Raw genomic sequence first — 144,179 nt, 5'->3', positions numbered from 1 at the left:
CTCCCCCGAGCACAAGCAGAGTGGCTGTCCTCCATGAGGTGACCACTCCTAGGCAACTGTCTATTCTGCCTATTGGGACGTTCATCTCTGTGGATATGTGAAGGTGAGGAGTGGGGACTGGGGAGTGAGGAGTGAGGGTAAGATGAGGATTGGAATCAAGGTGTAGGGAAGGGGTGAGTACTGGGAGTCAGTGAGAGTCTTTGGAAATAGGATTGGCACTGAGGAGTGGGGAAGTAGTGAGGATTGGAGTGGGTTGTGGGATAGGGACTGGACAATAGTGGAGAGATGAGACTTGGAATTGAGGAATGGGATTTCGGGATGAAAAGTTGGGGAGGAATAGAATGGGTCAAAGGATTTAACATCTTGAGCAAGAAATAAAGCTTTACAAATTTGTTTTTAAATGTTATCAATTCATTTGTGACTGATCATTACTAGCTTTTCCATTTTTACTTTCAAACAAGTTCAAATTCAAATGTATTCTTATAACCTGCCTGCAATGAGGAGAGAGCACAGGTCCCAGCTGTTGCACCATAGAAAACCCCAAGAAGTGGCTACCTGGAGCTTGGACCAAGATTAGATCCTCCAGAGTAAAGAAGAAGATGCAATGGACTACATTTCCCAGATTCCATAACAGATATCCCCACTCCTTCTGAGCCCATGGAGGTGAAAGCAGTGGAACTACTTGTTGAGCAGGAAGACATGGAGGTAGAATGAAGCTGTGTTGATTCACATGTTAATTCGCTTATTTTGCAGCAATCTTTTACTGAAGGACAGGAACAATTCACAGGCAATGGCTGTTTGGTACATGTACAGTATTCAGTGCAAGCACTGCATAGCTTAAATTGGAAAGAGCAGTGTTAAAGAGAATCTCTTGTGTTTTTCTTTTTCTTCAAACCTTATACTGCAGGGGGGAGAGACAGTTTTACTGCAGGGACTATGAACTGTAGCTGTTATAATCCCCTGCAGAGCTTTACCTGAAAGAGCAGTGAGGTGCAAGGGAGTCCTTATTTGAAACTTGTCACCTTTTTGCTGTGGGAGACGTGGTGGGAACAGTGAGCTCTGGCTGTTTCAGGCACCTTAGAATTCCACTAACGAAAGAAGAGCCAGCGGAGTTATGCTGAGATTCAGATGTCTAATATTGTGCTAGGTAGGCCCTTGTTTTTACACTATAATTATAGGAATATCCCATGTGGATCCGCCATTAAAGGAGGGGGATCATCCCCTGCAGAGCTTCACCAGTGGCCAGCAGTTAGAAGGACCTTCATACCGCCACATCTGCAAAGCTCTAGGCACGGTGTAATCATGATCACAAATACATAAAAGAAAGTGACATGGGCCATCATGTATGTATTTCCGGTGTGCATATGTTGTTTGTTTGTGATGGCCCAGATGAGGGACAAGGAAACTGCAGGGTTTCTTTAGCATAGGGAGCATTGACCCTTTGGTCCTGTGATGGTAGGTGTATGAAAAATGTAGGAGAAGTGATTCTGTGCATCTATCATTTATGTTGCCTACTAAACATACATAAGTGACAGTCCCTGTATGAGACGGGAGAACAGATGCTGTATGTGAAGGTCTGGGGATACAAGGCGAGGAGAAGTAGGTGGAAGTTTGTGAGAGACATATGGAGGGGATCAGTAGGTAGGGCTCTGGGGGAGAAACAGAAGGGAGAAGTATGTGAGACCTGGGGAACAGTCAAGGAAGAGATCAGTAGATGAGAGTCTGGGGAGGTCCAATGATGCAGGAGAGCGGTAAGTGGGCATCTGGAGGCACAGAGGAAGGTAGCAGTAAATGGGGCTTTATGGGAAACAGCGATGGACGAGAATAATAAAGGGCTCTTGGAAGCACAGATGAGGGTAGGAGCAGTAGGTGGAGTGCACAGTAAAGACGGGGAACAGTAGGTGGGGACTTAGTGAGGGAGGGGAGTAGCAGGGCTTGGCCACTGTCAGAAGCAGGATGCTGGGCTTGATGGGCCTTTTGTCTGACCCAGCATGGCACATCTTAGGTGAGGTCTGCAATACCGGTTCAGTTTCCGCTTGTCAGATCTGACACTTTGCTGATAGCGGCAGCCTGAGCTGGGATTCCAGTGATAAGTTTTAATTGATTTTCCATTAATCCCCGGCTTGTATTTACTAGCACTCTTTTGTAAATGCAGAAAGCGTGCTATGGTGTCAGCCGCCCCCTCAGAAGCACAGATCTGGTTAGTCATTAGTGTGAGGTCTGCCTGCCCAATGTTATCCATAAAGCATAGAGCGATGTATTTTACATGTAAATTACTGCCCTTGGCTAAGGGAGGCTGCAAAGACCAGGGACTTTCTTGAAAATGTTTTTCAGTTGCCTGAAAAGGTTATAATTAACAGGACTGATTAACTGTCATTCAGAGAACTGTCGACTGTAATGAGCAGGATTAGGATGTGACACAGATACAGGCAGTGACCGCCTGCAGCAGCAAGAGGGAACAGGTGATGACTCTTACAGCAGTGACACAGGAACAGGCGGTGACCGTCTGCAGCAGGAGCAGCTGGGAGCAGACAATGACTCTTGCAACAGTGACCATGAGAACAGGCCATTACTCTTAAAACAGTGATAGATGGGAGAAGACAGCGACTGTATAGTGAATGCAGGCAAAGGCTATGACCTCTTGGATAGACTCAGCCAGTAAGGACACAGACCACATAACTAGATTGCCATCTTTGATATAGGGAGGAGGGAGGAGGTGAGTCTGGGTAGATTAAAGGAGATTTACATTGGAAGCTGGAATGTGGGGGATAAAGAGGTGAGATAGGATGGGCTAAGTAAGGTTTGACTTGGTAGGCTGGAGTTGCATCAGAGCAGTAGAATCTCACCAGTCCTGCTGGTGCAGCAGCAGAGGTTCAAGGTAGACAAAGAGATAGGGCAGCAGCAGAAGGATAGGGGTGGTGCCATTGCATTATTATTATTATTATTATTATTATTGTGTAGAGACCCCCTGGTCTCCACAGAGATGGCCCTAGATCCCTGCCCTAGTAATGTCCTGCTTAGCAGGGCAAACCATTCCCTTCAGCACCTCTCCCTGAGGTAGGCTGTGATGGTTTGACCTTTGCCTATGGAGGAGGAGGGGACTAGGAGTAAAGTAAATGTGGTCATTTGGGTTTAGCTTTTGAGGAGTGATGATGTTCTTGGTTTCCTTGTCTGAGTTAGGCCCTACGAACATGACTTGGCATTTCTTGCAAAGAGGAGACCCCTTTCGGTGTACTACATGCCTGTGAGGATCTGCCTCTCATTTTGGAAAGTCACTTTTGTTGGAAATTAGCATCTTTTGGATTTTGACTGGTGGTGAGACCTGGTTTATCTCTGGTGAGGGACATACCCTGGATTCAGAGGCCAGGGAGCAGAAGATCTGTGAACCCCTCTGCCTGTAAGTGCAGGGGTTGCAGTGACTGTGTCATCCCAGAGGATTTTTGTTGGGACTTTGAAGAGTTTGCTTTTGTGTTAATAAGAAGGTTTAATACCACCCCTCCACATACTGAAACTAGGCTGTAATTGTGCTACAGATCTTTCCTCCAGGAAGGACCATCTGCAGGAGTTCAGAGAGTGGAGAGAGGAGATCCATAATTGGATCTCCACCCTTGGGACAGGAAACAGGCTGGGGACATTCTGGACTCGTGTGGACCTCAGGTACATTTTCATGACTAAAGGGATCATTGCCATGCTTAGGGGTTTCCCTGTCCAGCTTGGGGTTTCCTATCAGCTCATTCCCTGAGAGATAGGTTATAGCCCAGGATCTGGTACTGAGGACACATTCAAAGAGGAAGGAAGCAGAGTCCACACTGTAATACCCCAGAGGGAGCCCAGATGTAAAAAGGACAGCATTTGCTTGATTGGACATTTGTTTATGTTCTTAAGAATCACAGTAAATTTATTTTGAACACCCACACTGTTACAATTCCTGGTCCCAAGAGGCCTGTCCCTACCGCTCTGCGCCAGGTCCGGGCTGCGGCCCTTCTCACTCCGGTGGCGCCTGCCGGATGCCGTCGCGGTCCTGCCGCTTCCAGGCTCCCCGGCTCGGCTCCGGACTGCTCCTCTTCTCCTCTGTGGCGGAGGGGTGCCGCCGTCTCAACATCCGTGTGGGCCGCCTCCCAGCTGCGGCGAGGGAGCGCCGCCATGCCGCCTTGCCCGGCCCCTGTCCCTAGGCGCGTGCATGCGCCGCCAGCCAAGATTTAAAGGGGCCGTGGCGGGAAGGTTTCCCACGGCGCCTAGTGATGATGTTGCCTGTCCTAGGTATATAAGGCAAGCTCTGACAGTCAGAGCTTGCCTTGGCAAGGGGTCTCCTCGCTCTAGCTTGTTCGAGGTCCTGAGTTGCTGTTCCAGTTCTCTTGTTCCTGCTGCCTGTTTCTGACCTCTGGACCGGACCTGCCCACACCTTCCGCAGCCTGCCTCAGATCTCTGGACCAGACACAACCTCGCCTCGTGCCTCTGTTCTTCTGGACCAGGCCCGGCCACGCTCGCCACCTCTCGCCTGGCCCACTGCACTGGATTGGTGCCACGGGGAACGTGGGCTGGTAATGGTGACGCTCCAGCTGGCCTCTGCTTCTCATCTGGCCTCGCCACCCAACGATGGGGACCTGTGGGGGTTTCCCCCACTGGTGGCGCCAACATCAGCTCGGGCCAGGGGTCCACGAACGCAACACACACTGGGGTAGATTTCATAAATTTGCGCAAACGCATACTTTTGTTCGCGCACCAGGCACGAACAAGAGTACGCGGGATTTCAATAGATACGCGCGTAGCCACGTGTATCCATTAAAATCCATCGTCGGCGCGCGCAAGGCTGCCCAAAATCGTCAACCTGCGTGCGTTGAGCCGCACAGCCTGCCTCTGTTCCCTCCGAGGCCGCTCCGAAATCGGAGAGGCCTCGGAGGGAACTTTCCTTCCGCCTCCCCCCACCTTCCCCTCCCTTCCCCTACCTAACCCCCCCCACCCCCCGGCCTTATCTAAACCTTCCCCCACCTCTGTCGCGAAAGTTACGCCTTCTCAAGGCAGGCGTAACTATGCGCGCGCTGGGCCGGCTGCCGCGTGCCATGTTCCGGTCCAGGGGCTGGTCCGGAGGCCACAGCCACACCCCTGGAACGCCCCCGGGCTGAAACCACGCCCACGGCGCCGCCCCCGGATGACGCGCCGGCCACGTCACCCCCCCCCCCCCCCCGATGATACGCGGATTGCAACATGCCCCCCATCACGCCCTCCCCAGGAAAGCCTCGGGACTTACGCACGTCCTGGGGCTTTGCGCGCGCCGGAAGCCTATGCAACATAGGCTCGGCGCACAGGGGGTGTTTGGGCCAGGTTTTCGGGGGGTACTCGCGTATCCCTTTGAAAATCTGGCCCACTGTGTCCTGTCTGATCCCTGCAGTGCAGCATCACCAAAGGAAGTTAGCTCCTCACGTACACAAGATGGGAGATCGCACCACCACCTGGACCAAGAAGGTTCGCCTTTCCCCCCACAGAAAGGACCCACCCTTTGGGACAAGCAGTGAGGGAAGAAGTGCCAGTTGAGACAACCCAGAAACAAATTATTTTGTGTATTCTCTGTAAACTGTAAATTCCACAGAAAAAGGGTTACAATTATTATTGATATGACTTGATATACTGCAATTCCAGTCAAACAAAGCAGTTCACAATACCTTAAAAATAATCAAAATAATTTACAATAATATACAACATCATTGTAAAAACATAGGGCCCAATATTCAGAAGAAAATAGCTAAGTAATGGCTATGCTGCTTAATATCCTCGTATTCAGCACTACTTAGTCGGATAAGTTAGACTTGCTCTATGGCAGGTCTAACTTATCTGATTAACTTAACTAAACAAGTCTGAATATTGGCACTAATCCGGCTCAATTAGCAGGATAAGTAGTGTTGCTCCAATCCTCCCTGCCCACTAGATATCTGGCTCACTACATAGCTGGATAACTGGCTTATCCAGCTAAGTGGCAACCGCTGAATGTAGCCAGATATTCAGCAGCGTCACTTACTGAATAAATCGCTACTTATCCGGCTAAGTAGTGCTGAATATCTGCCTCTAAATGTCAAACTCATAAATTAATAAAATCAAAAGATAAAAAATACAATATAAATCCTGTTAAAAGACTCAAGAATATAAAAAGCAATAAAATTAAACCAGTTAAAAACATATAGTTAAGCTCTGGAATTCATTGCCAGAGGATGTGGTTACAGCAGTTAGTGTAACTGGGTTTAAAAAAGGTATGGATAAGTTCCTAGAGGATAAATCCATAAACTGCTATGACGGTAATTAATAAGTAATAGTAGCTTGTGATCTAATGTTTGGATACTTGCCAGGTACTTGTGACTTGGATTGGCCACTGTTAGAAACAGGATGCTGGGTTTGATGGACCCTTGGTCTGACCCAGTGGCATATCTTATATTCCACGCATTCCATGCATTAGAAAAGGTGAAAGGAAGGCTAAATGATTACCGAGATAGTTAAAAGGTGAGGAGAGAGAGGCTATAATATATTTTAAAAAAACATCTTTCAAGAAATGAAGAAAACAGAAAACAGCATAAGCACTGGCAAGTGAGATGCAAAGATTGATAAGGAAGGCAGAGAGAATTTGAAAAGAAGCTTGCCGTGGAAGCAAAAACTCATAATAAAAACTTTTTCAGGTACATTCGAGGTAAAAAGCCTGTGAGGGAGTCAGTTGGACCATTAGATGATCAAGGGGTAAAGAGGACACTTAGGGATGACAAAGCCATAGCAGAGAGACTAAATTCTTTGCTTGGGTATTCACTGAGGAAGATGTAAGAGAGATACCCATACAAATGAAAAAGAATGTGAGGCAACAAAGTTTAATTGTTCAATAATTGAAATAATTTTATCAACTTGGGAACAGCAAGTGAGGAGATTATTCAAAGTTGTTAAATCATAAGAGGATTGTGAGAAATTGCAAGAGGACATTGCAAAATTGGGAGACTGGGCATGCAAATGGCAAATGAAATTTAATGTGGACAAGTACAAAGAAATGCACTTAGGGAAGAATAATCTAAATTATAGCTACATTATGTAAGGTTCCACATTAGAAGTCACCACGCAGGAAAAGGATCTAGCTGTCATCGTTGAAAATATGGTGAAATCTTTTGCTCAGTGTGCAGCAGCCAAGAAAGCAAATAGAGTGCTAGGGATTATTAGGAAAGGAATGGAGAATAAAACAGAGAATATCAAAATTGTTTAAATAATATTTGTATGTTGTTAAAAGATGTAGTTCCAGATTATTTATAATTAATAAAATTATTTAATGTATTGAACAGTTAAACTTTGTTGCCACACGTTTTTTTCATTTGTATTATTTATTTACATGTGTGTGCTGTTTACTCCGCATCTACATTTGCTTTGTCCAATAGTTGCAGAAATATATCCATGCCAGAAATGATATTCAAGTGATGATTCAGAAGAGCTGAAACAAATCTCAGTAACCCTGAAAAGGCAAATTGACAAACTAAAGAGTAGCAAATCATGTGGACCAGATAGTATACATCCCAGAAGGCTGAAAGAACTGAGAAATGAAATTGCAGACCTGCTACTGGAAATTTGAAAACTATCAGTAATATCATTTATGGTACCTTGAAGGCTGGAAGGTTGCCAATGTAATGCCAACTTTTAAAAAGGGATTAAGGGGTGAGCCAGTAAACAGCAGACCAGTGAGTCTGATGTCTGTGCCAGGCAAAATGATAGAAACTATCATAAAGAACAAAATTACTGAACATATAGATAAGCATAGTTTAATGGGACAAAGCTAACATCATGGTTTTAGCCAAGGGAAGTCTTGCCTCATACATTTAGTACATTTTTTGAGGGTGTAATATACATGTGGATAAAGGTAAGCCAGTTGATATAGTGTTTCTGGATTTCCAAAAAGCATTTGACAAAGTCCCTCGTGAGAGACTTAGGAAATTAAAAAGTCATGGGATAGGAGGCAGTGTCCTTTTGTGGATTGCCAACTGGTTAAGAGATAGAAAACAGAGACTAGGACTAAATGGTAAATTTTCCCAGTGGAAAATGGTGTATAGTGGAATGTCCCAGGGATCTGTTCTGGGTCCACTGTTTTTTAAATTATTTATAAACAATCTGAAAATGGGAACAAAAAATGAGGTGATCAAATTTGCTGTTGGCACAAAATTATTCAAAGTTGTTAAGAGGATTGTGAGAAATTGCAAGAGGACATTGCAAAATTGGGAGACTGGGCATGCAAACGGCAAATGAAATTTAATGTGGACAAGTAGAAAGAGATACACTTAGGGAAGAATAACCCAAATTATAGCTACATTATGCAAGGTTCCACATTAGGAGTCATCCTCAGGAACAGGATCTAGGTGTCATTGTTGAAAATATGTTGAAATCTTTTGCTCAGTGTGCAGCAGCAACCAAGAAAGTAAATAGAATGCTAGGAATTATTAGGAAAGAAATGGAGAATAAAACAGAGAATATCATAATGCCTCTGTATCACTCCATGGTGCAACCTCTTCTTGACTATTGTGTGCAGTTCTGGTCACCATATCTCATAAAAGATATAGCAGAATTATAAAAGGTACAGAGAAGGGCAACCAAAATGATAAAGAAAGGCTAAAGAGATTAGGACTCTTCATCTTGGAGAAGAGACTGCTGAGGGAGAAATGATATTGATCTATAAAATAATGAGTGGAATGGAACAAGTAAATGTTAATCAGTTGTTTACTCTTTCAAAAAGTACAAAGACCAGGGGATACACAATGAAGTTACTAGGTAATACATTTAAAACTAATAAGAGAAAATATTTTTTTACTCAATGCATAAAAGTTTTGGAATTCATTGCCAGAGGACGTGGTGAAAGCTATTAGCATAGCTCCATTTATAAAAGATTAAGACAAGTTCTTGGAGGAAAAGTCCATAAACTATTATTAACGTGGAGTTGCAGATATCCACTGCTTATTCTTGGGATAAGCAGCTTGGAATCTATCTATCCCTTGGGATCCTGCCAGGTACTTGTGACCTGGTTTGGCCTCTGTTGGAAACAGGATACTGGGCTTGATAGACCTTTGATCTGACCCAGTATGGTAAGTCTTATGTTCTTGTAAACAAGCTTCAAGAATCTTGTGAAATTTTAAATAACAGTTCTCCATCTTGATATATAGTGAAGGATTATATCAGAGAGTAGGTGCGACCATATGTTCCAGTCCAATTCTCACAGGAAAAGGAATCACTAATATAACCCTTAGTGGGGTTGTTAATCCCAGAGGCACGCAAACAAATTTATTTTTCTTCGGGACTGCTCCAGCTAGCCATTTACATCCCATGCTCAACTCTTTATCCTTTTATATCATGATTCATAGTATGTTTAATTAAAGTATATACATCCCATGGGGGTGAGGTGTTGTGACAAACCAGACAAGACCAGGGTCTGGATGTTAAAATAAAGTGTACTGATTGGTAATATTTAAATAAAAATCCATCTGTCTACAATGTTGAAAGATATCTGACTGCTGGTACAAGTTTAGTTCTAGGTAGGTAGGTGTCCTTTTATTTCAGAGATCTGGGTAGAGCTCCCATGTAGTTTTTACTCGTGCAAAGCTCTCCCAGCTGCTATCCAGGAATCCTAGTGGAGGGGTCCCCAACTTCATAGCAAAAATCCTACCTTAGGTCATCTTCTCCTCGGACATTCAGCCTGTCCTGGTCCCGTGGTGGAGATCCAGTTTGGGTCTCCTGATCTTGTTCTTCCTTCCTTAGTTGATATTTCTGGGGGAACTTCTCATGGGGAAAATCAAGTGGGATCAGGCTACCTCAGCACTGTAGTCCCAGTGGGGAGCAGGGAATCTAAAAATATTTCCACACTTTTCAGATCCAAAAAAATACTCAATTTAAAATGGATACATCGTCTGCTTTCACTGTCTCTCGCAGCAGGATCCATCACTGGTACTTGCCCACCAAGGGTTTAGAGTGGGCTCACAGGCAGGGCCGGTAAGGGTATTGGGTGCCCTAGGCGACCTTTGCACTGCCGCTTCCCCCCCGGGTCGTGACTATGTGTTTCTCAGGGTGCTGAGCCGTAGGGGGCGCCGAAGAGCATCCACGTGGTGCCACAAGTGTTATGGTTATTGGTGTTTGGGGTGGATCCTTGGACACTGAGGAAGCTGACCACTCCCATGGGGGGGGCAGTCCCATGAGGGACCACGGTGTCAGGCTAGACTCTAGACACACAAACACAAATTGAATCTTTATTTAAACAGTTTTGGAAACCACCAGAGGTGGCAGTAGTGAGTAGTAGATGTTGAGCCCGGCTGGGCAAGTATCCCACAGGACGCTGGAACAGTGGATCCTCTGCTTGGCTTTGCTGTAGTGGAAAGAGACTGAGAGTTATGAGTACACAGTGAGAAATATACAGAGTCCCAGGTAGAATTGGTGAAGCTCTGAGACAGGGAGACTCCGTGGTATTGTACTCACACAGCGGTTCCACTAGACGAGAGGTCTTGCACTGGAACAGAAGGCAGGCCTTCGAGGAGCGAATACCTGGTTCCAGAGAAGCAGTACTGTGGAATAGATGGTAGTTGTACTCACAGATGGATACTGTAGTGAGGTCTTCCAAGTAGAGAAGATGGAAGATGCAGGTAGCGACTCAGGGAACATGGGCCCTCGAGGAGCGAGTACCAGTTCCTGATAGCACCTGAAAGAAATAGAAGAGGCCCCTGAGGAGCAGATACCCCGTTAGCAGTAAGAGTTCCAGAGAACGCTGGAGTGGCAGAGTAGCTTCGGTATGGAGAGCGAATCCCATCCGCAGTATCCAAGTCGTTGATAACGCGATCAGCTAGCAAAAGAGGTAGGCTTAAATAACCAGGCAGCGTGACGTCATCTCAGTGGGATGCCCCTGAGGTTCGCGCCAATGAGGAAATAAAGATGAGGGTGGCGTGCGCGCGCGCGCCCCATGGTACCTTGGAGGAGCATGGCGGGAAGCAGCACCAAAGCCAGTCTGGGGACGCTGGAGAGGTCGGCAGACATGCGCCACGGCGGCCAGTAGTCCAAGGTGAGCAGGAGGAGCCGCAAGAAAAGTAAGGTAGGCGGGGCAAAGCCGTCGCAGACCGACAGTCGCAACAGTACCCCCCTTCAAAGGGCGGGCTCCAACTCTTGTACCAGGTTTTGTTTCTGAGGATGAATCTGGTGAAACTGATGAAGCATCTCTTTGTCAAGGATATTAGCCATCGGCTCCCAAGAATTTTCTTTGGGGCTGTAACCTTCCCAAGATAGAAAGTACTCTCAAGTCTTGCCACGTCTTCTGACATCTAGAATGGCATCGACCTTGTATTCTAGGTCTTCTTCTGCATTGATAGAAGATGGTTCAGGAGACTTGGATGAGAACTCACTGAGAATGAGTGGTTTCAGAAGTGAAACATGAAATGCGTTGTGAATTTTCAATCCAGGCAGTAGCTTCAGACTGTATGTAATGTTGCCAAGACGTCGGAGGATTGGAAATGGTCCAACGTAGCGAGGAGCAAATCGAGTGGAGGGTAACTTTAGTCTCAGATGCTTAGTGGATAGCCAGACTTTGTCACCAGGTTGAAACACAGGCGCTTTAGAATGGTGAGCGTTGTAGGTCTTCTTAGCTCGATCACCCGCTTTTATTAGCATTTCTTTAGTCTGAGTCCATAGTTGATGGATATCATCAGCAGTGGATTGAGCTGCTGGGGACGACACTGAGAGCTTCAGTGGAAGTGGCGGTGAAGGTAAACGTCCATATACCACTTCAAAAGGTGTTGATCCAGTGAAAGATGCTGGATGTGAATTGATGGCGAATTCAGCCCATGGTTACAGCTCGGCCCAGTTATTCTGACAGCAACTCACATAGGCCCAAATGAACTGTTTCAGGGTCCTATTCATCCTTTCGGTTTGGCCATTTGATTGTGGATCGTAGGCAGATGTATAATCCAGAGAGATGTCAAATAGCTTGCTCAAAGCCTTCCAGAATCTTGCCGTGAATTGAGATCCTCTATCCAAGATTATGTGCTTCGGTAGGCTGTGAAGGCGAAAGATGTGTGCGATGAAGAGCTTCGCAAGCTCCAAGGCTGAGGGTAAGCCAGGCAGCGCCACGAAATGAGCCATCTTGCAGAAACGATCAACTGTGACCCAGATGGTATTGAATCCTCCAGAAAGAGGTAAATCAACTACAAAGTCAGTAGCAATGTGAGTCCATGGCTGTTCCAGAGCTGGCAGCGGCTGTAGCAATTCCCATGGCTGACCAGAAGTAGGCTTATGCTTGGCACAGTTGGAACATGACGCTACATAGGAATATGTATCTTCCTTGATAGTAGGCCACCATTAGTACTTCTGTAACTTCAGCACGGTACGGCGTTGATCAGGATGGCCAGCCAGCTTGAAATCATGAGCCCAGTATAGAAGTTTCTTTCTGAGGTGTTTTGGCACAATTGTTTTATCGGCAGGCACAGGATGGGTAGCCGCCAAGATGACGTTCTTTGGGTTGATAATGTGCTGAGATTCTTCAGGAACATCCTCAGAGAGGAAAGAGCATGACAGGGCATCAGCTCTGGTATTCTTGTCTCCGGGGCGATATTTGAGCACAAAGTCAAAGCGATTAAAAAATAAGGACCATCTGGCTTGTCTGTGGTTAAGATGTTGCGCATGATGGAGATACTCTAGATTCTTGTGGTCCGTGAATACGGTAATTTGATGTTGAGCGCCTTGAAGCCAAGGCCGCCATTCCTTGAATTCCAGTTTAATAGCCAAGAGCTCTTTATTACCGATCCCATAGTTCTTCTCTGCAGGAGAAAAGCATCATGAGAAGAAAGAGCAGGGATGTAAGGCCTTGGAATCTCCGGTTTGGCTTAACATCTGAAGCGTCAACCTCCACGATGAAGGGTCTATTGGGGTCCGGGTGTCATAGACATGGCTCAGTGGAAAAGGTAGTCTTTAAATCCTCGAATGCGGAAATGGCCTCCGCAGACCATTTAGAAGCATTGGCCCCTTTGCGTGTCATTGCAGTTAAGGGCACAGTTACAGAAGAGTAGTTCTTTATAAAGCTTCTATAGTAATTTGTGAACCCCAAAAAATCGTCTCAGGGCCTTCAGACTGGTAGGTTGAGACCAATTCTTGATACTCTCTAATTTTGGGGGATCCATCCGGAAGCTTTGTTTAGATACGATATAGCCAAGGAAAGGCACTGAATCTTTATGAAATTCGCACTTTGACAGCTTGGCATAGAGGCGGTGTTCTCGAAGTCTCAGTAATACCTGCTTGACATCCGCTAGATGAGTTGGCATATCCTGTGAGAATATCAGGATATCATCTAGGTATACAATGACACTTTTATACAACAAGTCCCGCAGAATGTCGTTCATCATGTTCTGAAACACGGCGGGAGCGTTGCACAGGCCAAAGGGCATCACCAAATATTCGAAATGGTCATCTCGAGTGTTGAAGGCTGTTTTCCACTCGTCGCCATCGCGGATGCAAACCAAGTTATAGGCTCCCTTCAGGTCAAGTTTCGAAAATATCTTTGCTCCTTGAAGTCGATCAAATAGCTCTAAGATCAGAGGTAAGGGGTATCGGTCTTTAATCGTGATCTTGTTCAGACCTCGATAATCGATACAAGGAAGCAGAGTTCCGTCCTTCTTCCCCATGAAGAAGAAGCCTGCGCCCGCAGGAGACTTAGATGGTCTAATGAAACCTTTTTGCAAGTTTTCCTCGATATACTCGGACATGGCCTTGTTCTCTACTGCTGACTATGGGTAGACACGTCCCTTAGGAGGTTCAGCATTAGGTTTCAGTCTTATGGCACAGTCATAAGATCTATGTGGCGGAAGGATGTCAGCAGCCTCTTTGGAGAAGACATCATGGAATGATGCGTACTGAGGCGGCAGCCCTGGCATCACTGGAGTTGGGGGCATGCAGAGAATAGGAGAGACCTCCTTTAAGCATTTGCCATGACATTCTGGGCCCCAACTGGAGTGTGCCAAAGTAGCCCAGTTGAATTGTGGCATGTGCAGTTGCAACCAGGGTAACCACAGTACGATAGGGTGCATGGCCTTCTCTAACACAAAGAAGGAAATTGACTCAGTATGGAGGGCTCCGGTGCGGAGGACTACCGGTTCGGTACAACTGGTAACATCACCCAGTAACTGCTCTCCATGAATAGACGATAGGAGTAGTGGAATCTTCAAAGTGGTGAGGGGAATCCTCAAATGTTCCATGAGTGGTCGTAGAATAAAATTACCTCCTGCCCCTGAGTCCACCAGGGCAAGAGTTTGGAATTCCAACGATCAGAGAGACAGGGAGAGAGTGCGGAGGAGAGGGCGTAGTAAAGCCTAAGAAAAGTCCTTCCACAGGACTTAGGCCCGTCCGTTTCCCGGACAGATGGGACATGTTTGGACTGCATGACTAGCTTGTCCACAATACATGCACAAACCATTCTTCCTCCAAAGTCTTCTCTCTTTGGATGTCAGGTGACTGTGACCAAGTTGCATCGGTTCTTCACCACTGGCAACAGGCATTACAGGGACCATCCTGAGTGCAGGCTTAGCACAAACTTCTTTCTGAACAGGTATTTTGCCAGGCTTGAGTTCTTGCACCTTATCACGAAGCCGGTGGTCAATTCTAGTAGCTAAGGCCACTAGCTCATCGAGCGAGTCAGGTGTCTCTCAAGCGGGAATCCAAACCTCTGATGAAGAGGGTTTTCAGGCATCTAGAGTCCAAAAAGAATTTGGTAGCAAGAGTCCTGAACTCTATAGCAAAATCAGCCAGTGGTCGGTTGCCTTGCTTCAGGTCCACTAAAGCAGAACCAGCAACAGTGATTCGGGGAGGATCATCAAAAACGGATTTGAACAAATCCATAAATCCATCAATATCCTGGAGTATAGGATCTTTGCGTTCCCACAGCGCAGAGGCCCAAGACAAGGCCCTTCCATCAAGATAAGATAGAATGTAAGTAGTCTTTGCGTAGGCTGTAGGGAAGTGAGAGGGCTGTAATGCAAAATGCATGCAGCACTGGTTTAAGAAGCCTCTAGTTCTTTGAATCTCTCCAGAGAAACGAACTGGAGCAGCAAGAGGCACTGTAGTCTTTACAGTTACTTCAGGTAACTGACCTTCATTAGTGGAAGAAGAGACTTGATTCTTCAGTGCGTGCAGCTGATGAAACGCAGTAGTGAGTTTCTCCAATGCGTCTTGTTGTTCAGCAATGCGCTGGGCCAGGCCTGGAATGGCTTGCAAAGCATTGAGTTGAGCCGGATCCATGGAGTTAGCAATCTGTTATGATTATTGGTGTTTGGGGTAGATCCTTGGACACTGTGGCAGCTGACCATGCCCACGGGGGGGGCAGTCCTGTGAGGGACCACGGTGTCAGGCTAGACTCTGGACACACAAACACAGATTGAATTTTTATTTAAACAGTTTTGGAAACCACCAGAGGTGGCAGTAGTAAGCAGTAGATGTTGAGCCCGGCTGGGCAAATATCCCATAGAACGCGGGAACAGTGGATCCTCTGCTTGGCTGTGCTATAGTGGAAAGAGACTGAGAATTATGAGTACACAGTGAGAAATATACAGAGTCCCAGGTAGAATTGGTGAAGCTCTGAGACAGGGAGACTCCGTGGTATTGTACTCACACAGCGGTTCCAGTAGACGAGAGGTCTGGCACTGGAACAGAGGGCAGTCCCTCGAGAAGCGAGTTCCTGGTTCCAGAGAAGCAGTACTGTGGAATAGATGGTAGTTGTACTCACAGATGGATACTATAGTGAGGTCTTCCAATTAGAGAAGATGGTAGATGCAGGCAGCAATTCAGGGAACATGGGCCTTCGAGGAGCGAGTCCAGTTCCTGATAGCACCTGAAAGAAATAGAAGAGGCCCCTGAGGAGCGGGTACCCCGTTAGCAGTAAGAGTTCCAGAGAACGCTGGAGTGGCAGAGTAGCTTCGGTATGGAGAGCGAATCCCATCCGCAGTATCCGAGTCGTTGCTAACTCAATTAGCTAGCAAAAGAGGTAGGCTTAAATATCCAGGCAGCGTGACATCATCTCAGGGGGACGCCCCTGAGGTTCGCGCCAATGAGGAAATAAAGATGAGGACGGCGTGCGCATGCGTGCCCTATGGTACCTTGGAGGAGCATGGCGGGAAGCAGCACCAAAGCCGGTCCAGGGAAGCCAGAGTGGTCAGCAGACAGACTCTGTGGTAGCCAGTAGTCCGAGGTGAGCAGGAGGAGCCGCAAGAAGAGTAAGGTAGGCGGGGCGAAGCTGTCGCAGACCGACGATCGCAACAGCAAGCGGTGCCTATCCTGCTCACTGCAAAGAGAAATAGAGACTGTGTGCTTCTCAGGCAGTCGGCTCCAAAACAGGTGGGTGGGGGGGGGGGGGGGGCGCGACACTGTGTACTTCTCAGGGCCGTGAGCAGCACGCAGTCTCTATTTCTCTTTGCCACGAGCGGGATAGGCCACGCTTGCGGCACCACGTAGCTGCTCTTTGGCGCCCCCTATGGCTTGGTGCCCTAGGCGACCGTCGAAGTTCGCCTAATGGACGCGCTGGCCCTGCTCACAGGTCTTTAGTCCTCTGGTGAGAGCCCTCTTGCCCCTAAAGAGTATCAGGCGTAAAAATCTATCTCTCTGTAAATTAGTAGGAGAAGGACCTTCTGGTAGGGAAATGCATGATGAGGAATCACTTCTAAATGAAAAGCCATCTGGATGAAACTGGAAGGTCTCACCAGAGTGTAAAACTCAACCATCTTTACTGTTCAAAGGCTTCCTCAAACTGATCTCAAAGTGTCTTAAAATGGCTGGACTAAATAATATTTGAGGCATCCGACCACAGATAAAAGGAATTGAGAGGGATGGATGGCTTCTTAGTAGTGTGTTCTAGAAAGGGATAGTGACATCTGGTGGCCAAATTTGGGGGGGGGGGGGGATTGCCACACTAATAAATCAATTTATGAAGACAACACTTCAGTTTATAGGGGATTAAAAAATCAGCCAGCTACAGAGGATCATCTCTACTCCAGGTCTTATATACCAAAGTTAAAATCTTATAATTGCATCTCATGGAGATGGGCAGCCAATGTACACACTTCAGAAGTGGTGTTACAGAATACAGAATCATATTTGTTGGCTCCAAAAATCAGCTTAGCAGCTCTATTTTATGCCATTTGTAAGCACCTCAAAATCTACCTGTGCACCCCAGATACAAAGCATTACAATAGTCAAAAGCCTTGATAAAATCAAGGCATGAACTAAAGATACTAGAAAAAGTTGACAAATCTCGGTGGACATCCAAGATTCTCGCAAGAGGCCAGTGGTGAAAAAATCAATAGCAAAGTATAAACCATCTCACCTCTCAAATATCTATAGAAATTCAAGATGCTTAAATTTATAAATGACCATCATACTAGGCATCATTGATAGTGAAACCACTTTACTGCTCTGCCTTATTTATAATCATTGGTCATTAAAGGTTAGCGTGTCCATCAAAATCCCATGAGTGGTAAATTTGTCCTCATAGGACTATGTACATCGGCAACGACTATTGAGCCATTTATTCGTCAAGATGGGCATCGGGCATAGTTATTGATGAGCACTATGTACATCAGCAACGATTATTGAGCCACTTATTCGTCAAGATATGCAGACATTGCACTTCTGAAAAATTCACAGATAAGTTTTGAGGCAACACGATGTGCTATGTGATTTCAGATATATGCTGTGTTATTTCAGATATGTTGTCTTTATAATTCAAAGAACACTAATTTTATTTGCAATTGAAAAATACTAAAAACATTTTTGTGTACATCTATGAATATCCTACGAGGACAAACTTAACATTTATGGGATTTTGATGGATAAGCTAACCTTTAATGACCAAAATGATAAAGTGGATGGAATAGCTCCCCTATGAGGAAAGCTGTTCAGCTTGGAGAAGAGACAGCTGAGGGGGGATATGATAGAGGTCTTTAAAATCATGAGAGGTCAAGAATGGGTAAATGTGAATCGGTTATTTACTCTTTCAGATAACAGAAGGACTAGGGAGCACTCCATGAAGTTAGCATGTAGCACCTTTAAAACTAATGGGAGAAAATTCTTTTTCACTCAACGCACAATTCATCTCTGGAATTTGTTGCCAGAAGATGTGGTTAGTGCAGTTAGTGTAGCTGGGTTTAAAAAAGATTTGGATAAGTTCTTGGAGGAGAAGTCCATTACCTGCTATTAATCAAGTTGACTTAGAAAATAGCCACTGCTATTACTAGCATCAGTAGCATGGGATATACTTAGTTTTTGGGTACTTGCCAGGTACTTGTAGCCTGGATTGGCCACTGTTGGAAACAGGATGCTGGGCTTGATGAACCCTTGGTCTGACCCAGTATGGCAATTTCTTATGTTTCTTAAGTCTGGAGGGCCTTTTATAGGCCTAGCTGCATGAGGTCATCAAGCCATGCCACAGGGCTTTTCCTGCCACAGGCTCTTTAAATCTGGCAGCATCAGCTGTGCGCAAGCTTAGGGGGAGGCATGGCGTGGTGACAGAGAGTTGGTGGCATCTAGCCACAAGGCAAGTTGGTGGCATATTGGCATGTTGCTCCAAAGAGGAGCAGGGCCTGATATAGAGGAAAGCGATGTCTTGCCGTGAGGGCGTCTTGCCACGACCGGGCCCTGGCCAGAGAGGTGAGGGCAGAGGTTATGCCAGTGCTTATGCTCTTCCCTACGTTCCTCATTTGAGTCTGCTTTCCATTTTTTTGGGCTTAATTGCCTCTTTCACCTCTCTATTAAACCACGCTGGCAGTTGTTTGGAATACATTTTGTCTGGGCCTCAAGGATGGTAAACAGTGTCCATGTCTTCTGCAAGTTTGTAACCTTGTGGATTGCTCATTTCAGTTTTTTTTCTAACAAATGTCCTCATTTTATCATAGTCTCCCTTTTTATAGTTAAATGCTACTGCAGTAGTTTTCCATAGTCATTCACCCTCCAGTGATTATGTAATATTTTATTATGTTATGATCACTATTGCCAAGTGGATTTACCACCTTTATCTCTTGCACCAGGTCCTGCATTCCAGTGAGAATTAGATCTAATATAGTTCCCCCTTTCATTGGTTCCATGATCAACTGCTTCATGAAGCCGTCATTGATGGCATCCAAGAAATTTACTTTCCGTGCATGTCCTGATGTGACATTTACCCAGTCAATACTTGGCTGATTGAAGTCTCCCATTATTGTGTTGCCCATTTTACTAGCCATTCTAATCTCTGTTAGCATTTTGAAATCTGTAGTGAATATTGGAAGGCATCGTAAGGAGAGCTGGGTGTAGGGAAGCTCACAGCTCCTGCAGTTCCAGCCTCTCCCAGCAGGAGGCGCTGTAAGGGAATGCTGCAGGAGGACTGGCTATGGGGTACTCACAGCTCCTGTCGTCCCAGCCCGCTTCTCCTAAAAGAAGCTTGTGACTGCATTTTTTTTTTGCTCAATGCCTCTGTATGCCATTGCATGTGCATGTACACACTCTGATAGAAGTGGTACTGATGGGGTTAACGGCCTTATTTTCTATGTTCTGTTTTCTGGATGCAGGCTCCTGCTGAGACCTGTGTGGGTGCCCCTGAGCCTGGCCTTCCTAATTGCGGCTGTCACTTGTAATTAAAGCAAAGCTGATGATGGGACTGAGGAGGAGCTGCTGATTCTGCCTGACCGTGTCTGTTACAGCTCTGTTATAAATGCCTGGGCTTCCTAATTCATTTCCTTCTTTTAACAAGATAATCAAACACTGACATCTGCCTGGCGATTCCTTGGAAATGGGGTTTCACATCGTGCTGTTGGAAAGATCTGGACCCCAGCATGACCCTCATTACATAATGGGCTGGCCAGGGAGCCGTCCCTATTGTCAGAGGTCAGCTGGCGAGAGGGTGCTGTTGGCATTGTCCAGATGTTTCCATCCTCTGCTGAGACAAGTCAGCAGCCATCAGCCAGGACAGCGCCACTTGCATTAACTCTGCAAGCTGTGAGACTCTTCCACCTTTCCAACAGTAAATGACAGCAGAGAGATGGTAAAGCGAGAATTCCTGGCTGCAGGGGCATGTGAAGAGAGGAAGCAATAAAGAGCAGCGGAGCAAGAGAAGTGAAGAGAAACTGAGAGATTAAAAAGGAGCTCAAAAGGACTGGAAGTGAATTATGCTCTCTCTAATAGCTCTGTGCAATTCATTCTCCTGCCACCTTCCTTTGAGCAGAATTTTAATTTTGTGCTTTTATTATTTCTTGTTTCTGTCTTCTCCTCCCTTAGCAGCCTGGCTTCCCTTGCAGGATGGGGTTAACTGCAGGTTCTGGTCATAGACCCCTTCTCCCAAGGACAGGCCGATGCAATAAACTGTGTCCAACCGAACGGTCAGTTTTACTCACTGTTGAGCACGCGTTTTGTGTCTATAATAACCTCCAACGCAGCAAGGAGATTAATGCACCTAAAATACACCTTCTAACAGGCGTATACCGGATAGCGCCCGCGCCCGCGCATGTAAATTCCATGTAAATGAAGCCATTAATTATTACTTTCTGATGCAAGGAAGTGTGTCCAAACGCTGGGTGCCCAACACCCATTTTTTAATTCCGGCATGATGGAATGACCTTGTTTTTCCCCCTTTTTGTATATGCAGGACCAGGTTAGAGGCATGGTCCACCTTAAATCCCACATAGGTGATTTTCACACAGTGCTACAGACCATGGTATTTTCTAGTTTTGACTATTGTAACTCCTTGCTGTTGGGAGTACCTGCATCGACCTTAAGACCTTTGCAGCAGCGACAAGAGTAGTGCCCAGTGGGAAAATATACGATCATATTACCTCAATCTTGATATCGTTACATTGGCTGCCAATAAAATATCGAATTCAATATAAGATTCTAAGCACCATTCACACAATCATAAATAATAAAGATGCAAATTGACTGGGAGCAGCTCTGCATTTCCATATTCCCCAGAGAAATTTAAGATCAGCTAACCAAAGGCCTGCTGAGTATGCCAGTCATCCGACGTGCTCATCTATCAGAAGTACGAGATAGAGCACTCTCAATTGCTGGACCTAGGTTGTGGAACTTATTACCCGAAGAGTTAATACAAAAAGATTAAAAAAAATGTATAGGAAAGGATTAAAAACTTGGGTATTTAAAATGGCTTTCGAAACTGGTCAAACAAAATTAGAACAGCCCGATATAGAATACAATATGAGTAAAGGTTGAATTATAATAATTGTCCTTGATTTTATGTATGTATCTGTTTTTATTTTTTATTTTATTTGTGAATGTGAATTCTGTGAACCATTGTGATTATCTAATAGAACGACGGCAGAGAAATAAATAAATAAAATCTGCAGCCAACAAACAATGCAGCCCCACATCATCTCCTCCTTTCTTTCCTTTTCTTTCTGATATTTTCTTACTGTCTGTCTCTTGTGGCCTTGCCTGCTCTGTCAGGGAGCAATAATCTGTAAGTTCTGTGGAGCAGGGACTGTGTTACTCTTTTATATGGCTCTGTTGCTGGGCGCTGCATATGTCTGGAACAACTGAAGAATGATAAGAACATAAGAAATTGCGATACTGGTTCAGACCAAGGGTCCAACAAGCCCAGCATCCTGTTTCCAACAGTGGCCAATCCAGGCTACAAGAACCTGGCAATTACCCAAACACCAAGAAGATTCCATACTACTGAGGCCAGTAATAGCAGTGGCTATTCCCTAAATCTACTTGATTAATAGCAGTTAATGGACTTCTCCAAGAACTTATCCAAACCTTTTTAAACCCAACTACACCAACTGCACTAACCACATCCTCTGGCAACAAATTCCAGAGCTTAATTGTGTGTTGAGTGAAAAATACGTTTCTCCGATTAGTTTTAAATGTGCTACTTGCTAATTCATGGACTGCTCCCTAGTCCTTCCATTATCTGAAAGAGTAAATAACCAATTCACATCTACTCGTTCTAGACCTCTCATGATCTTAAAGACCTCTATCATATCCCCCCTCATCTCTTCTCCAAGCTGAACAGCCCTAACCTCTTTAGCCTTTCCTCATAGGGGAGCTATTTCATCCCCTTTATCATTTTGATCACCCTTCTCTGTACTTTCTCCAGTGCAACTATATCGTTTTTGAGATGCGGTGACCAGAATTGTACACAGTACTCAAGGTGTGGTCTCACCATCGAGTGATACAAAGGCATTATGTCATTTTCTGTTTAATTCACCATTCCCTTCCTAATAATTCCTAACATTCTGTTTGCTTTTTTGACTGCCGCATCACACTAAGTCGATAGTTTCAATGAATTATCAACCATGATGCCTAGATATTTTTCCTAGATAGTAACTCCCAATATGGAACCTAACATTGTGTAACTACAGCATGGGTTATTTTTCCCTATATGCAACACCTTGCACTTGTCCACACTAAATTTCATCTGCCATTTGGATGCCCAATCTTCCAGTCATGCAAGGTCCTCCTGCAAGTTATCACAATCCGCTTGTGATTTAACTACTCGGAATAATTTTATATCATCTGCAAATTTGATTACCTCACTCGTCGTATTCCTTTCAAGATCATTTATAAATATATTGAAAAGCACAAGTCCAAGTACAGATCCCCGAGGCACTCCACTGTTTACCCATTTCCACTGAAAAAATTGACCATTTAATCCTACTCTCTGTTTCCTGTCTTTAACCAGTTTGTAATCCACGAAAGGACATCACCTCCTATCCCATGACTTTTTAATTTTCTTATAATCCTCTCATGAGGAACTTTGTCAAATGCCTTCTGAAAATCCAAATACACTACATCTACCGGTTCACCTTTATTCACATGTTTATTAACCCCCATCAAAAAAACCGAAGCAGATTTGTGAGGCAAGACTTCCCTTGGGTAAATCCATGCTGACTGTGTTCCATTAAATAATGTCTTTTTATATGCTCTGTGATTTTGATCTTTAGAATAGTGAAGTTAGGCTCACTGGTCTATAGTTTCATGGATCGCCCCTGGAGCCCATTTTAAATATTGGGGTTACATTGGCCACCCTCCAGCCTTCAGGTACAATGGATAATTTTAATGACAGGTTACAAATTTTAACTAATAAATCTGAAATTTCATTTTTAAGTTCCTTCAGAACCCTGGGTTGCATACCATCTGGTCCAGGTGATTTGCTGCTCTTTAGTTTGTCAATCTGGCTTACTACATCTTCCAGGTTCACAGTGATTTAGTTCAGTTCATCTGACTTATCACCCTTGAAAACCATCTCCGAAACTTGTATCTTCCCAACATCCTCATTAGTAAACACAGAAGCAAAGAATTCATTTAGGGGCAGATTTTCAAAGGCTACATGCGTAACATACGCACGTGACCTGAAAAAATCTGCCCCTGTGCATGCCGAGCCTATTTTGCATAGGCTCGGCGGCACGCACAAGCCTTGGGACGCGCGTATGTCCCAGGGCCTCGAAAAAGGGGCGGGAAGGGGGCGGGTCCGGGGGGCATGGCGGCGGTTCAGGGGCGGTCTGGGGGTGGGGACGAATCCTCCGGCACAGTGGCCTGTGCTGGGGGATGGTGAGCCAGTGCATGCAAGTTACGCCTGCCTCGGGCAGGCGTAACTTTTGAAATAAAGGTAGGGGGGACGATTTAGTTAGGGCTGGGGGGTGGGTTAGATAGGGGAAGGGAGAGGAAGGTGGGGGGGGGGGCTGAAAAATTTCCTTCCGAGGCCGCTCCAATTTCAGAGCGACCTTGGAGGGAATGGGGAAAACCATGGGGGCTCCCCTTAGATTTTATAACATGGGCACGGCAGCGCGCCCATGTTATAAAATTGGGCATAGATTTTAAGATCTGGCCCTTTGTCTTTCTGCAATGACCTTATCTTCCCTAAGAGCCCCTTTAACCCATTGGTCCTCTAACAGTCCAACCGACTCCCTCACAGGTTTCTTGCTTTGGATATATTTTTTAACGTTTTTATTATGAGTTTTTGCCTCTATGGCCAATTTCATTTCAAATTCTCTCTTAGCCTGCCTTATCAATGTTTTACACTTAACTTGGCAATGCTTATGCTTTTTCCTGTTTTCTTCAGATGGATCCTTCTTCCAATTTCTGAAGGATGTTTTTTGGGTAAAATAGTCTCTTTCACCTCACCTTTTAACCATGCCAGTAATCGTTTTGCCTTCCTTCCACCTTTTTTAATGCATGGAATACATATGGACTATGCCTCTAAGATTGTATTTTTAAACAATGTCCACGCCTTTTGAACACTTTTAACCTTTGCAGCTGCACCTTTCAGTATTTTTCTTATTATTTTCCTCATTTTATCAAAGTTTCCCTTTTGAAAGTTTAGTGTTAGAGCTGCAGATTTACTTATTGTCCCCTTCCAGCTATTAGTTTAAATTTGATCATGTTATGATCACTGTTGCCAAGTGGCCCCACCATCATTACCTCTCTCACCAAATCCTGCGTTACACTAAAAATTAAATCTAAAATAGCACCCTCTCTCGTTGGTTCCTGAACCAATTGCTCCATGAAGTAGTTATTGATTCCATCCAGGAACTTTATGTCTCTAACATGTCCTGATGTTACATTTACCCAGTCAATATTGGGGTAATTGAAATCTCCCATTATTACTACACTGCCAAATTGGATAGCTTCCCTCATTTCTCTTAGCAGTTCATCATCTGTCTGACCATTTTGGCCAGGTGGACAGTAGTATACTCCTATCACTATACTCTTACCCAGCACACATGGGATTTCTACCCACATAGATTCTACTGAGCATTTAGTCTCTTGTATGATGTTTATCCTGCTGGACTCTATACCCTCCCGGACATAAAGTACCACACCCCCGCCAAGTTGATCCTCCATTGCGATATAATTTGTACCCTGATTTAGCACTGTCCCATTGGTTATCCTGCTTCCAGCAGGTCTCTGAGGTGCCAGTTATGTCTGTCTCTTCATTCACTGCTATACACTCTAACTCTCCTATCTTACCTCTTAGACTTCTGGCATTGGCATTCAGACATTTCAAAGTGCGTTTTTTGTTTGTATTAACAACCTGTAGTAATAATAATTAAAACTTTTTATGCAGGTAAATGCATTTGCACAGTAAAAACACATTTTTATTATTGTCCCCCCTCGTTCACATTGTGGGTAGAAGTACCTGCATCAGAAAGGAGTGGAAACTGGTTGGGGGAGGCCAAGTATGGAGTGGGGCTGGGGGCAGAGGTGGGGTGAGAGAGGCTGCATATTCAAATCTCCTCATATACTGTATGGCATCTAATTCCCACCTACTTCTTTATCCACATTGAGTGCAGGAGCCCCGGAAGGAGTTTCCCTTTGGAAATGAGTGCGCAGTCCCATGGATACTTTACCTACAGGGCTGCAGACCTGGTAGGAAGGTTTAAAATTAGCCTCCCTGTCTTAGATTCAGATTCAAGAAGCTTTATTGGCATTCTCATTTGTGGTGTGTTACCAAAGGAATACATACAAAATAAGGGTCACCAAATAGATTGTAGGAGAGAGCTTTCTATAGGATTCTCTCAGTACATCTGTGGCCAGCGATTCAGGCAGGCCGAATCAATACAGTGCGCTCAGCTGAGTGGATTGTTTAACCCCTGGTTGGCGCACATCCACAACCCCTTATACCATAAGAGGTTCAGCGCATCCAAAATGTACTTCCAACCCACCCCCCATGAGGTTATTAGTTATTTCGCCCCAGACACACAAAAAAATGTGTGCCCGATTCGCACATTTTAACACTCACAAATTAACACCAGCCCAGAGCAGGTGTTAATTTCTGAGCAGCCCAAAAAAAGTGTACAGAAAAGCAGAAAATACTTGGCTGTGCACAGGATAGGAAAATTGAAACGTCCATTTCCTAACCCGTTAACAGCCACCTCTCCTGGGCGTCCGCTGCAATTGTCCATAGTATCTCCTTTTTTAGCGTGACCCCTCATTTAAGTATTGTATCATGCACCCAGGAGAGGTGGCTGGGCGCGAGTTAGGAAAGCGAGCGCTCAATGCTGAGCACCCGTTTTCTGCATGTCTTTATTGTACCGGCCTGAGGGAGTGGAGGTGGGTGACAGCCCATGCCATTACAGCTCAATTAAAGGGGTGTGTGCAGAGACAGTAAATATTTACAATTCCAAAAAGTCTATGTTAACCTGTGCCTTTCCCCCTCCCCTCATCTTTTTATTGAGCTGTACTGGCATATGCAGTCATGCTCATGCCTAGCTGACTCTGTACTATTTAAACCCTATGTACATTGTTTTTTTTTCATTGGTCTGATGAAGGGCCCAAAACTCCTGAAACTTAATCAGAGATGTAATGAGTTAGTCCAACAAAAGTGGGCTTAGTGGTTAAAGCAGCTGGCTAAGAACTAGAAAAGCAAAGGTAAAATCCCAATGACACTCCTTTAGACTTTGGGCAAGTCACTTCACCCTCCACTGCCTCAGGTACAAAATTTGAGACCAATCTATAAAATATGTGAGCAAAGATTTAGCTCACATTTTCTTTACTCACTCACTGTGCATTAAAAACCTGTGCACTGGATTTCAGTGCACAGTTTTATTGCACAGGTTACATTTTTTTTTAAACTTGTGATGCAGTAAGCTAATGGCATGCTAAGGCATCATTAGCTAAAACATGCACATACCAAATTAAAATGTGCGGTCACCACACGCTGACTGTGCGCTTTAACATGGAGAGGAGGGGTGTCCCTGGAAACAAATAGCCGAGAGTGCAGCCAGATAGCCAGATACATCCATACTTATCCGGCTGAGTGGCGGCGGGTAACTGCAGCCAGATAACTGGGTAGGTCTGAACTTAGCTGGCTATCTGGCTGCGGTTACCTGCTGCCACTTAGCCAGATAAGTACAGATTGATCCAGCTACCAAGCCGATGCAGTACAAGAAGGGAAAACTCATTTTTTTTATTGCCTGTCCCTTGGTTTGAAGAGCCAGCACAGCACTACTAGAAACTTTTCTCCATGCCTGACCAGGTGAAAAGTTTCCAGTGTTAAAAAAAAAAAAAAAAAAAGTGAGTTCAGCCAGCACACCTGTCTGCTTTGGGAAGGCATACGTAGTGCCCTCATTAGCATGGAGTTTCCATGGGAGGGCCTCACATTTTTTGATGTATGTTTTCTGAGCATAAAACCCCTTGCTGCATCTGCAGTAAGGTTTACACGTGCATAATGTGTGTTCTACTGATGGTGAAACTTTGCATTTGAACGAACACACCTCTTTGCATCTGCCTGACAGGAAAAAATGAGTTACATTGGCAAGCTAAATATAAAACATTAAGACAGGCTACAAGAGAATTTGAAAAGAAGCTGGCTGTAGAGGGAAAATCTCATAATAAAATCTTTTTTTTTTTTTTACTATATCAGAAGCTGGAAGCCTGTGGGGGAGTCAGCTGGATGATTAGATGATCAAGGGGTTAAAGGTGCTCTTAGGGAAGATAAGGCCATCCCAGAAAGACTAAACAAACTATTTTCTTCAGTGTTTACTAACTAGGATGTTAGGGAGATACCTGTTCCAGAAATGGTTTTCAAGTGTGGTGATTCAGATGAATTCAACCAAATCACCGTGAACATGGAAAATGTAGTAGGCCAGATTGATAAAGTAAAGAGTAGCAAATCCCCTGGACCAGATGGTATACACCCCAGGGTTCTGAAAGAACTACAAAATGAAATTTCATATCTATTACTAATAATTTGTAATCTATTGTTTCAATTGTACATTGTACCTGAAGACTGGAGGGTGGTCAGTGTAACCTCAATATCTAAAAGGGGCTCCAGGGATGATCTTGGAAACAATAGACCAGTGAGTCTGACTTCAGTTCCAAGAAAAATAGTGGAAACTATTCTAAAGAACAAAATCACAGTACATTTAGATAAACATGGTTTAATGGGACATAGCCAGCATGGATTTACCCAAGGGAAGTCTTGCCTCACAAATCTACCTCATATTTTTGAAGGGTTAATAAATATGTGGATAAAGGTGAGCTGGTAGATTTCGTGTATTTGGATTTTCATAAGGCGTTTGACAAGGTTCCTGTTGTGAATCTGGTACAAAAGTGGACCCTTAGCCCGAGGTGATGTTGGTGCTATCCGTGGGGGAGACCCCCACAGATCCCCACCATCGGGAGGTGAGGCCGGACGGGAAGCAGAGGCCAGCGGGAGCTTCGCCACTACCAGCCCACGTTCCCCGCAGGTGGAGTCCTTGGGTACCGGGGCCGGATCGTCTTAGGTGGGCCCCTGCATGGACGATCCTGAAGGCACGGCATGACGAAGCGGAGAGTCACGAGGGTCCGAAGGCCGAGGCAGACCCAGTGATCAACCAGGTCTGATCACTGTGGGTGTGACATGATGCTGAGCTCAATGGACCCAGCATGGTACGTCATCTTATTATTTTATTTTACATTATCCTAAAAACCCAATAAATCAGTTTTAGCTTAGAATCACTCCTTTAGCTCGGTAATTCAGTTAAGTCAAAGCACTCAGCCTCAGAAGAGAGACCTTCAGCTCCAGCCAGCAGGTCTAAACTGCCAGCTGAATATCAATCCAGTGGCTCCACTGATTTGTGTTATAATACTGTTAAAATGTCTAAATCAACTTGGGGTAATAGTAATCACACTATTAAGGTTAGAGAAGCTTTGCTGGCATCTGTGCTGCTGCAAATGGGCAGTGCTTAGCCGGTTAGACAAATTACTTCTTCCTACCCTCTGCTGGTGAAGTTGAGCCCTGGGAGATACATGGGTGAGACTGCCTTTCAGGCAGATTCAATAAGAAGAGCGGGAGAATGGGTGCTCCGTGTAAAGTGTCCGCTCTCCCAACGCGCGCCCAACCACCTCTCCTGGGTGCGCGATCCTGTATTTAAATGAGGGGTCACGCTAAAAAGGAGGCTCTAGGGACAATAGCACATCCCTAGGGCCTCCTTGTTAGCGGCAACCCCAGGAGAGGTGGCTGTCAGCAGGTTCAGGAAAGAGATGCTCAATTTTACGATCGTCAGTTTCCCGAACCTGCTGACAGCCATAGGTTAGGAAAACGTTCGCCGGTAAAATTAAATGTCCGTTCCCCTAACCTGACCGGCCAGCACAGAAGGGCCGCACATTTTACTTTCAGTATCCCGGGTGAATAATTAATAGCCTCATCAACATGCATTTGCATGTGATGAGTGCTATTAGTTTCCAGGGGGGAGGGGGGGGGGCGCGTTTTCGATGCTCTAAGTCTAAACCCTTTACAGTATAAGGGGTAACAGACATGCGTCGAAAATGCTCGGCCGAGCGCACCTTACAACATCGTGATTAATACCTCAAACCTTATTTAACATTCATTGGCTAAAGCAGCATAGTTGGGGCTATAATGAATTAATCTAGTGATTCAATAAAAAAGGAAAAGTGCCAAAAAAAAAAAAAAAAAAGTTTAAGGCTCATTTATTAAGTGAACAAATTGTTTCGGTTTTTTTTTTTTTATGCCATAAATACAGACCCAAACTACAAGTGTACATCGAAAATAAGTTCATACAGAGGAAAACCTAGTCTTTACAGTTTCTTTATTACAAATGAGGAGTGAAGCAAGCTGCGGTGGCGACCCCCTTCCATTCCTGTGCTGCGAAAGCAGAATGAGAGCAGCCCTGCTTTGTCTGTCCATGGGCCCCGAGAGGGGCGGGGAAGGCCTCAGGCGCGCTCGCAGTCGGAGGCGTCCAGGGACAGGTACACGTGCGCCGTGCACTGGAACGTGTTCGTGCCGTCCGGGAGCAGCTGGCAGCTCTGCAGAGAGGGCGAAATGTCCGTCACGCACACGGCCTGCAGCGGAAGAGAGAGAAAAAAAGACAGGCTCAAAAGAGACGGGCACCTGCCGGGGCACCGCAGAGGGGCGAGCGCCTGCCTCTCTCTCTCTCTCTCTGGGGCTAGCGGATGCTTTAGGAGGCAAAGTGTTCGGGCTAAGGGAGAAATGTGCACGATTCCTCCCCTCCCCAAATTTCATTTGCACAGGGGGTGGGAAATAGCCCAGACTGAGAGTCCTTTGAGCCCAACTGGAGTGGAGCTACATCAAGAATATGGTTTTAAGTGCCAAATTTATTAAGGGGGCGGGGCGTTAGTGAAACAGGATCGGTCTTTTTCCTGTCAGGCTGCGGTCGGGATCCATCCTCCTCAGTCATCAGACCTAAAGTTGTATGCGGGGGGGGGGGCGGAAGCGACTGCAGGAAACAGATTTGGTTCCATATTCAGCGCTACTCGGCGGTCCTCAGCGCCGCATGCACTTATCCGGGTGACTGTTTATTCAGCTGAAATTAACCGGATAAGAAGAGACACTCAGGTGGGCTAGCACTGAATGTCGGCGTTTATCCGGATAACCAACAGACCCTTAGGTTCTTTAAGCCGAATAAAAAGTTAGCCGGATATATGCCGACTGCTCAAGCGTTCGGATAGCCCGTACAGCGCTGTTTCTCCCACTATGTCCGAACCTAGCCGGACAAATGGCACTGATTATCCGGCTTGCAACCCGGTTATGCTTCTGACCTTGTTTTTGTATTCCTTTCCTCAGACTTCAGGCCTGACTGCAGGGTCTCAACAGAAGAGCTGTGGATTTATTTCACAGTCTGAGCCACTGCTTTGTTTTTAGTTTTATAAATCTTTTAAATAAATAAATATTTTAAATAAATAAATATTTTAAATAAATAAATATTTCAGAGAAATACAAGTGCCCAGTCCTGGAAAGAGAGCGCGTCGGGGATGGGGTGGTGGTCATAGAGCTTGCTGGGTGGGAGCAGCCACATCTTTCTGTCGCTGCTCCCTCGCAGTTCCTACAGCCTCACCCTGCTCTTAAATAAAGCAACTGGATACAAGGAATGCATTTCTTTGTATTTAGTGCAAGTGGCACCGCAGGGAGTTTAAAACACCTGTTGAGGGTCAAGCAGTCAGAAGTAAAGTGGTAGGATCGGAACGTGGGTTCCTGGCCATGTGCTGTGGCCGGGGTTGGACTTTTATGGAAGGTGTCTCTGGAAGAATCGCGTTTTGTCAGTACTAAAGGACCCGTGTGCCCGCCTCTTTAAGTTCAGCTCTGGTTACGTAGCAGTATACCTGCTCCCCGCCAGCAGCCCTCCGACCTCCCTGCACTCCCACTCAATCTTTCTCTATTCCGGAAAAGAAATAGTTCCCATACAATAATAAATAATGGAGAAAAATGTCATTGCAGTACTTAATACAGAGCGGTAAAGCAGCCCTGGAAAGGTTTCGTCTTGTACTCTCTTCCGAACCGTAGGAAGCCCCTTCCCTTAGAGTCTTCCATTTCTTGCCCCCGTTCCCAGTCTCTGTTCCATCTTTTGCCCCTTGCTTCTCGATCTCTTCTCCTCTTGCTCTATTGATCTCTCTGCCTCTTCTTCAGGTTTTTTTCCTCCCTCCTTCCCCGCTTTTTGGTGTCTTGTCATTCGTCTCTTTCTCTCTCGCTCCCTCCTCCCCGATCATTTATCCCATTTACTCCTCGCTTGATACTCTCGTCCCCTAATTGCTGTCTTGCCCTCTTCTCTCTGTTACTCTCCCCCTCTTCTCCTCCTTCTGCTACTCTCCCCTTCTTCAGGTCTTGCACGTTCCCTCCTCGCTCGTTTACTCTCTCCCACTCTTCTGGACGACTCGCCCCATTCCCTTTTACTTGCTTCCCCTTCTTCGTGACTTGCCCCGTTCCCTCCTCGCTCATTTACTCTCTCCTCCTCTTTTTGATGTCTTGCCCCGTTCCCTTTTCAACGTTCTCCCTCTCCTTGACCCCTATTCCCCGTTCTTTCCTCGCGCTCTCCTTCTTTTTCTTGGTCTTAGCCCTCCTCCATCCTCTCCCCACCCCCCACCTCCCACCTCCCACCTCCCTGATGTCTTACCGCGTTGCCTCCCCGCTCCCCTTCAGCTTGACGTCTTCCCCCGTTCCCTCCTCGCTTTTTCCCTCCCCCTCCTCCTTCTTCTTGCCCTCTTGCCCTTCTCTCTTCGCACTCACCATGCTTTTGAGGAGGGCTCCCTGCCTCTGACCCCCGAGCTCGGCCATGCCCTCGGCGCTCTCCGAGCGGCGGCTGTAGGGGGAGCGGCGGATTCCGGACAGCAGCCCCGAGGCTCTGCCCACCGAATAGAAGTTGGGGCCGGTGCTCTGCTTGTACCAGGCGTGGGCAGCAGGAGGGCAGCAGAGCAGCAGCCAGAGGGCGCAGCAGAACAGCAGGAGCCTGGGCGAGCTGGGCATGGTGCTCGGAGCCGGCGGCGGCAGGAGGCTGAGCCGCAGCTCCTCCGTGGCTTCTTATATAGGAGGCAGCTCCGGGGGAGGGAGGGAGAGAAAAGGGAGGGCGAGGATGAATAGGGAAGGGTTGGAATAATCTGAGGCTTTTCCACTTCAGATTTCAGCAGACACCGGTGGTGATGGGTCGGGGGGGTGGCAATGGTCCATTGAGCCCGGCATCCTCTCCCCCCCCCCCTCCTCAGTGGTCAGTGTGGGTCACTTCGAAGAACCCAGCAGATTCCATTCCATGTTGCTCATTCCTAGATGTAGAAAATGATGATCTATTTCTACCTATCTGATAATTGTTAATGGACTCCCCCCCCCCCCCCCCCCCCCCAGAAAATGATCCAAATCTTCTTAAAACCTAGTTATGCTATTAACCTTGAGAATAGCTTCCACCAAAAAAGTCCAGAGCTTAACTGAAAATTGACAGAAAACTTGCTTTCTTAACATGTTACTAATTTCATTGTGTCCCCTAGTCCTAGGTACTCTGTGAAGGGTGATCAAGTGTTTCCTATTAAAGGTTCCATACCGCTCATGATTTTATAAACCTCTGTCGGTTCTTCTCCAGATTAAAGAACCCTAATCTGTTTAGTTTTTTTCTCATATCATTTTTGTTGCCCTTCTCTGTATCTTTTCTAGTTATATTTGTTTGGTTTTTTTGTTTGTTTTTTTTTATTATATCCTGCTGGATCCAGAACTGCGCATACTCCTCAAGCAGGCCGGTGCAATACCCGGGTGCCCAATTTAATATTTAAATAGGCTGCCGCGGTAAAAATGAAGCGCTGGGGAAAATTGTGCATCCCTTGGCCTCCTTTGCGTCAGCGCCCAGGAGAGGTGGCTGGCAGTGGGTTAGGAAAACAGATGCTGAATTTGACGAGCATCTGTTTTCCTAACCTGTGCACAGCCATGGATTAGGAAAATGGACGCTTGTTAATTAAGCGACCATTTTCCTAACCTGACTGCTGGGGACAATTTTTTTTTTTCGGTTCTCCTTTTTTTCAGTTCCTCTAATTTAATATCGTGGAGCTCCTCAAGAATTAATTTCTACTTTGGGGCAGGCAATTTTTGATACTTAAAAATGTGCACCTCGGGCACACTTTTTTTTTTGCATTGGGCGTAATGGCCAATAGCCTCAACAACATGAATGTATATGTGATGAGCGCTATTAGCTCCATACTGGTTTGGACGAGTGTTTTGGATGCACTAATCCCCTTATTGCATGAGGTTTTGGACACACGTGTAAAATGTGCATCCAAGAGCTTGTAAAGCTGTGCGCTTGACCGAGCACACTGTATTGCATCGGCCTGAAGGTGTGGCCTCACAATGGATTGATATAGATACAATATTTATTTATTCTGTTTTCTGAATAATTCCTAACATTCTATATACTTTTTGACTGCTATTACACACGGAGCTGAGGATTTCAAGGTTTTGTCTAGTGACTCCTTTTCCTGACTGGCTACTGGTAATGTGAATATTAAGGGTAATTATATTTGTAAATATAGAAGGTCATTTTATAATTCCCCACATAAGGGTAAAGGCTGCATGCACAATGTACAAGTCTTGCTGTACATTGCACAGTTTGTGATGAAAATAAGAACTTGCCATGCTGGGTCAGAGCAAGGGTCCATCAACCCCAGCATCCTGTTTCCAACAGAGGCCAAACCAAGCCACAAGAACCTGGCAATTACTCAAACACTAAGAAGATCCCATGCTACTGATGCAATTACTAGCAGTGGCTATTCCCTAAGTAAACTTGATTAATAGCCGTTAATGGACTTCTCCAAGAACTTCTCCAAAACGTTTTTGAACCCAGCTACACTAACTGCTCTAACCACATCCTCTGGCAACAAATTCCTTTTTTAATTGGCTGGGTATGCATGGAATTGTACACACACAAAGCTACACCTGTTCTAACCAGGTCATTTCTGCAGGGTAGCTTGTATGCACTATTGAAAATACAACAGTATGTGTGTAAGCAGTCTCAACTCTGCCCTCTGGCATGCCTGCTCCCAGTGTACATAAAAAATATGAAAAAAAAAAGATCATGCAAATACTTTTACAAGCACTGGACTCTGAAGGATTGTACCACTTACCCACCTAAAGCAGGGTTTTATGCACCTAAGTTGCTTGGAAAATTGGACTCATAGAGATCAAGTTTCGGGTAGTTTCTCTTTGAACATGAACATAAAACATTGCTGCTACAACTGCTGCTTGCTTTGCACTTCCTATTTTGTATGGTGGATGAAAGGGGTTAAAGAGGACATGTATTTGTTAAAATATCATGTACATGCACTATTTCCTTCCCCCACCCCATTCATTCTGGGAACATTTCCTCACCATCCAGCTCAAAATACCCGCAGGTGGCAGCTTGTGTATACTTTTAGCCGACTAGAGAAGGGCTGTTAACTTTTAAATCTGCTCTCCCCATTAGCAGTATTTTTCCCTTATTTGGATCACTTTGCACTCATTCATATTACATTTTATGTCATTTAGATGCCGTGTCCCACTCTTGCAAGGTTCTCCTGCAATTTGTCAGTTGGCTTATGGTTTAACTTTGAATATTTTTGGGTTATCTGTAAAAACCTGATCACTTCATTCATCACTCCATTTCCTAGATCATTAATGAATAATTTGAATATAGGTCTCAATCAACATCCCTGGAGCACTTTGCTATTCATCTTTTTCTACTGTGAAAGCTGACCATTCAGTTCTACTCCGTTCCTTTGCTTTTAACCAGTTACAAATCCATAATAGGAAACCACCACATCCCATGATTTTTTGATTTCCTGAATAATCTCTCAAGGAACTTTATCAAATGCCTTCTGAAAATCCAAATACACAAATTAATGTTATCCTGAAATGATACAATTATTTTCAATTACAGTTTCTGTGAATAGTATTGCAAACAGTACCAAAGCACTTGCTTGGGTATTATTTGGAACTGGGTCTTGGACATTCCATATTGGCTTAGACTGCAGGAGCCGATCTCCACTTCAGTGCACACAATTGCACCTGCTTTGAAGTTCATGCATAACTTGCCTTCCCTGACCTCACACCTCCCCAATTCTGCCTCCCTTTTCGGAGAGAGAATCACCAAAGAATGCTTGTGCACTGGGTTTATGCAGCGCAGATGTAATTCATAAGAAGGTGAGGTGCCATACTGAAACAGACCATCGAGCCCAGCATCCTGTCTCCTACAGGGACAGTCCAATCACTTGGAAGGGCCCAGAAGATCCTAATAGGAAAGTAAATTCCATGTTATTTATTGCCCAGAAGTAAGAGGTGAAGACACCCAAGATTTACTGACTAATTTGTTGTTGATGAACTTGTCCTCCAGAATTTTGTCCAAACCTTATTTTAAACTCCTCTGTCCTACTATCCTTGACCATATTTTCTGGCAACAAATGTCACAGCTTGTGTGTTGACTGAAAAAAAATGCTTTCTTAAATTTGATTTAAACCTTCTATTAGGAACTAGTTAGTAGGCCGAGTGCACATTTTAACTCCAGCAGGAAAAACATTCTCCCGGACTCATGATTTGTGCGCACAAAAACCAAGCATTTTTGTGTACATAAGTCTTTTAAGTACAGAAAACATGCTTTGTGAATACAAATGTTTTCTCCACACAATAGCACTTTCAGCACAGAAAATCTTGTGTGTGCATAAATCATATTTTATGCACAGAAAACATGTTATGTATGAAAAAACAAACCTGTTTTCTGTGCATAAAATCCCAACTACTTGCTTCTGTACATAGACTAATATTAGCCTTGGAAACTTTACTCTACCTTGGACTAGGAGTTAAGTTTCCAGTGCTAAGAAAACACAAGGTAAGCCAGTACATCTCTCTGCATTGAGAGTAATAGCTAATGTCATCATTAGCATGAAATTTGCACGAGGGTGCTGCTCTGCACGCACATTGTTGTGTGCTAAACTCTTTGCTGCATCAGCAGTAAAGTCTGAGCATAAAATGTGTGCGCAGAACCGTGTGATGTTCTCATTACTGCTGTCCTCATTTCTCCAGTGGCTACTAGAATATCTCTGAAGATCTCATCTATATACCTTTTCTTCCTCAGTTCCTAGTAACATTGTTCCTCCAATACAGCTCAGGGACTGCCAGCATGGAGATGGGGCCTCTCTATGTACCTGAAGGTCTACTCTTTGTACTTTTGTCTTGTTTTAGCTTCTTCAGGTAGCTTCCGGAGTCTGTACTTGTTCTCCAAGTGCTAGGAGCTCTTTGCATTGGAGGCAGTCATATAATGCGCTCACCACAAAGACTGGATAGCCCAAATCTTCTAACTGTCCCTCTAAGCTGAGCACGTGAGTGATCACTCATACATTTTGGAGCATTTGTCACAGGTTTTACATGCTCACATGCTTATTTTCTTCGTGCTATATATAGAAATGCAATGCTAATACTGGTGCTTAAAAATTAGTTTAAAAAAATTGTTGCTCACACATAAATTTTGTACATAGTTAGTCACTCCTTGGAGGGATCATTGACTGTTACCCTCTTGTATCTGACTTTCTTCCCTTTTGTTCTCCTTTCCCTCAGTATTCAGTACATGCAGCACCCTCTCCAAAGCACCAGTGTCCTACAGTCTAAGCATGCTAGCAGCAAATGCTATCATGTATTTCCCGAGGCTTGTTCTGGAAGTGAAGAGATTCCTCTGGTGGAGGCATAGTTATACATGCTGCCTTCTTTCCTGCTTTGCACCTCTTCCTTTCTGTGCTAGAGTAACTACCCTTTTTTTCTCTTTTAGCCTGTTAATGTAAGATATACAATAGCTTACAATGTATCAGTTGTCATTCTAGCCAAGCAATACATCCTACTGTTCGTTCTCACCTTTGGACAGTAAGTTATCTGCAATATTAAGTAAAACATATTGTAACCCCCAGCTCCTATGTTACATAAAGTACAGGTGTCCTTGTCTGGGGGCAGGAAGAATGATCACCAAAACTCTCTCTAGTGAAAAGACACACCAGGGTTAACTCCAGATGCTCTCACAAACAAGATAGTTTCCAAAACAGTCTCTTTATTTGGATATAGTAGCAAGAAAAATATTTATAGTCCATCTGATCAGGCAGATGAATGTGGTTAATGTATGTGGGTTTAAAAAAGGTTTGGACAAGTTCCTGGAGAAGTCCATAACCTATTAACCAAGTAGACCTAAAGAACAGCTATTACTTATCACTGCATGATAGCAGCATGAGATGTATTTACAGTTTTGGATCTTGCTGGATACTTGTGAGCTGGATTGGCCACTGTTGGAAACAGGATACTGGGCTTCATGGAGCCTTGGTTTGACACAGTATGGCAAATCCTTATGTTCCTATGAATAATTTGCAGTTCAGTATAGGAACACACTAGTCCCAATAGCTTGTAGTCAATTATTTACACTCCTCTCTGCTTATCAGTCTACTAGCCTGGATTCGGAGCAAACAACATCCAGGCAGGGATATACCCATTAGAAGGTGCCAGGTGCCTATTGCTATCTGGCACCGTACCCAGTTGCATAGGGTTATTAGTTTTCTTGGTTTGAACACATTGTTAAGAGTTTTAGGTCAAAGGGGATCAGGATCTCTTAAAGGCTCTTACACTGGGAGTGAGGGGACAGGCCAGACATTCTTTGTTCCCGTACGGTCTCTTCTTTGGGTCATTCTTATGTTAGCCCACTATAAGCGATCATTATCTGCAAGAGGTCATGTGGAATAACCATAGATACTAAAACTCTCTAATATGAACATTGTTATGACAAACTATTTTATATAAAGAATTTTGTATAGAAATGTATCTCAAAAATCATTTTACAAACTTTATAATTACAGATAATAGGTGGGACCTTCATTTTCATTTTATTTTTCTTAGGAATTTCAATATTATAATAAGAAAAATCAGTGGAAAAGTACATTTTCCACTGATTTTTATTTTGTTAATAACACTGAAATTAAAATATAGACCTATGGAGAATGTCTAGAGCTCAGGTCCAGGTCTATCTGCTTAGAACTATAGAATCCAATAGCATAAAATAATTTCTCTCTTGCACATGGCATGATGGCTCCTTGCATAGCTCTGGAGGCTTGCAGGGTCTGGTATCGCTGCTGCAGAGACTGTTAGCCACCCTCCCCATTCTTTGAGGACCCAGCTGTTCCGTATTGGCTTGATTTCACAGGACACTTCAGGATAATTAGCTAATTTCTCTACTGCTAATAAGTATTCATTGCAGCTCCTATACAGCCAGACACAAAGTGGGAAACATCTTGTACTCCATCAAGTCCATAGAAAGGCCTCAATAAGAGTCATTTTTAAGATTTCCAGACATTTTGTGGTACATCTTGAGTTTCTCCCATTCTCTCTTCTCTTTCCCTTGCTGTCTCCTTACTTTTCCCGATTCTGCTCTCTCAGACAGCGAGGTTGTTTTTCTGACCTGCAGGATATGATGCTGCTGCAGGAATTAGAAAGACAAATGTTCCATGTAACCCAATGCCAGCTACCGGCCACTAATAAAGCCGCAAACCAATTATTTCTGCATTTGAGAAATTACTCCACAAGTCTCATGTCCTTTGGAAATAATTTTAGGGATAGAATCTGTAATTCCCTGTTTCCAAAACAATGGATCCATTACATTCATATTTTTTTGCTGTCATTAAGCATAAAATAGATAAGAGACAGAACTACCTGAGCACTTGCTGCAAATTGCTAAAGGTGTAGGAAGTTAAGCTAACTGTGCACCTCTTCAGACCAGACCTGCACAAAGTGATTGATGGAGGTCATGTCACATCTCCTTTTAACTCTTCTATACGTTTACTTACATTGGAGACCCATGCTATGCAAATCTCTCTCATGCATATTCATTGTAATAGTGAAAACTTAACTGGTTAGATGGGCCTCCAGGAGAGGGTTGGGAAACACTGGGTTTGAATGGAACACAGAGCTGCTCATATAAAACAACGTGACAGGAGCTAGCACAATGGGGAAGGGCCCAGGGTTTGGACAGACACAGACAAATGGGATGGAGCTAACACAGGGAAGGCTAGCCTTATAATTCTGTTATATATTTAACCCCTTAAAATAAATCTGAGTCCGTTAACAGTGTATCTGGATTTTCAGATGGCACTGGACAAAATTCCTCATGGAGGATATGTAAGGAAATTAACAGAAGGTAGGACTGAGAGGATATTTATTTCAATGGAGAAAGTAAAGAATGGAATGCTCCAGGGCTCTGTACTGAGACCTGTGCATTTTAATATATTTATAAATGATCTGAAAATGGGAGTGATGAGCAAAGTGACACATAATATGGAATCCAGCACTGTATCCCCAGTTGTTTAACATGTATTTACATTGTAATCTGCTTTGAACTGGCATAACAGGTGCAATCAGATACTGTAGGTATTTCACTGTCCGCAGCAGGCTCACAATCTAAGTCCATACCTGAGGCAATGGTGGGCGATGTGAACTGCACAAAGTCACACACAGAGCATCAGTGAGATTTGAGCCCTGGCTTTCCCGGGCCACAGGCTGCTGCTCTAAGCATAAGGCAATTCCTCTACATCACTATTCACATGTGAGAAATTGCAAAATAAATTTGTGAGACAGGATTAGGCATCTAAATGACAAATATAATTTAATGCTGGCAAGTGCAAAGTAATGTATAAAGAAAAGAATAATCCAAACGCTGGGGATACAGTGCTGGATTCCATATTATGTGTCACTACCCAGGAAAAGGATCTTGCAATCATTCTAGACAATACTTTGAAATCCTTGGCCAGTACATAGCAGCAGCCAAAAAAATAAACATGTTAGGTATTAGTAGAAAAGAAATGGAAAATACAACATAGGATATCAGAATGCTTCTATATCGATCCATGGTGACTACACTTTGCATTCTAATATGTGCAATTCTAGTCACCGCATCTCCAAAAAGAAAAGCAGAGGTAAAAAAAAAAAAGTACAGAGAAAAGTAACAAATTATAAAACGGATGGAATGTCTCCCCTATACGGGAAGGCCAAACAGGTTAGGGCTCTTCAACCTGGAGAAATGATGGCTGAGAGAAAATAAGATAAAGATTTATAAAATCATGAATGGGGTAAACCAGATAAACAGAAAACAGTTATTTACCCTTTCAAATAGTTCTAGAAGTAAGGGATCACACCATAAAGCTAATAGGTAGCACATTTAAAAACAATTTATTTATTTTTTACTCAGTATACAAACTGTGGAATTTGTTGCCAGAGGATGTGGTGAAAGCAGTTAGGAAAGCTGGTTTCAAGATCTGGATAAATTCCTGTTGAAAAAGTCCATAAACCACTATTAACCATGTAGAGTTGGGAAAGTCACTGCTTATCACAGGTTATGAACAAGGATAGCATATTTGTTTAGCATAAACAGTGTTTTCCATAAATAGCAAGATAAGATCAAGACCTTGCCATTTAGGGTCCTACAAGGGTCTATCAAGCCCAGTATCCTGTTTCCGACAGTGACAAAGTAACTGGCAAGATTCCAAACAATAAATAGATCCCATGCTGCTATTGTACAGTGATAAGCAGTGGCTCTTCCTTAAGTTTACTTGTTTAATAACAGTTTAACAAACACCAATATACAGGGAATGTACATTTTTATGAACAAACTAATGTCCGGTATCTTTATTATGGTTAACAACCAATGGGAAGTATCTCAATGCTAATGTATACCGTTTTTACTTTTAATTTTATATGTGAACTTAGTGAACTTGTGCTCCATTATGTGTGTGTAGTCATTGTATTCTCAACCTTTGAAAAGTCATCTTAAATAAGCTCTTCTTAATAACCATAGGCCTTTACATGTTTCAAGAACAGCTGGCGTTGCAGGTCATGTTTTCAAAGCACTGCAAAGCCGCCCTTAACAAATTTCTAGAACAGCTAGTCATACCGACTTAACTTGCCATGAAAAGTAAACAGTCTGCCAAGTTGCAGGTGATTTTCTCAAGGCGCTGTGAAGGCGCCAGTTTAAGACTTCTCCAGGAACTTGTCCAAACCTTTTTTAAATCCAGCTAGGCTCATCCTCCAACACTGAATTGCAAAGCTTAATTTTGCATTTAGTGAAAAAGATATTTTTCCAATTTGTTTTGAATGCTTAATAGCTTAATGGAGTGTCTCCTAGTCTTTAAAAAAAATTAAAAATAATTATATATATATATATATATATATATATATATATATATATATATATATAGTAAATAACTGATTTACATTTACCTGTTCTATTCCATCATGATTTTATAGATCTCTTATCATATTCCCTGCTCAGCATCTCATCTCCAAGCTGAACAGACCTAACCTCTTTAGCATTTCCTCATACAGGAGTCATTCCATCCCCTTTATCATTTTAGTTGCCCTTCTCTGTACCTTTTCCAATGCAACTATATTTTTTTGAGATGTGGCGACCAGAACTGCACACAGTACTTAATCTAGGTGTGTCCTCAATATGGAGCGATACAGAGGCATTATGACATTCACTCTTATTCTCCATTCCTTTCCTAAGAATTCTTAACATTCTATTTGCTTTTTTGACTGCTGCACATACTGAATTGAGGATTTCAAAGGACCTCGCAGGTCCTTTTCCTGAGTGGGAACTCCTAATATGGAACCTAACATCTTGTAACTAGTGTGGGTTACTTTTCCCCATGTGCATCACTTTACACTTGTCCATATTAAATTTCATCTGCCATTTAAACGCCCAGTCTTCCAGTCTCACAAGGTCCTCCTACAATTTTTCATAATCTGCTTGCGATTTAACAACTCAATTTTGTGTCATCTGCAAATTGTTGTTCCCCTTTCCAGATCCTTTAAAAATATATTAAAAAGTACAGATCCCTGAGGCACTCCACTGTTTACCTATCTCCACTGAGAAAACATATTTAGCCTTGCTGTTTCTTATCTTTTAACCAGTTTGCTTCCTATCCTGTGACTTGTTACTTTTCTCTGCAGTCTCTCATGGAGCACTTTATCAAATGCCTTCTGAAAATCCAAATACACTATTATCCACATATTTATTAACCCATTCAAAAAAAGAGGCAAGATTTCCCTTGTATAAATACATGCTGGTTGTGTCCCATTAAACCATGTTTTTCTATATGCCCTGTGATTTTGTTCTTTATTATAGTTTCCATGACTTTTCCTGGCACTGAAATCAGACTCACCAGGCTATAGTTTCCTGTAACATCCCAGAGCTTTTTAAATATCAGAGTTAAAATGTTCTCCAATCTTCAGGAACAACAGACGATAGATTACAAAATTACCAGTAACAGAGCTGCAATTTCATTTTTGATTTCTTGCAGAACTCTGTTTATTTCATCTGGTGCAGGTGATTTGCTACTCTTTAGTTTGTCAACCTTATTACAATGTCCAGCTTCACTGTGCTTTGTATCAGTTCTTCTGAATTATCACCACTGAATGCAGTTTCCTGCACAGGTATGTATTTATTTAGGCGTTTTATATACTGTTGTTCCAAAAGAAGATCACAGCTGTTTACAATATCCACATTCATCGATCACATAATGTGTGTCAACATTCACCTTCTAGTCCAACAACATAGCGTATACATAATCTAGTTCATAATCATACATTTTCTTGATCGACCTAACAGTAAACACAAGTTCCAGTTCTACTAACAATACACTTCACGTCATTCATTACTTATTGCTCACTCCACTAACATTATCTCTGCTACTGATGGAGCAGTTGTCAGCATATTGGTATTTTACATTAAATTGTATGCATTTCTAAAGAGCCATGTTTTCAGTTCACACTTGAAACTCTTTCTTTCTGTTATCTGACGTAATGACTCTGGAAGTGAGCTCCACAACTTGGGGCCTGCTGCGGAAAACATTTGGTCTCTTATTTGCGTTAGGTGTGTGGTCGAGTGGAAGGTGCCATTAGAAGTCCTTTGTTTTGTGATCTTTAGGTCTCTCTGCAGTGTGTAGTGTTGAACTGTCACTCCTAATAGACATGGGTTAATATTGTTGATGTTACTGAAAATTAGAGATAATACTTTATAATGAATTCTGGATTGTGCACAGGAAGCCAGTGCAGAGCAATCAGCAAGGGGGTGATGTGCTCGAATTTCCTTGTCCCTAGTAAGAGTCTTGCAGAGGCATTTTGATGTAACTGGAGTGGTTTTAGTAGACTTGAAGGTAGGCCTAGTAAAAGGAAACTGCAGCAGTTTAAGTTTGAAAATAAGTATTTGGAAGTGTGGAAGTTCTGTATTGTTAAAGGTTTAGGCAATGTAATATCTCAGCTTGGAGTACCCCATTTTGATTAATTTGCTTATATGCTTATTCATACTGAAGTTCTCGTCGATCTGAATTCCAAGGTCTCGTATTTGATCTGAGGGAGTAATATTAGTGATTCCTAGGTTTAGGGTTGGTGGTTTGATTATCATGTTATCTCTCCTTAACCACACAATTTCGGGGGGTTTTTGGGGGTTTAGTTTCAGTTGAGAGAGTTTTGTTGTACGGCCTTCATGTATGTTGACAGAGATGACGCTGTTTTTTTTTCAAATGTTTTGTTGAATGCATATAGGAAGAAGTTTATTTCTAGATTTGATAGTAGTGTGCATAGAGGCAGCAGATAGATGTTGAATAGGGTGGCCGAGAGTGCCAACCCTTGGGGGACACCTGTATCAATGGGGAAGGTGTCTGAAATTTAATTACCCAGTTTAACTTGGAATGTCCTATCTTTTAGGGAGGAGGAGAACCATTTGTTAACCTTTCCGTCTATTCCAATTTCTCTCAGCTGGTGGCATAGCTGGGTATGGTTCCACTGTGTTGAATGCTGCTGATAAATCTATTAGTACCAGGATATATGATTCATTATTGTCAAAACCTTATAATACTGGGTCGGCTAAGGAAATGAACAGGGTTTCTGTGGAGTGATTTTTTTTCTGAATCCGAATTGGTTTAGGTATAATAAATTGTTATCTTCTAGGTAGTTCTTTAATTGTGATAAAACTGCTTTTTCTAGGACCCTCACGACAAAAGGCATGTTGGATATTGGTTGGTAATTGTCCCAGTCATTGATTCTGCTGGTTTTATTTTTTAGGATTGGTTTAATCACAGCTTGTTTTGCCCTATTGGGGACCAAGCCTTCTGCTAGCGAGTGGTTTATTATCATTCTGAATATTGGGATTATTACACTGTTTAAAGTTTTCAGTGCATTTGCAGGGATAAGGTCTAGTGGGTGGGTAGTGAGCTTCATTTTAGTGATGATTTGGTTTACTTCAAGTTTAGATACTGGGTCAAATGAATTCCATTTTACTTGATCAAATTTTTCTTCAGGCTCTTTTCTTAGTAAGCAGTGGGAGAATTGTGATTTGAGTGTATTGATTTTGTTTAACAATTAATTAGTATATTCATTGCATGAGTTCTTTGTAAAGTCCAGTTATTTGAGATTGAGAGCCATTGTATATGTATTGTACGTGTATTGAGAGCTTACTATGTGTGTGTACCCGGTGTAAAGAACGCCTGACTCTCAGAGAACGAGTCCAATCTCAGGAGGCTAGAGTGGCAGACCTGGAGTAGCTGAGGCAGAGAGAGGTATATTGATGAGATCTTCAGGGACAGCGTAGCCAAGTCCCAAATCCAGTCTGGCAGCAGCAGTGCTGCCTTGGATCAGAAAGGTCTCCTGGTTGGAGAGCATCATGCAGGAAGTGATCCTGTAGTAAGTACCTGCTCTCCAGGTGATGTGTTGTCCTGTCACCCTGAGGACAAGTCTCCCAGGGCTACTGCCCAGGAGGGAAGGATGAGGTTGGCCATCATAGCTGGTGATTCAATTATTAGAAATGTAGATAGCTGGGTGGCTGGTGGACGTGAGGACCGCCTGATAACTTGCCTGCCTGGTGGAAAGGTAACGGACCTGACGGGTCACCTAAATAGGATTATAGATAGTGCTAGGGAGGAGCCGGCTGTTGTGGTACATATGGGCACCAACATAGGAAAATGTGGGAAGGAAGTTCTGGAAGCCAAATTTAGGATTTTAGGTAGAAAGTTGAAATCCAGAACCTCCAAGGGTGGCATGCTCTGAAATGCTCCTTGTTTCACATGCAGGTTCCCAGAGGCAGGCAAAGCACCAGAGTTTCAGTGCGTGGATGAGATGATGGTGCAAGGAAGAGGGATTCAGTTTTGTAAGGAACTGGAGAACCTGCAGGATCATTATCCTGTTGGACTTTGCCATCCCTAAACTAACGCACACCTCCCAAGTTGATCCACCCTCTCATTACAATATAATTTGTACCCTGGTTTCACAGTGTCTTATTGATTATCTTTTTTCCACCAGCTCTCTGCAATGTCCATCATGTCTACCTCTTCGTTTAGTGCTATATATTCTAGCTCTCTCATCTTACTTTTTAAGACTCCTGGCATTAGCATATAGATATTTCAAAGTATGTTTTTGTTGGTCTTAATCTACTTATCACTTGATAGGGGTATTTTGGAATCTTAACGCAGGTGGTTCTTTACTTATAGGCATATGTGCTACTGTTACTTTTAGTAGAACCATCGGGATGCCCTCTGTTATTTTAGTATTCTTTCAAGATATTTCCTTCCGAACTATACACTACTGCTTTTCCCCCATGTTGTAGTTTAAAAGCTGCTCTATCTTCTTTTTAAGAATTAGTGCTAGCCCATCCTTTTAGAATAGGCTTCCCCTTCCCCAAAATGTTGCCAGTTCTTAACAAAACTACAACCCTCTTTCTTTGCACCATTGTCCTGTCCATGCATGGAAACTCTGAAGTTCCACCTGCCTCAGGGGTCCCGCACCTGAAACAGGAAGCATTTCATAGTATGCTACCCTAGAAGTTCTGGAGTTCAACTTTCTACCTGAAAGCCTAAATTTGGTTTCCAGAACCTCCCTCCCACATTTTCCTATATCTTTGGTGCCCACATGTACCATAACAGCTAGCTCTGCCCCAGCACAGTCTAAAATCCTAACTAGCAGGCCAAAACAGTACAGTGCGCACCGATGGAGCGCACTGTTAGGCTGCTCTTGGACGCGCGTTTCCCTTACCCCTTATTCAGTAAGGGGAGGAAAACACGCGGCACCTAATAGCGCCCTCAACAAGCAAATGCATGTTGATGGCCCTATTAGGTATGCGCGCGGGATACAGAAAGCAAAATGTGCAGCCAAGCCGCACATTTTACTTTCAGAAATTAGCGCCGACCCAAAGGTAGGCGCTAATTTCTTCCAGCACTGGGAAAGTGCACAGAAAAGCAGTAAAAACTGCTTTTCTGTGCACCCTCCGACTTAATATCATGGCGATATTAAGTCAGAGGCCCCGAAGAGTAAAAAAAGTAAAAAAAATAAAAAATAAAAAATTTGAATTCAGCCCACGGCTGTCGGGCCGAAAACCGGACACTCAATTTTGCTGGCGTCTGGTTTCCGAGCCCGTGGCTGTCAGTGGGCTTGAGAACCGATGCCAGCAAAATTGAGCGTCGGCTGTCAAACCCGCTGACAGCCGCCACTCCGGGCTAAAAGGAGGCGCTATGGACGCGCTAGTGTCCATAGCGCCTCCTTTTGCCCGATTCTACCGCACCACCTCATTTGCATACTGTATCGCACGCACCGGCGAGGGGCCGGTGCGCGCTCTGGGAGAGCGGGCGTTCGTCTGCTCTCCCGCGTTTTTACTGAATCGGCCTGTAGGTGATGCATGAGGCCCACCACCTTAACAAAAGGCAGTTAAGTTACCAAGCAATCCTCATGTCCACCAGCCACCCAGCTATATACATGCCTAAAAATTGAATCACTAAGTGGCAAGTTTTTGGGTACTTGCCAGGTACTTGTAGCCTAGATTGGACACTGTTGGAAACAGTATGCTGGGCTTGATGGACCCTTGGTCTTACCCAGTACGGCAATTTATGTTCTTATGTTGTAACTAGGATGGCCGCCCTAAGTTTTCACTCCTAGCATTAGTGCTTGAAGTCTTGTCCTTGGTGCAAGAGGATAATGTATCAACTGGAGAGTAGGTTCTTATTACAGGATCACTTTCTGCTACACTAAGGTGATGTTCTCTGATCAGGTGATGTCATCCGGTGGCACAAAACGGATTCCTGTTTCCTAGTTTGAGCTCTAACTACTTGAAGGAGTTTCTGTGTGGACGTTGCCTCATGCATCTCAGTCTATATCATAGTTAAATCTAGCTAGGCTGTCGACTTTCCAGGAAGGTGTGCAGGTATTCCATGTTTAATTCATCCTGTCTACGGAAATCACTGTTTACTGTAAACAAAGATGCTTTTTCCGTCAATAAGCAAGCTGAATTAGTCATATGTAGGGAGGCTCAAGCAGAGGGTTGCAGTAGAGTGATTACTGAACAAGCAACCCGGATCTCACAAAAGAATAGACTCTGCAAGAATAGGTTATGCAAAACTGCTTGTCTGAAGTTACTGTCAGGTCTTACTAGGTTATCCAGACAGCAATGAGACAAAGGTGTGAACTAAGGACCAAGTTGCAGCTTTATAAATGTTCCTGAGGGGCACTTCTTTAAGTTGAGCACAGTAGAAGCCGCTGTTCTAACTTGATTAGCTTTGACAGAGTCTGTGATCTGTAATCCTGTTAAACTTAAGAGCGCTAAATGCATTCTGCTATCCAGATAGACAATGTGTATGTTTGGTGACAGCGTCACAAGTCTGTTAGGGTCATATGCAAAAAATAAGTGCAAAGCCTGGCAATGCAGTCAAATTCTTCTCTTATACTAGGTGGAAGCTCTTTTAAAATCTAAGGTATGAAGGGCTTTTTCTCCTTCAAGGACATATGGTCTCAGAAAAATGGTAGATATAGAAAGCAGAGACAATCTTTAGTAGAAATTTTGGATGAGTGGATGACTACCCAATCATAAAAGAATTACATATATGGCGTACAGCGGATAAGAGCTTGAAGCTGGACTATTCTCGTAACTGAGGTAAGTGCAATGAGGAACACTACTTTCCACTTAAGAAAAACCTGTCTATATTAGCCTGAAAGATGGCTTCATGAGTTGAGAAAGGACAGCATTAAGTTTCTGACATGCAAATATCCATGGAAGTGGAGGTTTGTATGTCAAGGGCTTAATGCAGTAGAAGCCTTTCATAAATCAATAACATTGGGTTTAGTGTGTACTTCAACATGTAAGATGCTAAGGTACCTAGCTAAGAACATAAGAACATGCCATACTGGGTCAGACCAAGGGGTCCATCAAGCCCAGCATCCTGTTTCCAACAGTGGCCAATCCAGGCCATAAGAACATGGCAAGTACCCAAAAACCAAGTCTATTTCATGTTACCTTTGCTAGTATTAGCAGTGGCTATTTTTTTTAAGTCAATTTAATTAATAGCAGGTAATGGACTTCTCCTCCAAGAACTTATCCAATCCTTTTTTAAACACAGCTATACTAACTGCACTAACCACATCCTCTGGCAACAAATTCCAGAGTTTAATTGTGCGTTGAGTGAAAAAGAACTTTCTCCGATTAGTTTTAAAATGTGCCACATGCTAACTTCATGGAGTGCCCCCTAGTCTTTCTATTATCTGAAAGAGTAAATAACTGATTCACATCTACCCGTTCTAGACCTCTCATGATTTTAAACACCTCTATCATATCCCCCCTCAGCCGTCTCTTCTCCAAGCTGAAAAGTCCTAACCTCTTTAGTCTTTCCTCATAGGGGAGCTGTTCCATTTCCCTTATCATTTTGGTTGCCCTTCAATAATCTGGTGAGTTCTGAGACAGAAAGCAGGAGCAAGTATGTTCTTAAGTGCATGGGCTTGCAAGAAAATGGGTCCTAGCTTTTGTTTTGGCACCACTGGGAATATTTGATCCATTTGAAGACAGAGCTCTTTCTGGTGAACAGCTGATTACTTGGTGATGAGGAAATATTAGAAGTAGAAACCCTATCCATGAAGGAATGCAGTAACTAATTCTATTGTTCATTGGTGAAGAAGTGATTTTATTTCTCAGGAAAGGTGTGTTACATGAGAGAGATGTGGATAAAGATTTGAGCAGTGTGGATGGAAGGGTAGCTAGGAGAAACCAAAAGGATTCAGACACCACCAATTTGGAGGACCTAGAGGTCCTTGGTATCTGGCTCTACACCCCTACTAAAATTTAGATCTTGCTCCTCTCCAGCAGGATAAAAAACTGGATCTGGGTGTATGCTGGGCCTGTAGTGTAGTCTTAGGTTGACGGCACCCATGCTATCAGTGTCTGACTAAAAGTGGTTGCCGGTGCTGGGCTGAAAGAGGCCCTAGGTGGTATTGCTGAAAACAAATGGAAATAGATGCCTGTGAAAGTATGACCATTTTAAGGTGAAGGTGTTCAGAGACCCTTAAGAGGGTTGGACCATCACCAAGATCAGGTAGAGCCGATAAATTCTTGTGGACATCATTTTGGATGCTTCTCACCCAGAGCCACATCATACACTGAACTCCAATTGAAGCAAAGGAGGAGCATAAAAAAAAAAGTTGAAAAAGTTAGAGAAGGTGACGAATGACTCTTCTGCCTTCGAAAGCAGTTGTGGGTAAAATGACACTCGTGCTGCAGGATGTAAAAAAAGCCTTCACATTCTGAATACAGCCATGAGATATTGTACCATATAGAGCTGGTACATAGTGGTACAGGTACACAAGCATGGAGCTTTGGAAATCTCATCAAAACAGTTAGTAGACTATCAGTGTTGACTGGATGCAGACTGAGTGATGTGTCAATTGAACAACTCCGAACTGCGGAGACAGTCTGTATTTGAGATCCAAATTCCTAGCTGTAGAAACACCAGACATAGGTTTTTTTCTAATTCTCATCTGCAACCAATGTAGAGTTGTGGATTGGGAGAGCAACTGGATCTAATGGGGCACCCAGTATCTGGAGGAGCCCGAAGACGTCAAAGCTTTGACACCAAGTGTTTTCCACAAATTTTGAATAGAACAGCTACTCTGGGGCAAAATATAGTCAGGTGTATCTGCAAATGGGCTACAAGGTATATCTGTAAAACTGTCTACTGGATATGAGAGTTAACTGACCCAAGACCCCAGTGACGACGAAGGTGAATCAGTGTGGTGGTGGCTCTTTCGGTTGCTTCGGAGGGGAAAAACTCTTACTATGCTGCTATTCTGTAGGCGGATAAGAACCCCATATATCAAGGGCTCTGAATATGTGTTCACATCGATGAGCAATACTGGCACTCCAATCTGAGGCACTGCCCCAGCAATGCTAGAGAAGCAGCTGGATCATTCTTTGTCTTTAGATGAAGCAGAGAAAATTCTCACTAGATCTGCAATCTGGATGAGTGACCAATACGTCTTCTGACCAGGTATGGGTAGAGCAACATCCTCGTTGGGGACGACAGGTTCCTGAACCTCAGTTTTTGTTTTTTTTTCTGGAAGCAATCATGAAGCATACTGGAACTGGAGTCTCCAATCGGAAGCCCTCCATAATCAATTTAAAAGGAATGAGGGCTTTGGTAATTGGAGGGGGCAAATGTAACAAACTCTTCTGCAGAGGGCCTACACTGGTTTTCATACAGCTGTGCAGATAATGCTGCTCAATGATTCTGGTTTGAGCTGGTACAACAAATGCTTTGATGGAGTATAGAGCGAGGTTGTTTTTAGAAATGCATGCATCACTTGCAATGAATTGAATGGCTTTGAATGGGCATCCATGCTTCATTTTAGCTCTGTACATCAATGGACCTTTACAATGGTGGGTCACTGCATCAAAATGCATTGGAGTGCAGTGAGTGTGTCGATGCACTGTGTATTGATGCATGCATCAGTGCAGTATGCATTGAGTGTGCAGATGCAAATATTTCTTCAATACAGACTCTGGTTTGATGCAGGGCAATTGAATCACTCAACCCCGTGGCTTTAGTTTGGATCAATGGGGAATTTGAGGTGCTCATTTTCAACTCACGTCCAAGTGAGACAGATGCTGCACACTATGGAAGGATTTGCTGCGGCTTCTGAGATACTTGCACGGTTCCTCTAAGGCAGAGCTTTCCAAACTTTTCATGTTGGTGACACACTTTTTAGACAAACATAATTTCACGACACCGTAATTCAGTCTACTAGCAAACCAGAGGTTAAATGAACAAAATGTATTTTGACAATTTATGTAGGTTTCCTTAAATATATACACACATTTTTGTGGATCACATAATTTATTTTATTTAGGAATTTTATATACCGAACATTGTATGTACTTCACATCGGTTTACATCAAAATTTGGGGATAAGCATTTAATACTTACCTTAAAAAATTAAGGGCTAGATTTTAAAAGCCCTGCACGCGTAAACCCTCTCAGATGTACGCGCGCTGGCGCGCCTATTTTGCATAGGCCGCCAGCACGCGTAAGTCCCGGGGCTTCGTAAAAGGGGCGGGAGGGGGCGGGCCAGGAGGGCGGTCCCGAGTCCCCCGGGATGAGAGGCGGCACGCGCAAGTTACGCCTGCTTCAAGCAGGCGTAACTTGCCCAACAAAGGTGGGGGGACACGGAAGGAAAGTTCCCTTCGAGGCCGCTCTGATTTCAGAGCGGCCTCGGAGGGAACGGAGGCAGGCTGTGCGGCTCGGCGCGCACAGGCCGCCGATTTTGCGCAGCCTTGCGCGCGCCGACCCCGGATTTTATAAGCTACGCGCGTATCTTATAAAATCCGGCGTACTTTTTAAAGATCTACCTCTTAAATATATAAATAAACCCTATAAAATTATTAAGAACCCTGATAATACTCTTAACTATAAAATTACAAAATAATAAAATACATTAAATTGGTAAAAAGCATCCTAACTACTAGTGACATCTTTAAAATGTTAAAATTATAAAATAAATACTTCTTTATCTAATCTGAGTTATTTTCCAGAGGGGGGTCGCTAAAATGTTATTCTGAATTGTTGAACGCCTGCTCGTATAACCATGTTTTTAGTTGTTTCTTGAATGGTTGTATGTTTGCCTCTAATCGTAAATTGAGAGGAAGAGTTCCAGAGTTTTGGCCCGGCTAGGGAGACAGCCCTTTCCCTAACCGCATTTAAATGTGCCGATTTCAGCGATGGAACTGATAACGCCTTGCCTAATGATCTTAAGTTGCGTGAGGGCGTGTGAATATGAAGAGCTGCATTTAGCCATTCTGTGTTGTTGCCGTAGATGGTTTTGTGAATGAGGGTCAAACTTTTGTACTGAATGTGAAAATAAATTGGTAACCAATGAAGGCTCATCAAAACAGGGGTGATGTTATCAAATTTTTTGGAATTTGTCAGTAGCCGTGCGGCAGCATTCTGCAAAAGTTGCAAAGGGCGAATAGTAGATAGTGTAAGGCCCAGAAAAAGGGCATTACAGTAGCCCAATTTCGATAGCAAAAGAGCTTGCAGCACTGTTCGAAAATCATTGCTGTGTAACAAGGGTTTTAGATTCTTTAAAATTTGTAATTTATAAAAGCCATCTTTGATTATAGCTTTTATAAAAGCCTTTAAATTCAATTCACTATCTAAAATAGCACCAAGATCCCTGACTTCCACCCAACACTAACCCCCAGGCAGCTCCCATTAATTCACACACCACTCCCTCCCCACCCCCCAGGCATGCACACATACACAGACCCCCAGGCAGGCAGGGATTTATTCTCTCACACACACACACACACATACATACATACACCACACCATAGGCAGGCACCTATTCGTTCTCAGACACAGATACAACCTCAGGCAGGCACCCATGCATTCACACACATACACCCCCAGGCAGACTCCTATTCATACACATGCACACACTGAAGGCAGACCCCCCTATCTTTCTTTTGCCAGCAACCTCAGAGCCTCTCTCATTCCTCTGCTACTGCTGTCACTGCTGCCATGTGGATATTTGGGGAGGTGCTGATTGCTGCTACTGGCACTGAAGCCCGTTCTGCTGCCTCCTCTGTGCAGGCCCCGCGGTATTAAATATTTGCGGGCTTCCACTTCCTCCATGCCGATCTCGTACATTGCGAGATCGGCATAAAGTGCTACTCTTGCACATTCCCAAAGATAATATATGCCAATCATTAAAAAGTAATTTTTTTTTACCTTTGCTTACTGATCTTAGTTTTCTAATCATTTGGTCACAGGCTTTTTTTTCCACCTTCCCTTTCTTGTTTTTTTGCCAATTCCTTTTACAGGGTCTTTTTTTTTTCTAGTTTCTTTTCTCTCATCTGTCTTCTTCCCTCAAACACACAATCAGGTTCTCATTCTCACAGCAGCCCTACTACCGGGTTTCCTCCTCTTCTCGGACCATCGCGACGTGGGATATGCGGGGCTCATTAACGCTGCTCTTCTTCTGGACACGGCAGATGCTCCTCCTCCTTCCTGCCCACGTGGCTCCGGCAACATTTTTCTTCCAGGGCTGCGCAGGCAGGAAGGAGTAAACGTGATCCTTTTCTTTGGGCCATGGTGAGGTAAGCTCCACCACGGCCCCACCGATCTTCCTGCTGTAGTTCCCTGCTTCCATGTGGACCGGGTGACACACCTTCAAGCTGCAGTCAACACACTAACGTGTCACGACACACAGTTTGGAAAGCTCTGCTCTAAGGGATATGCACTGGAGCGTTGAGAACATGGGACATTTTTCCATAGTGGGCCTGGTCATGGTCCAGCGCGAAGCAAAGATAGCATTCAATGAGGCCTTAACACCATTGGGGGTTTCTTTTTGTAGGTCATTTTGCGGAGACTTTTATAGCACTTGTGTGTTGCAGTGCTGCAAGTACGAAAACTGAAGAAAATAATAAATGAAAAGTGTTAAAGGATTTTGAACAAAATATCTGGAGACTAAGTAGACATCTTTGCGCTGCCTGTACAAAAAATGACTGAGGAGGCTCATGAGGCAATGCCTGCATGGGAACTCCTGTACGTGGTCAAAACTCTACTAGCGAGGAGACTAGTTCGTTTAGTGCCGCCAGTTGACATCACCCCATAATGGCTAATTCAGCCTGCTTAAACAAAAAATGGATCTATTCTTTTGGAGTGTATTGGGTACTTGTGACCTGGATTGGCCACAGTCAGACAGGATGCTGGATTTGATGGACCCTTAGTCTGAAGCAGTATGGCATTTCTTATATAACAAATGCACACACTTCTATACAGCACCTGGCTACATCTGCAGGGAAATGGACTCCAAGCCAGAACTTTAATGAACTTTCCATTGGTACTATTTTCATACACACTTCCTAAAGCTCCCCTCTCTGATTCTGAAAATAAGCTGCTTTCTGTCCTTTTTGTATATCATGTGAATGGTCAGACTGACAGAACACACCAGCCACCTTTCTCCTGGCCTTCTGCTAGTGGCCTGGACTACCCCAACCTGTGTCCTTCCCATTTGTTTCTACAAAACACCATAGTGAACCATTTCTCCTTCTGAGGCATTTGCTTAATCTACCTAAATTGTATGCCTTATGGGGACAGGAGACTCACTGATGGTTTAATGAAAAAGTGACCCTCAACACACAGGTCTACAGAGCAAGAATATACTGTTATAACAAAAATTTGTGTTGACTATAATTGACACCAAGATCTGCAAAAGTGGATATTCCAGAGTGGAAAGATTAAGGTATCGAAGAAATCCTGTGGCATGGTCAAGAGTTTAGAAGCTAAGATTTAATGAGAAAAGTGCAGTTATGCATATGGGGCACACAAGCTCAAGAAAGCTGTTCATGATGAAACAGAGATATTGATGTGCACAAAACAGGAAAGAGATTGCAGCGTGATGATATCTGACTATCCAAAGGTTGCCAGAGTAACAAAACATTGGCAAAAGCCAGATATTTCGCTGATAACAAAACACAAAAACTGGCAAGACCTCATTGCACCAGTTCATAAGAATATGCCTTACTGTATCAAACCATCCAGCACAGTACCGTTTCCAACAGCAACCAATCCAGGTTACAAATACCTGGCAAGTACCCAAACATTATACAGATTCCATGCTACTGATGCTGGTAATAAGCAGTGGCTATTCCCTAAGCAGCGGTTCTCAACCAGTGTGTTGCCACACATCCCAGTCCCCCGCTGGCCCAGCTGCTCCCACTGCCCCAGCGAAATTGGAACTCTTCCTCCACCCGGACTTAAAATGCTGATAGCCCAGGTGGAAAGTGGTAGGAGAGCTGGACTCAGTGGCACGGGCAGCATGGGCTCTTTGACCTGCCTCCCCCGGAAAAGGAAGTGGTGTACAGCGGCCACATGCACAGGAAGAAGAGACCATGCTAGGTACAAGTGCGTGCAGCATTGGCCCAAAGGAGAAGAGCAGCGCGGCCTGGAGCAAAAAGAGGAGCAATGTCAGACCCTGCGGCCGATGGGACTCCTTTCGACAGCACAAGGGCTTTGAGCATGTGTGAGTGATTGAGATCCTTTGTGTGTGAGGGACAGCATGAATGTGTAAGAATGAGTAAGAACCTGTATTATGTGAGAGAGAGCATGTGCAATTGTGTGATTGCCAGCCTATGTAAGTGAGAGAGCATACGTATGTGTGTGTCATTGAGTGTGTGTGAGAGAGGAGAAAGTTGCAAGCAAACACCACCCCCTCTCCTAATTCACAACAATCTCAGGCTACCTGGAAAATCTAACATTACCAGGTATGGAGAGCAGAGCATTTTTTTTTTTCATCTTTATTTTTAATTATTGGGTCTTTGTGTCTGTTTTGAAATATTTATTGTATTGGTATCTAGAAATTTTTGTATACAAAGTTTTAAATTATTGGATATTCCATTCACCAGCTGTTTTGAAATCTGTTCTTTGTATTGGTATGGTTTTACTGCTATTGATTTTATATTTCTTACTTTATTTTATGAGGACTGGTGATTTTTTTCCCTTTGTTGCACTGCATACAGTCTCTGGCTTATTGCCGTTTCCAGTTCAGTTTTCATCTGCATGTTTCTATTTATGCTTTATGATCTTTATTAGGTGAGGCTGTGCACATGTGATTGAGACGAGTATTCTGCTGGCATGTAGTTTCTAAGTAGGGCTCTAGAGCAGTCTGGTTTGTTTGGTTTTCCTAATAGGAGGAGTACTGGAGTTTTAAGGCCTGGTATAATATTTTCAGTGTTGCCTTTTCTTAGGTAAGGTGGTTACTGTTTGAGTTTTGGAAGTTGGTGCTGTTCTGATATGGGAGTTTTACTATTTATATAATTTGTTTTCAGAGAGTACTCTTCTTTTCCTTGTGTCATTCTTAACAATAAAAGTAATACAGGACTTTTCAATTTTATTTTTTTTTTTATTTCTATTGTAGATTATAATGAGCAGTGTGTCACGATGGGAAAAAGGTTGAGAACCACTGCTGTAAGTCAACATGATTAATAGCAGTTTATGGACTTCTCACCCAGGAATTTATTCAAACCTTTTTTTAAACTCAGCTACACTGACTGCCTTAACCATAGCAGAGGCAGTCCAGTGAACGGCTATCAAAATAATGAAGAACCATGTGTACCATGAAATGAATTCTAAGGACGCTCAAGAAGAGTGGAGGGGGAGAGGGATATAATACATATGAATACTTCCAATGATATAAATGCAAAACACACTTCCACATACATGAGACAGTCCATTCTCCTACTGAGCCAATGAGGACACAGGGATATATTATGTATGCTGAAAGACTATTCCAAATTAGGACTATTTACATTAGCAAAATATATTTAAAAGGAGGAGAAAAACTACACAAATTAGGGGACTGTACAGGAATCTCACACCAACTTTTTATCAAAACTACAAACTAAATTAGGCTAATCCTCTAGGATTAAAGAGCAATACATTTCCCCACTTTTAAAGAAAGGGTTGTTTTTATTCAGACTGCTAGAATATTAGCAAAAAAACAATTCAAAGGAAATTGACCAAACTTTTAGTAGAAAAGCTACTCAATAGGGAAAATATGTAAATCCAGCAGTTCTAAATCAATCATTGCATTTGGGGGTTGGGAACTGACAAAAGATGCACATTTCTTGACTTTTACTAGATTATATAATCACCACACAGAAGCCACAATCCCCTCAAAACTATCAAATTCAAACACAAAGAGGAGAAACCTTATTTATTGTTTAACCATACCAAAAGAATTTTTTGATAACAACGTCATCAGACTTTAGTGCAGATTGAGTATAATCCACTGTCTCTCGCCACACAATGGGCCACAAACAGTATCAGCCAATAATATAGCGCTTCCATGTAATCATTTGAGGTTGGTTCTGCACAAATGCTCACCAATTTTAATTAAATTTTTCTAAAACCCATTTCCATTAACCCCAAACCACCCTCAAGTACACTCCTTTAGCATCTCTTATTATATTTTTTAATATTAATTTTTAATTTTTCATAAAGGACTATACTTAGCTTCCCACTGTAGCATATTTCAACACTGCCCGACCCGGGCAGTGTTGAAATATGCTACAGTATAGCTAAGTATAGAAATATGCTACAGTATAGCTAAGTATAGTCCTTTATGAAAAATTAAAAATTAATATTAATATAATAAGAGATGCTAAAGGAGTGTACTTGAGGGTGGTTTAGTGGTTTGGGGTTAATGGAAATGGGTTTTAGAAAATTTTAATTAAAATTGGTGAGCATTTGTGCAGAACCAACGTCAAATGATTACATAGAAGCGCTATATTATTGGTTGATACTGTTTGTGGCCCATTGTGTGGCGAGAGACAGTGGATTATACTCAATCTGCACTAAAGTCTGATGACGTTGTTATCAAAAAATTCTTTTGGTATGGTTAAACAATAAATAAGGTTTCTCCTCTTTGTTATTGAATTTTACAAGATTATGACATAGTTAAGACAATCAGAAGAAAGTTGGATTAAGGTGGATCTACAGTCCTAGATATATAGATATATATTCTCCACATTCACACAAATAACTGTCCCTTCTCACACTCACACTATCCCCACTAAACCAACACATATAAAAGATAATCCCCTTTTTCCATATAAGCACCTGCTCTGTTCAGCAGTGATGAGACCAGGTGCAAGACCCTCCACAAATGCAGACCTACTTTCAGCTCTGGGGGCGAGGAGGGACAACTTTCTGTAAATACGGGATGTTGGTGCATAAAAAGTTTAATGACTGGAGAAATGTAACAAGGTTTTCAGGTGATTGCAGTGCAAACTAATTCCCATGAAGTGAGGCCTCCATGACTGATGTGGAACAATCACATCACTCTTTGAATTTCCATTCCTGTCGGCACATGGGGCAGTGCTGTTGCACCTGCTGCGAGTTGAGCCACTTGAGAATGCAATGCATGTGGAAGCAGTGTGAGCACTGTCCCCACACAAGTGGGCAGTCATCACCTGGGACCTTACCTGAAAACAAAAAGAGACAGCCATGAGAAGCCCAAGCTACCTGAAAAGCTCCTCAAAAAGGAAAGGGGGGGGGGGGGGGGGGGAAGAGGGGAAAAAAAAAAAAAGTACAGGGAAACTAGGTGCATAAACATCAAGATCAGGGAGCAAACAGAGTTGTTCTCAGAGGACAGCAGAATGTTAGTCCTCATACATGAGTGAAGTCATCAGATGGAGCCTGAGGTGGAAAACTTTGACTACGTACTCTGAGCATTCCCTGTACCACGTGGGGTCCCCTCTTCAGTATCTTAACATAGAATTACGAAAAATAAAAAATAGGAGAAACCCAATCCGTGGGATGGCAGGCGGGTTTCGTGAGGACTAACACCCTGCTGTCCTCTGAGAACACCTGTTAACAGATAAGCAACTCTGCTTTCTCTGAGGACAAGCTGGATAGAAGCCCTCACACATAGGTGAATCCCTAGCTACAAGCTGCTCCCCAATACAAAAGGGGCCAACAGACACCTAACCAGGTGCTAACAGGCACACCACCACCAGTGCTCTTGGTAACAGAGGGGGGAGACAGCCTGAACCAAACAATGGGCCCTAGGTTGGGAGTATTGGGTTCTACCCATCACAGGTTCCAGAGGACAGACTGGCTGAACCTACTGTCATGTCTGCCATCCCTATCCAGACAGTAGTGGGACGTGAGCATGTGGAGAGAACTCCATGTTACAGCCTTGCAGATCCCCTCCACGGGAACTGCTTGCAAGTGGGCCACCGATGCTGCCATGGCTCTGACAGAAAGAGCCTCGACATGACCTGCCTGGGCATAACAGAAGGAGATGCAATCTGCTAGCCTATTGGATATTGTTGGTTTGACAACAGCAATGCCCAACTTATTCCTATGAAAAGAATAAGTTGGGTGGACTGTCTATGGGCTTCTGTCCACTCCAGGTAGAAGGCTAAGGCACGCTTGCAGTCCAAACTGTGCAGTGCTCGTTCGCCTTGGTGCGAATGGGGCCTGGGAAAGAAAATTGGCAGGATGATTGACTGGTTAAGATAGAAATCAGTCACCACCTTAGAAAGAAACTTAGGGTGTGTGTGCACGCAAGGCCACCCTGTCATGATAGAACTTAGTACAAGGTGAGTTAAGAAACTAAGGCATGGAGCTCACTGACCCTGCGCACTGAAGTGGCCACTGCCAAAAATATGACATTCCATGTCAGGTACTTCAGGTCACAGGTGCGCAACAGCTCAAAAGGAGCTTTCATCAGCTGAGCCAACACTACGTCGAGGTCCCAAGACACAGGAGGCCTTAGGGGAGGCTTCAACTGAAGCAGGTACCGCATGAAATGTACAACTATAGGTTGTATAGAGATAGGCATATCATCCTCACCGTGGTGGTATGCGCCACTTGCACTAAAATGAAATCAGATGGAGTTGGTTTTTAAGCCAGCCTCAGTTAGCTATAGAAGATAGTCAAGCAGTTTTTGCGTGGGGCAGGAGAACAGTTCTAGGGCCTTCTGTTCACACCACACAGAAAACCTCCTCCACTTCAGTCCATAGGACTTTCTTGTGGAAGGCTTTCTGGACGCCACCAGAACCAGAGACACATCCTCAGAAAGATCAAGTGGCTGCAGGATTAACCTCTCAAAATCCAGGCCTGGAGGTTGGGATGCTGCAGCCTGCCCTGATCTTGCGTGATGAGATCCGGGAAAGTCCCCAGACTGATCGGTTTCTGGATGGACAACTGCCGCAGGAGTGGAAACCAGACCTATCTCTGCCAATGAGGGGCTGTGAGGATCATAGTCCCTCTGTGCTCGCGAAGCTTCAAGAGAGTCTTCCCCACTAAGGGAATCTGAGGACATGCATACAGAAGACCCTTACCCCAATGTCGGGCATGGGTGTCAGAGGCTGGTTTGACCTGGACAGGAAGCAGAATCAAGGCATCTTCCGGATGCAGGGGGATGCAAACAGATCTCTGTCTGGGCTCCCCCCCCCCCGAGGCAGAAAATACGATTAGCTACACCTTGGTCCAGGGCCCACTTGTGGGGTCTGAAAACTCTACTCAGCCTGTCTATTATTTATTTATTTATTTGCAGTTTTTATATACCAATATTTGTTTAGTAACCTCACATCGGTTCACAGATAACAGAAACATTATCACATTCTCTGTTCCGGCCAGGTATATGGCCCTGAGCACCATCCCATGAGTCAGGGCCCAGGACCAGATCTGTACCACTTCCTGACACAGGAGGTATGATCCCGTGCCTACCTGCTTGTTGACATACCACATGGCTTCTTTGCTGTCGATCTGGATCAGGACAATTTTGTTGGACAGCTGATCTCTGAAAGCCCATAATGCATACTGGATCGCCCGAATCTCCAGGAAGTTTATTTGACAAGAATGTTCCTGAGCGAACCACAATCCCTGGGGGCCAAGCTCATCTAAATGAGCTCCCCACCCCAGGGTGGATGTATCTGTGGTTAGCACAATTTGAGTAGGGAGACTGAAAATAAATCCTTCGTTCCAGATTGGAGAATACCCGCACCAGGACAACAGTCCTGGAGAGATGGGGTGACTTGGATGCAATCCTGGAGTTTGAGTGGCCTGGCGCCACTGCAACCTCAGGGTCCACTGGGCTCTGCGCATGTGTAAGTGTACCAAGGGAGTGACATGGATGGTCATGGCCATGTGACCCAGTCAACATGTGCTAAGTTGACACCTGCTGGATCTGTTGCACTTCTGTTGCAATGGTTGCCAGATCGACGGCACTGTGGCATGGCAGAAAGGCCCTGGCTTGAGCCATGTCTAGCAGGTCTTCAATGAAGGATAATTGAGGTGACGGACAGATGGGACTTTGGGTAGTTGAGAAAGAACCCTAGTGATTCCAACACCAGAATGGTCAAGTGCATGGACCAGGTGGTCCTCACATGAGACGTGCTCTTATCCAGCTAATCATCCAGATATGGGACAACATGCATTCCCAGTCTGCGGACGGTGCTCCACTGCCACAGCCAGGCATTTTGTAAAGACCTGTGGGGCATATGCAAAGCCAAATGGCAATACCCGGTACTGGAAATGTTTTCCTACCACAAATCGGAAATACTTCCTGTGACCAGAAAAGATCTCGATTTGGGGGTATGCATCCTTTAGGTCGAGGGAGCATGGCCAGCTTCCCCCCCCCCCCCTATTTGTTACAAAAAAAGGAGGATTGAGGTGCCCAAGGAAACCATCTTGAACTTTACTTTTCTTTTCGAAACTTGGTCAAGGATGGGATGGAGTCCTCCAATTTTCTTTGGAATCAGGAAGTACCTGGAGTAGAATCTCTGCCCTGGTGTTTGGGTTCAAATGCTCTAGCTGAGGAGAACTTCACTTGTAGCACCTCCTGATGCGCTACCGGCCCCCAAAATGGGAAGGACAGCAATTTGGCAGGACATCCAGTAGATTTAATTAGTATCCCTGGCGATGGACAAGGTTACAATGGGCCATTGGTTTGCAAAGAACCACAGCCTGCCCCCATTGGATGGTCCATCGTCCTGAGTATGGGCAACTGGCTTATGCTCCCTACGACCCAGTCAAAACCCCATTCCCGAAGTTGTCTGAGGAGCTGGCAGGGGCTTGGGAGCTCTGATGATATGGACAGAATTGAGGCGGCGGAGAATAATATTTCCTTTGACGAAAGAGACTTCCTGGGCCCCAGCCTAGACGGCCTCCTGTATAAGGAGGACAGGTCCAGAGCGTTGGTGGTCCTGGAGCTGGGCTAAAGCATTCTTCACCTTATCTCCGAAGAGATTCTATCCAGTGCATGGCACGTCTGAGTCGTTCCTGTACTTCTGACTGAGATCAGAGGCCTGTAGCCATGTCAGCCTGTGGGTGCTGATTCCCGCTGTAGAAACCCTTGATGCCATGACAAAAACATCGTAGGTTGCATGTACCTTGTGTTTTCCACACTCCAAGCTCGTGTACCAGCAAAATGAGGTTGTCTTACTGCTGTTGACGCAGTTGCTCAGCTACCTCCTGCACTTGCTTCCAGATGTTCCACGAGTACTGGCTCATGTAGTGCGGGTAGGCAGAGATGCAAACAATAAGCATGGCGCTTTGGAACACCTTCCTCCCAAGAGCGTCCAATGTCCTGTGGTCCGTTCCCCGGGGGTGCTGAGGAGTGGGGTCTGAGAGCACTTGGCCCTCTTGAGGGCGGATTCAACCACCACCAATTCGTGGGGCTGCTGACACTTATTGAATCCGGCAGCTTTTTGAATGATGTAAGTCCTATTTGCCTTCTTACTCACAGGAGGCAATGTGAGGGGGTGTTTCCAAATCCGTACTGGGACTGCCATGATCTCCTTAGGAGGCTCTACAAACTGAAGAACCTCAAGTATTTTGTGCCTGGCGTCTTCAGTAAAAAGCTGGAATGGGAGGGCCTCCACCATCACCCTAACAAACCTTGTGAAGGTTAAATCCTCAGGGAGAGACCTCCTTCGCTCCTCTGAAGGAGAAGGGTCTGATGGGAGATCATCTGAATCCTCAGAGGAGGATTCCATCTGATCATCCCCCAGGGGTCATGGGAACCCTCATCCTCACTGTATACCACAGGGTATGGGGCCCTAGGTGCTTGGCCAACGTCCAGAGGTGCAGGCACCAATGGAACTGGATGGAGGGGGGAGGAAACGGGACTACAGGCCTTGGTGTCTCCACCGGCCTTGGAGCTTCCTCAGAGGAACAGGCAACTACCACTGTATTGGTAGGGGGAGGGTGCCGTCCCAGGAACATATTCCAGCTGGGTTAGTAAGGCACCGATGAGCACATTGAGCTTCTCTAGAAGCAGTACGAGAACGGGCGGCACCAGCTCTGGTGTCATAGGTGCTGCGGGACCAAAGCCTTTAAGTACCTGCCCCACCGCTAGCTGGACAACAATGCAGCAGCTCCTCCTCAAACACTGTAGATGCCAACACTGACTAGGAAGGAAGGAGGGGTGGCTAGATCTTCCTTGGACTCTTCTAGGGGGATCGGCGACTGACATCAGGACCAGTGGAGACCGTCGCAGACTCTGGGCATCGATGGAGGCTGAGCGTTCCTCACCATGGGGGTTGCTTCGGGGGCATTGCATCAAAAGCTGATGCGTTCCCATGCATAGATGGGGACTGGTGCAGATGTTTCTTGGTTTTCCCAAGATGATTGGCCTGGTCATTCCCCTGTGCCGAAGTTGAGGATAATGATGGTTGGTTGATCTCCGCTGCCTGGTCCATAGTGTGGTGTCCATCAGTGCGGCTCAGAGTTCCTCCAATGCCAATGGCTTAGACTTCAGGGTCATCTTGGTGCATAAGCGGCAACCCTGGACATCATGCGATACTTCCAGGCAGAGGATGCAAACATCATGAGGATCGGTGATTGACATGGTCCTCAGCGGAAATCAGCCATGGCCACGATGGGGTGAAAATAAATAAGGAAAAACACAGAATGATGGCGGCAGGTGTCAATGGAAGACTGCCACCAAGGCACTGCCACCACGGGGGGGGGGGGGGGGGGGGGGGGGGGGGGGGGGGGGGAGAGGAAACCAACCGCAAATTGAAACTTACCTGAATGCCGAGGAGCTTGACTGGGGGACATTTACGGTGAGGCACCAAGAGGGAGCCAGTGACAGACTGGAGGAAAAAAGATTACGGAAAACCGCAAAAACAAAATTTTCCACAAGGCAAAAGCCAAAATTTTAGAGCTTAATCAAACCACAAGGCTCTCAGCTCCGTATGGGGGGGGAGGCTGAAGAGACAAGTGGTATAAGGCATGCTGGGGATGCTCAGTATGCCTAATCAAAGTTTCTAGAAACTTTGACATATTTCCCACATCAGGCTCCATCTGATGATGTCACCCATGTGTGAGGACTACCATCCTGATTGTACTCAGAGAATGGGAAAAAACAAAGGTGCTAAGAACTCACAGTCAGGACAGCAGCCGTTGAAGGCCATGCGACAAATTCCACAGTTCTCATCATTAGCCACCCAGAGCCAGGAAGCGACGCCATTCCATGACTTAACCTTCACCCTCATGGCACCTCAGCACTCTCGTCATTAGCACTGTTGGGATGTTTAATTAAACTGATCAATTTAAGACAAGTAATGGGCAGCTCAAAAAAATAGGTGGGTGATCCTTTTTATATTCTATGGGAGGTTGTTTTAGGGATAATTATACAAGCAAAAAGGGAAAACCAATTACTAACTTACAAATGGTTACTCACTTGGTATTTTTGAAAATTTTAAATTTTTATATTTATCTGAGACAACTTAATAGTTGAAAAAGATTTTAGAGGAAAAGTGAACTGCATCAGCATGCCAGTCAGGTTCTCTCCTGAAACCTGGAGAACGCACGGTCTTCTCAATCACTTGCAGTCACTATAAATATACAGTCATTTTGACAACATAAATAAAAAAGATTCAAAGAACTCATTACACACCTTCAGAGGCGATGCAGACACCTTCCATGTGAGTTAGACGGTATGTGAGTACCTTAAATACGGCTCAACTACGGCCGAAGTTTCGCTGACAACAGCTTCATCAGGAGCCAAAAATAACAAAACTGACAATGGAATTCACAAACAATTCCGTCTCTTGCATAGAAAAATATAGCCTGTTAATGTTATCTTCTTTGCACTACCTTCACATTGTTCTTGTCTCTGTCATTTCAAAACTGGCATAGAAACAAAAATAAAAATAAATCTTAATGTTAGAAGACATATGATTTACTTATCTTTCCAAAGGAGCAGACTGAAGAATCCTTACTCGGGACCCGTAGGTCTCCCGCATAAATTCAAGATGGACAGAAACCACTCAACGAACAAAAACACTGTTTAAATCAGGCAGACCGGGCTCTTGCGCAACCAAGTACGTGGCATCGCCATGGGGGCAAGAGACGGAATTGTTTGTGAATTCCATTGTGTCAGTTTTGTTATTTTTGGCTTCTGATGAAGCTGTTGTCAGCGAAACTTCGGCCGTAGTTGAGCAGTATTTAAGGTACTCACATACAGTCTAACTCGCATGGAAGGTGTCTGCATCAATTTGAAGATTTAATCGCCTCTGAAGGCGTGTAATGAGTTCTTTGAATCTTTTTGATTTATATGTTGTCAAAATGACTGTATATTTATAGTGACTGCAAGTGATTGAGAAGACAGAGCGCTCTCCAGGTTTCAGGAGAGACGCTGACTGGCTTGCTGATGCAGTTCACTTTTCCTCTAAAATGTTTTTCCAAAAATTTTTCTTCAACTATCAAGTTGTCTCAGATAAATATAAAAAAAATATATAAAAATTTAAAAATTTTCAAAAATACCAAGTGAGCAACCATTTGTAAGTTAGTAATTGGTTTTCCCTTTTTGCTTATGTGATTTCCTCTGGTGGGATAACTTTGCTCTTTTGTTTTCCTTAGGGATAATTATGACAGAATGGTATCTAAATTGTCCTCGGTTTCATTCTGATGGAAAGCAAGAACTGAGCATTTCTTCATGTATGTTTTTGTGTATTATGAAGCAGTTTATAAGCTTTTATATTTTAATGTTGACCACTACAACTTGCTTCAAAGCACATTTCTGTGAATGAAGTGAGAAATCTGAATATTCATTTTCCTAGATGTAAATACTGAAATTTTTCCTGCTGCCATCACTGCCAGAGCACAATTTAAAATGTGGCAATAAATCTTATCAATGCCCCAGATGCAAAGCTGCCATCCCAGAAAAACAACCTGCATTAGTACAATTCCAGTGTTGACTCAATTCTCATTCTGAGCATACAGTAATTAAAAAGATCTAACCAATGCTGATAAAAGTAAGAATCTGAAACTCTGCCAAGTGTTTATAATCATGATGCAGTAGAAATAAAATGCAAATTGAAGCCAAACAATTTGCCAACACTCTGGACAGGGAAAATCCAAATAGAAAATAAAAGTAAATATGTTAAATGGAAACACAAGAGGACTCATTTAGCCAAGAAAACTAGGGAAGCACTAAAATCACCTTTTTGGTTTAACACCACGTGAGTGGGACACTGTGTGTGTAGCTGGAGCTGACCTGACCATACAACCTGCTGGCTTTTCCTGCAGTCATGCCATACTCCAATTTTCCTGAGTGTGTACTGTGTTACTGCCAAAACCCACACTCTTTAGGTGTTTACTACAACAGAAGCTGTTATACCATATGATTAACCATATTTATTTATTTATTTAGCATTTTTCTATACCGACCTTCAAGGTTGAATACCATATCAGATCGGTTTACATCGAACTGGGGTAGAAGAAAACAATAACAGAGAACAACTTTTTTATAATCAGAAGGATATTAAATTAACCAAACGAATGTACCCCTAATAGTAAAGATTTAGACTATTTTCCATTGACAAGGTGAAATTTATATACTTACCAGTTAATTTCCTTTCCTTATTTATTTATATATACTGACGTTCGATCTGGCATATCACATCGGTTTACAGACAACGTAAGAGGTGCTGGAAAACGTAAATGTTTTCCTGTTTCATACATTATAACTTAGAATTAGCTTTAGCTGAACAAGGATTAAACTTTGGCAGAACAAAAACAGGTTAACAATAAGTTAATGGGGTTAGTAGGAACTTAAAAGACAATATAGGGTAGGGACACAGGTGACTGATTGTAATTGATAGATCCATTTCTGTTCACACTGTCTCAGCCGTTTTACTCTGTCTCCCCCTCTCCAGTGCGGGTGTATGATCTCCAAAACAGTCCACTTGATGTCATTGAAAACATAATGAGGGGGAGACAGAGTAAAACGGCTGAGACAGTGTGAACAGAAATGGATCTATCAATTACAATCAGTCACTCCGTGTGGCCTTAATAAGGAAATCGAATGGTATCAGGTGAGATCAGTGAATTAGTCATAAATCAGACTCGTTTTCATTCAGTGATTTGCCTTAACGCCGAAACAGAAACTGGTGGCAGGTCCGGTAAGCAAGACTGATCTCATTTTGCATAGGATGTGCACATTGTGAATTGTGAATAAGTGAGGCTTTAATGGTCACACAACTAAAAGCATTTTGATTTTCAGAATTATCTGAAGGGACCTCTATAGAATTGAAAAATCATCTTACACAAGTACCTAGAGATTTCCCGCAGCAGCACCCTGTGAATTATCCAGAGCGCCGGGCAAAGTGAGTCATTACGAAACGTCCCTGAAGCAGCGGCTCACGAAATGCGTACGCGGTGGACTCTTAAGAACATAAGAAATTGCCATGCTGGGTCAGACCAAGGGTCCATCAAGCCCAGCATCCTGTTTCCAACAGAGGCCAAACCAGGCCACAAGAACCTGGCAAGTACCCAAACACTAAGAAGATCCCATACTACTGATGCAATTAATAGCAGTGGCCATTCCCTAAGTAAACTTGATTAATAGCCGTTAATGGACTTCTCCTCCAAGAACTTATCCATACCTTTTTTGAACCCAGCTACACTAACTGCACTAACCACATCCTCTGGCAACAAATTCCAGAGCTTTATTGTGCATAGCTTCCCTAATTTCTCTTAGCATTTCACTGTCCGTCTCACCATCTTGACCAGGTGGACGGTAGTATACCCCTATCACTATAGTCTTCCCCGACACACAAGGGAGTTCTACCCATAAAGATTCAATTTTATATTTAGTCTCATGCAGGATGTTTATCATGTTGGACTCTATGCCATCCCGGACATAAAGTGCCACACCTCCTCCCGAGTGCTCATGTCTCTGAGATGCCAATTAAGTCTATGTCATCATTTACTGCTATACATTCTAATTCTCCCATCTTACTTCTTAGACTTCTGGCATTAACATACAAACATTTCAAAGTTTGTTTTTTGTTTGTATTTCCATTCTGCTTTTTAATTGATAGGGATGTTAGAATTTTTTAGCTCAGGTGAGTTTTTAGTTACAGGCACTTGGACTACTTTTCTAATTATTGGAACCTCACTGTCGGGATGCCCTAATTCTAACGCATCATTAGTATCCTTTAAAGATACCTCTCTCCAAACCATGCGCTGCTGAGCGACTGTCGGCTTTCCCCTTTGTTCTAGTTTAAAAGCTGCTCTATCTCCTTTTTAAGGAGGGCCAGCTAATAGCTAGAGGTGGTGGTTAAGGGTCAGTTTTACATGCAGAGACGTACAAACTGCACAGTACACCTCGGTGAAGATTTGACATCTTTTGGAGTGAGGAAAGTCTCACAAAGATGATTTTTCTACTATTAATCAAGTTGACTTAGGGAATAGCATCTGCTATTACTGGCATCAGTAGCATGGGATCTTTATGGTGTTTGGGTACTTGCCAGGTTCTTGTGGCCTGGTTTGGCCTCTGTTGGAAACAGGATGCTGGGCTTGATCTGACCCCGCATGGCAGTTTATGTTCTCTCGCCCTAGCTTGATTAACTCTAACAGGGTACCATAAAGCTAGGGCAAGATAACATAGTAGAAGACTCATCTTTGTGACACTTTCCTCACTCCAAATGACATCAAACCTTCACCAAGGTGTACTGCACAGTTCGTACGCCTCACTCTGCTATGTAATACTGGACCCTAAACCACCACAAACACCTCAACCTTGAGCTATTAGCTGGCCCTCAGTGCTTTTGACTACTATGAAGGCCTTATAAAAAAAAAAAAGAGTTGCTTTCTCTCAGCTGCGAAGTATCGCAGGGTATGAAAACTTTACCATACCACGTGATACTACCTATGCTAAAAATTACCCTAAACATGCCCCTTTCTCTTACAGCGGGCATTATCCATGTGATATTATAGCATTTTGATGAACCTAGAGGTTAGCCAGTAGATATTTTGCTCTACTCAGCATGTGTGTAAATTCCTGCAAGGCCACTGCCTCATGAACCCCTTCAGTTTTGGGGAGTTTTTTGTAGGAGTACTAGCATGGCCACTTACCTACTTTCGCTTCATATTTTCTATAATTCTTCTTTCAAAAAAAAAAAAATAATAATCCCACAATGTTTTTGCTACCTCAGCTGCCCCCCCACCAAGAGCAATTCTCAGTGCTACTAAAAGCATTCCCCTCACTATATCCAAACAAAAACAAAAAAACCCCCCAAAAACATAACAGATTTAAGAACTGCATTTGTAGAAAGATAATGCCCATTACTGATGGACACGAGCTCTACCATTGCCTTGGATTGGACCATTACCAGGCCAACTGCTATAACTGTGAATAATTTTATTTATTTTTATACCATCACATCGGGTTTACATTCAGGTACTGTAGGTATTTCTCTATCCCCAGAGGGCTTACAATCAATCTATATTTGTACCTGAGGCAATGGAGGGTAAAATGACTTGCACAAGGTCACAAGGAGCGACAGCAGGACTCGAACCAAGACTCGTAGCCCACTGCTCTAACCACTAGGCTATTCCTCCTCTAAAAGATAATAATACAATGCACCAAATAAAAAAATATACAGTTAACAGTTCATCCATAAAAGTGTCCTCCCCATCCCTTGCTCTGACTAGAAGAGCAGTAGGTCAGACCACTAAAAAATATCACTCTCTCCCAGCAACAAAATAAAAGTGCCCATGAAATAATTTCAATATACAATGAAGAATATTAGCACAACTAAAAAATAAAAAATAAATCTCCCACCGTACTCAACAGTGCCAGGGTCTATAAAATGAAGGAATTGCGTATGTCTCTCAGAAGCTGCAGTCAAGTCTTCCTCCCAAAGTGCAGCAACATCTGCCCCACTGGGAAAAGAGCTGAGCAGGAGCTCTTCAAAAACCACCCCTTTGGCACAGCAGGCCGACACATCAGTGTCAAGCTTTCTTGCACTGAAGCAGCAGCAATGCTCCACAGAACCTGCACCTATATAATTATACATAATTATTTATAGCCCGGCAATTTCCTTCTGCTCTTTTGAATTTTTAGCTAAATCAGAACCAGGGTTGGTAACTGGTAGCAGGAGATTTCATTTGTTTTCATAACCCACTCCCTCTATCTAGCTGTGCCATTCAAGCCACGGCTCTCTCATGAACTTGCCAGAAGGTATCACTGTTGTTAACCAATGGCTGAGACCCTCTCCCGCACCACCTTTTGGGTAGGTAGTGTTTGAGAACCCTGCCTCTCCTGAATGCCCAACCCCGACAAGCTCAGGAAAAGCAAGACCTGCCTTGACACTCAAACCCACATGATTTGCAGCACTATCACTGAGTTAGCAGCTCAATTCAAATTAAACAAGTTTAAGTACAATTTTTAAAATGACTTTAAATTTGAAGTCACAAAATAGAATATAGTCCATTAAAATATTGTATCTTTCATCCTACAGTTCTACGTTCATTATCTATGTTTTTGATTCTTTATTCTCCATTTTCTCCCCTTCCATTCGTTTCTCTGTCGTTTCCGTTATACATCACTTATCTACATGCCTTTGCTGTCTCTTTTATCACCATTTCTTTACATTTTATATCTTGCACCCTCACCTTCTTCGTTTTAACCAAATTCAACTTCCCCTTTGTCTCTCAATCCTATTCTCATTCCCACCTCTCGCCTTCCTTCCACATTTCGAGCTCCCAATCTACCCCCAACCCTCAATTCCTTAAATCTGTTCCGAGAGTCCCTCTTAAATCCAGCCCTACAATAGTCCATCTCCATCTACGGGGAGTCTTAGAGACCCCCACTCCAGGGCGTGAACAGGAGAAAGATGAGAGGCTTGTGCTGAGGATGGGGAAGAAGAGAAGAATGTAATGAGGGTGAGAGCCTTTTGTTGAGTGTGGGAAGAGGAGGTGTAATGAAGGTGAGAGTGGAGACCCCTGTGCCGAATGTGGGAGGGAGACGTAATAAGGGTGGGAGGAAGGTGTAGTGAGGGAGAAAAAGCCATTCCCCAATGCCCCTGCAAACTCTCCCTACATCCCACACTCCTCTCACAGGCATCCAGCTCTTACCCCAGACCTGCAAACTGCCACAGCCTCCCACCTTTCCGCGCAGCGCCTCCTCCGACCAATAAGCGGTGGCTTCCGGGAGTAGGACCGTGACTATCAAAGCCCGCGTGACCGGGGCATGGAGCAGCTCGCCACAGCCCCATAAAAGCAAAAGGCATATTTAAAAACTCCCAAGTATTAACAAGGGGAAGCGTTTTTCTTTTAATACAGAACGCGTTCTCGCTGCATCTTCCTCATTATTCCACTTTAACTCGATTTTTTTAACCAGAAGACGGCAGTAGTGATCCTTAGTCACGTGTTTTTATTGAACAGCCTTACGCCAGAAATGACGACAAATACAAGCCGTCTACGTCTGTCGCAGGTCGTGGCCGTTATATGTACACACGTACAGCAATCCTACGTACGTCGGCCGCTGTGACGTCAGGGTGCGAGACACTTCCCCCCTCCCTGGAGTAAGAGCCCGCGCGCGCCGCCGCCATTACCATGGGCGACAAGATGGACATGTCCCTGGACGACATCATCAAGATGAACCGGAGTCAGCGAGGCGGGGGTGGAGGCGGCAGAGGAGGCCGGACCCGCGGAGGCGCGGGAGGTCGAGGTGGAGCAGCTGCAGGCCGTGGAGGTGCCGGAGCAGGCCCGCTGCGGAACAGGCCGGCTATGAGCCGTGGCAGGAACCGGCCCACGCCGTACAGCAGGGTAGGAAACGGCGAGGATCCAACCAGAAATGGCGCCAACCTGGGCCATATCTTCGGTCCACTGGACTTCCGTGTGGAGGGAGAGAAATGGCAATGCTAAAACCGAGAGGCGCGAAGAATGTACCCAGGTTCTCCCTCACACCCTTTCCGGACCCACGATAGAAGAGAGGAACGCGCTGGGCGCCCTTTCTTTCTTATTTTCTTTCATTTTCAGGAAAGAGTGAGAGAACTGGCTAGTTCCTCTCCTTTTTTCAGGGAAGAAGGGAGAGCTCCCTGTTGGAGCTGTTTCTTCCTCCCTCCCCCCTTTGTTTTTCCCTTTGTTTTTTTTCAGGAAGAGGGAGTGAGAATCACCTGTTGGTTCCTCTCCCTGTTCCTTCCTGGAAAAATGGGAGGGGGAGAAAAACCCCATCAGGTAACTTTCACTCTCGTTCCTAGAAAATTGAGGGCTGGGGATGGGAACAGACCCGACCCACCAGTGCCCAGTCGCTTCACCTTGCATTGCCTTAGGTGCAAACTTAGTGAAATCTCACTTGGGTAGGGAACTACCTACTGTGCCTGTCACGATGCCCTCACATTTGGCAATAATTCAGTTTCGAAAATCGAAATTATTTTTCTGAGGAAGGGGTAGAACCACTTGGTGGGGCTACACTCCTTTTATCAGGTGGAGAAGGTGTCCCCCCTCCCAATACCACCACCACCAAGCCTTATGTCAAAGGCAGCAGTTTCTGGAGGGCCTAGCAGAATTACTATTCTAGTCCACTAGTGCTGTTTATCTGGTATGATAATAGTAACTTCCTGAAGCTATGAGTATAAGTTGTGTTTGACAAGCTCTTGATTGGCCATTGAGGATATTACTTTTTTTTGACTGGTGAGCACAGCCCTAATTTCCATATTTATCCATAAGTGATATTTATGGCTATCCAATTGGGGCCAGATGTACCCTGCTTTTTTTTCTCTATAGACACAAAATGGGGTCACCCCTTCTGGTCCTTATTGTTTCCAACCTGGTCTTGTTTTATAGTTAAACTGTCTTATCTACCAAATATTCAGTACCATATTATATTTGATCTTCTAAAATAATGGGATACCTGAAAGTATTCAGCTTGCAGCATTTTTCATCATTTGCAAAAAAAAATAATTTAGCTAGTGTGGGGAATATTTTTGGGTTTGTTCCCATTCTGTGAGTATTTTTTTGTCAGTGCTTTTGAATTTTGCTGAAAAGCCATTTTAAACCTTGTCACTTGAGCAATGTTCAATAACTGCATTAACTATAGTGATATGGAAATTAGTTGAAAATGTCCCATCTAAATTTCAGTTCTCAATTAATGACTAAAGTAGACTGACTCTTAAAAGTATTGTGATGACTGAACTAGAAGCAAGAGCAAATAGGTAAACATGTGGAAGCTTTTCTGCCAGCCTTTCAGTAAAAGGGGTCATGGTGAAATGAGTCAATCTTTATAACAAAAACTTTTTTATGTAGCAACCATGTTGGAATTTCCATATTGCATCTGAATGGGCTCCAACTCCCAGGACACTTGGGAGAGCTGGGAGTTGCACAGTAAGAATGTGGAGCAATGCAGAAAATGATGAATGAAATGCTGGGTATGACAGGAATAGCATTTTATCTAGTTGTTATGTGAAATAGCAACTGGACTTTCCTTTTTATGTTTTTATAAACATTTGCACCCTTTTTTCCCCTCCCTAATGCAAGTTCATCTTATGACCTACTTTTGTGGAGACTTCAGATTGAGAAACATATTTCTGCTCTGGACACTGAAATTCTGTTCTTCAGGAAAGATGGAGAATCTCCCCAGTGTTCAGGGGAAGCATAGATCATGCCAAGGCTGTTGTCTCTTCCTTATGGTTTTTGTGGTATGATATGCAGGAAGGGAAAATCTATACATCATCCCCTTTTCTTTTCCCCACAGCCAAAGCAGCTTCCTGACAAATGGCAGCATGATCTGTTTGACAGTGGATTTGGAGGTGGAGCTGGTGTGGAGACTGGTGGAAAACTCTTGGTTTCTAACCTTGATTTTGGAGTGTCAGATGCAGATATTCAGGTAAGAAACTTCACTGTTTGTTGAGAGATCTAGTATCTGAGCTGTTAAGTACAGAAACTGTATTCTTCTGCTCCTGTCTAGTTGACATGCAGTAATTGTCAATTTCCTAGCGAGATGGACTCAGGACTAGTGGGTTTGTGCTCCCCTGCCAGCAGATGGGAGATGGAGCAAGCTGACGTCACAGTATATGTAACCCTTCTGTGACCCCAGCCTGCCAGTATTCTCCATCTCCAGCAGATGGTGGATGTGCATCTCCCTATGGGGATTGCTTTGAGCATTTTGAAAGGAGAAATTTGAAATTCTAAATTCAGAAAGAGAGAGCCCCACTCTCCTGTGGTGATATCTATAGGTCCCTCCCCCCATTGAGAATTCCTGAGGTGATTTCCGTGGTCCCTCAGAGGTGTGCCTTGGTATGGTAGCTGGGTTTCCCAGTGTGGACTTAGCTGCTAGTTCAGCTGAAAGACAGTTGGTGCAGGAGGCCAAGCGCAGCAGTGACTGCAGTTGTCCTCTCCCCCCTGCAGCCAGAGACCGTCTGTGTACTCAGCTGGTAAGCGCTGAGTGCAGGTAAGGTTTAAAAAAAAAAAAAAAAAGCGAGAAAGTTTTACCTGAATCAGAGACAGAGGGATTTTAGGAATTTCTCCGGTCTCCATTCTCGGCGCTGTTGACATTTGATCCTACTTCGGTTGGGGAACTGGGCAGCCTGCCAGGTTGAGCCCATGGTGGGCTAGGCCCCACACTTGGGCTTTATTCTTGCACACCACGTGGTAGACGGCGGTGGCCGTTTTCATGCGCTCTTGTCGTGTTCTGCCCTCTACAGGCTCTGTCTTGCCACTGTGTCAGTTCTGCACACATGTTGTGCACTCTGTTTTTGAGCATGCTTTTATATGCACAAACTTTTACACACTTAACTTGGCGCACAGGTTGTGCATGCACCTTGCCACGCTTTATTCTAGGCGCTTATTTTTTTGGGTGCATTTCATTTTTGAGCGCAAGCCGTTCCAATGCACATTTACCACAGTAATGGTGCCGGTAAGCAAGAAGCCTATGTGCAATCTTATTTGTGTTGCTTGTCATATTAGGGCTTCTAACCTGTGTCAGCACTGCTTAGGTGCTCAGGGAGAGTTGTCTTCCTTGGATTTTACTAAGTCTGGCTCTTCCCATTCTGATGATAGGTTTGTCATGGCTTTAACTGGGGGATTCCAGGTCTTGGTTCTCCTCTGACTAGAGAGGGCAGTTCTGTGGGACCAGCTCCAGATCCTTCTGGGCTTGGTCTGGACACGGCTGCTTTTTCTTGGGTGGAATGTTTTCAATGCTTACAAACCTTACTTCAGTTGCAGTCCTCCGCTTCCCCCCATTTTACCCTCAGCCAGTGTCTCCTCCCACTTCCAGTCCTCTGCTTAAGCGCTGGGGCTCGCCTTTGTCTCCCTGTGGTGTTCCCGACAGGAATCCAGATGGCACTGATGGGGTTGATCCCGATTCCCTGGAAGATGGGGAAATTCCTCCAGGGCTGGAACCGTATCGAACCATGTTGCGGTTCTTTCATAGAGATAAACTGTTGGCCCTGATTTCCCATACCTTGAAACAGCTTGGGTGTTCCTGGTTTGGATGCTATGTCAGAGCCAAGGATGAAACCCATTTTGGTTTCCTTACATAAAGCCTCTTGTTTTTTCCTGGTGATGGATGCCAAACAGGAATTGATTAATCTGGAACGGGATGCCCCAGAGGCAAATTTTAAAGGGGGTCTGACATTGGAAGGCCTGTACTCCCTGGATCCGGTTGTGTGAGAGCGTTTGTGTTTTCCCAAAGTGGATGCTCTGGTATGTGCCATGTCTAAGCAGACTATCCCCGTAGAGGGAGGAGCGGCCTTGAAGGATGTACATGATAGAAGGATTGAGGCTATTCTTAAGCAAGCCTTTGAGGCAGTGGCGATGAATTTACAGATTGTCTCATGTTGCACCCTAGTGGCGAGATCTTGTCTGGAGGGAATTCCAGAGCAGTTATGGAGCCTGCCGTCTTTGGCAGGCGCAGGCTGTGATTTTGGTCTGACCTCGGCCAGAGGAGTGGTTTTGGTGATAGCAGTCAGGCATCAACTCTGGTTGCGAAATTGGTCATCTGACACAGCTTCCAAAGCCAATCTTACCAAGATGCCCTTTAAAGGCTCGCTCTTGTTTGGGAGCAAGTTGGAGAAACTGGCCAAGTGGGGCGACTCTCCGGTGCCTCTTTTGCTGGCGTAAAAGAAACAGTTACAGCGCCCCTTTGGTATGAGGGGTCATTTCTGGGATTACAAGCATTTTGGTCCCTACAGAAGGATGACCTTTCAGTGGACTTGGCCTTTCGGTAGATCTCAGTCCTTTCGTCCCCAGCAACCCAGGAGATGAGCAGGCTGGGGTGGTGGACCTTCCTGAGCTGCCCAATGAAGGTTTGCCAACCCACCTTCCGGAACAGGAAATAGGGGGACATCTCTCTCTTTTATCGGAGGTGGGTTGAGAACATGGAAGACCAGTGGGTCCTGGAGGTGATGTGCAAAGGGTACGCACTGGAATTTTGCAGAATTCCTCAGGACGTGTTCCCTGTTACGTACCAGGATCAGCCCAGACAGTGGGGTTATCTCCCCCTTCCAGCAGATAAGATACGGTAGTGCACCCTCTACTAATCCTCAGTATTCTCTTGACTCCAGCAGATGACAGTGGTGGTTTTCGTTCCCCACTGAGATGACTAGAAAACTATTTTAGGAATTTTCTCTATTTTCCTCAGCTTTCCTTTCTTTTGGATGGATCAAGTCTAATTAAAAAAAAAAATCTTCGAATTTTGAATTTTCTGAGGGAATTATTTGGAGAGCTTTCCTGTAACCTCGTTCCTGTTTTAGTGGGAGCATTCTATAGCTTGCAGGCAGTACTATTTGCTGCTTTCCCCACCTGTCCCATCTCTGTTGTCGGGGTAAGTTTGTTTTTTTATTTCCTTTTGACAAGTTATTTCCTCTCTCCAGGGTGCAAGTCGGTGGTGCCTACCTCTCCCCCTGTGGTTGCTATCTGACCCGCTGCCCCTGAGATGCCGTTTTCCTCGGAGCAGCCGGCACAGAGAGGCGTTATTCCTCTGTGCTTCTATTTGTGGGTCGCTGAGGGATAGAGAGAGCAGGACTGAAGCAGAGGCTATTACCCGCTTCTTACAGACACGAACCTGGTGAGCGTGAGGAAGAACAGGCTGAAGCAGAGGTTTTTCCCGCTTCCTGCAGCTTTAAACCTTGCCTGTTTCTCGCGTTAAGAACAGCTGGTTCCCTCGCGGCTCCATCAGGGTTCGTCCAGGTGCTGCGCTTGTGGAGAGCCCAGGTCGAGGCTCTCCCACAAGGGGATTTGCACAGCTTGCCTCCCTGGTGGGGAGGGACCCTCTCAACCGCCCTCTGGTTCTCGTCTTCTGGCGCACCTCGACGCTCAGGGGCCGGACTCGATCCCACTCACCGCGGGAATGGCAGCCATTTTGTCTTCAGACTCGGCTGCGCCGGCGCTAACAGAGGAAGAGCAGGACGCTCCTTTTTCATCTCAGCTGCCGGTTTTGACACCCGTTCCACCTCTGGAGCCTTTTCCTCCGTCAGGGGATCTTCCCACACTTCCTCCATCAGGCCACCTCAGTTTTCCATGGATTTTGTTCTCCTGCTTCACAATGCTTACCTGGCCAGAATGGGCCAGCACCAGGAATTTTTGTCGGGACCTCCTCCTCCTAAGGTACCCAGAATGGCTGATTCCACTGAGGTCTTGGGAAATGCCCAGACCGTGGGGAGTGCCCAAGGGTCAGCAGTCCCGGGAACAGGGGTACCTCCAACCACCTCAAGCGCTCTGAGGCTCCGTTTGGTATACCCCTCTGTGGGGGGGTCTGTTCCTCAGCAGGACCCGGATCTGGATGAACCTTCAACTACGGCTCAATTGGAAGGGGATGATCCTAGAGTCCTGCGGATCTTCCAGAGGGATGAGCTGGACCCCCTCATTCCACATATCCTACAGGAATTGGACATTGAGGCCCCTCAGGACCCGCCTGAGCCTAATCCACCAGTGAAGAAAGGGGACCCCCTTCTGGCTGGTCTATGTCCGCCGTGTAGGTCCTTTCCTTCCCATCTCACGTTCCTTCAACTGTTATCCATGGAATGGGATTCTCCGGAGACCTCCCTCAAGGTTGGCAGAGCTTTGGATAACCTATATCCTCTCCCGAATGATTTCCTGGAGCTTTGTTAAAGTTCCCAAAGTAGATTCTGCAGTCTCGTCTGTGACGAAAAGAACTACCATTCCAGTAATGGGTGGTGCAGCCTTGTGAGATCTTCAAGATCGAAAGCTGGAAGATTATCTTAAGAGAGTTTGAGGTGTCTGCCCTGGGGGACCGGGCGGCCATTTGTAGTTCCTTCGCTCAGCGTGCAGGCCTCCGCTGGCTTCAGCAGCTACTCAGCTCCCAGGAGTTGCCTCCTGAGGAAGCACTTCAGGCAGACCACGTGGAGGCCGCCATAGCATATGGAGCAGATGCTCTATATGACATTCTGACAGTATTGGCCAGATCTATGGTTTCTGCAGTCTCGGCTAGACGCCTCCTCTGACTTCGCAACTGGTCGGCGGATTCTTCTTCCAAGTCGCAGCTGGGATCCCCTACCCTTCAAGGGCAAGCTACTATTTGGGGAGGATCTGGACCAGATTATCAAGTCCCTCGGAGAGAATAAGGTACACAAACTGCCAGAGGATCGCCCTCGTTCTTCTAGGCCTTTTAATTCCACTAGAAGGCGATTCAGGAATCAACGTTTCCGCCAGGCAAGGACTGCAGCTCCTCGTCAGCTGTCCTCTCGATCTCAATCCTGGACTCAGTCCTTTCGTGCCCGAAGACAGCCCCGCTCTGGTCCGGCCCAGGGGACGTCCTCCAAGTCTTCACAATGAAGATATGCCGGCCCACTCCCCGATCCCCAGAATAGGGGGATGTCTCTCCCTTTTCTACGAGGAGTGAGTCAACATCACATCAGATCAGTGGGTCCTGGATATTCTAAGACACGGCTACGCGTTAGAATTTGCTCGGCCGCTAAGAGCAGGTTCCTCTTCTCTCCATGTGGCCCAGTCCAGAAACAACTCATATTCCGGCAGACACTCGACAGGCTTCTGGCTCTCGGAGCGATTCGTCCGGTCCCTCCCCCTGGAAGTAGGCCGGGGACATTATTCGGTATACTTCATAGTCCCCAAGAAGGAAGGTTCCTTCCGCTTGATCTTGGATCTCAAGATGGTCAACAGGGCCCTCAAGATTCCCCACTTTCGGATGGAAACCTTGCACTCTGTGATAGCGGCGGTACACTCCAGAGAATGTTTGGCCTCCCTGGATCTGATGGAAACTTATCTACACATTCTCATCCTCCAAGCGCATCAGCGTTTTCTACGATTCAAGATTCTGGGACAGCATTTCCAGTTCCAGGCTCTACCCTTTGGTCTTGCGACCACTCCTCGAACCTTCACGAAGGTGATGATAGTAGTAGCTGCCGCTCTCCGGAGGGAGGGAGGGAGTCTTGATGCACCCAATTCTGGACGACTGGCTCATTCGGGCAAGGTCCTCAGCCCAGTGCCACCGGGCGGTCGACAAGGTGTTGACGCTTCTTCACTCCCTCAGTTGGGTGTTCAACTTCGCCAAGAGCAGCCTTTCTCCATCTCAGTCTCTGGACTTCCTGGGGGCGCATTTTGACACATCGCTGGGCAAGGTGTCTCTGCCCTCGGACAGGGCTCATACACTCATAGCTCAGATACAGCGATTCATCGGTCTCTCGCTTCCAACGGCGTGGGATTACCTCCAGGTCCTGGGATCCATGGCTTCCACCATCGATCTGGTCCCCTGGGCGTTTGCACATATGCGTCCCTTACAGCGTGCCTTGCTCTCCCGCTGGAATCCAGTGTCTCAGGACTTCCAAGCCATCCTTCCTCTCCCGCAGGGAGCTAAGGACAGTCTCTCGTGGTGGTTCAACCTGTCTCATCTTCTCCAGGGTGTTCCTTTGGACATCCCAAAATGGGTAATCGTCACAACGGATGCCAGTCTCTCTGACTGGGGAGCGGTGTGTCAGATGAGTTCTGCACAAGGGAAGTGGACGCTGTCCCAAGCAACTTGGCCGATCAATCGCTTGGAGACCAGAGCAGTGCTTCTGGCATTGAAACGCTTCCTACCTCTCGTCCATCATCACGCATTCCGAATACTCTCAGACAATGGAACCACCGTGGCTTACGTCAATTGCCAAGGGGGCACGAGGAGCCGGCATATCTCTCGGGAGACAGGTGGTTGGCGTGGGCGGAGACTCATCTCTCCCGCCTAGCGGATTCCCACATCACAGGTGTAGACAATGTTCAAGCCAACTTTCTCAGTCGTCAACATCTAGATCCCGGAGAGTGGGAACTCTCAGAGGAGGCGGTGAATCTCCTGTTCCACAGATGGGGGACCCCCTATCTGGATCTAATGGTTACCTCCCGGAATGCCAAGGCAGCTCGGTTCTTCAGTCGCAGAAGAGAGTATGGCGCAGAGGGAGTGGATGCCTTAGTCCTCCCCTGGCCCCGTCACGTTCTCCTCTACGTGTTTCCCCCTTGGCCTCTGGTGGGCAAGGTGCTCCGGAGAATAGAGTCCCACCAGAGTCCGGTAATGCTGGTGGCACTGGAATGGCCCCGTCGTCCGTGGTTTGCAGACTTGATCAACCTCGCAGTGGACGGACCTCTTCGTCTGGGTCACCTTCCACGCTTGCTGCATCAGGGTCCGGTATCTTTCGCCCAGGCCGATCGCTTCTGTCTTGCGGCCTGGCATTTGAGAGGCGCCAGCTAAGACAGCGTAGATACCCAGGGGCAGTTATCTCGACCCTCCTCAAGGCTAGAAAGACGTCTACCTCCATCTCCTATATCAGGGTATGGAAAGTTTTTGAGAACTGGTGTGCCTCCATACCTGTGTCGCCACGGACTGCCTTGGTGGCTCAGATCCTATCTTTTTCTTTAACGGGGACTGGACAAGGGTCTGGCCTACAACTCGATGAGAGTGCAAGTCTTTGCCCTAGGCTCTCTACTTCATCAACGAGAGAGAACTTCCCTCTCCTCTCACCCAGATATCATCCGATTCCTCAGGGGAGTGAAGCACGTGAAACCCCCGGTCCACGCTCTTTATCCTTCCTGGAGTCTCAGTCTCTTCTCTGAATCTTGGTCTGTCCACCCTTTGAACCCATGCGTTCCGCGACCCTCAAGGATATCACTCTCAAGATGGTTTCCCTGGTAGCTATCTGTTCTGCCCGCAGAATCTCGGAGCTTCAAGCACTCTTGTGCAGAGAGCTCTACCTTCGTTTTACGGATTCGGGAGTTTCCTTGCGCACTGTGCCTGCTTTTCTGCCCAAGGTGGTTTCCGAGTTCCACTTGAATCAGACTGTAGAGCTTCCATCCTTCTCAGCGGACGCATCGATGGATCTACACAAGCTAGATGTCAAGCGTATTCTCATTCGCTATCTGGAAGTCACTAATGATTTTCGCTTGTCGGACCATCTTTTTGTTCTCTGGCATGGTCCGAGGAAGGGGGCCAAGGCGTCAAACTACCATTGCTCACTGGCTGAAGGAGGCGATCTCAATGGCCTACATTGGAGTGGGTCGACAACCTCCGGTGGGTGTCAAGACCCATTCTCTTCAAGCTCAGGCTGCTTCCTGGGCGGAGATGCAATCGGTCTCGTTCCAGGAGATTTGTCGAGCGCAACTTAGAAATCGTTACATACCTTTTGCTCGTCATTATCATCTACACATACAGTCGCCTACTTTTGGCTCCTTTGGCTCTATGGTCATTCGAGCAGGGCTTTCCGGGGCCCACCCTACGTAGGGAAGCTATGGTACATCCCACTGTCTGGACTGATCCTGGTATGTACAGGGAAAAGAAAATTATTCCTTACCTGCTAATTTTCGTTCCTGTAGTACCAAGGATCAGTCCAGACGCCCTCCCTGACTGTTTATTGGGTTTGGGATTGCCTCTCTGCTCAAATTGTTCTTCAGTGCCTTTTTTTTTCCTTTGGCTGGTTAATGGTTCATTCTGCAAGTTTGTTGTTTGACACTGTTATTTGTTACTTAATTCTATTGTTCTTGATCCATCCTGATTTACCTCTTTGCTTTGATATACTCCATACTGAGGATTAGTAGAGGGTGCACTACCTTATAACAGGCCGATACAGTAAGGACGCGGTAGAAAAAGTGCGGCAGTGCCGGGCGCCCGCTCGTTTGCCGCGTGCTCAGTTCGGATCACATACCGCTCGATACAGTATTTTAATGGCATGCAAATGCAAGCCGCGCCCAAGAAGCGCAATCCATTTTACTGTATAGAGCGCTATACAGTGCCTATACAGTATACTGGGTGCGCTGGTACCTGTCATTTCAAATGATATTTGAAATGACAGGTACCAGGAAGTGGATCCCAACTTTAAGCAAAAGATAAGGATCAGAGAAGTATCAGCCGGCCATTAACAGCAAGGGTCATGATTTAGCAAGGTAATTCCCCTAGGGGAAAAAATACAAGCAAATCAGACCAAAAGAAAAACGTATTACTGTAGGAAGGACCTGTTGTTTCCAAGCATAACCTAAACTCTTGCCTGCCCAACCTAAAATCCAACGCACCAGGAAAGCCACTCTTCAGATCGCGACTAATCCCATCACTGGAAGGACGAAAGTTGTGTGTTGTTTTTTTTAAGCATCCCAGTTCCCCTCTCCGCTATATCAATGCATTCTCCTTTCCACTGCAATGCGAACAGTATTCTGAAAAATAACTTTCAAACCCAGGGTGGTGGAGCGTTGTTGTGCTTGATAAAACCTGCACTCAACAGGATCGGGCAAACTTTCCCCCAGCCCCCCGCTCACCTGCCCTGGCTGCATCCATGGGTGCCGGTCTCCGGAGCAGCCCCAGTCCTCTCTCCCTTCCTCCCGGGGGCAGCCGGCGGCGAGAGCAGCTTCAGCAGCCCGGGGCGGATTGGGCGCTCCCCATGCGAGGTGGCTTCCAGCAGCCCCCACCGGCGAGGGTGCATGAACGCACGCCGTGACCTGAGCGCCCGGCTGGACGTCCGAGGTCACGGCGTGCGCTCATTCACCCTCACCGGTGGGGGCTGCTGGAAGCCACCTCGCATGGGGAGCGCCCGATCCGCCCCGGGCTGCTGAAGCCGCTCTCGCCGCCGGCTGCCCCCGGGAGGAAGGGAGAGAGGACTGGGGCTGCTTCGGAGACCGGCACCCATGGACGCGGCCAGGGCAGGTGAGCGGGGGCTGGGGGAAAGTTTGCCCGATCCTGTTCGCATTGCGGTGGAAAGGAGAATGCATTGATATAGCGGAGAGAGGAACTTGGACGCTTAAAAAAAAAAATATTTCGTCCTTCCAGTGATGGGATTAGTCGCGATCTGAAGAGTGGCTTTCCGGGTGCTTTGGATTTTAGGTTGGGCAGGCAAGAGTTTAGGTTATGCTTGGAAACAGGTGAGCGGGGGCTGGGGGAAAGTTTGCCCGATCCTGGCTCCTCTAAAGGTCTTGTCCCGGGGGGTGAGGGGGTCGTTTGGCCGTGAAATTTCGTCTCTCTGACCTGACGCTCCACACTAACGCAGGGGTAAGGGTAGGTGGTAAATTAGTAGGTTAAACACGCGGCAAAACTGCAGGTTAAAAAGGCGATAATCGGGGCACACGTTACTGTATGGGAGGGATTAGCTAATCCGATCGTTTACATATATACATGCCGCGGGTGGAAAGGGTTACCCGTTGATTTAAAGAAGCAGTAAGGATGGGTTAAAAGGGATAGTGAATCACGGGTTGGTCTTACACGGCCAAATTGTGGGTACAAAGCGGGTTAGAAGCAGGGTAATCGCGGCCGTGCTTTACTGTATCGGCCTGTAAGGAAGCATCCTTCAAAGTTCTATTTGATTCCATCTGCTGGAAGGGGGAGATAACCCCACTGTCTGGACTGATCCTTGGTAGTACAGGAACGAAAATTAGCAGGTAAGGAATAATTTTCTTTTCATGGTGTCCCTTTGCCACTCCTCGCAGAAGAAGCAGACAGTGGAGTTCACACTTTACAGGCTCCTCAGACTGAGGGCTGTGGTTCTGGTGCCCACGTTTCAAGACAGTATGGGGCGGTATTCCGTTTATTTTGTTGTGCCCAAGAAGGAGGGGCTCCTTTCATCCCTTCTTGGATCTCAAGAGGGTCAATCGTCACTTAAAGGTGACTCGTTTTCAAATGGCAACCACATGCTTGGTAATAATGGCGGTGCAGTCTGGGGAATTTCTTACCTTCTTGGCTTACCTTTGTATTCCCATCCAATTGGAACATCAACGCTTTCCACACTTTGAAGTGTTGGGGTGCTGCCTTTTGGTCTAGCCACTGCTCCCAGAACATTTTCTAAGATTATGGTGGAGAAAGTGGCGGTCTTGCGAAAAGAAGGAATCCTGGTGCACCCGTATTTGGATGACTGGCTGATTAGAGCCAAATTTCAGAAAGAGAGCTGCCCTGTGACACACAAGGTGATTTCCTTATTGCAGGCGATCGGTTGGGTGGTGAACCTGACCAAGAGCAATGTTAATCCATCCCAATCACTGGAGTATCTGGCGGTCCAGTTCAACACAGGAGAGGACAGAGTTTTCCTACTGGAAGTTTGGATTCATATGCCCAGTGATGTGGTCCTACCTACAGGTACTCAGCTTGGTGGCAGCTGCACTGGAAGTGATGCCGTGGGCAAGGGTGCATATGCATCTTCAGTGCTCTGTATCTTGTTGGAACCTGCAGTCTCGGGATTATGCGGTTTTGCTGCACTTGCCAATGGAAATGTGCTCCTGCCTCCTTTGGTGGTTGCAGGACGATCATCTGAGGAAGGGAGTTCCCTTGTCCTCTCTGGCCTGGTTGGTACACATGACAGATGCGAGTCTCTATGGTTGGGGAGCTAACTGTCTGTCTGGAGATAACGGCCCAGGGGCACTGGAATGCCAAAGAGTCCCACTGGAACATCAATCGCCTGGAAGCCTAGGCAGTAGGCTGGCATACTTGGAGTTCAGCGACAGACTGCGGAATCAAGTGGTTCGCACGATGGCGGCCCATATCAATTGTCAGGGAGGAACCAAGAGCCAGCAAGTCTCGCAGGAAATAGACCAGCTGATGGAATGGGCGGAAGGTCGTCTGCAGATGATTTTCAGTCTCTCACATTGCAGGAAAAGACAATGTAAGAGCAGACTTTCTCAGCAGGTAGAGTCCAGACCCAGGAGAGTGGGTGATGTCAGCCAAGATGTTTCAGCTGATTGTGGATCGCTGGGGCCTTCCGTTCCTAGACCTGTTAGCGAAATGAGAAGGTTCCTTGCTTCTGCAGTTGCAGGAGAGATCTGTGGTCCCTGGGAATAGATGCTCTCGTATAGGTCTGGCTAGAAGATAGAATGCTTTATGCCTTTCCTCTGTGGCCCTTATTGGATAGGATAATTCGCAAGGACGAAGCCACAGGGGGCTAGTACTCCTGGTGGCGCCGGACTGGCCCAGGCGTCCATGGTATGCGGATTTGCGGCAACTCCTGCTGAAGGCACCCCTTTGTCTTTGCGAGTCTGCTTCAGCAGGGACCAGTTCTTCACAAGGATCCGACTGAATTCTGTCTTCCGGTTTGACCCTTGAGAGGGCTCGCCTATTATAGTGTGGTTATTCTTCTGTGGTGATTGCCACTTTATTCTGTGCTTGCAAGTTTTCCATTTCCTTGGCTTATGTGCAGGATTGGAGAGTTATTGAGGCCTGGTGTGAGGAGTGGGGTGTTCTTCGTCGTTCAGTTAAGATCCCTCATTCTGGACTTTTTGCAGAATGGATTGAATAAAGACTTGGCCCTTAATTCCTTGAAGGTGCAGGTTGCGGCTTTTGCCTGTCTTAGAGGCCTGGCTTCCATGTCATCATCCTGATGTGGTCTGTTTTTTTGAAGGGAGTGAAGCACCTTAGGCCTCCCTTGAGGTTACTGGTTCCATTGTGGAATCTTAATTTGGTCCTGGACCTTTTGGCGGGCCCTACGTTCTGACCACTATGTAGCCTTTCCTCATGGTTGTTGACTTTGAAGACACTGTTCCTGGTGGCTATATGCTCAACACGTCTGATTTCTGAGCTGCAGGCCTGGTCTTCAGGTGACTCCGAGGGTGTTACAGCTGGATAAGGTGAGGGATGTGGAGGAGTTTCGCCTTTTGCACTTGGATGTTAAGCATCTTGTCCTGTGGTATTTGGAGGTCTGAGTCTTTTTGAAAGATGGATTGCCTGTTTGTTCTCCATGGCGGGAGAAAGCAGGGTGCTCCGGCTTCATGGGCAATCATAGCTCACTGGATTATAGAAGTGGTCATGGCCGCGTATGTGGATGCTGGAAAGCCGTTGCCTACTCAGGTTATGGCTCATTCCACTAGGGCTCAGGCAGTGTCATGGGTGGAGGTTAGTCTATTGTCTCCCGTTGATATCTGCTGAGCTACAACGTGGTCCTCCTTAAACTCTTTTCCCAGGTTTTATCATCTGGATGTGCAGGCATGGGAGGATGCAGTCTTTGCAAGTGCGGTGTTGACTGGACAGCGGGCAGCCTCCCACTATCTACATGCTAGGAAATGGAGAAATTACTTACCTGATAATTTTGTTTTCCTTAGTGTAAACAGATGGACTCAGCATCCCAACCTCTGCTGTCTAGTGTCAATAGTCCTCCTGTGGGGCTCTGGGTCCTAAGGGGTTACTGGTAAGTGTTCATCCAGTCACTAGCTTGGGGTACCTAGAATCTTATGTGAGTTCAATGTTTATTGTATGAGTACAGTTATAGTTGACTGTTTTTAATCCAGTGTTTTGCTAGTCTGTCCACAGTTGCTTTTGAAGAGAATATTGACAGGCTGGGGTCACTGCAGGGTTATATATACTGTGATGTCAGCTTGCTCAGTCTCCATCTGCTGGCAGGGGAGCATAAACTCACTGGTCCTGAGTCCATCTGTCTATGTGAAGGAAAACGAAAATATCAGGCAAGTAATTTCTCCATTAATTCAACTATAAGCATCGCAAACCATCTACAAATGCACTTGATTGGTGAGCCAGTCTGAAAAGAGGGCATTGTCACACTGCATGTTTGTGATATTTTACAGACACAAATAAGTAATACAGAATGAATCTAGAGATAAAAACCACAATTTATTCAGCAATATTAAATGGCCAAACACCCCCCCCCCCCCACCCATACTCATTTCCTTATGCTCTTGTGTCTGTAGCTTTGCAGGGACTGGTGGAATGCAGGCCTTCCTTTTCTCTGCAATGTGGGGCTGTAACTTCTTTCATGTTCTTATATTCTCTGTGGGCTTAGAAAATGTTTAAGTAACGCTACAAATATGTTCTGTTTAAAAATACCCTGTTTGGCATGCTGTGAGTTGGTGTCCTTCAGTATCTTCTTACTATGCAAACCTGTCTTTTGATACTTGGAATTGGACCCCAAGGTTCTATATTAATGTATGCACCACCTTTCTGCAGGCATTTTAATGGAGAACCGCCTAATTGGAGTGGGGGGAGGACTTGCAATAAAACAGATTTACATTTTAATTTTCAAAATTTTACAACAAGATTTTTTGATTAGTGTTGACACAGGCTAGTGTAAACCTGTTGAAATGGGCATGCAGCATATACGTTAGCAAAATCTAAAGTCCAAAGGAGCAGCATAGACAAAAAAAAAAGTTTCCCTGTACGTACCCGGATCAGTCCAGACCATGGGTTAAGCCCCCGTTCCAGCAGTTGGAGACAGATCAGAATTCTGAGGCTAGCCCATATAAGGACAGAACCCACCCAGGAACCCTCAGTATTCGTCTGTCTCCAGCAGTTGCAACAGCTCACCCTTTGGTTCCCTGTTAGCTTGCCCTCTGACTTTTTCCTTCTTAGGGGCAAGCTCATGCATGTACCTTCTTAATTTGCTTCTTATATACATTTAAAAAAAATAAAATAAAATATTAAAGACAGAAATAATTTTGTTTCTCTGACTGCCTGTGTTAGGGTAGACACTTTTGTCTCCCTCGCTCTTGGGGTTCCTAGGGGGGGCTTTGCTCCTTGATATATATCAGCCTAGGTTCCCTTCCCAGTGACCTGTGTGGGTGATACTGGTGGTGCCAGTCCCTCTCCCCACTTTCGCTGCAGCCGTGCCCCCAGATGCCCATTCCTCGGTTGTGCCTTTCAGGGAGTTATATTCTCCTGACTCTGTGAATAAAATAAAATAATTTTTTACTTTTTGTTTCTCAGAGATTTATTTATTAATTCTTATAGTTCTTTGTTTAAAAAAAAAAAAAAAAAAAAAGCAGCCGTTTTTATGTGTGTGGAGAGAGCGGGGTTCAATCTACCGCATACCTCCTCTGGGGCTCCCAGCTCAGCTGTTTCTCATTAGTTTCACGGCTCCCTCCTCATGCCGCGGCCACTTTGCTGTATTGCCTGTGGGGAGTCTGCCTCCTGATTCTCCCGCGAGAGGGTTTGTTCTAGGTGCATTTCAGGGGGTGAAGGCTCCTCTCTCGACTCGCCAACAATTAAACTGCGGGGAAGGACTTCCCGACGTGCTGCCAGGCCGTCTTCATCCCGGGATCGGCGGCCATTTTAGGTTTTTCAGAGCATTCTCTTCCTGCTTCTCCAGGAGCAGGGGACTCGATTTCTCAACTTTTTCCACCCGATTTGAGTCCAGTTCGCTCTCGGGGTGCTGGCTCTGACCACCCCCACCCCCCGGAAGTAATCTGGTCCGGGCCCGTTTTTCCTCAGAATTTGTTCTATTAATGCATGATTCTTACCTGGCTAGTTTACAGAGGGAGCTGGGCCCCCCCCCCCCCTCCTGTTTCCCCCCTTCCTAATCCGGTGCCTTCCTCCGACGTTGTCCTGGACCCTCAGGGCTCCATTAGGGTTCGCGTAGTCCCGGGAGCTCCCCCTCCCCTGCCTCCTTTGGACCCTTTTGATGTAGGGGTTGATGATGATTCCATTGCCGCCCCCCCCCCCAGAGGGCGATGATCCTCGTGTCCTGCGCTTATTTCAGCGGGAGGAGCTGGAGCCTCTTATTCCCTTCGTTCTTCAGGAATTGGGAATTGATGCCCCCCCCAGATGATTTTGTGGCGGCAGCAATGACGCCAAATGCGGACCCGGTCCTGGCGGGACTTAGGGCTTTACCGCGTACTTTCCCTTTTCATCCTATGCATCGCTTGCTCCTCCTCAGGGAATGGGAGTCCCCAGAGACGGGTCTTCGTGTTGGAAGAGCTATGGATAAATTATACCCGCTCCCTGAGGACTGCCTGGACATGTTAAAAATTCCTAAGGTGGATTCTTCTGTTACTGCTGTGACAAAGCGCACTACCATTCCAGTAGTGGGCACTACAGCATTACGGGATGTACAGGACCGTAAACTTGAATTTTATTTGAAACGCATTTTTGAAGTCTTAGCTCTTGGTGTCCGGGCGACAATTTGCAGCAGTCTCATGTAGCAGGCAAGCCTTAGGTGGATGCAGCAGTTACTCAGCACCCAGGACCTCCCTTCTGCAGAGGCTGAGCAAGCTGAACATTTGGAGGGTGCTATAGCCTATGGTGCGGATGCACTATATGATTTGCTTCGGGTCCAAGCTAAAGCTATGGTTTCAGCGGTATCTGCCAGACGTCTTCTCTGGTTACGCAATTGGTCCGCTGATGCTTCTTCTAAGGCTCAATTGGGCACTCTTCCTTTTAAGGGCAAGTTGCTTTTTGGTGACCTGGAACAGCTTATTAAGTCCTTGGGGGGGGGGGGGGGAAACAAGGTCCATAAGCTGCCAGAGAACCGTCCCAAACAGTCGAAGTTTTTTTTTCCCGACTCACACTCGCTTCAGGGGGAATCGCCGTTATGTTAACAGGTCCCGTGGATCCTTCCCCAGGGGAGGGGTATCCAGGTCACAGTCTTGGTCCCATTCCTTTTGTGGCCGTCGAGGTTTCCGAGATGGCCATCAGCAGTCCACCACCTCTAAGTCAGCTCCCCAATGAGATTCGGCCGGTCCATTCCTCCGCACGAAAGTTAGGTGGGCGTCTCTCTCTGTTTCTCGAGGAGTGGGCCAAAATCACTTCCGACCTCTGGGTCCTCGATGTGATAGAACACGGCTACGCATTAGAATTTGCCAGACACCTGCCAGATCTCTACATTGTTTCCCCTTGCGGAGTTTCCAAGCGGCCTGCAGTTTGTCACACCTTGCTGAATCTTCAGGAATTGGGGGCGATCCTTCCGGTTCCGGTACACGAAAGGGGCGCTGGCCAATATTCAATTTACTTCGTTGTTCCCAAAAGGGACGATTCCTTCCGTCCCATTCTGGATCTCAAAAGGGTCAATCAGGTCCTCAAGGTTCCCCGTTTCAAAATGGAAACCCTGTGAGCGGTAATTGCAGCGGTTCGTCCCGGGGAATTTCTAGCTTCCCTAGATCTGAAGGAAGCTTATTTTCACATCCCCATTCGTCAGGAACATTAGAAGTTCCTTCATTTTCAGATCCTAGGTCAGCACTTCCAGTTTCGGGCTCTCCTGTTCGGTCTCGCCACTGCTCCCCGCACTTTTACCAAGATCATGGTAGTCGTTGCAGCAGCTCTTCGCCGAGAAGAGATTTTAGTCCATCCTTACCTGGACGATTGGTTGATAAGGGCCAAGTCCGCCTCTCTCTGCGTGCTCGCGGTAGACAGTCTTAGCCTTTCTCACATCTCTCGGTTGGATAATCAATTACTCCAAAAGCACTCTTCAGCCCTCACAAGAGCTGGAATTTTTGGGCGCATTTTTCAACACTCAGATCGGGAAAGTTTTTTTCTTTCAGACTCGCGGACAATCAATCTGATAAATCAGTTGAACATTTTTGTTTTTCTCCCTCTTCCCACGGTGTGGGATTACCTTCAGGTTCTAGGGACCATGGCTTCGATCGATCTCGTCCCCTGGGCGTTTGCTCGTATGCGTCCTTTACAGAGAGCATTGTTGTCCCGTTGGAAGCCGATATCCGAGCAGTATCAGGAGATCCTCCCTCTCTCCGACTCTACCATTGCCAGCATACAATGGTGGTTTTCCCCGGCTCACCTTCTCAAGGGAATACCTCTTTTGACTCCCTCTTGGGTCATAGTAACGATAGATGCCAGCTTCTCCGGTTGGGGAGCTGTCTGCCAATCTCAAACGACTCAAGGGTTCTGGTCCCTGTCCCAGTCTCGGTGGCACATCAATCGCCTAGAAGCCCGAGCGGTTCGCCTGGCCCTCAAGTTTTTTCTTCCTCTGATTCGTCACAGAGCTGTCCGGGAGCTATCAGACAATTCCACCACAGTAGTTTACATAAATCGACAGGGGGGAACTCAAAGTCGTCTAATGGCGTTAGAAGCCAGCAAACTTTTTCTCTGGGCGGAAAGGCACTTGGATCGCCTGGCAGCTTCCCACATAGCAGGAAAGGAGAATGTTCAAGCCGACTTCCTCAGTCGTCAACATCTCGATCCCGGTGAGTGGGAGTTATCAGATGTAGCGATGGATCTAATCGTGCGCAGGCGGGGTCCTCCTCACCTAGACCTCATGGCGACGCTAGCCAACGCCAAGTCTCCTCGGTTCTTCAGCCGGTAGAGGGAGCATTGTTCAGAAGGGGTGGACGTGTTGGTTCTCCCCTGGCCCTCCGTTCTTCTCTGCGTGTTCCCACTGTGGCTGTTAGTGGGGAAGGTTCTTCGGAGAATAGAACTCCATCGCGGTCCGGTCATTCTAGTGGCTCCCGAGTGACCCCGACGGCCGTGGTTCGCGGACCTGGTGAATCTCTCGGTGGACGGTCCTATTCATCTTGGTCATCTGCCCCATCTTCTGCGGCAGGGTCCCGTATTTTCCGACCAGGCGGATCGCTTCTGTCTAGGGGCATGGCTTTTGAACGGAGACGTTTAAGACGCAGAGGATATAAAGATGAAGTTATTGTCACCCTTCTCAGGGCTCGCAAACAATCAACTTCCCTTACTTATGTGAGGGTCTGGAAGGTTTTTGAAAATGTCTGTATTTCGGCTCGCTCGCCATCTGTTGCAGTTTTACTTTCTTTTCTTCAGCGTGGTCTCTCCAAGGGTCTTTCGGTCAGCTCTCTGCGTGTTCAGGTTTCGGCTTTCGGTTTTCTCCTGGGCACCATTGAAGGTCGGCCGGTCACCTCTCATCCAGATGTCATTCATTTTCTCAGAGGCGCTAAGCATTTAAAGCCGCCTGTCCAGTCTATTTGTCCTTCGTGGAATTTGAATTTGGTGCTTCGAGCTCTTTGTACGGCTCATTTGAGCCTCTTCGTCGTGCCACTCTAAAGGACTTGACTCTCAAGACTGTTTTCCTGGTTGCTATCTGTTCAGCCAGGAGAGTGTCTGAGCTTCAAGCTCTATCTTGTAGAGACCCTTTCTTATGTTTTTCGGACTCTGCTTCCAGGACTACTATCGCTCGCTGGCTGAAGGAAGCTATCAACTCAGCTTATTTACTGCGGGGCAAGACTTCGCTGGTCAATGTGCGAGCACACACTAGTAGAGCTCAGGCAGCCTCCTGGGCGGAATGTCAGCATATTTCTCCTCGAGATTTGTAGAGCGGCTACATGGAAATCTTTGCATACGTTTGCGAAACATTATCGACTAGATATCCAAGCCCCGGTCCCGGGGGAATTTGGAGAAGGTGTGCTTTGAGCGGGCCTCTCCGGGTCCCACCCTAAGTAATTGCGCTCTGGTACATCCCAGGAGTCTGGACTGATCCGGGTACGTATAGGGAAAGGAAAATTGGTTCTTACTTGATAATTTTCGTTCCTGTGGTACCACGGATCAGTCCAGATTCCCACCCTTTTCTCAGCATTAAGTCAAGGGAGAGTCCGATCGGTCAATTGTCTAAGATGATTCTGCAGATTTGATTTCTCAGGTTTGGGTCACGGTCAGCCTTAGTGATCCGGTTGTCAGGTTTGGGTTTCCATTTCCTGTATATAGTTAGTTTGGTTTGATCCATTCTGCTTTGACATTGAGTAATACTGGCAGACTGTGGGTGGCACCTTGGTATATATGGCAGAGTCTGTCAAAACTTTCTCTGTCTTCCATCTGCTGGAAGGGAGGCAAAACCCAGGAGTCTGGACTGATCTGTGGTACTACAGGAACGAAAATTATCAGGTAAGAACCAATTTTCCTTTTCCTAGCATGTAGCCAGATGGACTGAGGACCAATGGGTTATGCTCCCCTACCAGCAGATTGAGACAGTCAGGTTGCAAAGCAGACGACACTATACAGATACCCTGGTAGTGACCTCTGCTCTCCAGTATTCTCCGTCTCCAGCAGATGGTGGATGTACCTCTCTTATGGAGATTGCTATTCTTTTTGGAAGGAGAAATTAGACATTCTAAATTGAAGAAAATTGAGCCCCATTTGAGAATTCCTGAGGCAATTTCCGAGATCCCTCAGAGGTGTGCCTTGGTCCGGTAGCCGGTTCCCGGCATGGACTTTGCTGCTTAGGCAGCTGAAAGGCAGCAGGTGCAGGAAACTGAGCCATGACAGTGATGGCCAAAGCGCTCTCCCCCCACAGCCAGACACCGTCTCTGTACTCAGCCAGTAAACACTGAGCCCAAGTAAGTTAAAAAAAAAAAAAAAAAAGAGCAAGATTTACCTCTGGGTTCAGAGACGATTAGGAGTTTTTGGTAGGTCTTCCCTTGGTACAGCGTGCCGAGCATGGAGACCAACGTTGTTCCTACTTCCAGTGGGGGTAAGGGGCTTCTGAGCGGGTTGAACAGCCTCTGGTGGCCTGGGATCCGCTGTAAACTTGATCAGCACACCACGTGGTAGTTCACGGTGGCACCATCTTGCACGCGTTTGTGTACGCGCCATATTGCCCTCCGAAGGACGTCATTACGCTCAGTGCATTGGCTCTGTGCATGTCCTGTGCATGTAACGTCGGGTGACTACCTACGCACACATCTTTTAAAGCGAGCTATACAGGAAGAGCTGTGCGTACAGGCTGTGTGTGCATCTCACCGTGCCCCGCCCAGACACTCAAAATATGTATGCATAAATTTTTAAGCGCGAGCCGAAAGAGCGAACTGCCGCTGCCAATGGCACTGCCAACCAAGGAACCTAAGCGGCTTGCTCTCTGCAATGCTTGCCATATTAGAACCTTGCAGTCTGACCTGGACTCCAACTTATGTCTGCACTGTGAGGAAGCCCAAGGAGAACTGACCTCCTTGGACTTTGCTAAACCAGGCTCCTCCAATTCGGATGATGGGTTGGTCACTGCCTTAAATGGAAATACACAGGACCTCAGTATCGCCTTGACTGGGTCTTCTGTGGGAGAGGGAAATTCAACTGGCTCCACCCCAGTGCCTTCTGGATTAGGCATGGACCTGGCTGACTTTTCCTTGGAGTTTTTCCAGGGGCTACAAGCCTTTGTACAGGCACGGTCTACTACCTCACTTGCCCCGTCCAGACAGAACCTTAGTTGGTATCCCCTCTCCCATTCCTACCGGCAGACCCCAGGGTATCCCTGGCAGGGACCCGGATGGCACAGACAAAGAGGAGGATCCTGATTCCTTAGAAGATGGGTAAATCCCCCCTGGGTTGGAACCATATCAGACCATGCACTGGTCTGTGCCGTCTCTAAGCGGACAACTATCCCAGGGGAAGGAGGAGCGGCCTTAAAAGATGCACATGATAGACTGATCGAGTGTATCTTTAAAGAAGCCTTTGATGCTGTAGCTTCTTGTTGCACTCTGGTGGCTCGATCATGTTTGCTTCTCTCTCAGGAGGTTGATGAGTTGGGGGTGAATTCCAGAGTGGTTATGGAACCCGCTGCCACCTTTTTAGCAGACGCAGGCTCTGATTTAGTCCACACTTCGTCCAGAGTAGTGGCCTCGGTGGCAGCCAGACACAGCTAAGGCTGCAGAACTGGTCAGCTGACGCAACCTCCAAAACTAATCTTACAAAGATGCCCTTTAAAGGATCACTCCTATTCGGAAGCAAGTTGGAAAAGCTGGCCAGTAAATGGGGCGAATCTCCAGTTCCTCAGTTTCCGGAACATAAGAGGAAGCAACTACAGCGCCCCTCGCCTATGAGGGGTCATTCCAGGGGTTCCCACAGTTTCCACTCCTACAAAAATTTGACATTTCAGACTCCTTGGGAGATCCCAGCCTTTTCGTACCCAGCAGTCCAGGAGAGGGGCACCTTTTGCATGTGTGTCTGGCTTTGTTGCGGTAAATCAAGGTGGCAAATGGCTTTTGGAAGTTGGACCATCTCTGTTTAATTCAGTGGACCAAAGAAAGGTTACAAAGTGGCTAAGAACATGATTGCAGGGTGGTTGAAGGAGGTGATTGTTTCAGCCTATATTTGTAAAGGTCTGTTGATCCCTGAGGGATTGCAAGCACATTCTCCCAGGGCGCAGGCAGCCTCCTGGGTGCAGAGTGCATTGGTTTCTCAGCAGGAGATTTGTCAAACAGTGACTTGGTCCTCTTTGCACACTTTTAGTAAAACAAGAGGCCTCATTTGGTGAAAGTGTACTGCATGTGGATCTTTCGGGTTCCCACCCAGTGTGGAGAGGCTTCGGTACTTCCTAATTGCCTGGACTGATCTGGGGTATGAACAGGAAAATTGGTTCTTAGCTAATTTTCATTCCTGGAATACCACAAATCAGTCCAGACTCCTGTCCCTTATTTTGAAAGACCTTTCTGCTGCTGGTGATGCAGAGTTTGAACAAGATTATATGTAGTGTTCAGTTATTTTGAGATTGGAAGTTTTTTTGTTTACCCTAAATTGAGGGTTCGGTTTTGTTGGGAGTTCAAACTTATTCCTCAGCTCGCTCTAGAAGGAAAAATCCTTGGAGTTTGGAAAGTAGTCATCGTGACTTGAGTACAGATCAATACTGAGGGACTACCAGGGGTGCTCTCAGTTAAGTAGCAGTGCCTGAAAAGATTTTATTCTCTACCTCCACTTGCTGGTAGGGGTGCAAAACCCACTTGTCTGGACTGATCTGTGGTATGAAAATTAGCAGGTAAGAACCAGTTTTCCTATAGCCATGCTTCAGCTAAACCGGACCTTCCCTGCTGCCACAAATTCACAAGTAACCAGTTCTCCCCTGGCAAAGGAACACTCTTGGCTAAAATTTAGAGCAGCCCCAGCCTACACTTTTCTATGGTGACGTGCTATGCTGAGCATGGCCTTTCTCTCTTGCTCCCCAGCCAGCTCCATTTGGGTCCCCTGTGCTGCTACTTACAAAATTTCCCACAAAAATTCCCCTCTCACCAACTGTGGTGAAAACTGTCCCCTGAAGCTTAAAATAATGCTGCTGCAGTTCAATGCAGCCTCTCTTTTGCTGTCTTGATACCTTCCCCTCCTTCCTTTAAAATGTTTAGCCTTAAAGCTTAAAGACACAGTTCCCCTTATTCAAGGAAGGGTCCACTAGGAGAAGAGGGGTGAACAAGATCCAAGCCCCCAGGAATCTTCCTAGCCCTTACCAACTCAACAGAGGGCGTGACAAAGGCTGTCTCCTCAGGATCTCATTACCTTTACTTTCTCCTTTTAAGGAGCTTGGGACTCTTGTTCAACTGAGGGAGGGAAAAGCTCCTCTTTCACCTTAACGCTAAGCAGTTTTTGTTCAGCCGGTCAGGGCTGAGGCCACAAGACAGGATGCTTGCCTACCATCTGCTGGAGAAAGAGAGAATACTTACAGGCTAGTGTCAGCTCAAAAGTAATTAAGGGATGAAATCAACAAGCCTGTGGATCTTTGTCTCCATGCTAGTTGGCATGTATAACCCACTGGTCTGGCCTGGTCTGATCGGATGAAGAGGAAGAAGAATATTGTTTGTAGTAACGGCGTAAGCTGACTAAAAGTATTGGTTTAGCACGTAATCCACCCGGAATGTGTGTGGTTCTGCCTGAGTTAGTAATTGCGGCGGTGCTATGTCTCTTGCTCAGGAGCTATTTGCAGAGTTTGGAACCTTGAAGAAAGCAGCAGTGCATTATGACAGATCCGGGCGAAGTTTGGGAACAGCAGATGTTCACTTTGAGAGGAAAGCGGATGCCCTAAAAGCTATGAAGCAGTACAATGGTGTTCCCCTGGATGGTGAGTCTTGTTAGGTGGTAACAAATGTATTTGCATCCTGGTGAATCCACTTGAACAGACGTTCTTGTTAGCTGTTTTCTGAGGCACTTGCTGGATTCTGTAGCCAGTGTTGGCTTCCCAGGCACATTTCACAGCTTATGTTTTTCATCCTATTAATCATATAAATGGAAATCCCAATCCACTTTCCATATAGAATATATTATTGAAACATGTAACCGAAAAATTTATTGGCACCCTCTGGATAATTTATAAACCAAACCAAACTTATTTCATGCCTAATTGTAAACCGTTGTGATTGTGCATTACTAAACGAAGGTATAGAAAAGTTTTTTTTGTTTTTTTTTAATTAAAAAAAAAAAATGTAGCTTAAGGCTAAAAAAAATTCCTTGTATTCATCTGGCCCATCTTTCTTCTCAAGATCACAGCAATGTATCCCATTTATTCTGTTTATTAAATTATTTATTTAAGTTTCAATTAATATCCAATGATGTGGCTTAGGCAACTTCACTAGACAGGAAATTCCTTAATCTTTGTAATATAGTTGATTTTCTCTGTTTTGTGCCTTTTTGCCAGGGCGTCCTATGAACATTCAACTTGTAACATCACAGATTGACCCCCAGAGGAGACCTGCACAGAGGTGAGTCCCTGGTCTTCTGTCTTCACACTTCTATTTTCCTTAGACATGAGAAATACAAGTTTTAAATTGTTCATTCATGATACTAAAGAGACTTTTTTTTTTCTTTCTAGCTTAAATAGAGGTGGCATGAACAGACCCCGTGGGGCTACAGGAGGGTTTGGTGGTGGGGGTAACAGACGAGGAAATCGTGGTGGAAATAGAGGAAGAGGTAGAGGGGCTGGAAGGAATGCCAAACAGCAGTTGTCTGCCGAAGAACTAGATGCACAGCTGGATGCATACAATGCCAGGGTAAGTAGGGAGAGCTGCATCCAGCACCAGGGCTGGATTTGGGTGTATTAGGAGGGTTGCACAAAGGATCCCTTTGCACGAAACTAAAACTTGATGAGGTGGGATAAGTGTTGTATTAGATGAACCTTCTGGTCCTTAATCAGCCATAATGTTTTGTTTTATCCAGCACCTGGAGTGAGTGGTTGTTTGCATACAGCATCAAGTGAATGTAATCTTCACTTGATGCTGTATATATTATCTTTGTAGTGAGAGAGGGGCTGTGACCTGCCACCCTGTGAACAGGCAGTGCATGGATTGCTTGATTGAAATTGTGGCAGTAATGTCTTATAGAAATGAGGCTGCTATGAAAATGGCAAATGATAGAGGTAACTCAGGTGGATTTAAATGAAGAGCAGACAAATGAATAATTCCAAATTACCCGAATCTGCTTCCAATAGAGTAGTGAATAGGAGCTAATGCCAAAAATCCTTAAAAAAAAATAAAAAAAAAAAAATCCCCAAAACCTGAAAGTTAGGTTTAGATCTTTACTTATTGTAAATTCTAACAGGCATCTCTGAGACATGATGGGAAGGGAATAACCAATGGGACCCTAATAGGGTACAAAATATATTAAAATGACTGGGTATATTGAACTGGTGGTAGAGAGAATACTGTATGATAAGAGTGGACTAATCCAGGTAGGATCAAACTGCACTCTGAAATCTCTATGGGTAGAAATTTCATGTGACAGGAAAAAATATAGCAGTGGGATTATACTAACTGACCAGGATGGTGAAATGGACTATGAAATGCTAACAGATTTAGAAAGCTACTAAAATTAGAACCCAATAATTAGGGATTTCAAATGCCTCAATATGGTTTGGATGGCTGTCTCAGTGCATGCTAGGAAAATAGTCTCTAGATACATCCCAGGGGATTACGCAGAGGAAAAAGCAAAATTAAGCAAACATTTTACACAAATATTTGAATAGTATTTGTGCATTCTTAGATATAAAATATGCACATTTATAAAAATGTAATAATGCGTGGGTGAGTTAAGGCAAGGTACTAGGCCCTTGTTTCTCATTTATTTGGCCCCCTTCTGCTTTCAGGCACTCTGCATCTCTTGTGGATTGTGCTCCACTTTGCCATGTCATCCTTCCTACTTTCACTCCTATATTGAGCCTCCTAGTCCTATAACATGGCTGAGGATTACTCTGCAGAGGGGAGAGGGACACATCTGCTGCTCCCATCCACACTCATCCTGGGCCCAAGCAACACTGCTTGCATTCATAGTGGGCATGGGAAAAGATAAATGCTAGCAATGCCATTCCTATACCTCTTCCAGACCTTGTACCTTCTGCCCCCATGTTGCTTTGTGACCACAGTCAGTTTCAGCAAGCTTTACACGCACTGCTTCCACATGCACTGTGCCCATGCTCTACATACCTATTTCTCTAACAAGTTCAGGCTCTTAGGGTATTTTCTGTAGCTTACAGCTGTAAAATCCTAGCATGTCTTGTTTTGGTTTCTGCCCCTACCCAAATACCTGGCTTCTTTCCTCATCACCTGCCCCTGTGTGTTATTACTATCGAGGTGAAGTAAGTTGGAGAATTATGCAAAAATTATGCATGTGCATAATTGCTTATTTCCCCGGTGTGTATGTAGAGGTCATAAACAACTGCTGCATGGAGCAACTGGTCCTGGAACTGAGGCGGAGTAGCTATTTTAGATCTAGTTCTTGGTGGCATGCATGTCCTTGTACAAGGGGTAATGGTAGTAGAGCTGATTGGCAATAATCATAAGGTAATCAATTTTGACATCACAGTAGAGAAAATAAATACTAGTAGTATTTAACTTTTACAAGGAAACTATGATAGTTACAAGAAAAATAAAATGAGCAGTTTTGAAGGTAAAGTCCAAGTGGAGACTGAATAAAATAGTTTCTTGTTCATACCCAGATCAGTCCAGACAAGTGAGTTTTGCATCCCTACCAGCAGATGGAGGCAGAAAACAAAACTTTGAGGCATTGCTCCATAGCCGAGAGTGCCACCTGTAGTCCCTCAGTATTTCTATCTCCAGCAGATGGTAAAAGTGCAAACCTGCAGTCTGAGTTAAAAGAAAAGATTGTCTGAAGAGAAGTTTTCGACTTGGAGGCTACCTGAGGTGTTAGGTTCCTTTATGGACCATCCCTCAGGTGGAGCCGGACGACTAGGAGGTTGGGAACCCCTGACTGGTGTTTATCCACAGCATTCCGGAGGCCTTGAAAGCCAGGGGACTGGCTCCCTCGAGGCCTCCAAGGTCTATGCCTGCTGGCCACCGGCCTGTCCAGGGAAGTACCCTGCTTTTTATCTATTAAGTTGTTAAAGAAAAAAAAGAAAAAGGTTAATTGGAAAAAAAACAGACAAAAGTAAACAGGAAGTGCAGTTGGGGCCAAGGCGGTGAGGGTGCCTGGGAAAGCGGAAACTGTCAGCGCTAGCAGATAGGGAGGACGTGGTGCTGCTTTGCCCCTTTCCTGGGAAGCAAAGGGAAGTTGTTTTTTTTGGCCGCCGCTTGGGCTGGACCGGGGGGCAGCCTGTCAGCTGCGGGTGTGGCTTCAGGATTCCCATGCGCTGCTCGGACCAGTGCAGCAGCGCGGCACTGCCAGTTCAGCCGCAGATGTGGCCTTCCTGTTTTCCCACATGCCGGTCGGGTCGGCCTACTTGAGTTTGTGCACTGCGCTGAGGCTGGCTGTGTTTTTTGGTGACTGCGTACATTATGGTGCCAAAGCTGCGCATGGCAGCATGCAGGGCATGCGGCTTGTGGTCTGTTCAGTTGAATGCACAGTCCCTGTGCTCAGGCTGCACATCCGGGGGGGGGGGGGGCAAAGGTCCCTCTGCGAGTGTGGCCTTGGAGAAAAGGGCCCTCCGATCTTTGGGGATTGTGATTCTGGTGGGTCCTCTGGCCCCAGAGATTCCCTCCCACCTCTTTCTCCGGTGGAACAGGAGGTTCAGGATGGGGAATGGGATTCTGAAGGCAACCTGCTAGAGCATGGCGCTGAAAATCCAGAGGATTTTTTGCCAGAGTTCATCGTTCTCCCACATATAAGGCCTTCCTGGCGAGGAAGGGTGGGGGGAGGAAGCGTCCGGGAGTGAGGCCGCCTCATCTCTCTTCAAAGAGGCCTGGGGTGGCTTCAGGAGGGTCCAGGGATCTGCTGTGACACCTGGGTTTGGGTCGAGCAGGTTTGGAGGTTGATCCCAAGGATTTGGGAGATTCGGATGATCCACAGGAGTGCCTTCTGGATCAGCAGGGTGCGGATGCAGATGTGTCTCCGAATGCAAATCAGGATGTTAACAAGGATGTCCCTGATCCATATGAATTTCCCGTCTTGGAGGGGGTGATCCTCTGGTGGTCCGCTTGTTTAAGAAGGAGGAATTGCGTCCCCTTATTCCCGAGGTGTTGGAGGACCTTGGGGTTATAGTGGATCAAGAAGAGTCAGATAAAGAGGGCATGAATCCAGTCCTAGATGGACTTGTGGGGTCCTCAGAGTGCCTTTCTCTTCCTAAGAAGATTCGGAAGTTGGTTAACCAGGAGTGGGACTTCCCGGAGGCGGCCTGAAGGTCGGCAGGGCTATAGCTAAACTTTAACCCCTGATAGACACTGGAGCTCATATGGGTGCCAAAGGTGGATGCGGCAGTTTCAGTGGTTACCAAGAAGATGACCATACCGGTAGCGAGTGCTGCTGCTCCTGAAGGATGTTCAGGTCCGCAAGTTGGAGATCCAGTTGAAACAGATGTTTGAAGTTTCTGCCTTGAGTCTCTGGACCGCGATCTGTGGGAGTATGATGCAGAGGGCCTGTTTGTGTTGGTACAGAAAGCACAGGACCAAGCCTTACCCGGGGATGTCAGTGGTTTGCAGACAGAGTGCTTGGAAGCTCGGATGGCTTATGTCGCGGATGGACTTTATGACTTGATGCGCACTTCGGCCAGGAGCATGGTCTCGACAGTGGTGGCACACAGGCTTTTGTGGTTGCGTAATTGGTTGGTGGACGTGGTCCAAGGCCCAGTTGTGTAATCTCCCCTTTAAAGGGAATCTTCTTTTTAGGGAGGATTTGGATCAGCTGATGAAGACATTGCGGGAGTCAAAAGGGAACAGACTGCCGGAGGATGATAAATCCAGCAAGAAGGTTTTCCTGTCTTGCTCCCATTTTTGAGTCCCATTGGTTCCGGTCAGACAAGCCTTTCTTCAGCTCAGAAGCAAAGCAGTCGTTGGGGCGTTAGCAGTCCTTTCGAGGCCCCCGCAGATCTTTCAGGAATAGTACTGGTCGGGAGGCCGATAGTTGAAAGTCAGCGCAATGAAGCCAGACTTACTCATGAGGAGTGGGTCAAAATTACCTTGGACTGAGTTCTCGAGGTGGTGAAAGATGGCTATGCTCTAGAATTTTTACGCCCTGTCAGGGAGGCTTTTCTGGAGTCCCATGTGGTCTCAAAGCAAGTGAGAGATGGTGCGGGGGACTCTGCAAAGGTTACTAGGTTTACGTGCGATAGTTCCCATCCTGCGGGAAGAGCAGGGATAGGGGAGGCACTCAACTAATTTTGTGGTTCCCAAGCAGGAGGGCACTTCTGAATTTGCAGAAAGTGAACAGAGCTCTATGGGTTCCTCATTTTCGAATGGAGACATTGCACACTGTTATAGCAGCAGTCCGCAGAGGAGAGTTCTTGGATTTGTTGTTCGTCCTGACGGAGGCATACCTGCATATTCCAATTTGAAAGAACCATCTGAAGTTTCTTCGGTTTATGGGGTTGAGGCAGCACTCCGAGCTCTTCCCTTTGGCTTAGCCACAGCACCGCAGACGTTCACCAAGGTGATGGTAGTGGTAGTGGCTGCCCTACGGCGAGAAGGGATTTTGGTACATCTTTTTCTGGACGATTGGCTCATTCATGCGAAGACTGAAAAGGAGTACATGCGGTCTCTTCAGCGAGTTATGGACACCTTGCGGTTGCTGGGTTGGGTCATAAATGTGACAGTCACCTGGTGCCGACCCAATCTTTGGAGTATCTGGGGACTCGCTTCGATACTCTGAAGGGCAGGGTGTTCCTGACATGCTGTTGAAGTTACAGGTGCAGGTGATGTACCTGCTTTGTCTTGCGGTGCTAACAGTTTAGGATTATTTGCAGGTCATGGGGTCCATGGTTTCCATGTTGGATTTAGTTCCATGGGCCTTTTGCACACAGGAGACCACTTCAGAAGGCACTATTGTGCAGGTGGAATCTGTTGTCGGAGGAGTATCATCTGCCTCTGCCTCTTCTGTGAGAATCCATGTCCAGTCTCTCGTGGTGGCTGGCACGTCTCAATCTGGAAAAGGGAATGGATCTGGAGTCCCAGGACTGAATAGTGGTGACCACTGATGCCAGTCTCACGGGTTGGGGGGCAGTGTGCCTGGGACGAGCTGCCCAAGGGCTTTGGTCGCCAGTGGGAGAAGCCTTGGTCCATCAGTCATCTGGAAATGAGGGTGGTCCAACGGGCCCTGGAAGCCTTTCTTCCCTGTCTGAGACCGGATGGTGTGCGTGTTCTCTGACAGTGTGACAACAGGGACATACATCAATTGGCGAAGGGAGGGTAAAGAGTCACATGGTGGCTCTGGAAGCTTGGCAGTTGTTTGGGGGAGGAATGCCATCTTCAGGGAATAGCGGCATCCCATGTCGCAGGCGTGGACAGCTTGCAGGCAGATTTGCTCAGCAGACACCAGTGGATCTGGGGGAATGAGAGTTGTCGCCGGAAGCTTGGGATCACATCTGTGCCAGGTGGAGCGTTCCCCAGCTGGATCTCATAATGACACGTGCCAACTCTAAGATGGTGAGGTTTTTCAGTCACAGAAAAAAGGTTGGCACAGTGGGCCTGGATGCTCTAGTGTGCCCTTGGCTGACAATCCTACTGTGTGTGTTTCCTCCTTGGCCACTCGGTCGAGTTCTGCAGCGCATAGTCGCATCCCCGGACAGTTGTGCTAGTGGCGCCAGAGTGGCCACGATGGCTATGGATCTGGTGCATCTCATCGTTGAGGGACCCCTCAAGTTAGCCCACCTGCCAGGGTTGCTTTGACAGGATCCCATTTTTTTCGGATCAGGAGGCTTATATTTGTCTCACGGCTTGGCTTTTGAGAGGCGGCGGTTGCATCTGAAAGGCTATTTGTAACCGGTTATTTCCACGCTCCTCCAGGCTCGGAGCCTGGAGGGTTTTTGAGTCGTGTCTGCAACAATGTTTGGGTCCCCTGTCTGATGCCTTTTTGCAGCAAGGGTTGTCGAAGGGACTGGCCTATAGTTCTCTTCTTGTGCAGGTGTCCGCTTTGGGTTCCTGTAAGGGCAAGTTGCAGGGGAGGTCTTTGGAGAAGACCTGCTAACTTGGAGAAGTTACGTCCGGATTGGAACCTTAATTTAGTTCTGCAAGTGCTGTGGCACTCCTTTTGAGAAGAGCAACTTTGAAGGACTTAACTTTGAAGCCAGTGTTTCTGGTGGCCATTTTTTCTGCCAGACATATTTCTGAATTACAGGTGCTGTCTTGCAGGGATCCGTTTTTATGGATTTCTAATGATGGGGTCACGCTGCGAGTGGTCCTCTTTCTTACCAAAGGTGCTGACCTCTTTTCATGTTAAAAAGTTGGTGGATCTACTGGCCTTTCCAGAGTCGTCTATGGATTCCCCTCTGGATCGGGAGCTACATCTTTTGGATGTAAGATGGACTCTGTTGCGATATCTGGAGGTCACTAATGGTTTTCGGCAGTCTGATCACCTTTTTTGTGTTGTATGGTGGTGCAAAGAAAAGGGGATAAGGCCTCTAAGGCCATGATTTCTCGTTGGCTGAAGAAGGCCATTTGCTTGTCTTATATTTGTGAAGGTCGCAAAATTACAGATCTTCCCCCCCAGGAGATCTGCAGAGATGCGGTGTAGTCCTCGCTTCATACTTTCACCAGACACTACTGGTTGGATATGAGGGTGCAGGAGGATGTGTCCTTTGGTGAGAGTGCTCTTCGTGCGAGTCTTTAGGGTTCCCACCCAGGTTAGGGTGCTTGGGTAATCCCACTTGTCTGGACCAATCTGGGTTTGAACAGGAAAGGAAAATTAGTTCTTACCTGCTAAATTTTGTTCCTGTAATACCACAGATCAATCCAGAGACCCACCCCATTGCTGCCGAAAGACTGATTTTCCTGATAGTCGATGTACAATTTTTCAAGGACTCTTGTACAGTTGTTCATATGTTGAATTCAGATTGTTTTGTTATTGTTTGGTGTTTTCTCTGAATTTGCCAGAGGCTTCAGTTCAGGGGGTTCCAACCCTGAGTTCCCTGTTCACCCGGGAGAGGATATTAGGGTTTCATCTTTGGCTTGGGTACAGGTCAATACTGAGGGACTGCAGGCGGTACTCTGTTATGTAGCAGTGCCTCAAAAGTTTTGTTCTCTGCCTCCATCTGCTGGCAGGGATGCAAAATCCACTTGTCTAGTCTGATCTGTGGTATTACAGGAATGAAAATTAGCAGGTAAGAACCAATTTTCCTTTATTTGGTCTTCCAAGATGGTTGTCTTTAAACAAATTAAAAATGGTCAAATGAAGACTGAATGGCTAATAAGGTTAGAGTACACAATTTCCAAAGGTGTTCTTTACAGTAAATGGAGAGCATGTTGTAATGAGGAATATGAGAGCATAAGTATTAGCAAATTAGATGTAAGCTGCTAAGAACAGGCTCAAAAAGAAATTGAGAAGAAACTTACCAAATAAAATTCAATATCAGTTCCTGCTTATCAAGAATGTAAAACATAAGACCATAAGAGATGCCAAGCTGAGTCAGACCAAAGGTCCATTGAGCCCAGCAGCCTGACAATGGCCAGTCCAGATAATAAATACCCTACAGAACCTAGAAGTAGATTAGTTTCTTGTTGCAGACTCCTAGGGAAAAAGCGATGGCTTTCCCAAATCTAGTTGGCTAATGATTTATGAACTTTTTTTCTCCAAGAACTTGTTCAAACCACTTTTTAAACCCAGCTATGCCAAAGCCTTGACAATATCCTTCAGCAATAAAGTCCACAGCTTGATTTCTGTGAAAAAATACTTTTTCTGTTGATAAGAGCTGAATTAACCATGACATGGGTGTGATGTCATGTGTTTGCACTGAGCAAACTTAGCTAATATAGCTTTCAGCTCTACTGGGCATGTGCAGGAATTTCTGTGCAGGTATTGCCTTATGAGCCTCCTCAGTCTTTTTTTTTTTTTTTTACAGCTCAAATGTCTTCTCTCTCCATCTTACTACTTCCAACTTTTTGATTTTTTTCCAAAGTTGCCTTGCTGCCGCAGAACTTTTCAGTGCTATCTTAAAAAAAAAAAAAAAAAAAAGCCAATAGAATGCCACAGTTTTTGCCGCCTCCAAAGGTCTGAGGACACATCAGCCACTTAATCAAATAGTGGAGCTAATGAAAACTTCCTCCTTGGCAAAGAAGAAAGAAGGCACTTTCCATCCAATATCCCCAGTGTGGGTAAACACGCCATCAGAACCTCTGCTAGAAAGTTCTTCTCCATGTCATTCCCTTGCAGCAGAGTCTAGTCGTTCAGAGGATATTCACCAGAACTATTTCTCTGAGGTGACCAAGGTCCCCTCACCACCCTGCTGGCTACCTTCTTGAACATTGGAGTCCTGGATTAGTGTGTCTATGAAGAGGGATTGACAGGAATCTCTTCTGACCTGCCTCCCGAGGTATGCCTTTCTTCTGGAAGGCCTTTCTTACTCAGAACTTTTGGATAAGGTGGCACAACATGCTTGGAGTAAGTCTGTGCAAAGATAAGGATCTACATACCAGAGGTCTCTGATTTCCTTCAAATTTTGAATACACCATCAAAGCCAACAGCTATCCTGGTTTACAGCATTCTACAGCAGCTACAAATGAGAATGTGGGAGAATGCAGTTTCATGTGCCCCAGTAGCCAAGAAAATTGGACCTCAAATATAGAATACAAAAATTCTCAGGTTTTGGTTTAGTCCAATCACCTCATCAGACCATTGTTATCAAATCCATCCTGAAAAGAGCAAAGCAAACAATATATTCTAATACACCATGGAAGGATCCCAGGTTGCTGGATAATTTGAGGGAAAAGTTTTTCAAAGTTTCATGCTAGCTGCACAGATTTTTGGCTCATAATTTTACATGGTGCAAATACCTGCATGAATGTATATAGAAATTAAAGCCCTTCCATCAGCTTAGGGAAGGTGGGAATTATCTACAACCACTTTTAGATGCGGAAGAGTGCATAAGTCATCGTCTTCGTTTTAAATTTTCAAATATTTCTATACTATTTCACATTCCTCTGTGGCTTTTATCGGAGCAAGATGTATGGCTTGTCTGATCCAGTAGCCTCCATGATGATATCATGGCAAGTTAGCAAATGTTTCTTGTCTGGGTGAACAACCTTTCAGAGATGCGCTCAGGGAGCAGAATGTTGTTGACCAGTCCCTCTCAGCAGATGATCGTTCTACACTTTTAAGAGGCCTTCCAGTCATTTCAAAGATGCCGGCTTCAGCCTCTTCTTGTGCAACAGAAGCAGCAACTCAGTATGAATGCCGTCAAACTAAAGTAACACAGCAAGACAATCCAAACTTGGACCAAGTTTTTAATAACTTCGTAAGTTCACTAGCTGCCCCCTCCAGTTGGGAGGAGAGAATACAAGCTTTTCTGGAAGAGTGGCACAGGATAACAGGTGATCATTGAGTACTCAAGATTGTGGCGTTTTGATACTGTTTTGCATTTTTCCTCTCTTCCTCATTGTTTGGCCTTCAGTCTGGATCCTTCTCAGCTGGTACAGCTCCATATGGAAGTACAATCACTGCCTTAAGACAGGGCGATAGAGCCGGTCGCTGTGGTCCATCATGGACCACAGGGACCTGATATATCTTCTTCCTCAAGATCTGGGGATTTGAGGCCTATTCTGGACCTGAGAGGTCTGAACAAGCATCTCCTCCAAGAGAAATTTAAAACAAATTCCCTCAACATGATTCTACCATTCATTCAGAAGTCAGAATGGATATGCACTATTGATCTGAAGGATGCATATACCCATCTATCACACCTACTGGCATTATCTGAGTTTTATTGTGGACTCTTCCCTTTTATCAATACTAGGTGCTCCCCTTGACTGACAGTAGCCCCAAGGGTCTTCACCAATTGACTGGCTGTAGTAGCAGCACATCTGACATTAGTTGAGTGCAAGTCTTCATATACCTTGATGATTGGCTAGTCACGGCCATCTCCCAGGAGAACATATTACTCTCTCTACAGTAGTCAGTTTACCTTCTTCAGAGCCTGGGATTTCTGGTGAATTTTGAGAAATCGAATCTAGTGCTGACCCAGAAAATACATTTTATTAAACCATGGATAGATTTATTGCAGGAAAGAGCTTTTCTTCCATCAGACCGAGCAAACACTCTGAGATCACTAATTCTCAAACTGGTGAACTCGCTATGCTCAACAGCCAAAGAAGTGCTGGTTTTTCTAAGTCACATGGCAGCAGCCATTCATGCAATTCCATTAACCCGCCTCCACACCCGCCATCTGCAGTAAGGTTTCTGCTGTCAATGGGGCCAGCTAATTCAACTATTGACCACCACAGTTCAGGTTTCAAACAGCATGAAACAAGAATTGTTTGGCTGAACTCCAGTGTTGATGAGAGAGGAGCTTTGCTCTGTCTGCTTCCTCATCGAGTGACATTAGTGACAGAAGCTTCCCCAAAGGTTGGAGCATCCACACAGATACTTTTTGAACCAAAGTAACATGATCTCTTGTAGAATGGCTTCATAAGATTAGCCTACTAGAATTGAAAATGATAAAGTACGCTCTGTTGGCTTTCACACAACTTCTCCAAGGGAAAAGCATTCCTATTCGAACCAACAACCAAGTAGCTGTGTTCTTTGTGAATAAGCAAGGAGGCAAAGGGTCATGGACCATCTGCCAGGAAGTAGTGAGACTTTGTGAATGGGCACGTAAATATCAAGCTGTCATACAAGCCAGCTATCTTCCAGAGATCTCTGACACATTGGTGGATCGACTCTGCAGAGTTTACTTCATCATGAATGGTTTCTGCAACAATTGATAGCCAACAGACTATTCAGTTTATGGGATTTTTCAATGATGGACCTGTTTGCATCAGAACAAAGCTAAAAAAAAATGTTTGCTCCATTCTACCCAGCAGACTTGGGTCAGCTCAAGATACTTTCCTTCTCAACTGGATTACAGATGGCATATGGCCTTTTTTTCTGCCATATTTCTCATATAGTCTACACATTTATCCAATTTATGTAGCCTTTACAATTCCCATCATTCCCTCAGATATCCTGTATTTTATTCCATGCTTTCCTGAATTCAAATACTGTTTTAGTCTCCACCTCCACTGAGAGGCTGTTTCATGCATGTACTACTCTCTGTAAAGAAATATTTCCTTAATTACACCAGAGTCACCCTTATCCCATGACCTCTTGTTCTAGAGCCTTCTTTCTATTGGAAAGCTAGCCACCTGTGCATGGAAACCTTTGGAATAATTAAATATCTCTATCATATCTCCCATGTATAGCCTTTCTTCTAGGGTATACATGTTTAGATCTTTATCTACCCCCATATGTTTTAGAACGAAGATCCCTCATCATTTTAGCCATCTTCTGGACCAATGCCAGCTGGTTTATACTCTTTTGAAAATGCGGCCTCCAGAATTGTACACAGTAATCCAAATGATATCTTACCAGGAAGCTATACAGTGGCAATATCACCTTCTTTTTTTTTTTTTTCTGCTGACCATTCCTCTCCCTGAGTAGCCAAGCATCTTTCTGGCTTTATCCACCTGTTTGGCCACCTTAAGACCATTGGATGCAATTGTCCCCAGATCCCGCTCTTCTTTTGTGCTTTAGAATTATTTCACCTCCAGTACTGTACCTGTCACTTGAGTTTTTGCAGCCTAAAAACCCTACTCTGCATTTTTTACCGTTGAATCTTAGCTGCCAGCCTCTAGACATTTCTTTAGCTTCGATAGATACTTCCACATGTTTTGTACACCTTCCTGGCTGTGTACCCTGTTTCAGATTTTGATACTGCAAAAAGACAAACCTTTCTTGACTGTCCTTCTGCTAAGTTGCTCAAGCTCCTTCTTTGCCTCTCCTTTTTTTTTTTTTTAATTTTATTTTACCTACAATAGCATTGATCCTTCTGCTTTGATACTCACGAAAATGTTGAAAAGATCCAGTCCCAGAACTAATCCCTGAAGCACAGTTTTACCACTACCCTTTGTTGCCATCCCATCAGTCACTCTAGGTTCCATACCAAGGATGCTCAATTTATAAGTCTCCTGTGTGAAATAATGTCGAAGGCCTTACTGAAATCCAAGTACACTACATCTTGAGCTCTCCCTTGATCTAACTCTCTGGTCACCCAATGAAAGAAATTGATCAGATTTGTCTGACAAGATTTATCTCTAGTAAAACCATGCTGCCTTGCAACATGCAATCCATTGGATTCCAGAAACGGCCCTATCCTCTATTTTAGCAGCAATTCCATTAATTGCTCACCACATAGGTCAGACTAACCAGGATGTAGTTCCCAGCCTCCTCCTTACTTCTAATTTTATGGACTTCCTAGTCCTCTGGAGCTACTCCCGACTCTAAAGAGGCATTGAAAGGGTCAGCCAGTGGGGCTACCAGGACTTCTCTAAGTTCCCTCAATATTCTTGGATATATCCCATCTGGCCCCATCGCCTTATTTCATTTTGGTTAGCTCCTCACAAATACTGTTCTGAAAATTGGTTGCCTCACTGCCAATCTTATTTGTGTTCATTTCATGTGGTCCTACTCCAGGCCCTTTCACAGTGAATACCAAATAGAAATATTTAAAATATTTAAGCAGTTTTGCTTTTTCTTCATCAACCTCTTCATATTCCTTCCCTTCACCTCTGAATTTCACAGTGCCATTTTTGTACTTCCTTCTATCAATAACACATCTTAAATAAGTCTCCCCCCCCCGTTTTACCATTTTTGCATTCCTGCCTACTTTCTCGGTTTCTCTTACCTTTTCCAGATATTCTTGCCTGTCTTCCATTTTCTGTGATCTCTAATGCTAACTTTTTCTCATTTATCTTTTTAGCTGCTATTTCAGAAAATCAGTGGCCTCTTTTTTTCCTTTCACTTTCCTAACAAAAAGATTAAGTTGCCCTTTATAATATCTCCTTTTAGTTTTGCCCATTGCTGTTTTACTTCCCATGGATTTTTCCAACCAGCTAACAACTCCTTGAGGTACTTTCCTATTTTAACGACATTAGTTTGCCTGAAGTCTAGGACCATTGCCTTTGAATGAACATACCTCTTATGCTCCAGTACTGAACCACACCATCCAGTGATCACTGTGTCCCAGATGATCATGAACTACATCATCAGAGATACTGTCTCCATTGCTAAGCATCGGGTCTATTATCGCTTCTTTCTGCATGGGTTCCGTTACTAGTTAACAGACAAGTCTCCTTGCAGAGAATTGAGGATCTCCCTGCTTCTGCAAGACACTGCAGCTTGGATGTCCCAATTAACATCCAGCAGATTGAAATCCTCTACCAATAGCACCTCCCCTTTCATAGCAATTTTGTGAATAGCCTCCATTAAATCTGCCTATCTCCTCCGTGATGGAAGTCTGTATGTTACATCAATATAAATAAATGTTCCATTCCCTTTTTCCAAATTAACCCCACTACCACCTCCTTACCATGTAAGTACCACAGTTCTGTTGCTTTAATATTTTTGTGTGTCAATCACTCTCTCTTCCTTCTTATTTGGAAAGAAAGAAGGATCTCATTCATGCTTTTTCCACTAATAGCCAGAATGGTGCAAAAAGTACTAAATGATCAAGCTTGACTGATCCTCATAGTGCTAGTGTGGCCCAGACAGATCTGGTTTGCATTTATTTTTTATTTATTTATTATTTTTATTATACCGAGTTTCATGATCGGAATCACATCAACCCGGTTTACAATTAACAATGTGAGTAAAGACAGAGAGTAACAAAGTAAAGAACATTTCCCAATACAACAACAAATATAGTATGAAACTTAACAAATATTATAACAATATTTTGGATGTGAGAAAGTTACAAAAAACATGGAAAAATAACTTGGATATGAAAGGGGAGGAATTGTAGAACGACTATTAGCATTTTAACCAGCTGTATCAATTAATAAATATGTATAATATTATAAAATATAAAATATAGGTGTGTAGAAAAATGATCAGATATAATATTGTTGTGAAGTATAATAAAAATTTGGTGTGACTGCGTGTGAAGTTAGTGGGATTTATTTTTTTACAGTTCCTAACTTTTGTGTTTATGCTGATGATGAGTGGGGAATTTAATCCAGATCTGGGAAAGCTTTTTTAAAAAGCCAAGTTTTTAGTCTTTTCCTAAAAGTTGGAGCGCATGGTTCTTGTCTTAAGTCCGGTGGGATGGAGTTCCAAAGGATTGGACCTGCTGATGAGAGAGCTCTTGAGCTGTAGGATTTATGATGGTAGGTTTTGGCATGTGGAACCTGTAGTGATTCTTTGTAGTGTTCCCTGATGGGTCTGTCTGATGTGTGTTTTTTAAAAGGGATTTGTAGGTCGAGTTGAGTGTGTTGATGGATGTTCTTGTAGATAATCATGATGGTTTTATACATAATTCTGAAGTGGATCGGTAACCAATGAAGGTCTTTGAGGATGGGAGAGATGTGGTCGATTTTTCTAGAGTTTGTGAGGATTCTGGCTGCTGTGTTCTGTACCATTTGTAGAGGCTTGGTGTAGGAAGCTGGGAGGCCTAGTAGAAGAGAATTGCAATAATCTAGTTTGGAGAAGATTATTGCTTGCAGGATTGATCTAAAGTCATGCGCGTGGAAAAGTGGCTTTATTCTTTTCAGGATATGTAATTTGTGGAAGCAGTCTTTGGTAGTTCTGTTAATGAATGGTTTGAGGCTAAGACGATTATCTAAGAAGGCTCCTAGATCTCTTACATGGGTGGTTTGTAGGAGTGTTGGAGGCTTTGAAAGTGTATTGTTGTTTTCAGGTGCTATAAGGAGATATTCCGTTTTCGACGCATTGAGGACTAAATTTAGGCTGTTGAGGAGGTGTTTGATTTCTAGTAGGCAATTGTCCCAGTATTCCATTGTTATCGAGATTGATTCTTTTAAAGGGATCACAATCTGTACGTCGTCAGCGTATCTTGTACAGCTCTCCAGCAGTCCTTTGATTCACTTAAGGCAGATCCAGCCTTATTAACTCGAGGAAGGAGGTCTGTTCCATTCCTCAACCTGACAGCTTGGATGTTGAATGCTCAATAATCGCAGATTTTTCATTAACAAGAGAGATGGACATCGTGCCTTTCAGGAGACCAACAACTAGAAGAACCTATCACTTTAAGTGGAAAAGATCTCTATGGTTCCAACATAATTTTAGACCCATTTTCATGTGACCCTAAGCCTTTACTAACCTATTTGCATGCTTTCTGGATCATGTCTCGCCGCATCATCAATAAGAGTACATCTTAGTGCCATAGACTTACTGTCAACTTGAACATGGTGAGCTGCTATCTTAACTCAACTCATCTGTTGGTATCAAGATTCATGAAATGCTGCTGGTACATTAAACCTCCAGTACAGAAACCACCTATACCATAGGATCTGAATGGTGTTTTCTCAATTGATGAATCTGCTCTTTGAATTATTGGAGTCGGCTTCTCTAAAAAATGTTAACATGGAAAGTAGTATTTCTTGTACTAATGTCTATAGTTCACAGACTATAGAAAGAGCTCATTATCCTCCCATACCTGCAGTTATTTCACAATAGGTTGGCACTCTGCACACACCGGAAGTTTTTGCCAAAAGTTGTTTCCATTTTCATCTTAATCAAACTTTCATGCTACCTACCTTCTTCTCGAGACCACATGCACACTGATGAAGAGAAAACCCTTTGTTCCCTAAATTGCAGACTGGCTTTAGTCTACTATAAAAGAAGAACTCAATTGCATCGTCAAACTTCCCAGTTCTTTGTATCTTATGATTCTAATAGTCTGGGTGTAGCAGTCACCAAATGTATATTGTCTTAATTGGATAGCAGACTGATCCAGCACTTCTGGACATCAGCAGTTCTGCAAATAGCAGTTCTGCAAATAACAGACTCCTGTTAAAGCTCATCAAGTTAGAGCTATGGCCTCATTCATTGCACATCAGCGAGCAGTTCTCCTTGAAGACATCTGCAAAGCTGCAACTTGGTCATCAGTTCATACCTTTATCTCCCACAACTGTCTAGACCAGTGTTTCCCAACCTTTTCAAATCCAAGGCACACCTGCATTAACAAAGGTATTGAGGTGCACACCAGCCTTCACAGGGCAGTGTGGACATGGAGAGGACTTCTATGTCAAAAGAAGAGTTAGGGAAGCAATGAAAGAAAGCCCCATCAGTCTCTCTTCCAAACTTTAAAATTAAAGGAGCAAGGGGGCAGAGAGACACATGAACTTGTTTCAGTGGACTAGTTCCATCTATATACAAGTGCAGGAGATGAGAGAAGTCAGTATGATGTGGACAGCTGACTCAGATATGGGTGCCAGAGCTCCTTTATGCCTTTGCTTCAAACATTCAGAATGAGCCACATCTGGTGCTCTGTACACGTGCTCCCTGTCTCACTTAGTCTGGGGATAAGAGAGAGATTGGAAGAACTCAAGAAGAAACTTAGGAGAGGGAAGATGAAAAGGTGCTACGAGCACTGTGTGCTATACAACGGGACCTAGCTCTTCATGGCCTGCATGCTGCCCATTAATTACCACATTTCAGGGCTCATGCTGTAATTAGGAAGGAAAGGCTTCCATGATTATACTTTTCTTTCAGAAAGAAGCTCCTATATGTCTAAAAGCCACCACTGGTGACTCTTAATTGCTGAGAGCAGAGCTCAAGAACTGGTCTGAAACTGAACATCAGACGATAGTGATTTTTCCGTGGCACACTTGATCAAGTCTGAAGACTCACCAGTGTGCCATGGCGCACTGGTTGGGAAATACTGGTCTAGACAGCCTCTCAAGCAATGACAGTAAACTTGGAAAAGCAGTTTTGTATAACGTATTCCCCCAGTAGTCTACTCTCCATGGTGGAGTGCAGTTTGTTTTTCAGTAAAAGTTCCCCTGCAGCCCTCAGCTTGGGCCTCCCTATTTGTCATGGCTAATTCAGCCCTGCTTATCAACAGAAAAAACACATTGGTTACCGTAAATGGTGTTTTCCATAGATAGCAGGATGAATTAACCAAACTAAATGCCTGTTTCCCGGGAGAATCGCCTAACTAGAATTAGCTTTAAAAATGACTTGAGGATGCTCATGAAGCAACACCCGTGTGGGAGTTCCCATACATGCAGAGTAGAACTAAAAGCTCTACTAACTAGAAGAGATGTCTGTTTGGTGCCACTGGATGATATCACCTCCATATGCTATGGTTGATTCATCCTGCTATCTATGGAAAACACCATTTATGGTAAGCAAACTTTTTTTCTCCAATTTGTTTTAAATCTGCTACCTGTTCATTTCATGGAATGTCTCCTAATCTTAAACACACATTTACTCTTTATCAGATAGCACTATTTACCTGTTCCATACCACTATTGCAGAAGTGGCCATCCTTTCACGCAAGAGCCACAAAACCAAAATGCAAAGTAGCAGAGAGCCTCACCTTTTGGAGGGGAGGAGGAGGATTGGGGATGTGCAGAGAATTGCCCTTGCATACCCCCCTCCCAAAGAAGGGGCCAAGTCTTGTGTCTCTCTCACACCATCTCCAACAGCTTTTCTGTATGTCTCAGTCCAGCCTTTCTCTTCTATCATCACATATTTCTCCCTACCCCTACTACTTAGATGCTGTCTTTCTTCCTCCATACCAAACACTGTCCAGCCTCTCTTGATACTCTGCCCAGCCTCTGTTTCAACACGCGTCCATGCGGAATTCCCTTCAGTCTCTTCTTTTCCATGGAGACTGTCGTCTTGCGATTGGTTGAGAGCCTCGCTTGCCTGCTTTTTCAATTTGATTTTTTTGCAATTCTTTTTTGCTGCCTCAGGTGGTTGATTCTGTATTCCCAGGTTCTATTAGCGCCAGTTTGTGGAGCCTCCCAAGGAGATCATGGCAGTCCCAGTAAGCAAGAGTCTTGTGGAGTTACTATGGAGGATGTGGTAACACCCCCTTAGCATGTCTCCTGTGAACAGGAAGGCAGATGCGGTATATCTCGTCCAAAAGGCTCTCGATTTTACAAGTGTCAGTTACCCCACCAATCGTTGGTTGACTAATCCGCTCTCAGAAAGGCCAAATGCTCTCAATCCTATTGCTCTGTGCCCCCAGGGAAGGAAGACAGAGCGATGGATGCTCTTGGGAGGAAGGTGTTCCAGGGTGCTATGCTTATTGTCCACATAGCTGCCTACCAGCTCTACGTAAGCCAATATACACGGGACATCTGGAAGCAGGTGCAGGATATTGCCAAGCTACCACAGCAGCAAGACATACTCCTGTCACTTGTGCATAGGGGCCTGGAGTGCGGAAAACACAAGGTCTGCTCAACCTACGATGTTTTCAAGATGGCATCAAGGATCTCTGCAGCAGGAATTGGTGCCTGCAGGCTTCCATGGCTGTGGGTCGCAGATCTCGGACCAGAGAGATGTAGGAGCAACTTGCTGATATACCATGCACGGGGGGAGAATCTTTTCAGCAATACAGTTAAGAACACGGTGGCCAAAATCTGGGACCACCATGTGACCCTTCAGCTTTCCACCAGCACTCCAGACCCGCCCTTCTCATCCAGAAGGTTGGTGAAGTCAGGGCCAAGGAAGTCCTTCTACCGGGGATGTACTATCCTCCACCCTCTCCTCCCGTCACCAACACTAGGGCTCTTGTAGCTATTCCAGGCAGCAAAGAGCCCCAACATGTGCCTTGGTCAACTCTGGGGATGGGGTTTTGACTGGATTGAAAGGAGCGTAATAGCCCATTCACCCATACCTGAGACAATGGATCTGCTGGTCGGGGGAAGGCTGTAGTTCTTTGCGAACTAGTGGCCCAGTTAACCTTAGACCAATGGATTCTTTCTGTCTTCTGCCAAGGGAAACAGATTGAACTTGTTGAAAGCACCACCAAATTGCACCCCCCAGCCCATTCTGGGGCCCAGTAGCAGAGCTGTCCTCCCTCTTAATTGCCAGAGCAGTAAAACCTGTTTCACCAGGGCAAAGAAGGTGGGAATTTTACTCCGGTACTTCCTGATACCAAAGAAAACATGGGGACTCCATCCCATCCTGGACCTAAGGGCCTTGAAGAGATTCTTCAAAAAAGATGATTACATGGGCACCTTGATCCCTTTCTTGCAAATAAGGGACTGGCTATGCTCCCTGGATCTGAAAGATGTGTACACACATCAAGATCTTCCCAAGTCACCAGAAGTATCTCTGATTCGTGGAGGGAAAACAGCACTTCCAGTATCGTGTGTTGCTGTCTGGGCTCGTATCAACCCCACATGTCTTTACAAAATGCCTAGCCATGGTGACACTGTACCTACGCAGACTGGAGTTCACATTTTCCTGTATTTGGACGATTGGCTGGTCAAGAGCATCTTGATACGCTTGACCATCCGGGTGTTGGAGATAATAGGGTTCGTCATCAACTATCCCATCTGAGCCCGTAACTTCAATTGGACTTTATTGGAGCCCTGCTAGACATGGTTCAGGCCCTGGCCTGAACTTCCTTGATAAAGGGCCATCAACTTAATGACCATTGCAGCAGGGATTCAACAGAGCTAGCAAGTGTCAGCTTTGGCACATGTTGAGGCTGTTGGGCCATATGGCCACGACAGTTCATGTCACTCCCTTGGCCCGTTTACACATGCGAAAAGCCCAATGGACCCTGAGTTCACAGTGACATCAGGCTATGCAGAATATCATTCATAATGGGGAAGAAACATGTTTTATGCAAAGAAATTAAAATGGAATTTTTCTTTGGCTCAGATATGGAATCAGCATGTTCAATGTCTGGGAGATCAGAGCTAGTAACTCATCTCTATGAAAGAAAAGCAAAATTGTTCAATATGGCTCCAACCCTGAAGGTATTTCCCCATCCTCCAGGGAGTGTGCGAGGATCCGCAGCCTGCACCCCTGAATTTTTAGGTTTGGCCGGGGCCACCGACTGCGCTGAAGAAAGGACTGCAGCCCTTGAAAAAATTCCACCCAAGAAAAGGCAGAAGTATTCGTAGTGCTATCCATAGTGGAGGGGAGGAGGGTAGATGGATGGGTGGAGGGAAGGGGGGTACCTGGGAAGATGTGGCAGAATTGTTGGGATTTGAAACGGTTTAGTTTAATATATTTTTAGTCAGCTAGCTTTTGGTTTTAATGTATTTTAGTCATGTACCATGTTTTGTTTTTAGTATATATGTGTTTGAAGGTTGCTACTGCAACTTCAATCAATGTAAACCGCCTTGAAATGAACTTGAAAGCCGGTATATAAGATTGAATAAATAAATAAATAAATATTGTACAGAGCTTGCTTTTTGAGCACTCTATCCATGCTCGCTTGTGCAGTTAGGCGCACAATTGTCAGACATTTTTGGGAGCGTGCTGTTTGTGGGTTTTTATCCATGGCGGTAGCAAAAAAAAGCCTAAGTGCCTCACCCTTTGTGCTGCTTGCCATATTCGAGCATCACAGCCTGGCATCCCCTCCTAACTTGTGTCAGCGCTGCTTGGAGGCTCAGGGTGAGTGTCTGACTGATTTTGCTGAATCCGGCCCTTCCCAGCATGAGGTGGGAATGGGACTGGAGGGGGAACTGCCAAAGGTTTTGCCTGGTTTTGGGGCTCCCCTAACTGGTTCATCAGCAGGGGAAGGCAACTCAGTGGGCACAGGATCAATGCCCCCTAGTTTTTCTATGGATGTTCTGCCTTTTCTTGGGTGGAATTTTTTCAAGGGCTGCAGTCCTTTCTTCAGCGCAGTTGGTGGCCCCGGCCAAACCTAAAAATTCAGGGTCGTAGGCTGCGGATCCTCGCAAACCTGCTGTGGATCACCGTGATAGGGACCCAGATGATACAGATGATGAAGGCGATCCTTACTCCCTTTAGGATGGGGAAATACCTTCAAGGTTGGAGCCATATGGAACAATTTTGCTTTTCTTTCATAGAGATGAGTTGTTGGCTCTGATATCCCAGACATTGAACATGCTGATTCCATATCTGAGCCAAAGAAAAATTCCATTTTAATTTCTTTGCGTAAAACATCATGTTTCTTCCCCATTATGAATGATATTCAAGAATTGATTCATCTTGAATGGGGTGCCCCGGAAGCTAATTTTAAAGGGGGACGAGACTGGGAAGCACTCCTGTATCCAGTGCTAAAGGAGCAGTTGCGCTTTCCGAACGTGGATGTGCTGGTGTATGCTGTCACCAAGCGGAATGCTATCCCTGTAGAAGGGGGAGGGGCATCAAAGGATGCGCAGGATAGAAGAATTGAAGTTATCCTTAAGCATGCCTTTGAGGTGATGGCAATGAATTGCAGATAGCCTCTTACTGCTCCCTGGTGGCTCACACTGGCCTGCTTCTCTCTCAGGAAGTCGATGAATCTGGTTTGAATTCTAGGGCAGTGATGGAACCAGCAGCCGCCATTTTGGCAGGTACAGGCTGCAACCTGGTCTGCAATTCAGCCAGGGGGTGGCTTTGGTGACTATGGCCAGGTGTCAGCAATGGCTGAGGAATTGGTCATCCAATACAATTTCAAAGTCTAATCCTATGAAATGGCCTTTTAAAGGATCCCTCTTGTTTGGGAGTGAGTTGGAAAAAATGACCAATAAGTGGGGCGAGTCCCAGGTTCTTCAGTTACCAGAGGATAAAAAGCAGGCCCCATGCTCATTTGGCGTGAGAGGTCATGCTAGGGGTTTCAAATGCTTTCGACCCTACAGAGGAGCGGCTTCTCTCAACCTTTAGATAGGTCTCAGTCCTTTCATCCCAGGCAACCCAGATGAGGCACAAGCTCAAGCGGCAGTGCTTACCGACCCCCTCAATGAAGATGTGCCTAACTGCCCCCGGGAACAGGGGAGAGGGCGTTGCCTCTTTTTATTGGAGGGGTCTATCATGTCAGACCAGTGGGTTCTGGAGGTGATAAGAGACTGCTATGCTCTGGAGCTTCTCAGCATTCCCACGGGACGTTTTTATGGCGTCTCCCCACAGCGCTCCACAGAAGACAGGCAGTGGAGTATATGTTATCAAGGCTCCTCAACCTGCAGGCCACGATCCCATCGCCCATTTCACAAGCAAATATAGGCTATTATATTTATTATGTTGAGCCCAAGAAGGAGGATTCCTTTCATCCCATCCTGGATCTCAAGGGAGTCATCTGTCATTTGCGAGTGACTTGTTTCCTCAGTGATAATGGGAGTTCAATTGGGGGAGTTTCTTATATCTCTAGATTTGTCAGAGGCATGCCTGCATATTCCAGTCTGACTGGGGTGACTACATCAGTTTTGAGTGCTACCCTTCAGTTTGACCACTATGCCCAGAACCTTCTCAAAGATCATGGTTGTGGTAGCGGCACTGTTGAGAGAAGATGGCATTCTGGTCCACTCATACTTAGACAATTGGCTAATTTGGGCCAAGAGTGTAAAAAAAACCTTCAGGTCTCAGGCAAAGTGATCTTCTTGCTACAGTAACTAGGTTGGGTGGTGAACTTGGCCGGTAGTGCAGTGGCAAGGGTGCATATGCGTCCTCTTCAGTGCACACTGCTTGCATGTTGGAGTCTACAGTGTCAGGACTACTCAATACGACTTCGCTTACAGTGGAAATCAGTATCCAACTGCAATGGTGGTTGCAAGTGGATCATCTAAGGAAGGGCGTTCCCCTTTGAACAGTGGACTAGCTAGTACTCACAACAGATGTGAGCCTCCAGGGTTGGGAGGACTCACTGTCAGGAGCTGACAGTGCAGGGGCGCTGGAGCATCAAACAGTTGGAAGCCCGTGCCGTTTGGTTTGCATGCTTGCGATTCGTCAACCGCTTGGAGGGTCGAGCGGTCCGAATAATGTCAGATAATGCGATGTCAGTGGCTTACATTAATCGCCAGGGAGGAAGAGACATCAAGTGTCATAGGAAATAGCCCAACTCATGGAATGGGCGGAAGTACATCTTCTGGAGATCTCAGCCTCACACATTGTAGGAAAAGACAATGTAAGAGCTGACTTTCTCAGCAGGGAGAGTCTGGATCCAGGAGAATGGGAATTGTCAATTGAAGCATTCCAGCTCATAGGCCGCTGGGGCTTCCTGTTTCTAGACTTGCTGACGACATTACACAATGCAAAGATTCCTCGCTTCTTCAATCACAGGAGAGATCTGAAGTATTTGGGCATTGATGCCTTCGTGCAGGAGTGGCCAGTAGGCAAGCTTCTTTATACCTTTCCCCCATGGCCCGTGTTGGGCAGAGTGATTTGGAGGTTCAAGAGTACACGTGGATGGGTGCGTCTGGTAGCACCATATTGGCCTAGGAGGCCGTGGTATGCAAATCTGTGGAGGCTCCTGTTGGCCTCTCCTCTTCGATTACCGGTCCCCAGGGATGTACTGCGGCAGGGGCCTATTCTTCTCGAAGACCCGCCTCTATTTTGTCTTATGGTATTGCCCTTGAGAGGGCTCGGTTGCCAAAGCGTGGATATTCAGCTGCAATGATTTCCATCTTGCTTCAAGTGTGAAATTTCTCCACTTTCTTAGCCTATGTTTGGTTTTGGCGAGTGTTTGAGGCTTGGTGTGAGGAACGAGGGGTTCATCTTAGTTCGGTTAAGATTCCACTCACTTTGGATTTTTTGCAGGATGGGGTGATTAAGAGTTTGACCCTTAAATTCCTTGAAAGTTCAGGTAGTAGCTCTTGTTGGTTTCTGAGGCCCATCTGAATGTGGTCTGATTCTTAAAAGGGGTGAAGCATCTTTATCCTCCCTTGCAGTTGCTGGTGCCCTTGTCGAGTCTTAATCTGGTTCTGGATTTTCTGGTGGGTCCCACCTTTCAACCACTGCATAAACTCTTTTTGAGTTTACTTTGAAGACAGTGTGTCTGGTGGTGATTTGTTTGCACGTAGAGTTTCTGAACTGAAGGCCTTGTCTTGCTGGGAACTATTTCTGCAAGTGACTCTGGGGGCGGTACAGTTGCGAACTGTTCTGTCCTTTTTGCCAAAGGTGGTCTCATTTTCACTTAAATCAATTTCCCTGCCGACACTGGACAGGGAGAGAAATGTGGATGAATATCTCCTGTTACGAACCTTGGATGTCAAGTGGCATATCATGAGGTATTTGGAAGTTTCTAAACTTCTCAGGAATATGGACAGACTGTTTATACTCCATAATGGGAGTAAACAGGTTGAGCTGGCATTGCAGGCTACGATAGCCTGCTGGATTAAGGAGGCTATCACAGCCTTTTATGTGTATGTTGAGCAGCCATTGCCTAGGCAGGTTAGGACTCATTCCACTAGGGTTCAGGCAGTGTCATGGGCGGAGATTAGATTGTTGTCTCCTTTCGATTTGCTGAGCTGCGACGTGGTCTTCCTTACACCTTTTCCAGGCATTACCACCTGGATTTGCAGGCCTGGGAGGATGCTGCCTTTGCACTTGTGGTGTTGATTGGACTGTTGGCAGACTGATGTCAGTGCAGAGGTATATATACCGTGATGTCAGCTTTGCTCCATCTCCATCTTATGGTAGAGGTGCATATAACCCACTGGTGTGGATTAACCTGTCTTCATTAAAGAAAAGGAAATTATCAGGTAAGTAGTAATTTCTCCTTTGACAAATTGCTGGAGGACAGGTCTATTAGCCATTATGAGCCAAATCTACATGGCTTGCCACTTCTGTGAATGAGCAATAAGGAATGGATCTCCCCATTGGGATCTGCTGGGTACTACCAAGTGACTTGGACTGGTTGCTGTTTTGGACAGGATGTTGGACCTAGTGGTCTGAGCTAGCAATGGCACCTTTGAGCATTGTAATAAATAGTGTACATTTGCTGGAAATAAATTATGGGAGTAATTTTCAAAGTTACTTACATGCATAAAACCTGGTTTTATGCATGTAAAAATGTGTGCAAGTTGCCCTGCTTTGGAGCAAGGTAATTTGTGCACATATTTGACTGAATCCCCTGATAATTTTCAAAGTGTACTTATGCACATAAGGGTTTTTTTTTTTTTATTCACAGATTTCTATTCTGTCTTCCATGGTCTTCAAAGTAGATCACAATACATAAAATCAACAAAAATCATGAAAGCACAAACATCAAGCATCTAAAATATCCCCACATTATCCAACTCTTCTTTTCCAATTACACATTCCACCTTAAAACAGTTAACAAAATATTGTGTACAGGACTTGCATGTTCAATTTTCCCATGATTATAACAAAAACAGAACATTAAAATATTTAACCAGAGTATTTCCGAAGTGAACTGTTTATCTGCATAAACAATGTACATGCAAACTTTATCACTATGCAGGCTGTTCTAAAATATACCTTCTCTATGTCTAGCCTTTGTGTCCCACCTGACATGGCTAAAATAGAGCTTTCTGCTCTATTTTAGGTGTAGATGTAAACAAAATTGTCTTGCATGCTTGTTTAGAGACAAAGCAGAGTGAGATGGAGCATGATTGCCTTGGCTGTGGCAACATGTAGGTAAAGAATTGAGTGGTGGTGGTTTTTTTTTTTTTTTTGGCAGGGAAGTTAATGTCTTTGCTGTCATGACTTGTGCAGATATTTTATATTTTCTACCCTTTGTTCCTCAAGAGTACAATTGTAGATCCAACTCTATATCCATTGATGCTGTCTAGAATGCTTAGGATCCCCAGACTTTTAGTGGGGATTTATAAAGCCACAGACATTTTAATGATTTTTTTTCCCTGTTTTTACATGCTGACGTAATGGGGGATTTTTTTTCTTTCCAGATGGACACGAGCTAAACCTAGGACCACGTCCCTGCTGGGAAACTACTCCAGGCATTGCAGCATATTCCACAGTTCCCTCTAGGGACGGCTATAGGGTGGTTGCTACTAATAAGAATGATGGAATTTGTTTTACTTTTGTTTGAAATAGGTTTTAAACTCATGTAAAAGTTTTTGGTTTTTTTTTTTTTAATTCTGAAGCAGACCTGTTTTGTACCAAGTTATTTTGGGATACATTTTACTGGTTACCTGTTGTGGGAAGGTGTCTTTCTCACCTTTAACCATAATAAAATACAGTGTCTAGAAAAGCCAATGCCTGTCACTTCATCTTCCAGCTGGGAGTCCAGCATGTCCAGGATCCTCTCTGGGAACTTTCACTGCACCAGCGCAGTGAGTTGTATCAGTAAATGAACGGAGGGCAAGAAGTTGCAGAGGTTTAGCAATATTCTGCTCTTCTCACCATTTGATTTACATCTTCTTCCAGAGGACTGCATAGAAGACTTTTACTCTTGCAGGATCCTGGTCGTATTACAGCTGTCCACACTAATGGATCAAGACTGAGACAGCATCCCTGTTCTCTTTTCAGAGGGAAAGAATTCATATGTATGGATCTAGACTGATGATGACCTTGCTGTTTGAACAGTTTCTATGATTCCAAAGTGCCCACTAAAGGTTAGACTTGGAACAAGCACTGAACTTCTGAGTAACATCAGTGGGTTGTTTGTTTTTTTTCCAGTAATACTCAACCTGGACGTTAAACCCCACTGAAAGTGAAAGACTAATCAGAGTGGGGGTGATCTGGGTAGAGCCATTCATGTAAGATGCATGTTGCAGTGGCTGCTGTAACCATGTCAGCTTTCTGCGAGACAGAGTGGGGGAAACTAAACAATCTCTGAGGAATAAATAACAGGGAAGTGAAGGAAATGTATTATATCGGGAGCAAGTAGTTGACTGCATTATCTCACAATGAGGGATAAAATATAAATTCAGCCTTTTAATACAATGAAATGTTTCCTTTTTACATTTGGCATTACTGTGACACAGTAAAGAATTGGATGAATTACTGTCTTCAAAAAAAAAAAAACAAAACAAACCTGAGCAGCAATGGTCATTTTTCTCCCACTGCCATGAGACTCTGGGTGAAGGTCATGGAATTCTCATTCTGTATACAGCATTGGGCTCAAATACTAGGAGATGACGTACATGAGTGGGGGAAAGAGAGCTGGAAGATAGCTCACTGAGAAGGGGAGACAAAACTGATTTTAAACCATAGAGGACCCTGAAATATAAACTACTTTTTGTGTGAGGGCTCTGTCAGAGAAAGAGCTATTAGAGGGGAGGATGGCTAGGGGAGTGCCTGGCATCATGGGATATTGAAAGCAAATGGATCACTGAATCAGCAGGAGGGGTAAGAGAACGTGATGAACTAGCTAAGAATAAAGTTAAGGTGATGCAGGAGGAGTTCAGATATTAAGGGCAAGGTTTTGGCTAGTTGACAGTGACACATTCAGTGGTGCTAACTGGCTGCTGGGGACAAACAGGCCTCTCCCCATGACAAAGTCCTGTGCAAGAAAGATTGATTTTCACTAAGAGAGAAGCTAGAATATTAAAGACTCCAACCAGGTTGGCCTGTTAGCACTGTTTTAGTGAATGGCAGGGTTTAATTCATGGAAATGACTTTTGCTCATTTGGCTGGGGATGTTGTAGAGACAATGTTCACATCTTCTGTGGGAGGAAATTACGGCCATTGCACAATAATAACTACAAGTAGGATCTGGGTGTATGTGGTTTTTTTTTTTAGTTCTGAAGGATAACAGTAATGGCATTCAAGAAAGAATGGGACAAGCATAGAGGATCTCTAGTCCTGAAGGAAAACCAGAGATCAGCTGGCATTGAACCAACCATGAAATTGTGCAGACTAAAAGGATCATTTTAGTCCTTACATGCTATCCCATTCTCTGTATCTATAGTAGCGGAAAACAAAAGCTTATGCCTTTGTGCTTAAAGGAGTAGGAGGGAGCAGTCTAGTCAGGGAAAATGAACTGCAGGGCCAAAAGTATTGGTGAATAAGTTAGATATACTGGCAAAGATGGAGAAATCCTTGGAAGTGAGAAACTTGCAGATGTATCTAAAAATTGAGGAGAAGAGGACAGATATGAGGAGAAGCCATGTATAGAAATATTCAAACAGGTAGTAAAATCCAAGTCTTGAATATTCACACAGACAAGGTGCAATGAGAGCTATGATTGGGGTACATTCATACTCTGTTCACCAAACAGTATGTGGGGGAAAAGGGAGGCAAGGCACTTTGAGAAAGGATATCATAAAATTAGCAGAAGGCAGGGAATATGGTGTGGAGACACACTAGGTTGCCTTAAAGAGGGGAAATAGATATGACCTTTTTTAGATTGATGTGATCTACAGGTCTTCAGCACTGGGAATAGTTGGAGAGAGAGAGTGTGTAATTTGTCCCTAAGAGATTATCTTGGTTGCTCAGTGGTAATGCCGTACTAATGTGGAAGTTCCAGATTCAGTTTCTGGGCCTGGCTTCTGCTTGCTTGGAATGCTGTAGAGGCACAATTCATAGCTCCTGAAGGGATGAGGAAGTCTGTCATTATGCGACAGTGATACCTGTTGACAGGGTTCTGGAGGGAACTGTGGCAAGTGTTGTCTTTGCAATGGCTGGGAGAGGGAAGCCCACTTAGTTATGCATGGTACCATAGTCTAATAGAAACTAGTGCGCTGGAAACCCAAAGGAGCAGCAGAAAACTATTGTGCAAAAAAAGTGCTGCTGGTGGGAGGCTTTAATCCAGCAGAAGTTAATTTGCATTAGAGATGCCAGCTTTAAAATATGAGTACCTTAGAAGAGGATGGGGGCAGAATAGAGAAGCAATAGCTGTTATCAAAAAGGAGGCATTGCAAAGATGACAAACTTTGTTACTGAACTAGTAGCTACAATAGAATATATAGAGAGGAAAAGAATATATACCTGCTGGAGGAAAGAAGGGAAAAGGGGAGATAATGGAAACATTCAATAAAGTAAAGGGAGGTGTAACTATTCTGCAGCAAAGAAATTAAAGGGCAAAGATTATGATCTGAACATTCAGGGAGGAAGGCTCAGGAAACATGAGAAAATGCTTCCATCTGAGAAAGTGGTAACTGCCTGGAATAACCTACCAGCAGAGATGGTGAAAATGGAATTTAAGCAGACTTGGGGCAGATACAGAGGACATTGGTAGGATTGGAGTTGGGAGGTTATAGCAATACTTAAGAGGAGAGATGATTAAGTTGAAAATGAGGGGCAGATAAAGGAAGCTTGAGCTAGGGACACCATAGGCCATGGGATAGCTGGATTGGAACCAATAAACTGCAACTTTCAGAAAAGAACTGATTCAGTACTAACAGGTTGATGGTGGTATGCTACTGTACAGGAAAGTCATAAGATATAGGTGGCCAGATGTACAGGTACCAACCTCAAGTTTTGGTAGCTCTTAAGATTATTTCAAAGCTTGGGAAGGAATAGAAGGCGCACAGGCTGTGTTAGTTGTTGGATTAAGCGTGTGAACTTGTATGCTTATCTATCCATGATGTTAGAGAATCAGATGTCAAAAATGGCTTCCTCTTTCTGCCAGTCAGAGCAAGTGGGTTATGCATGCCAGCCAGCAGCTGGGGGATAGATGGAGATAGATTTGTTGATGTCACTTCTTTATATACCTCTGCTGATACAAGCCTGCCAGTATTCTGTTTCCAGCATTCCGAACGATGGGCTTGGGTCTGTTTAGCTGAACTGGGAGAACTTGTAGGTTCCTGAAGTGAAAGACTTGTAATCTCCTTCTCTCAGATGAGCAGAGTCCCTACCTATTTTATTTTTTAAATCAATGGAGGTTAAACAAAGAAGGGACAGATTCCAAAGGTGATATTTGTGGCTCCCTCTCTTTGTGGAGGAGTTTTTGAGGGGTGCTATCTTCCTCATGCACCCCTCTGGCTGCTTTCTTCCTTTTTGCTGTCCTTTCCCTCAGAGATGCACTGTTGCTTTAAGGGCTAAATTTAAAAAAAGAGCAGCTCAGCAGTCAGAGGGCCTGCTCAGCAGTAATGAGCTGTGGCACTCATTGCGTGTGGTATCTGGCCTTGTGGGATAGTATTTGAGGAAGGTTTGGAGGTTTGTTTTTTTGGGGTTTTTGGTGGTTTGTTTTTTTTAATCTTTTGCCAGGAACAGTTTTTTTTTGTTACAGCAGTCTGGCATGCACAAGATGGCACCAGCAGGGAAGAACAGGAGAAAAACCACACTCTGCACTGCCTGCCATATTCGGAAAGTGCAGGCAGGCAGTGCATCCCAGGTATGTAAGGACTGTTCCCTGTACATACCCGGATCAGTCCAGACTCCTGGGTTTTGCCCCCCTTCTAGCAGATGGAGACAGAAGTTTACCAAACAAAACTCCACCACCTACAGTCTGGCAGTATTCTTCTGTCTCCAGCAGGTGGAGGAGGTGCAAAACCTACAGTCTGTGCTAGGGCCTAGCTTCTTGTTGGTGACAGGGTAGTTAGGTAAAATAAAGTTTTTGTAGCTAGGAAATAGGAGCACTGGTGTGCTGAAGACCACAGAGTGTACCTGCAGGTCACAGATTATGCCTCCCAGGGAGTTGTGAGGTCCTGAGGGGACCATCCCCCCTGGTTTCATAGGCAGCTGAAGTACTGTGGGGTACTCCACAGTTTGCCAGCTTGTGGAGGTCACTGGGGTTGATACCAGGATACCCGGCTCACTCCCCCTAGTTTGATCCAGGACCTGGAGGCTTGAGCAGGTATTTAAAAAAAAAAAAAAAAAATCTGTTTCATTCTTTTTGCTTGCTGGACTCAGCTCTCCCTTTTCTTCGGTTTCGGGGGCTCAGTGCACTCCGTTTTCGCTGTTTGGTTAGTTGGGGAGGGAGTTTGTGTCAGCATGCCGCGCGACAGGGTCCGTGCAGATTGCCTACCGGGGGGGGGGGGGGGTGAGAAGGAGCCTCCACTACCCGAGGTAGGGTCTTCCTTAGAGTCCAAACGGTGACCAGTGCATTCGGGGACCTGCAGCCTCCGTCCTCTGTTCCGTTCCCGCTGACTGCGGGAACGGGTGCCATTTTGAATGCGCTCGGGGCAGCGTCTCAGGGAACAGGTGCTATTGTGCCTCTGATCGGGCCGGCGGTATCTGCGGAGCAGCCTGCGATTGAGCAGGAGGACCCTCCGCCTCACTTGTCGCCGCAGCGCAAGGTCCCTGAGGGGGACAAGTCTGCAAAGTATGGTCTCCTTATTGATAAGGACCCAGATACGGATGGGGTTGATATATCCTCTGATTCCTCTTTTTCTTCTGACTTCATTTTGCTTATGCACAAGGCCTTTAAGGCCCAGAGGGCTGGTAAAAAGAGGGTTCATAGTCAGGACTCCGTTCTAGGGTCCCGGAAGAGAGCTAAAACTGCCCAGGATACGGGTCCATCGGGGACCGTGTTCTTTGGGCATGAGGACTCCCCTCGTGGATCCGGATTCTGCATCTTCGGACACGGATGGCCAGGACGACCCAGACTTGCCCACCCCGCCTCTGAGGGGGGTTGAGGGGGAGTCTGACCCCCTGCGGGGGGGGGGGGGGTCTGAAGGGGTCCCATGGGGTGGACAGCGATGACCCAAAGATTGTCCATCTTTTTAGGAAAGACAAGTTGGGTCCGCTCATTCCTGCTATCCTGGGGGAACTGGGGATTCAACTTCCCCAGGAAGAGTCCAGGTTAGGGGCTACGGATCCGTTAGTCCTAGGCTTGAGGGGTCCCCCTTCGGCGTTTCCTTTCCATTTTTCTACTATGGATTTACTTTTCAAAGAATGGGATACTCCGGAATTAGGTCTTAAGGTAGCGAAGGCAATGGACAAGCTTTACCTCCTGCCAGAGGACGCCTTGGAGTTGTTGAGAGTCCCCAAGGTGGATGCAGCGGTAGCAGTGGTCGCGAAAAAGACTACCATCCCGGGGGGGAGGGCGGCCCTTAAGGATTTTCAGGATCGCAAACGGGAGGTCCAACTTAAAAAGATTTTTGAGGTATCTGCTCTGGGAGTCCGAGCGGCTATCTGCAGTAATTTTTCCTTACGTGCAGGTCTCCGTTGGGTGCAACAACTGCTAGCCAATGAGTCATTTTCGCAAGAAGAAGCTCTTCAGGCGGGGAGACTCGAGGCTGTGATTGCCTACAGTGCAGATGCATTTCATGATTTGCTTCACACCTCGGCCAGGTCTATGGGGTCGACTGTGTCCGCGCGTCATTTGTTATGGCTCCATAACTGGGCAGCTGATGTTTCTTCTAAATCTCAGCTGGGTTCTTTGCCGTTTAAGGGCAAGCTGCTTTTTGGAAAGGAACTGGAGGACCTGATTCAGACCTTAGGCGAGAATAAGATGCATCGACTACCGGAAGATAGGCCAAGGTCCAGGGGATCCTTTGCTTCTCGGTCTCGTTTTTGGGGAGGTCGAAGGCCTCGGACTTCCAGAGGATCCGTCTCCTTCCGGCATAACGCCAGCCGACAGCAGGCATACTCTCAGCCCTTTCGTGGGCGACGTTTTGGTAGATCGGGCGCCGCCCAGAATGCACCGGGTGGTAAGCCCTCGCAATGATGTGCAGCCGGTCCATTCCTCGGTACCAATGGTGAGAGGCGGACTATCTCTATTTTACAAGGAATGGGCCAAAATCACGTTGGATCAGTGGATCCCCATGATAAGACATGGCTACACATTAGATTTTGCACGCCAACCCCGCCTGCGGTTTCTGGTCTCGCCTTGCGGTATAGCGGCAAAACGCCGAGCAATAAAGGAGATGGTACAATGACTGCTCGACCTCGGCGCCGTTGTCCCGGTTCCTCCCGCGGAACTTCTGAGGGGTCGGTATTCCATTTATTTCATGGTGCTGAAGAAGGAAAGAGCCTTCCGACCCATTCTAGATTTAAAAAACGTCAACAGGTGCCTCTGGATCACTTGGTTCCGCATGGAGACGTTGCGGTCAGTTATTGTGTCGGTTTGTCAGGGAGAGTTCCTGGCATCTCTGGATCTCACAGAAGCAATCTGCACATCGGGATATGGTCTGATCATCAGCGGTTTCTGAAGTTCGCTGTGCTGGGTCGAACTATCAGTTTCAGGCTCTGCCGTTCGGCCTTGCCACCGCCCCCAGGACATTCACCAAGATTATGGTGGTGGTGGCGGCTCAGTTATGCTGGGAAGGTTTTTTGGTCCATCCATACCTGGATGATTGGCTGATTTGCACAAAGTCGGCATTGCTCTGCCAGGAGGCGATACATCGGGTTCTCCAGTTGTTAAGTTCACTGGTGTGGATAATCAACGAATCCAAGAATCGACTGATACCTTCTCAGGCGCTGGAGTTTTTGGGAGCTTTGTTTGACACCCGACACAGGACAGTGTCCCTCACAGAGGAAAGTATGTTAAAGCTTCAAGGTCAGGTCCGAGCCTTGTTATCCAAGCCGGTTCTGACGGTCTGGGATTACCTGCAGGTGCTGGGTTCCATGACTTCGACATTGGAATTGGTTCCCTGGGCTTTCGCTCATATGCGACCTTTACAGTCCGCATTGCTCTCTCGATGGAATCCGGTCCCTGAGCAGTTTTGTCTCCCTTTGCTTCTACCGGAGTCGGCTCGGTCCAGTCTGGATTGGTGATTATCCCCAGCCAACTTGCAACGGGGAGTTCCGTTGGTTGTTCCGACCTGGACGGTAGTCATTACGGATGCCAGCCTATCCGGTTGGGGGGCAGTGTGTCTGTGAAAATCGGTACAGGGACAGTGGAACGGGGAGTTCTGTTGGTTGTTCCGACCTGGACGGTAGTCATTACGGATGCCAGCCTATCCGGTTGGGGGGCGGTGTGTCTGTGAAAATCGGTACAGGGACAGTGGTCCCAGGAGGAAGCTCGATGGTCCATCAGTCGTCTGGAGACTAGAGCAGTGAGATTGGCTCTGCAGGCGTTCCTCCTGCTTCTCCGGGGCAAATCGGTCAGTGTTAATCGACAATGCGACCGCGGTAGCATATATCAACCGTCGGGGGGGGGGGGGGACACCAAGAATTAACCAGTTGCGTTGGAAGCTCGTCTATTGATTTCATGGGCAGCGCAGCATTTGCAGGCATAGCTGCTTCTCACATTGCCGGAGTGAAGAATGTCCAGGCAGACTTCCTCAGTCACAATCACCTAGATCCCGGCGAATGGGAGCTAGCGGATGAAGCCTTTCACATCATTTGTGCCCAGTGGGGCACGCCTGCTATGGATCTCATGGCAAGGTTCAAGAATGCGAAGCTCCTCTGTTCTTTGCTCATCGCAGAGACACAGGAGCCGAGGGCGTGGACGCGCTGGTCCTTCCATGGCCAATAGATGTTCTGCTTTGTGTTTCCGCCTTGGCCTCTCATTGGCAGGATCCTTCGCCGAATAGAGCTGCATCCGACTGAGGTGGTTCTGATAGCTCCCGAGTGGCCGCGACATCCTTGGTTTGTGGATCTAGTGAACCTAGCCATTGCGAATCCCTTACGGTTTCCGGAAGTTCCGAATCTGCTTCATCAGGGACCCGTCTGTTTCGACCAGGTCGAGCACTTTTGTCTAGTGGCATGGCTTCTGAGAGGAAGCGGCTGAGATCCCAGGCATATTCCGAGGCTGTGGTCACTACCCTCTTGCAATCTCATAAAGTGTCTACTTCCCTTTCGTATGTGCGTGTTTGGAAGGTTTTTGAGGCTTGGTGACTTGCCAGGGGGGTTGTTTCCACCCAGGCGGCCGTGCCGGACATTTTGAGTTTTCTTCAAGACGGTTTGTCGAAGGGGTTATCGTGTAGTTCTTTGCGCGTGCAGGTAGCAGCGCTAGGTTCTTTACACGGTACCATTCAAGGGGTGTCCTTGGCAAATCATCCTGACGTGTCTCGTTTTCTTCGGGGGCGAAGCATTTGCTTCCGCCGGTGAGACAGCCTTTTGAATCGCTGCGCAGGGCAACGTTAAAGGATCTTACTTTGAAGGTTGTATTTTTAGTGGCTATTGCTTCAGAGGGCCGGCTGTCAGAACTTCAGGCTCTTTCGTGTAGAGAACCCTTTCTAAGAATCTCTGATTCAGGGGTGTCTCTGAGAACGGTGCCCTCTTATCTCCCTAAGGTGGTTTCAGCCTTCCATTTAAATCAATCAGTTGAATTGCCGGCTTTTTCGGACCTGGATAGGTCAGACCCTTTTTATAAGGAATTGAAAAAGCTTGATGTTCGGAGGGCTTTGTTGCACTACCTAGAGGTTACCAACAGCTTCCGAGTTTCCGATCTCCTGTTTGTTCTCTGGAATGAGCCCAGGAAGGATAATGTAGCTTCAGACTACCATTGCTAGGTGGCTTAGAGGCCATAAATTCTGAGTATTTGTTGACAGGTAAGTCCCTTCCTTTAGGTATTCGGGCTCATTCGACTCGTTCACAGGCCGCGTCCTGGGCTGAATGTCAGCTGATTTCCCCCAAAGAAATTTGCAGGGCGGCTACATGGAAGTCCTTGCGTACTTTCGCTAAGCATTATCGGTTGGATGTTCGGGTTCCAGGAACTGGGGGATTTGGAGAAGGGGTGCTCAGAGCGGGCCTCTTCGGATCCCATCCCAAGTAAGGTTAGCTCTGGTACATCCCAGGAGTATGGACTGATCTGGGTATGAATACATAAAGGGCGGAGTTAAAGGCACACAATTCTTCAGCGTTCCCTCTGGGACATCGCGATTACACTATTAACAACCTCCTTAAGTAAACTTGTTTTTTCTAGCTTTCTATGATGTCGGGCACAAGCACAGTGTGAGAAGCTTGTCTCCAACCCACGCTTTTACCTCGTAGAACTATATGTGGTTGAGACCGTCGGGTCCATTCTTTGAAGTTTCCACAACCTGTTGCGATGTCCCCGGTGGACTCAATTTATTTCTTAGACACTTGTCACTGATAAAACTTTTTGGGACTCCATGTTTGAAGTGACTGACATTTAGTGATTCTCGCTGTAACCAGAGCTTCACTCTTATCTTTTTGAAGAACTTTGGAATTCATCCCCCTGACGCAGCCTGACGCGAAACACGGCCGTGTCGGGGCTTTGTATAACTACGTATTTACGTTTAGTATTTGAATTTTGTGCACTATTGGTGTGTGCATTTATTAAATTGTTTATACTTCATTTATAGTGCTGTTGTCCAGTTTAATTGATTGCCGCACATTCTTCTGTTCTGATCTGGGTATGTACAGGGAAAAGAAAATTAGTTCTTACCTGATAATCTTCATTCGTGTAGTACCACGGATCAGTCCAGAGTCCCACCCATTTGTCCTTTGAAGGGAATGGAGAGTCTGCACTGCTATCGTTCTTTCTTACCAATTCAATTGTATTGTTTAAGCATGGGTTCTGTATCCATTTGGGGATTGATGAGCCGGTGTACGATTGTTAGCTTATTGTGTATAGTTAGTTTGAGTGTTTAGTGATTTAGTCTGCTTTGACATTAAGTAATACAGCCAGACTGTAGGTGGCACCATCCTATATAAGAAGGAATTTTGTTTGGTAAACTTCTGCTCCATCTGCTAGAGGGGGGGGGGGGGGGCGGCAAAACCCAGGAGTCTGGACTGATCCGTGGAACTACAGGAACGAAAATTATCAGGTAAGAACCAATTTTCTTCTCTACTGCCTGGAGAAAGTTATTTTACACCACAATTTATTGGCAGTGGGGCTCTGGTACAGAGGAGACATCTGATGGAGAGTCTGCACTGCAGTCCTTAGTGGAGAGCCTGGAGGCCTTGTCACAAACATACAAGATATTCAGACTTCAGGAAGTTCAGGGAAGGCCAAGGGTTCTACAGATTAGAGGTTTAATATTATTCCAGATTGAGTGCTTTGGGGGGGGGGGGGGGGGCTGCAAGTGGTTGAATTGACCACCTCTGTCCTGAGCATCAGTTGGAACTTGCAGTGGGCTTGAGGGCAATTTCTGCATCTGCAGCTACAGTGCCTGCTCTCCCTGCTCCAGATATCTCCTTATTTCCCTGAGCAATGATTTCCCCAGAAATTTAGAAGGGTTTGTAAGCCTTTTTTATATGGGGCAAGGTGCAGGTTCTGGAACTGTCTGTCCTTTCAATGCCCCCTACAGCTCTTCTTACACCTTAGTCACATTTCCCTGGGGGGACAGAAAAGGGCAAGGGTTGTGGCTGGCAAGGGGGAGACCTGAAGATTTGTCACCCTCTGATAATTCCTAGAAAGGTTTAAACATTTCCCCCATAGAGATAGTTAAGGTGACTTGGAAGAAGGTGAGGTCCTTGTTTAAGGGGAAAAACACACTCATGCTGTGCCTATTTCGCAGGGCTGAGTTGAGGTCCCTCATATCTCAGTCCCTACGCATGCAGCAGATCACGGATGACGAGCAAAATGAGGCCTTTCTTTCCAAAGAAGATCCTGTCATGGTCAGTCCGTGGAAGTCCTGACACTTCTTGCATCACTTGATGAAGGGGAAAGATTTGATAGGTTTGGAATGGGAGGTTCTGGAGGCAAACATTACAGGAGGTTGCTAGCTGGCCAAGCTGTACCTCTTGGATCTGCAAGTGAAGGACTGTTTTCTGTTTCTTGGGGTAGATGCCTTGGTGTGTTTGACAGAGAGAGCCACCACAGATAGAATCTGTGCTGAAACAGGTCTTTAAGGCTATGAGCAAGAATCTTCAGGTTGCCACTAGCTGCTGCATTTGTGAATAAGGCCTGCACTTGGTGCAGGATACCCAGAAGTTTGGGGAGGATTCCTCATCCTTTGAGCCCGGAGCAACATATCTAGCTGATGCCAGATATGATTTGGTGTGCAACTGGTCAGCTGTTTCTATTTTTAAGATTAATTTGACTAAATTGCCCTTCAGAATATGGTCCTTGCTTGGAGAAGAGTTGGAGAAGATGGCAAAAGCCTGAGGCTATTCAAAAGTGCCACAAATCTGAGGATAGAGCTAGTGGACCGTCTAGGAATTTTTCTTCTCATACAAGGTATTGAGCCTTCAGGAGGTTCAGGCAAAACCAAGGGTTCTACAGAGTAGAGGTTTAGATTTTATTCCAGATTCCTCTGGCTCCAGCTGCTCTAGAATGGCACAATAAGTGCTTGGAAGCCTAGTGGTTAGAGTAGCGGGCTATGAACCAGGTTTCAAATCTCCACTGCATTCCTTGAAACTTGGGCAATTCATTTTACCCTCTGTTACATCAGGTACAAACTTAGGGCCAGATTAATAAAGGCTTTTCTCCCATTTTGTGTATATGGGAAAAACCTTTAGTGAATCAGGTACTTAGATTGTAAACCCTCTGGGGACAGAGAAATGCCTACAGTACCTGAATGTAATCTGCTGTGAAGTGCTGAAAAGTGGAATATAAATAAATGTCTCCAATACCAGAGATGGGCAGCCATCTGTTACTATTTATCAGAGATGGACCCAGATTATGTTGGACCACTGGGTCCTGGAAATCATAAAAAAAACAAATACTTATGCCTTGGAATTCAACAATCTTGTTTGTGATGCTTTTTGTGCTTTCCCCTTTTATTTATTCATTTGAGCTTTATATATACCACCTGTTAAAAAAAAAAAAAAAAAAAAAATTTAACCAAGTGGTTTCACTAAAAACAAAATCATATAAGAAAATGATTCCTTACCTGCTAATTTTTGTTCCTGTAGTACTACGGATCAGTCCAGACCAAGGGTTATGTCCCCCTTCCAGCAGATGGAGTCAGAGCAAAAACTGAAAGGGCACCCTCTCATAAGCTGGTGCACCCTCTGCGTCCCTTCAGTATTAAGCATATCAAAGCAAGAAAACAACAATTGGATGGATCAAGGCAAAAACCAAATTGCCAACATGTATGGAGAAAACATGTAATTAACTGTCAAGAACAACAACTTGCAAATAGAACTATCAGTCCTTTACAATCTGTACATTCGAGCTGCGAGACAGTCCCAATCCCAGAAGATCCTTAGGGAGGGCGGCTGGACTGCTCCGTGGTACTGCAGGAACGAAAATTAGCAGGTAAGGAATATTCTTTTCACTGTACGTACCCAGATCAGTCCAGACCGTGGGATGTACCAAAGCTTCCCTACATAGGGTTGGGCCCCTGATAGCCCAGCTCGAATTACCTGAGCACCAAAGGAGCCAAAGACCGGTGCTTGGAGATTCAACCGGTAGTGGCGCGCAAAATTATGCAACGACTTCCAAGTAGCCACCCGACATATCTCCTGTGAAGAGACCGCTCGGCTCTCTGCCCAAGAAGCCGCTTGTGCATGGAGCGAATGAGCCCTGATGCCTTCAGGAGGAGAATGCCCCGCTCCAATATATGCTGACTAGATTGCTTCCTTTAGCCAATGCGCAATGGTGGTTTTAGACTCCTTGTGTCCTCTTTTGTGACCGCCCCATAAGACAAACAGATGGTCCGATAGATGGAAGTCATTTGTCATCTCCAGGTATCGAATAAGGACACGCTTGACATCCAGACACCGAAGCTCTCTGGAATCCTAGTCAGAGAAGGAGGGCAGCTCCACCAACTGATTCAAATGGAAGGCCGAGACAACCTTTGGTAGAAAAGATGGCACTGTGGTCAAGGAAACTCCGGAGTCTGTGAAACGAAGGTAGGGCTCTCGACACGACATCTTGGATCTCCGAAATCCTGTGAGCAGATCTCCGAAATCCTGTGAGCAGAGCAAATAGGCACCAGGAATATGGCCTTGAGCATGAGATCCTTGAGGGAAGCTCTCTTCAGGGGCTCGAAAGGTAGACCGCCCAGAATCCGAAGTACCAGATTTAAGTTAAAAGAGGATGCCACTGAATGGACCGGTGGCTTGACGTGCTTCACCCCCTTCAAAAATTAGACTGTCAGGATGAGAAGAAAGATGAGCACCCTCCAGGCGAGGGACCAGGGCCCCGAGTGCAACCACCTGAACCCTCAGGGAATTGTAAGCCAGCCCTTTTTCCAAGCTACAAAAAAGGAAAGTATCTGCAGTACTGACGCTTGATGTGGGAGAACATGCACGGATTTACACCAGGCCTCAAAAATCTTTCAGACCCGGACATATGAGATTGACGTGGCAGTCTTTCTAGCCTTGAGGAGGGTGGAAATAACATCCTCCTGGTAACCTCGACTCCTCAGCCTGCGCCTTTCAAAAGCCAGGCCACAAGACAAAAGCAATCTGCCCGGTCGAAAAATACGGGACCCTGGTGTAGGAGGTTCGGCAGATGTCCGAGACGAAGAGGACCGTCCATTGCTAGGTTGACTAGGTGCACAAACCATGGCCGTCGAGGCCATTCTGGTGCTATCAAAATCACCAACCCTTGATGAAGCTCTATTCTCCGAAGCACCTTTCCGACCAGGGGGGTCACAGTGGAAACACACAGAGTAGGAGTGTTCGAGGCCAAGGGAGGACCAGAGCATCCACGCCTTCTGTGCCGTACTCCCTTCTGCAACTGAAGAAGGGCGGAGCTTTCGCATTCTTCTGAGTGGCCATTAGGTCCAGATGGGGGACTCCCCACCTGCTGAAGACAAGTGCCACTGCCTCCTCGGAGAGTTCCCACTCCCCCGGATCTATGCGTTGGTGGCTCAAGAAATCCGCTTGGACATTGTCCACCCTGGCTATGTGCGAAGCTGCCAGGCGGGAGAGGTGGAGCTCCGCCCACATCAACAGCTTGTCCGTCTCTAGAGAGACACGCCGGCTCCTTGTTCCTCCCTGGCAATTTATGTACGCCACTGTGGTTGTGTTGTTGGAGAGCACACGAAAGGCTCTGCCCTGAATCAGGGGGAGAAACCGCTTCAGTGCTAGGCAAACCGCCCTTGTCTCCAGGCGAGCAATTGGGCACGCAGCCTGTAATGTTGTCCATTGCCCCTGCGTCGACTACCTCCCGCACAGTGCCCCCCCCCCCCCAAACCGGAAAGGTTGGCATCCGAGGTAACGATGACCCATTGGGGGATCTCCAACTCCACCCCTTGCAACAAGTGATCCAGACTGAGCCACCAGGAGAGGCTGTCCTTGTCAACCTCCGGCAGCAGCAGGGGTGCCTGAAAATCCTGGGACACCAGCTTCCAGCGGGAAAGTAGCACCCTCTGCAAAGGACGCATATGCGCAAAAGCCCAAGGAACCGCATCTATAGTCGAAGCCATAGAACCGAGAACCTGAAGGTAGTCCCAAGCTGTCGGGGGCGAGAGGCAACGAAAACGCTGCACTTGGATGAGAAGGGATCGCGCTCGTTCCTGGCGGAGGAAGACCTTGCAACACATTGGTGTCGAAGCGCATCCCCCAGAAAATCGAGTATCTGTGAGGGGGTAAGACTGCTCTTGGCAAAGTTGACCCACCCGAGAGATTGGAGAAGGCGTAGGACCCTGCTGTCCGACTGCTGGCACTGGGCCTCAGACTTCGCTCGGATGAGCCAATCATCCAGGTAAGGGTGAACCAGAATCCTCTTTCTCCGCAGGGCTACCGCCACCATTAGCATTATCTTGGAGAAGGTGTGGGGGGGCGGTCGCCAGACCGAAAGGCAGGCCTGAAACTGAAAATGCTGACAGAGTATCTTGAAGCGAAGAAAACATTGATGATCCTTTAGGATAGGGATGTGAAGATAAGCCTCCGTCAAGTCCAAGGAGGCTAGGAATTCCCTTCTGTGTACAGCCGCTATTACGGAGCGCAAGGTTTCTATCCTGAAGCGTGGTATCTTGAGAGCCCTGTTGACCATCTTGAAATCCAGTATTGGGCAGAAAGAGCCTTCCTTCTTGGGAACTACGAAGTAGACGGAATAGTGGCCTAACCCTTGTTCTGCCGCCGGCACCAGGAGAATAGCCCCTAAGTCCAGGAGCCGTCGAGCGTCTGATGCGCTATGCCTTGCTTCTTCAGAGAACCGCAGGGAGAGAAGACAAACCTGTCTCTTAGGGGTTGAGCAAATTCTAAAGCATTATCAGTCTCTTAAAATATCCAGGACCCATTGGTCTGAGGGTAACTTTGACCCACTCCTCGTAGAAAAGAGACAGATGTGTTCCTATCTTGGGAATTGAAGAGTGGGCCGGTAAGACTTCATTGGGAAGGTTTGGACGTTGCCCCCTGAGAGAGGGCATCACGAGCTGGTCTTCGTCCACGAAAGGAATGAGACCAGGATTGTGACTGGGAGGAGGATGGCCTCTGATTCACCGGCCTGGACTGCCAGAATCGCCTCTGACCTCGGAAACGGCTTCGAGTAGAGCTGAATATTCTGGCACTCAGAGGACGATCCTCCGGCAGCTTATGTACCTTATTCTTCCTGAGCGATTTTAATGCTCTGGTCCAGCTCTTCCCTAAACAGCAATTTTCCTTTGAAGGGCAGGGAACCAAGCTGGGATTTGGAAGAAGCATCCGCTGACCAGTTACGTAGTCAGAGGAGAGGTCTAGCCGATACTGCTGAAACCATGGACCTGGCCAGCACCCGGAGAAGATCATACAGCGCATCCGCCCCAAAAGCCATTACAGCCTCCAGGCGTTCTGCCTGTTGCACTTCGTCCAGTGGTAGCTCCTGAGCACCCAGGAGCTGTTGGACCCATCTGAGACCTGCTCTCTGCATGAGAGAGCTACAGACCGCCACTCTAATGCCCAAGGCAGAGACCTCAAAAACTCTCTTCAGGTAAACTTCCAGCTTTCTGTCCTGAAGGTTTCATAAGGCGGTGCCCCCAGTGACCGGAATGGTTGTCCTCTTCATGCCCGCAGACACTGATGCATCCACCTTCGGAACCTTGAGACTCTAGGAAGTCTTCCGGGAGAGGGTAAAGCTTGCTCATCGCTCTGCCTACCCTGAGACGCCTCCGGAGCCTCCCACTCACGGAAGAACAATTCCAGGATCATAGGATGAGAAGGAAAAGTCTTGGCTGGTGGGCGAAGGCCTGCCAGGACGGGGTCCCCCCCCCCCCCCTTATCCGCCTTCTGAGGACCTGGGGTCTCTAAAGAGGAGTCAATATCCAATTCGGCCAGGACATGTGGAATAAGAGGTCCAATTCATCCCTCTGAAACAGCCGCAGGACTCGGGGATCATCTCCCTCCATTTGGTATACGGCACCGGATCATCCAGATCTGGGTCAGCAGCAGGGTCCTGAGGAGGGGCCGAGTCCGGGGCGACTGAATGAGATATCACCTGAATGCGGGAGGGCCCTTGAGAGCCTCCTGACCCCTGGGGAAGTACTGCTCCTGTAGACTCCTGAGGCTGGGGCATCTAGGGTATCTCCCAATCTAAGCACCTTGGGTGGTGGAGGGGCAAACGCTTGATCCTGCTACTGGCTCAGTCTAGCCAGATAAGCATTTTGCATTAAGATAATAAATTCTGCCGAAAATGGCTCAGGTGGAGGACCAGAGGGAGGCACAGAAAGAGGAGCCAAAGAGGGATCCCCCGAAGGTGGCTCAGTATCTGGGAGGTGGGCTGGAGTAAGAACCGGCAGGGAGGGAGAACGGCTGAGGTCTGCAGCACCATCTGGCTGCGGTGGAGCAGCCAACCCTGAAGACAAAATGGCCGCCATTCCCGCATTGCTCGGAAACAGGGCCGACCTCCCTGAAGGCAGGCACGCTTGGCTGCGTGAAGCAGAGCATGCCCCTGGTCTCGAGGGCCCTTCCCCGCCGGGGAGGCACCTCGCACAGAGCCCTTGCCGGGAGAGCCACGAACCGGGCTTTCCACAGGCGTTACATCGCGTCGGCCGCGGCATGGAGGGGAACTGTCGGTAAGTCACAAAAAGTAAAAATCACCCCTGAAGGCTGCCAGTAGCTGTCCAAAAGCGAACTGAAAGCTCTTTTTTGTTTAGGAAGGCACCGACCTGGTCAAGAAATTTAAAATCCTTTTTTTTTTTTTTGTCTAAGACTGAGGAATGCCACTTCTCTGTCGGTGCTGCCCCGAGGAAATCGGCTTCTCAGAGTAGTGGGTCGTGCAAGCGGGGGAGTGGTTGGACCACCAACATGCACCCCTAATTAGGCAGCAAACAAGGAAAAAAACCTGTAAGAAAAACATACAGAAAACTTACCCCAAACGTAATAAGAGAGAGAAAAACTGGTAGGCTAAACAGCATTAACAGATCAGTCTGCAAGCTGCAGCTGTAGTAAGTACTGAGGAGAAAATTAAGGGAAAATAACTTTCCTCAGTAAAAAAAATATTTTTCTCAAGAATATTATCCTTTTTTTTTTCTTTTTTTTTTTTGTCTGATCCATCCAAAAGGCGAAGAAAGTAATAATGAAAAGTCAAACTATTCTCTCAAACTAGAAAGGGGAACTGCAGGTGCAACCCTCATCTGCTGGAGTCAGAGAAAATACTGAAGGGACGCAAAGGGGCACCAGCTTATGAGAGGGTGCCCGTTCAGTTTTTGCTCTGACTCATCTGCTGGAAGGTGGACATAACCCACGATCCCGGCTTAGCCTGGTACGTACAGGGAACATAGGTACATTACTACTAACTACTACTACTACTTACTGCTGCTGCTGCTACTACTACTACTACTACTGCTACATTTCTATATCTCTACATGACATAAGCAGTGCTGTACAAACACAAAAACAAACCCTGCTCAATAGAGATTACAATCTAATAAAACCTATAGGACAAGAGACTTGGAGCATTTCACAAAGCAAGACATGGTTAAAAAGAAAAAAAATTGAGGCTTAAAGCAGACAATCAGGCCTAAGATTTAAAAGCAGCTTCAAAAAGGTGGGTCTTTAGATGGGATTTAAATACAGCAAGAGGGGGAACATGATGCACCAGTTCAGGAAGAATATTCCAAGCACATGGTGCAGCCAGGTGGAAAGCATGCAGTTGGGAATTGGTGATAGAGAAGGGCATGATGAGAGTGATTTGTCAGAGGATGAGAGGAGTAGTAGTGAGGTGCTGCAGAGTGAAGGCATTTGTAGGTGAGAAGGAGGAGCTTAAACCCTTAGGAGGAGTGGATAGGGAGCCAATGCAGTGACTTCAGAAGAGGGGTTATGGGAATGTAGCAACTTTGGAAAAAAGATAAGTCACACAGCTCAATCTGAGAGATTACAGTGGAGATAGATGGCTTGCTGGGAGACCTGTGAGGAGCAGGTTGCAATAGTGTAAGCAAGAGGAGATGAGAGGGTTCTGGTAGTATGTTCGGAAAGGAAGGGACAGATTTTGGCAGTTTTAGAGAAATGGCCTGAATTAGCAGAGTTTTGAATATACATAGAGAATGAGAGAGAGAGAAGTTGAAGATGACTCATAGGTTATGGGCTGAAGGGACCAGGAGCATGACATTTTATCCACAGAAATAGAGAAAGGAGGAAGATAAAGAGCTCTGTCTTGGCCATGTTGAGTTTAAGGTGGCAGCGGAACATCTTGCAGCAATGTCAGGCTAGCAGCTGAGATCCAGGATTGGATTTCTGAGAGTTGTCAGCATAAAAATGATATTGAAAGCCATGAGAGGAAATCAGTGCAAGGAACTAATATGTAGGGAGAAGAGAGGAGGGCCCAAGACAGACCTCTGAGGCACACCAATTTATAGTGGAATCACAGTAGAAGAGGAACCACAAGAGGAAACGTTAAGTTAATGGGAGAGGTAAGAAGAGAATCCAGACAGGACAGAGTCCCAAGTGAAGACAGCATCAAGGAGCAGGTGGTGATCAACAGTGTAAAAAGCAGCAAACAGGTCAAGGAGGATAAGGACCTTTTGGCTTTAGCCATAAACGGGTCATTTTACCTGTAAAACAATACCATCCATGACATCAAATCATAAATATGTCACACAAAGTACCACAGGATCTACAACAATGTAAAACAGCACAAGTCATTTGCTGGGGAAAAATAAGGCTGTAAGATCCTACATTGCACAGGCTTCTGTATTTGGCTGTCATCCCCATTCTGAAAGGCCAGAAAGGTCTGGGATGCTATTTCATCTACTTTGTGGTCCCAAAGAAGGACTGGTGGTTCATCCTATTCTGGATCTGAAGTGGGTCAATTACTTTTTGTAGGTGTCTCACTTCTGAATGGAATCCTTAAGATTTGTAATTATAGCAGTGCAGAAAGAAGAATGTCTGACATCCTTAGAAATAGCTGAAGTGTATCTTCACATTCCAATCTGAAAGGCTCTGTGCTTCCTGTGGATTGCAGTTTTGGGCTGACATTTCT

General features: G+C 45.6%; 3 protein-coding genes across 5 annotated transcripts; 1 reads left to right on the top strand and 2 right to left on the bottom strand.

Moving 5' to 3' along the window:
* Positions 1–29,415: 29,415 nt before the first annotated feature.
* NPB (neuropeptide B) lies at positions 29,416–32,352 on the bottom strand. Its single transcript, XM_029599071.1, has 2 exons — positions 31,967–32,352; positions 29,416–29,787 (listed from the first exon to the last, which is right to left on the bottom strand). The coding sequence occupies exons 1-2, from the start codon at positions 32,201–32,203 to the stop codon at positions 29,659–29,661; spliced, it is 366 nt and encodes a 121-aa protein (XP_029454931.1). The 5' UTR covers positions 32,204–32,352; the 3' UTR covers positions 29,416–29,658.
* Positions 32,353–58,289: 25,937 nt separating this feature from the next.
* On the bottom strand, positions 58,290–71,767 carry ANAPC11 (anaphase promoting complex subunit 11). 3 transcript variants are annotated; one of them, XM_029599069.1, is made up of 3 exons: positions 71,483–71,767; positions 64,469–64,604; positions 58,290–58,550 (listed from the first exon to the last, which is right to left on the bottom strand). In XM_029599069.1, the coding sequence occupies exons 2-3, from the start codon at positions 64,575–64,577 to the stop codon at positions 58,405–58,407; spliced, it is 255 nt and encodes an 84-aa protein (XP_029454929.1). In that variant the 5' UTR covers positions 64,578–64,604; positions 71,483–71,767; the 3' UTR covers positions 58,290–58,404. The 3 variants fall into 3 exon arrangements, with proteins under 3 accessions (XP_029454929.1, XP_029454928.1, XP_029454930.1); XM_029599068.1 differs by having other exon boundaries at positions 71,452–71,765; XM_029599070.1 differs by lacking the exon at positions 71,483–71,767 and adding an exon at positions 69,828–69,879.
* A 70-nt stretch (positions 71,768–71,837) lies between these two features.
* On the top strand, positions 71,838–125,170 carry ALYREF (Aly/REF export factor). Its single transcript, XM_029599067.1, has 6 exons — positions 71,838–72,144; positions 74,072–74,203; positions 97,082–97,229; positions 97,803–97,866; positions 97,977–98,154; positions 124,090–125,170. The coding sequence occupies exons 1-6, from the start codon at positions 71,932–71,934 to the stop codon at positions 124,102–124,104; spliced, it is 750 nt and encodes a 249-aa protein (XP_029454927.1). The 5' UTR covers positions 71,838–71,931; the 3' UTR covers positions 124,105–125,170.
* The last annotated feature ends 19,009 nt before the right edge of the window (positions 125,171–144,179 follow it).

Source organism: Rhinatrema bivittatum, chromosome 4 (genome assembly GCF_901001135.1).
Source record: "Rhinatrema bivittatum chromosome 4, aRhiBiv1.1, whole genome shotgun sequence".
In the NCBI taxonomy this organism is placed as follows: Eukaryota; Metazoa; Chordata; class Amphibia; order Gymnophiona; family Rhinatrematidae; genus Rhinatrema; species Rhinatrema bivittatum.
This window is presented reverse-complemented; position numbering and strand designations above follow the sequence as displayed.

Bases quoted from the DNA above. Each gene is read 5' to 3' on its own strand.
- ALYREF (XM_029599067.1), top strand. From the start codon at position 71,932: ATGGGCGACAAGATGGACATGTCCCTGGACGACATCATCAAGATGAAC. The intron at 72,145-74,071 runs GTAGGAAACGGC...TTTTCCCCACAG, and splicing joins GGCCCACGCCGTACAGCAGG to CCAAAGCAGCTTCCTGACAA. The intron at 97,867-97,976 runs GTGAGTCCCTGG...TTTTCTTTCTAG, and splicing joins CAGAGGAGACCTGCACAGAG to CTTAAATAGAGGTGGCATGA.
- NPB (XM_029599071.1), bottom strand. From the start codon at position 32,203: ATGCCCAGCTCGCCCAGGCTCCTGCTGTTCTGCTGCGCCCTCTGGCTG. The intron at 29,788-31,966 runs GTGAGTGCGAAG...CTTCCGCTGCAG, and splicing joins GAGCCCTCCTCAAAAGCATG to GCCGTGTGCGTGACGGACAT.
- ANAPC11 (XM_029599069.1), bottom strand. From the start codon at position 64,577: ATGAGGGTGAAGGTTAAGTCATGGAATGGCGTCGCTTCCTGGCTCTGG. The intron at 58,551-64,468 runs GTGAGTTCTTAG...TTTTGTTTTCAG, and splicing joins CAACGGCTGCTGTCCTGACT to GTAAGGTCCCAGGTGATGAC.